This window comes from Poeciliopsis prolifica, unplaced genomic scaffold, assembly GCF_027474105.1.
Source record: "Poeciliopsis prolifica strain line A6 unplaced genomic scaffold, Auburn_PproV2 SCAFFOLD015, whole genome shotgun sequence".
Classification (NCBI taxonomy): Eukaryota; Metazoa; Chordata; class Actinopteri; order Cyprinodontiformes; family Poeciliidae; genus Poeciliopsis; species Poeciliopsis prolifica.
The window spans coordinates 5,260,224-5,404,402 of NW_026562390.1; the positions used below are offsets into that span (position 1 = coordinate 5,260,224).

The 144,179-nt window shown below is 36.5% G+C and overlaps 1 protein-coding gene across 1 annotated transcript; it reads right to left on the reverse strand.

The window, feature by feature from the left end:
• Positions 1-308: 308 nt before the first annotated feature.
• mmp17a (matrix metallopeptidase 17a) lies at positions 309-97,333 on the reverse strand. Its single transcript, XM_055040609.1, has 11 exons — positions 97,227-97,333; positions 96,765-97,002; positions 47,018-47,150; positions 45,083-45,218; positions 32,920-33,206; positions 25,268-25,444; positions 24,711-24,813; positions 19,236-19,318; positions 14,834-14,986; positions 14,455-14,712; positions 309-4,536 (listed from the first exon to the last, which is right to left on the reverse strand). The coding sequence occupies exons 2-11, from the start codon at positions 96,912-96,914 to the stop codon at positions 4,211-4,213; spliced, it is 1,806 nt and encodes a 601-aa protein (XP_054896584.1). The 5' UTR covers positions 96,915-97,002; positions 97,227-97,333; the 3' UTR covers positions 309-4,210.
• Between the last annotated feature and the right edge of the window lie 46,846 nt (positions 97,334-144,179).

Consider the following 144,179-nt stretch of genomic DNA (forward strand, 5'->3'; position numbering starts at 1 on the left):
TTACTGCAAAAGAGTAATTTTGTGGGGGGATTATCATAACACAATTTGCAATATTCACAAACACTCATAATTCATGAATATTATGAGTGTGTGGTCTTCTTAAGAAAAAACATTCTTAAGAAGACCAGAGATAGACATCCACTCCCAGTTGGTGTCTGCAATCTGCTCCGTTACCTTCATCTGTCATCAAGCATGGGTTGATTTTCAGTGGCACAAAATAATTACACACTCAGCCACAAGACAGAGTACTCAAAGTAATTTCTCTTACTGCACCCATGCAACCATGATTAGCCAGGAAAACCATTCAGAATCTTTATTTTGTTTTTTTTTCTACAAAAATATTTTACATTAGAAAACACACCTTGAAATATACACAGTCCACTTGGTTTGCAGGAACCATGGAACATTGTGACTCAAATATATCTGTCTGTATTTAAACTTGTAGGTAAATATATCAGCAACAATATCAAATCTGCTGCCTTTGTGAGGTCTACGTTAGATGTCATCAAACAGAACTTAAGCTTGTGTCTGAAATGCTCTTTGAACTGTTATCTATTAAAGCAATGGCTCACAATATATTCATACTTAATACAAAAAAATACAGCAAACCAATACTACCTCTGGTTATGGCAGGGAGTGCTTAAGGTGAGGAACCTGAACAGGGGAGGTACCACCTGTGTGATGGGGGAAACGGATAGAAAGCAAGGAAGACGTCAATAAGCAACAACAGGAATCTTGGTTTTGAATGTTCTGTCCGACATTCATTTGTCATCTTCCTCCCCACATCCCATGTTTCCTTGTCTTCCTCTTGACTGTGCGTGTACCTGTTGAAAACCAGCACGCCACTCATGTGTCTTCAACACGTCAAGCTCCCACAGAGCCATTGAGCTGTAAACCTAACCATCTATCTGCAATACATCCCAAGGTAGATTACACCTGCCTGCACAGACGGGCGCTGCAGTGTCAGTCACCTGTCGAATGATGACACCTCAGGATGTTGCTTTTCCCCCTGGTGGGAGTCTATATTCAGATTAATAGGGATCCTCTCTCTTCCTGTGGGATCAGCTGATCTGAATCTCAACCCGGCTTATTCAGTGTCTTAGAAAAATAGTCATACCCCTTGGACTTTTTTACGCTACCACAAAGTTTAAATGTATTTCATTGAGTTTTTATGTGATAGATCAACGTAAACTAGTGAAAAGCAGAGAATAGGAAGGAAAATGACCCATGGCTTCCAAAATTATTCTGCAAATACAAATCTGAAGAATGTGGAGTGCAATGAACGCGGTACCCTTTACTGTGATGCCCCGGAATAAAACTTATTTGCTTTCAGGAATCAGTACATTTGAGAATGCTGAACCTTGAGCATCTTAGCCCTGCTTAATTTTGATAATCGAAAATGGCATATTTTCAAACATATCTGACACGCAGGGCATGTAAAGGATGGGAAGAAACCTTGGCTTTTGACAAAAGGCGTGCACCCAACAAATCTAGCCCTTACAGAAGAGTGGCAAGAAGAAAGTCATGGTTGAAAGAAAGAAATAGGACATCCTGTTTGCAGGGGCCAACAAGCAATGAAGAAGACAAGGCGTGCAAGACCAAATTTAAGCTTTTAGGGCATCACTCAAAACTCGGTGTGGGGTGGAAAACAAACGCTGCACATCATTTGGAAAACACCATCCCCATTTTTGAAAAAGGTGGGTGGCATATCATGCTGTGGGACAGGGAAGCTGGTCTGAGGTGAAAAGAAGACATATTGAGCTATACAAAACCCAATTCTTAAAATAAAACTGTTAAGAGAATGAAAAATAGTTGGGTTTGCGGCAGAGCTTACCCATAAATCAGAAAAAAATATAAGTGTGCAGCTTTTGCTATGATAGATACTTTAGATCAAAGATTACTCCTATATTAAAAAAGACAAAAATGTGGCAATGAAAACTGGTGTTCACATTTCTTTTAGCAGAAAGAAAATTATTCTCCAATTATGCACTACTGGTGTTGGTCTGTCACAGAAAATCCCAATGAAAGTTATGAAACACTTTGTTAAATGAATACTTTTCCAAGATACTGTCCATGAAGCTTGGTATGACTGTACAGAACAAATCTAGCTTTCATCTGAGAGTATTCACTTTCAACTTGATCAAACATTTTAGAAATTACAGCTAAGGTAGATTTATTTGAAGCACAGAAGCTACAATCATTCCTGCTGCTGTCAAAATAATGGAACAAGTTTAGAATTACAAGTACGGTAACATTATCTATAGGATTTATTTATAGTCATTTTGATTTTGGATTCAAGATATTTGCACAGAATATTACAGCTTTTGTTGGCGTTTTGTTCATTTTTGTGTTGGTAATAAATTAGCTCAGATTTACAGTTGTTTAACAGATATGCTGGGTGGCGTTGACAACTTCAGCCTATAGAGGACATCTAGTGGGTAACACTCATGGTGTTTGCATGTGGAACAGCTGCATTCTGCTTCTTTAACATCTTATAAAACTTTAAAGTCATCAATATGGCATACACTGATCAAAACTTATCTAGTTCACACTTCAAAAGGCTTCAAAGAGAAATGATTTCATTAAAAAAGGCAACTCACCTCCTGGCATCACCCTCGATTCCAGGCTACAGCTAACCTCAGGGATAAGCCGACAGCTTCATTCGATCAAATGGAAAAAAAAAACTTTAATTTTAAGGCTTCATTTGGTAGATTGAGAGGTTGTGTGTCGTTATTGTCAACAAAAGCTCATTTTTATTTTAAAATAAGGAACTACATTCTCAGAGTGGTGGAATATGAGAACCAAAGAAGGCCTGCATTATTGTTTCTTTTACCACTTATAGAGTGATAAGATTATTGTTGTGGAAATCTGCATACATAACAGAATACAATTTTACGAAATACTTTTATGTTTAGTGCTGTTTTTTTAAATGGAACTGTACATATGCAGATTTTAGTTGGTTAATCCTGCTGGTAGTATCAAAACAACAAATACCTTGGGACATATCAGTCTGTTGTAGCTCCACCAACAATGGAGTGAATTTATAGATTTTGCACCTGTTGTGAAGCAGGATCAAAAATGTTTTTTTTAAGCGTGCTTCCTAGGTCTTGTAGTTGTTCGAAAATTATTCCAACAGTCTTAAAATTGGCTGGTGAAGCAAATTGATATGAAGAATCTCTTATTTCGGCTAAAAAAAATCAAACTCATATATTCCCACTGCAGATCAGGGAACATTTACTGACAACAACAATCTGTTTTTTTCTTCTTTTTTCTTTTTTAAACCAAAGGGAAAGTGTAGATGTTTTCATTTAGCCAGCTGACGAGAAGTGCAAACAACAAGTGGGGAAGGGCCAGCATTGCGTCATCCTATGCCTCGTATTGCTGCAAAAAACACATATGTAAAAAAAAAAAAGTCATAATGCAGCATTAGAAAGATAGATAATTGGTTTTGAACCCATAACTTTTTAAGCCCTCCATACCAGTAACTGACCAATGTGTAAAGACGATCTATGTGTCTTTGAACATTAATCAGCATTGTGAATGAGTGATATTTTCATATTTCTACATTTTTATAATTTGAGCTGCATTTTAACTAACTAAACAAATCACCAATAAGCAAAAATTTGTAGTATCAGAATTACAGCAATATGCTCTGATAAATAAAATTGCTTTAAATCCCATTTTATAAAAGATTCAACTTTTTTGTCAGTAAGAAGCTGTAATTTCCAAATCTCTGTCAGTGTTGATGTGAATGCTATCAAACTCCAGCAGGTTGAGCCACAACCACTTATTCATAAAACTGAATACCTCAAAGTAAGTCGCCATTAAATCTGTAATGATATAACCACTTATATCTGAACATTCCCCTCTTCTTAGCCCTCTCAGTATTAATGAGGCCATTTGGAAAGTGAAGTTAACTTGTATTTCTGTGCAACTCAGCTTACGAAACATCTAATACTGTCACTGTCGGAGGATATTAACTGATAATTGTTCATAGAACGGCTACTGCAAAGCTCTTTAAGTGACCATAAGATGGCATGTGAAATAAATAACTCCCAAAAAAAAAGAAATAAAGAGAACAAAACAAACAAAATAAACCGTATTTATATGATCAAATTCTTCCAGTTTTTTTTCCGTCCTTCTTGCAGAGCATCCGCTAATTAGTCTCTCCCTTGCAGTCAACACAAGCACTTAACCCCACGCTGCAGCATCATAGCAGTTCATTGCAGAAGGTTAGTAAGAGCGTCCAAAAAGGCAGCAGCAGCCAAACTGGAGATGGGGTTAAGTGGACGCCCAAAGGCGAGGCGGTGTCAGAGGTGCAGGAGCACACCTCGTAGCCATTCTCTGCATGGTCTGGGGGCCGGTGCACGTTGACCCTTGTCTCCGTGCTTTTGGCTTCTGTGTCCGGAGAGTCCGACTGCATCTCGGTGCAGAGCAGCCAGTCCTTCGCAATCAGACGGGGGTATCCTGCCTCTGCCTCCATGTCGCTGCCCGGCACTCGCCAGTACTCCTTTCCCTTGAAAAAATAGGATGATCCTTTAAGGTAGAGATTGAAAGAGAAAACATTGTTGGCAATTTGATCTATTAGGGTACAGTTTCTCAAAAGAATATAAAGCAGAAATCAAGAACTTGCAAAGGGACTTTTACATAATTTGCCACATTTGTAACCATAAACTCTTAGATTACAAATTAGGTTAACACCAAGTTAACCCAGAACCAATCCAGCCTTTATAGAAGAGAAGCAAAAAGAAAACAAAAATGTTGAAAGAAAATGACAAGAAAATATATAAATGAATAAAATAATTTGCTCATGTCAACAAAATAACATGTTTGGTGAAAGATTGATTCTATGAACCCTCAATCCCCACTGCGATACATGGTGGTGGCGCCATCATGCAGTGTGTTTTTTTTTTAAATTGTGTTTGTTTTTTGTATGAACAGGGAACTTATTTTTATTTTTTTCTGTGCACACATGTTTTTTTTCCAGTCTGACTTGGCTGGAACTACCTTGCAAAGAAGCAGGCCAAAAATGAGCAAACCTGACAGAAACATTCTCAAAAGGCCTACAGCTATAATTGTGACAAATTAGTACTAATTCACCACAGAATCAGAGGGGTTGAATAGAAGTTCACATTAAAAAAAAAGCAACAAAAAACATCAGATTTTTATTTGTGTGTCCATTTGCTTCCATTAATGCATTATTGCTTTCTTTTAGGCATCCCTTCCCTTGCCCTTAATGCAGAGATGGAGCACAGTGGCTGTTTCCACATTAAAACTTCAGCACACAGAGATGCATTAGCAGGAATTTCAGAGTGATGTCATTAGAGAGATTCTCAGAAAGGTGAGGGGAAGAAAATGACCCAAAATGAGAGTTTACAAGGGGACCAACGTAAAGAGCTGATTTTGTGCCTAGAACTAAAAAAAAAAAAAAAAAAAAAAAAAAAAAAAATCACAAAAGTAATGAGCGGAAAATGGTCATTATCCCAAGAAGGAAATGCGCTTGTTAGCTCAGTGTACATAATGAGCTATTAGCATGAGCAAGCTGGTCAGAGACCTGGGTTTATGAAGGCTGGGAGAGTTTGCACCAAATCTGCAGGAATAAATTCTCATCTTTCTTTAAGACAGCTTACAATGGTGCAATGTGTGTGGCTGTGTGTGCTTCGGGGAGGTCTAATGAATACTACAAATGAAGTCAGTCTCTGTGTAGCATGTGTTTAGAATTCCAGAGAAGGTGACAGCTGAAAGAGGTGCAGACTAATTGCTTTGAGCAGAAAATTTACACCTTTGTTATGCTTATAATTACCCAGCTATGCAGAGTTTCTCCTCTTGATAGCATACTGTTTATCAATAACTCCAATTTATTTTAATATTGATATGGCCTGTCAAGTGTGGGGCTCCGGATGGTAAGAGTTCCAGTCCTACGTTTTTTGTAAGATTTTGGTTTTACATTGTAAAATTTAGCTGGAGTGCAACTCATTGCAATACATTCAAGCTCATATCGATCACTGATCATAAATCTGCAAAGAGGAAATTTATGGTATATATCCTCTTTCTCTACCACATATTGTTCACACTTTATGTGAATGTATGGTAGTTCATATCAGAATGTGCATTTCTTCTGAACTTTTTGGTCCAACTTGACAAAGAAATGCATTCTAGCACAGCGGTTTGGGGCTAATAAATGTTCAATAAGCAATAATAAATTTGACAAATTGCCTCATTCATTTGAAGAAAGCACAATATTCGTAACATTCATCAAATACGGTGAAATGTAGCAGTTTCAGCAGCAGTTGTGTAAAATTGAATAAATTGTCTGATATCAGAGATATTTCCTCTTTCCTCGTTTGCATTTTGACAGACAGAGACTGTCAGTTGGTTTCTGCTTTCTCTACGCAGAAACCAAACAGCTCATAGATTTTCAATTAGGTATGATACATATTTCCCACATAAAAGCCTTGACACATTTCTCAGCCATATTTTGTAGATATTGGATAAGAAATAAGGAAGCTTTGTTCATTTTTGTGACAGATGCATGCTCATTCTTCATTGGAACAGCATGGTTTTGTCGATATGACTGAAAGCACAGTAATGGCACCTGCAGTTGCATATCATTAGCTATAGTTGCTAATAGGCGCTGCCCTATCTAGTGATTTATATAAATGGAACAGATGGCTTAATGGAGGGATCAAATTTTTTAGATAATAAAAATTCACTTTCGTTCTTTCTTCCATTACAATTCTTCACTTTCCAGCATGTTTGACAGAATAAAAACTGATGGTCAACTAAAACACTCCTGCTTGTGATGACACAGATTTGAAGGTAATCCAGTCTTTTGAAGCAGCTGGTTTGAAGCAAAGTAACATTTTAAACTTTTAGTAAAGTGGATGATGGTAGAAGACCACTGAACTCAGAATTGCTGCAGGAAACAAAAGGTGATGGTGACTTTGAAAAGTTTCCTGAGACCCTTTTGTTAAATACCTCATTTTGTAAAGTCTAATGATCTAAAAGAATAAAGAGCTCCCTTCAGAAAAACTGAAAGACTATGCAGCCAGCATTCAAACCTGGGTCCTCCCACATTGTGCAGTTCTCTTAGAAGAAGGGAGAGACTTCTGCTGGCTGCATATCAAACTACTAAATCAGACAAAATAAGTAATATAATAATGTTTCCAGCAGTTAAAGTTCCAAAGCAGACATCATTTTCCCCCAAAAAGCTTTATGTACACTATTATGAATCACACATTTTCTGAAAATAATGTCTCAAAAATACTTAGAGCGCAAGGTTTGTAACTGAAAAGCATCGCCAGTACTGATAGAAACAAGAGAAATACAGACAGGAGTGTCTCTAGGAGACATGCACCAGTCACACCTATTGTGGGTCACCTGGTTCTATATATTTACTTTGTATATATATATATAGTTGTAAATTACATATTCTGCTTGGTCTGCTTTGTTATGCAAGTGTTTCTGTAACAATGCAAGCGCTTGAAAATTTGACCTATCATAAATCCCTGGTAATAACATGTAACCTTTCTTCAGCATCTGAGGGACAAAGAAAATGTCACAACCAAGATGAAGTGACACTTTTAAAGAGACATTCTCTCTCACCAAATGATCACATGTAAATGATTAAATCAATAAATTTAAAATTGCACATCTATAAAGTTTGGACATATTCATATTTCATATCACAGCGCTCATCTTTACAACTCTTTCAGGCAAAGATCCCATTTCACTACCTGTTTATTAGATCCTTAAATTATTTTATTTGTTCTCTGTTGGCTGTTTTAGGTTGCACCAAGTTTGTTGTCTGCATACACCTCAGGGTGTCTTTCCTTGATGTGTGGTGGCATAAATTTAATGCAAGCTTTTTAAAGTTTCAATATGGTAATGCTTCAGAGAGGGGATGTTTTATGAAGAACTTTATTATCACAGCAGTTGATTCAAAGCTACATCTGAGGACTGTCACTTCCCAAAGTGATGCTGTTTTAAACCAAGAAATATTTTAACCATAAAATATGGCATTGTGAATCCTGAATCCACATGCCTCAGAGTTTCTAAATTTTAGATTAGCACAAGTAAAAGGATGTTTCTTCTATATCTCTTATATAAAAGCATAACTGCATCCTTCATCTGCCAGAGCTCTTCCCTGAGCTCTTGGCATTTCTCCACAGTTCCTTTTTTCTGCTGTTCCTATCATTCAGCATGGCCACATGCTGCTTATCAATAATCACAATGTCCAGACGTTTGGCCATTACCAATTTGTCCGTGCGTATTTGGAAATCACGCATGACCTAAGCTCAGTTATTTTCTGCTACCTATGTTTGACTGTCTATGAACTTTCAAAAGTGATCCGTGACTTTTTGTTTTTCTGGAGTCTAAATATAATGTAAGAATTATCTGGAGCAGACGTTGAGCAAAAGGTCGGCATAAGAGAAGTGTAAGACAGATATAAGCTTGAAAATCAAAAAGACAGGTTGAGGTACTCTTTGAACAATAAAATCAGATGGATCACATCTTTTGAGTCACATCCTTCTCCAGAAATTACTCAATCTCAAATCAATTCTATAAAACAAAAAAATGTTTTATAGAAATATCTTAAGACTAACTTGCTGGATCACTGGATCAGAAAGTTAGGATCAACTTGGGTCAAGAATTAGCAATGTTAGCATTTTGAAATCAAACTAAATAAATATAATAATAAAAGAATATTAATTCTGTCAACAATACAGCTGCTAAAAGTGCTACTTAAAAACAATAGATTTGTTATTAATATTTGCTTTTATGATATCTGTTTAAACGACTAGTAATGCATCAGATAGTTACGGTCACAAATCTTATCTACTATTACTATCAATTTTTATGATTTTATTAATAAGCCAATATCATACAAACAGGTCCCATTCTGAGTCCAATTTAACCCAAAATCAATTCAATTCATTTACATTTTTTTATTCATTCCAATGCTACCACATAGTCTAAGCATTTTCCTCTTTCTGAACTTTATTATATTATATCAGAGATTGATGAAGAAATACAGACATCTTGTAAACATTATGCCCTTGCCTTGCATAATGAGCTCCAGTAACACACACACCGCATTATGTGCTCCTTTAAAACCTGGTACTTGATGAGAAACAAAATGAGTATTAAGGGATGATGGGATGAAGGTTATAGGGAGGTGAAGGAGATATCATACCTGCCAACAGCTCACACAACACATATGCTCATTTGGTTGAAGTAAAGTATCCTGGAGGTGAATCAGCAGGGATGTCTGTAAATGTTTTGCCAATTTCAAATGCTAAAAAAAAGATACATGTTTTTGGGAGCTTTTGGAACCGTTGCAAAAACAGCAAATTTTTAAAAGCAGCAACACATCTAAAAGAAAACTAAGAGATGTGAGAGCTATTTTTGATTAATATTCTGTTTTTTGTGAAAATTACTTCAATAACTATCTTTATGCCTCACTTGACTTAGCATGTGCTGCTTTTTATTAAACGGAAAATGCAAATGCTACAGTCCCTGCAGAGAGCACTTGCTCAGAATAATCTGTGAACCATGTGTGCCTCGGCGAAGAAAAGATCACAAAAGGCTGAATTATGTTCGAAAGGGGCCATCAGTGATTGGTGATGACCTTTCTGAACAACTGTCAAGCACTTTGTCAGTAAACTATGAGGCAATTTATGGTATTTAGAAGTAAACAAAACGTCTGTCATCCATCTGGCTCCGAGACTCTCTCCACGATATGTTTTCGGAAAACGTCACAGAAAATAATCATTTTGAGGAAGGTGATTAATTGTACACAAACAGAAAGGGAGCACGTGTGATGCTGCAATGATTTTTTCCTTTTTTTAAAATTCTCAACAGCTTGGTGACAGCGTATAAATATTGAAAACAATGGAGTGTTGACTGTGACCAACTACAGGCTGTAAAAGTACAGGCTGCAGAGTGAGTGAGTATTCATACACCAAAAAATATTATGAAACCACACAGCCAGGAAGTTTGACAATACTAGAAAAGTAGTTGAAAAAATTTGGGGCAAAAAAAAAAAGTGGATTTTTGAAATAGTATCTTGTGCCTCTTTCAAACATTTAATAATTCAAAGATTTTCTTCACAAATTTGTAATTGCATCAGTTATAACATACTGAAAACTCACTCAGAAAGAAACTATCATTGACTTTGCATTCAACACCTTGTGTTCTGAAAATTGTAAATTAAATCCAGTGCAACCAGTTGCCTTCAGAAGTGACCTAGCTAGTAAATAGAGTCCATCTGTGTATAATTTAATCTTCTTCTATGAAGGCCTCCGAGGTGTAAAAGAGAACATAAGAGAACAAAGAGAAACAAGAACACCAAAGAGCACAGCAGAAAGCTCGGGGCTTTACGTCTGGGGAATGCTGAAGCAGGACTGACTTATAAAGAAACTGTTCATCATCCAAAAAGACAGCATGGCACAACACTAGACCTACCAAAACAAGCTGGTTGACCTTAACTGACAGGCTGGGCAAAGAGAAATTAATCAAAGCAGCAGCTGAGAGAACCATAGCAACTCTGTAGGAGCTGCTGAGTTCCTGAAGACAGGGGGGAGAATGTGTCAGCCTAATAGCGCAACAACAATTGCTGTAGAGTGGCAACATGCAGACCTGCTGATGTCTTTGATAATCAAAAACACAAAATAAAAATGGCCTGCAACTTTTCTTAATGTTTTTATAAATCGATGAATCTCTAGAGAAGTAACAGTACATGTGCTTGACATGAACCACGGAATCAGAACACAGTTGTACCCCATCCAACTGGATATTTACAGTTGGATGGGATACAATATACAGTATATAGCTGTATATTTTTACATTGTATATCAGTTATACAGTGTGAAAATAAATGATGTTTTTTTTTTTCTTTTTTTCAATCAATATAAGTTAGTCGTATGAATTGTAGATAGGTGCATTTTAATCAACAACACTCCTTAGGATCTAATTGCTCTATGCAATTAGATCAATCAGCCGGTGCAGCATTCTTAATCAATGTTGTGTGAAACCATAAATGTGTGGGTTGAAAATATATCAAAATACATCAACCAGCTAGGTGGAGAGAAACATTTGGAGGCTCAATCTTGGAGAAATAAATCCCTGTTTCAGAGAACCACTTATCATATAAGCCACAATCACTTTTACATTTCTTCAAAGATTACCTAAATTTCAGGTCTGATGAATTCACTGGCTTTTATACTGATTCAAACACAGTGAAAACTTTTCATCAGCATAATAACAATCGAGGTTTTGGATCGCCAAAGGATAATCAGATATTCTCAAATGGACCCACCACACAGTTTGAAGTTATTCTCAAATTCAATGTGTCAAATGAAGCACTTAGCTCCTTGTCAAAATAACGGGCAATGAAGTTAAGCAATTTGTGTGATGTGCTGATCTGACAGTGAATTAGTTTAAAATCAGTCAGTCTATTGTTAAAAATGCATTTTGACCTTGTCCAAAAGCCATATACAGTATCAACAAAGAAAGCTAAGATCACAGTGTTCAGTATACAGAATATATATGAAGGACATATGAGGAAGTAAGGGTAACATTTATATTAAGAGTATTAATTTAGTAGTATTACTAAATTATTAGTAATTAACTGCAAATGATCCATGCACCTTCTTCTCATTTGGACATATTGTATAGACATGGTGCTTTTTGATTTTCTCTCTGTCCTTATAATTTATGTTTGTAGTATTTGCTTTTATCGCTTGTTCTTCCAAAGTTGGGATTTTAAGAGAGAACCAGCATTCAATTGCCTCACCTTAGTAAATAAAGATGAAAAAAAAAATGATAATGTAGAAAAAAGTTATGTTTCATTATGCAAGTAGAAATTATTAACCTACAAACCTTAGCAGAATTAATATCATTTCCAGCCAGAATAAATGACACCGTGCATTCAATTGGACAAATGAGGGCTGAAATTAAAAGTATGAATTTTCATAGGAATGCTTCAAACACAATGTATAAAAGCTTGGACTTATATATATATATATATATATATATATATATATATATATATATATATATATAAAATCACAAAACCTCTAATTTTCATACCTAAGCTTAATCAGCACAATGTAGAAACAGGGTGTTTCGACTGATGTTTGCCTGTGTGGGTGGAAACTGTGATTGTGATGAAAGGGCTTAAGAGTTTGAAGACTGAACTGAAGTGAAACAAGTGGGCAGCCACCAAGTAAAATCAGCCGTTACTTTTATATCCTTTTGTCTTGCTTCGGTGGCATCCAAACACTCTGAAACAAGCCGTGTTGTTGCAGTAGAAGATAGATCAGGGGGAGTGGATCATGATGGAGTCAACAGTGTGCAGAGGTTAAAGCTGGAGAAATGTTCCCTGTCTCACCCCTTTGATTAGATTGGAGAACCTGTCACCCCATTTTAGATTTTTTTTTAAACTTCTGTGCTCCCTGTGGGACCACTGAGCTCACAGTGGCACCTAGTGGATTCATGACACCTGACAGAGATTTTTACTGTGTTCATGGTGGAAAGGCCAAAACTCTTGTGCTACATTGACCAAGTGTAATTGAAAAAAGTTTTCAGTCTTTAAATTTCAGCAGCTAGTTTCTAAAAGGTTTATAGTCCAGATATTTTATTTTCCAAGACCACTGCATGCTTTATAGCTTCTGTTGTGGAGCACTTGGCCACATCTTCTTTTCCAAGAGTTTGTACAATAACTGCTGTTTGTGCAAGAATGCGCTCATAAATAAAATACTACGGAACAATGCTGGGAATAGCAATGACCAGCTGGCTTTCAAAAAGTCAAAAATGTTAAGAAATCAGTGGGGCCTGGATGTATTATTAAAGAACTGACCTGCCAGCAACTGCAGCCAAAATCTCTACCACATTTAATACCCTGTTTTGTAATAAAATGTGTTGTTTCTGACTCCTCATTAAACTGCCTTTTATTTCATGCATAGTTTTTTACGGGGTCTTTGTGAGCCAAATTGAGCTATTTAAACAGAGTTCCGAATGGAAATTTGAATTTCAATTGGACTTCCTGCGAAGTTTTCCCAACTAAAGCGTGAGCAGGGTTTAAGATTTCTATCATGTTGGGAAGAAAGTTCAATGTCTCTTACTTACCAGGGCACAATATTTAAAATTCATTAGGTCCGCCTGTGCTTTGGAAAAGCATTTTTAGTATTTGCATTTACAGATCTTCTGTTTTTTATGAATTAAGTGTAATTACCCAATTTTTTTTCACAATATATATTCAGTTCTAATAACTGACAATCCTGTAAAACTAAGAAACAAAAAACCTTGGACCAGGTTTGTTCAAATATTTTATTTTCCTTAATAAAATCTGTATTTTGTATTTACTTAGGTTATCTTTGTCTAATATTAACAAGTGTTTAATGATCCAAAACCTCCAAATGTGAGGAAAACCTGAATAAACCTTTAAGTGGGCAAATTCTATATCATAGTATTGTATTGGGAAATGCCAATCTCAAGTAAAAAACAAATATTTAAACTGTACTATAACATGGTAAAACTTAAAAATACTCCTCTTATTATGGGAATAAAAACAATGTCAAAAAATATTAAGTTCAGTCATTTGAAACAGCAAATGAACCTTTTCCAACAAACCTTTCCCAAAAGTTAATTACAGCAGAAGACATTAGTCATAGGGTATTAAATAATTTTCAAACAACCTGTGCTCATAACTGGGGTGCTCAAACATCCCAGTTACCAACACTGCGTTGGTAAAATATGGGGAAAAAAAACGAAAACAAAAAAACATCCAATCAAAGCCTACATTGTTCCTGTGCTATCAAAAAGTTATACATATATGTCAAAATGGTTGGATTCCTGTTGAAATTAAAAAAAGACTGTCACATACACCAGCAGCTAAAATAACCTTTTCAGAAATGAAAGTTAAAAAAACACATCTTACAGTTTATAATAAAACATGGTAAAGTATCAGAAATGTTATTCAGTTTTTTTCTGCATGTTCATGTAAATCAGGCTCAAATTACAATTTAATTTAATTTCAATTGAAAAGATAGAGCACAGGTCACAAAATCTTGCAGGTTCTCATTGTTAAGTGATATGTCTTTCTAATTGTCAGTTTTGTAAATCATAATAGTGTTCAGATGAGGCTCGTTTGTCATATTTTTAAAATAACCTCAAGTATTAAACATACTTTTCATTAAACCCATAAATCAAAGATGGTCTTTGCATTCATTTGGTGTATTATTCTAACCTTCACTGCTTTTATCATTAGCTGTAAACAAAAAATCACTATGATTAACATAAAAGCTTGAAAACATCAGTTTGAAAATACTTTTCAATAATATTCTAATTCACTGAACAGGTTTGCATCACATGCAGAAAATGATAGGCTACCCTCTTTTAGCTAATATAAAAGTATCAAATAATGAAGTGTGAATGTTTGTGGCTTCTCACCGTCAGACCACCTCATGGCATCGTCCAGCTGGAGTGGCAGCCCCTTCCAAAGCGTGCTGTCTTTGGGGAAACCAAGGTCCATGTGTCGCAAGTGGTCGTCGTAACGCCAGTAGTAGTTATCTTTGAAGAAGTAGGTTTTGTCGTTGTGTAACCAAACAAACGCTGCATCCACTGCTTCCACAGGTAGGCCGAAGTCACTAATTGGACGTGGGTAACCCTCCTCAACATTATTGTCTTTGAATACCCAATACTTTTGACCTGAGGATTCAGGACAAACATTGCAATAAAAGAAATAATTCACAAAGCTATGCAAATGTTTTTCTTGTTCAGAAAGGCAAATCAAAATAAAAGCAACATTGAATCAGGAGTAAAAACTCACCTTTGAAAAATACTATTTTGTGGTCCCCTGGCCTCTCGTAAACAGCATCCACGCTATCCAAATTGGGAGGAAGCCCCCTCCAGAAGCGATGAATGTGAGCCGGACGGAGAGACACCAGGTGCTTTTCCCTTGTTAGCCTCCAAAAGTACTTCCCTATGAGAACCAGAAGAGACTACATAAGAGCTTCTCCAAAGAAGGTTGCTAAGAGAAACCCCAAATGGAAATGTTCCCAAATGGAGTGCTGGCTGTACTTTATTTCTTTCAGCTGATTTAATCAAAAAAGTAAAGTATTCTAACAAGAAATACAGTTTATAAAGGATAAAAACAACTTAAAGAACCTAACAATTATTTGGAAAGTTTACATTTATACTGTTAAATATAATAACCCCTTTTAGATGGCAGAAATTGTTCATAATGTGTTCAAGACTGATGAGGGTTGGAGTTTGATTGAAGCTGCTGTCTCACTGTTTATTTTACCACTTCTGTGTCTGAACAAGGAAATTTACTAGATTTAAATGTCAAGAAATGAAGGAGCAAAAGTCCTGTCGCTAATTTGTATTAAGTGTGACATCATTAAAATACATCCACTTTGTATACATCATGTGCATTTAGATACAATTCGTCTTCTGGTGTGTCATGGCAAGATGTATTGCTGCTGATATCATGTCACCGACTTATGATCTAACAAATGCATTTTGTGACTACAGCCAAGTGACAAAATAACTATTAGCTGAATTTATGAGGAAATGCATCAAATGGAGCGATTTTGATCATTCAGCAGCCCCCTCTGTGCTGTTAGCACACCTGCTGCTAATCCAAAAATCCTTTATTCAATCTATGTTTCTCCTGTTGTACAGCTTTTGTCATCCGGTATTCAATTGTTGTTATCTGGGCTTAGGGAGTTAAATCCCTTTTTGTGCAATTCTAACATTGTTCTTTCTAGTTTATCATGAAAGTATTTTACTTGACTCACAACTTGCTTCCGTTTTCCTTCCGATTCTTGGTTATTTCTATTTAGAACAGTGGTATACTAGCTAATCCCTGGGAATACCACCCATCAATCTGTCTGTTCATTCCATCATGTCAGCTCTCGTCTTCTTCTTTTCATCTTCTCCATGCTCTTTTTTACTCCTCCATTCTGCCACTATTTGTTTCCTTCTGGTACAATCCAACAAAAGCCCGAGAAGGTACACCTTTAACCTTTTCAAACATCTTCAAGACAAGCAGACAAGCACATATTTCTTTTTGAAATTGTGACACTGGACAGATCTCCCACAACAGATGGATGTTGCCTTCCTTCATCTTGATGGAAAATAGACCAATCACAACATCTGAGAGTGGTTTATAAGGAGCTGCAATTCAGAATACATTCTCCTGGCTCAGTTTGTGGTGCTATGTAATCAAGACAAATGGCTTAGCTAAAAACTAAGGATAGGAGGAAAGAAAGGGAATACAAATACAACCAGCCCCTTTAAATGTCCCCTTCTTTTATCCAACTAAACTTTATGCTAAATTAGAGTCAAGACCTCGACAGGGAAACAGTCTAAAAAAGAAAATAATTCAGTCAGCTTGACAAAACACATAACAAAATTTGCTATTTTTCAGTACTGAATAGTGACCGGACAGGACAGGCCATCGAATAAGTCAAATAAGTCAAATAAAGTACAGAATTAAAAATTTGTGGATTAAAGGGTCAAAGATTCAGATTAAGGCATTTTAGAACTGAAGCTTATTCAAGAGATATCAAACAACTGCATAAAACTGAAAGATGTACAAAGACCAGAGATTTATCAGATTGTGCATAAGTTGTTGTAATTATTGACCTTTTTGAACTGAGAGATAAGGTTTTAACATGCCATAAGATTGAATAAATATTCAATTGTACTTTGGCAAGTGTTATGCTTGTGATAAACAAATACAAATCTTTATACATGTCATCTTTTTCTTTCTTGATACCACACTGACAGGATGTAAATTGTGCAGTTCTGGGTATTATATTTTATGAGAAAGAAATATAATAATAATAAATAATAATAAAAAATAATAAAGAAACTTATGACCTCTTAGTAAAACAGCAGTTCCTGTCTAACATAGTCTCAGAGTATTTGGTATTTCTGTACCTCCTTATGGGTTTGTATGATCATATCCTCAGGCTAACAAAGTCAAACTAAAGAGGAGGACAAATCCTGCCCTGCAGGATGTTACAGAGTCATGTTGAAGGAGCTCTGTGCAGCACAAAATATCACCACAGTGCTCTGGACAAGAAAACCAACAAATCTCTATTCATATTGTTGTACTGAACTGGGATTTTTTTGTGACAGACCAACACAAATTTGTTGATAATTTATAGAAAAACATATGCTGCAAATAGAAAAAGCACTTTCTTCCCTCTGAGGATGACTTGTGGCAAAATGCAAATTCTTCTTATGACCTTCTTTGAACAGTGATTTCCTCATTGGCATTCTTCCACAAAGGTCAGATTTATGCAGTGTAAGACTAATAGTGGTCTTGTCAACAGATTCTCATGGCTGAACTGTGACTCTCTACAGCTCTTCAAGAGTTGCCCTCTTGAATATGCTATGTGAGAAGCTTGAAACATTGTTTTATAACCTAACCATACTTTTCCACAACTTGTATTGTACATTGAGAACATATTACATGGCATACTCACACTATATACCAATTAGGTGACTCTTCAAAAATGGTTTGTGCTGCATTTTATTTAGAGATGTCAGTGGAAAGAAAGGGGTGGAATGCAAAGATATGTCACACTTATACAATGTTTAGGAGTGAAAAATAATTTTATTTCAACGTTGGACAAATCTGTTGTGTGTTGGTCTATCACATAAAATCTTAAAATATATCCACGTTCATGGTGACACCACATAAATGTGGAAAAGTTCAATGGGGATGAACAGTTTTTTTTTTTGTACAAGAAACTTAATCAGTTTCCTATTAAAAGGCTGAGTAACATCAACATACTTGTTAAATACAAAAATTAGCACTTTCTACTTTTCCATTTCTCTTCTACTAATTAGAGATGAGCCTCCCGCCTTTAGTTGCCTTTTTTCTTTGCAATCATCACTCCTTTAATGAGTCTCAATTCAAATTGGTCTCTTTCAGTCTCCTGTGTGCCCATTCTCTCTCATCACCCAATGTCATAGGCAGACAGTGGAGCTTCTGAACACAGCCTTGAATTCTTGGTGAATTGGAAGCTTTATGGCCCAGAAGAGTGATGGCCTCATCCCAAAAGATCCCCCGACCCTCTTCTTAGTGATTTTTATTGCTGTAACCCCCATACTTTGTGCCAGAAGGCATTTGCTGCAAAGGGTCTACAGTCATGCCTGCCAGTTTCTTGCTCCCATGGCTGGGGAAATTGCTCTCCCTCTCTCTTTTCCCTCTTCTGCTTAATTTTCAGACACCATCCTGGTGTGTGAGTGATTGGTTTCACCTGCAAGTCCGATCCAATCAGCTGTGGTCTTGTGGGTCTCTTTCTACCACATTGTGCCAGTGCAGTGACTCAGCGTCTCCGTTAGTCTTGTTCCAGTCTTTATAAATAAATTCTTGTTTTTTACCCTTTCTCTTGTTGCCCCTCATATCCAGAAACTGCTGTCTGCATCAGTCTCTTGTTTGTGGATATTGTTCTAACTACCAGTGAGAATTGAAAGTTCATAACCTACACTTTGGAGGAAAAAAAATATTTATTGGAAGCAGGTTTGAGTTTCCTGTGTCTTGATTCTACCTTAAGTAAACAAAAACTTTCATTACACTCCCTGATAGGCCAATTGTATTATAATTAATCTCCCAGTGTCTTGCAAGATTTAGTCTTTGGACCTTTGTTATTCTGTTTTCTGTCTTGTCGTTATCTTAAGAATCTGAAGCAAACATGCACTTGTATGCATGCATCTTCCTTATTACACTGCAACAAAAAACATATTTAGCATAAAAAAAGCATTAAAAAATAAACCAATGGTTCACTGTGTTCCTGAGTTGTCATCCTTTTTTATCATTTTCCATTTCTTTTAAATTACATATATATTGCATGATTAATTCACTTTTCTTCCAGCTGAAATCCAAGCACCAACCTTTTCTGGATATTATATTTCAACATCTATTAAATACAGCACAGAGAAACTACATTATAAGGACAATACATAGATTGGTTGATCATCTTCACCAGATATTACTTACCACACTGAACCTATTCATCTGTAAATTAATTCATTTGATATCATTTTGCACCAAATAAACACTGTATGATCCATCTGCTGTATTTATATATATATATATATATATATATATATATATATATATATATATATATATATATATATATATATATATATATATATAAAGGTCATAATAATATTAAAGAAACACAACCTATCCCCATTTTGGTTACCTTTAAAGAAGAAAGCCTCTCCTCGTATTTGGGCTACAGCATCAAAGTGACTGGTGCACCTGTCTGGAGCATCTTGTGCCAGTCTGACAAAGACACAGCAATTTTAAACGTAAGAAGTTGAAAGAACAAATCAGTAACTGAAGAGCGCAAAGAAAGCAGGAATAATTCAGCATCAAAACACAGGTTTCTGCCATGCTGGCCACAGATACGTTGCACCCATCGGACAGTTCATACCCAGTTTGACAGGAGATGATTCAAAGTAATTTTCTTTAATCTACTTAAACCTTTTTTTTTTAAAAATATAAAATCTAGTTATGAAAATCTGATAAATACACATCAGGAGGGATCTCGGTGACTTTAGTTTAAAAAAGATGTCATAACCTGCCATATTTTCTCAAGTTGATCCAGTTCAAATAAGGATCAGAACGACAAGCAATGAAAATAAGATGAAATTGAAAACCTTCAACAACCTACAAATGTTTAAATCTTTTATTTGAAGATTTTATAATAATTTATTGTTATAATTCCTTAAAATATTTAACAAAAGAACCAAGCAGATATGTAAATGAACAAAGGTATGAAATGGAAGCAAGTTGGGATAAAATGGCAACGTGTTGGTATGAAATGGGGACACAAACTGGGAAAAGAGTGGGGCTGTAAACAATCACTTGACAGTAGCAATTACAGAACAGCAACAACAACACAAAACACACCATGAAAAAACACAAATGATCTTGTTAGGTGAAGAAAACGGTAGAGGATATTTGTTATTTCCACTACAATATCATTTTTATAAACCATTTTTAAATTTTATTTCATACATCATTATCTCATATCACTTTATATGCATTTTGTACGCATTATCTTATATAATTTTCTTATATCATTTTGTATCCATCAGCAACTATACATATCTACAGTAGCTTGATATAAAGTCATTATCACACTGTATCTATCTTGCAATGTATGTTGCACATAAAATGCCTTTTACATGAGTTCACACTTATGAATCTTGTGTATTTTCTCAATAATGATTAACATGACCAGAATTCTGTCATAAATGAGTGTTATTATGCCTCTGTTGCATATAGTCTGTGTGTGAAAGGCATAAAATACATAATGTTGGCATTCATTTTTGCAGAGGTGTAACCCTAATCATTTTTTTCTACTATACTTAATGATCATTTGATCATCTTGGGATCAAAATTTAACAGTCTCTTCAGACTGAGAAAGCTCCCTGATCTTTCTATATTAATTGTAGCTGGATTAATAACAAAATCACAGGACCTCCCCTGGTGGACCTGCCACTTCAAACGATGTCAACAGGGTGTGTGTTTGTATAATGCTGCACATTGTAATTATTAGGTATCTGCTGCAACACTGGTGTTGAACTTACATAAACTGTGGTGCATATTTATAGTATATATATTGTTCATGTTTGAGTTGAGATGCTCATCCCATATTGTTATTTTAAATCATGTCCAAATGAATCTGAGGTTGTGTGGCTTGACTGGAGGTTAAATGACATATTTTCAGTTTCACGAGAACAGAAATAGAACATTATCTTCTGAAGGTTGCGTATTTTCAAACAAAATAAAAACAGGTGTGCAACTGTGTGATAGGGCTTAAAAGACCTAAAGTTGTTTTATTAAATCAGTTAAAAGTCATTTGAATACATAGGCCAAAAAAAAGGTAAAACTGCACTGAATTTAGAAAACTGAATGCATTTCTTTCAGTTGAATGGGTTAAGCATTATGTAGTAGCTGCAACATGTTCTTCTATTAGTAAGTGATTCGGAGCACTGAGGCATCAGTCTGCTAATGATAAAGACATCAGTACCACAGCTGCTTCTCTGTGAGTCTGATGGTCTTTGTATTATCACCAGAATTTAATTTTTATATTTTTTTTTAGCATGAATGTATTAGATACTCTATCAGAGTGAATATTCTCCGAGGAACCAAGGCTGTATCTGCACTGCAAGCATGTTTAAGTACACATCTTAATAATACAAAATTATAATGAATCACAAAATGGCACATAATGACAAAGAACTTGCCCTCTGAAGGTTCATTAATTAACAAAAACTACAGTGATAGACCGAATGAATAATTAACTCTTGAGCTGGCTTATACAGAGGAGAGGAGACACTGATATTCTAGTTTTAAATTAGAACAACATGAAGGTAGCTTATGAAAAAAGAAAAGAGGAAGGAAACTTTGAACAGACAAGGTTGGGTTCAAAGATGTTTTAGATTTGTGTATATTTTTCCTTTAGCTTAAGGAGGTGAGGAAGGAAGGAAGCCAGGAAGGAAAGAAGGAAAAGAGGAAAGAATGAAGGATGAAAAAAAACCAAAGGAATGAAATAAAGCAGACAGAAAGGAGGAAAGGAATTAAAGAAAGTCAGAAATAATGGAGGAGTTGAGGGAAGAATAAAGGAAACAGTCAAGGAAGGTAAAAAGGAAAGAGAAAATCAAGAAAGAATACAAGGAAAGAAGAGCAGGAAAAGGAGAAGACAGGAGGAGGTAGGGAAAATAGGAAGAAAAGTTAGGCAACAAGATTAAAGAGAAGAATACAGATGTTGATGGAAAGAGAAAGGGAATGACTGTATGATGGAGAGGAAGAGATTATGACAGACAAAAGGAAGAAGGCAGAAAATGAAAAAGTTCAGGGAAGAGAGAGAGGGAGGATCTAAGATTGAAGAAAAAGGAAAATGGGTTAAAACAGAAAAACGAAAGAGAGAAATGAAGACAGAGTAAAGAAAAAAAAGAAAACGAATGAAGGCGAGTCAGAATGAACAAATAAAAGACAGACTATTGGAGCTCATCCAAAGCCATCATTTTGTTACACACATAAAGGCAGTCTCTGCTAATGTCTTTTAAACCCTTTATGAGATTTCTCAGTTCGTAGCTTTGACCGTCTCTTTGAACAAACTGCAGCAGCCATCTAAAATTTATTGGCTCCTATCTCACAGGTGTTGGTTTCAACTCTCCTCGCAGATGTTCAGCTGGATTTGAAGCAGGATTCAACAAATTTGGTTCTTTTATGGCTGTTTCAGCGTTTCAAACTAATTTAAGGTGTAAAAGTTATTGTTTGCTCTTACATGCAAACCCACCATGGTGTTTCTATTACCACATTTAATACTAATAATTATAATCCTACATCTATTACACTGACTTAGAACTATCTACCAAAACCAGCTTGTTTTGATAAACTTTGGGAATTACTTTCATCGTCCACTTTACACAATGATCTTAATTCTTGTACATACTGGTTGGTTTTCCTCCTCACATTTAATGATGCATAGTAAAAAAATATTTATATTCATAACCATTCCTGTTTTTAACGCTTCTTATTTCAACAGTAAACATTAGATATGCAGTTAAGAATTTTTAAGCATTGCTTTTTTTGTTCAGCAGTATGAAACATTGAAGGTTAATGTATTGTTTACTCAAATTATAAATGTGCTTCATGTCAACAACAATAAACAAGGTTACGTGAAGGAGGGCACTGCTAATATTCAGTGACAGGAATATAAACCATGTTAACCTGCATGCATTTAATAGTATTTGCATGAGAATTATTTCAGAAGGATTTTTTTCCCCGATCACGCACGTCTTTGTGAGCTTTCTGCTTCTAAAGGTGGTTAAGTATGCAGCTTAATTTATATGGTCAAACACTCTGCTACCAAATTGGAAGTCTGCATGCAGCATATAGTCGTCTTACGGTGATGCATAAACACAAGGCTTTGCATTATATTAGTATGGAAACGGCCTCCACCAAGATAAAACATGAGACACGTTCTGCTTTTTAAAACAGGCAACAGCTACAACCGAACGACAATGAATCTAGTGACAAATGTGCTGAGGTACTGTTCAGTGCCTCGCTAAAATAATCGCACACCTTTTGTCAGGTGACAGCCATATGCTTTGATGTCATCTCAATGTCTAAACCGTGAAAAGTTGTGATCCGGAAACTGACTCAAGAGAGTGAGAAAAAAAAAAAATCATTTAAAATGCCTACTGAAGGACTGAATAACAGTCTGAAGCATCTCTTTAAAGAAAAAATACACACTAAAATAACATTAAGGCAGAAGAAACACAATTCCAATTTCAAATTATTCACCCCATTAAACTTTTGAAGCCAGTGCTTACAGTAGCTGCAGTTGGCATATTCGACGCCAAGTGTACTTCAGCTGAGACTATATATTATTTCCTATATATTTAATTGACCTTCGAATGGTACAGCAGACAGATAGATTGAGATAATAAGTCTCACTCCTGCGTATCTATGTCTGGTGCTATACTAGAGAAGATAGCTAGAAATTGTGCTCAAGAAAGAGTGCCAATCCTTCACAGTAATATTACTCAAGTAATAAAAGTAAGAAGTATGGCGCAATAAAAAAATACTCTGAGTATTAAGTGTTAGACTTTTAAATGCTTCATATCCCTTCTGTCTACTGTCCTTCTGATCAGACAACACATCCAGTACCATGATGTATGATGAATGCTTATGACTCTAATGTGCCCCATTTTCAAGCTCAAATCAAATTTTCTAATAAACTACATTCAAAAAAGGACTGTAATGGAATCGGTCCTCTTCTTTTAATCTCCTTTAATACATATTCACCAATCATTTTATGCTTCATTGGCCATTTCTGAGCATTTTTACTCTTCTCAAGACTTAACTCATTATTTGGCCCAGAAGTTAAATGATGAGGAAATGCCCAAACGGTCACAAAATTTAAAAAGTGAAATTAGCAGTGATACTCCATGAACTGTATATGGAAGCACATTGCCTTGAGCATGCTAACCTTTCCTTTAGCTCAAGAGATGAATAATCTCTGAATCTGACAATTTAATGACATGATTCAGTCAATTTTTAAAGTCCTTGGATATCACTTAATTTGTCATTTAATACAGTGTCATACAATGCATTTTGCAATATCTTTTCACCTTTTTGATAACCAAAAACTTCAGTGTGTCTCATTGGAACTGTATGAGACACCAACACAAAGTAGTGGATATAGATGTTAATACGAAGGACTCGACTAATTTTACAAACAAAAATATATAAAAAATAAATACATATAATTTTTATTTGTTTCTCTCATACCCCAACAGAAGAGAGTAAAGAGAAAGTGAAAAGCTTCTAATTTCTATACCAACTGTGCCACCACGCTACCCACCACACTTTTCATTGTAATTTTGTTCTTTTCACAATCTTCTTTGCTGATGTTCATCACATGCAATCACAATAAAATAAATTTCAGTATGAGCATATATTTTAACTGGACTGTTTGGGTTTACATAATCATACTGTCTGCACCATTTATATTATTATCTAAACTGAACTGCTTGTAAAACGATCTCCATTACTGATTCATCAATTTGTTTGACTTGAGAATAATAGGAACATATGAAATCTGAAGACATTACCATAGATCATATAATGTTTCTTAGGTTTTTCTCTCACTTACAGAAGCGTGGATCTGTTTTCAGGAAGGTCGAGGAGGACGGGAGGCTCAGGGGTTTGAGACGGGCTGCCTGGCTGATTCGTGTGAGACACAGAGTCTCTGACACCTGCAGATTTCAGATGATTATTCCAGAGAGAGAGACAAGACAGCTGTTAAAACATAAAGAAATGTCTGGTCAATTCATTGCCTATACATAAAATTGCAACAATAGGACAGATGTCTTTTTTTTTTTTTTTATCTTTTGCAATCAATTTGACGCAACAATGTTTGTCATTCTTGTCTTTATGCTTGTGTTTATCTTTAATTTCCCTAATTTAAAAGAAATCATCCATTCTTACAGCCCTGTCCTTTAACAGGCTTTCCCACCTTTCATGCAGCCCTTCATGATCATTATTCTCTCTACTGCAGTCCTCCCCATAGCAGGAAATGGTATGATAAGGTCATATACCATAAAGAGTTTCAATTAACTCCATCCATGTTCTCATTAATCAATAACCTCACCCAGTGGAGTCAATAGTGTCCTTTCACACACACCCACACACAAGGAGGTGTCTTTTTACCATAGAGCTGCCAGACACGGACTTTATCCTCATAGGGTAGGTCGTATTTCAGCGGGTCTCCCACAGGACCCTGGTAGTATGGCCTCATGATGGATTCCATAGCTGAGGTATGGACCAGGCCAATGGCATGACCAAACTCATGAACTGCGACTGCAAACAGATCCATCCCATGGGAGTCTGAAAGAAACACATGGAGGCAATGAGAATTATTATTATCATTTGATAGATGTAGTGCCTTTTAAAAGTATTGGCACCCCTGGACAGATACATACAATTAACTACTTTCTGACTTGGAGAAGCATAATCTCACAGTAAGAAAACTAAATGAATTTAGTTAGACAAATTGTCACCACAATTTATATCGAAAATATCTGTTTATTTTTCATCATTCATGCAATAATTTCAAATTGAGCAGAATGTGACTCACCTTGTAATTTATAATCGATAAAATCTGATTTCTTATATAACAGGCACATTTGTCCAAACCCTTCTTAATATGGCAAATGTAAGAAAACATGTAGCTGTGGTTCGTATGGTAGATGTGTGTTGAGTTTATTTGTCCATTTTAAGTCATAGAGAAATTGACTAAAAATGACTTCTCTTAGGGTTACAAACCTGGAAACAGGCGTTAGCCTAGAAACATGTCAGATACTTCGAAATGAAGTTAGGATTTCTGAGGACTATTAGAATATCCCAGCCAGGTTAACTGCTTGCACTGAACAACACTCAAGTTTTCATCTGCTTGAATGAGTCTGGACTTCTTTTGGTTATCTCTTGATCAAAATGTAAAAAAGTTAGACTGAATGAAGTTGAAGTGAATAGTTTCACACTAAAAAGATCCTATAAAGCACAGATTTTTTTTAATCAAATTATTGAAATCATTTTGTTTGTGACACACACAGAGGATTTTCATTGCATTTGTAATAGTAGAATCCCCTTCAAATAAGGCAAGAATAAAATCCCAAACATCTCACTTTGTAGATTTTAAGAACCTTTCCCTGAGGAGCCAACTTTGACTTATCTCAGGTTCGATAAATATCACAATGTCTCTTAATATTTTCTTTAGTGGAAATGGTTCAGGGTAGGTTTGAATTTTTATCCCAGTGTTCAGATGTCTGTGGGTTGCAAACTAACCGACGTGACAGACAGCTCTGGTGGCTATGAGTGCTGTTTGGGATGTGCTGCAGTGAGATAACTGTGGTAATACTGCCTGAGCCCCTGGGCTGCCAATCAAAATCTATGTGTGGAAAGATACCCAAAGAGGCTGCAGGCCATTAGAGCACATTTCCATGGATGTTAGGCCAAAAAAATGAAAAGCTTCCAAAAACTGTTTGTCTGCTTCTGCAAAGCAAGACAAAACCGCGGATGGTGGGATAAAAATTTGCAAACATGTGATCGCATGTGTGTCAAGGCAAGCTAGCTTAGAGCTCCTTGGTGGTTATGAACAAATCTACATTCTGTTAAACTCTCTTTGGCTTTACTTTAGGAGCATTTTAGAGCCATGCTCCGTTGAAAGCAAAAGGCAAGAAAAGAGGAGTTACTGAGAAGAAAATATGTCATTTTAATTGTAGAGGATGAACAAGACTTAAGCAGACTGAACAGCAGCACTGAATATTACCACAGTTCTTAGCACTGTTGCATCATAGAAAAGAGGTCCATTTCAAAAACATGAACATCCATTTTTTATATGCATTGGCTTGGTGATGAACCAATAACTGCTTCATTCATTGCCTGCTGGCCCCCCAAGACACTGAGCAGGAAAGAGTTGCTAAAGGAGATGACTGGAGTTGATATGAAACTAAGAGGAGGAAAAAAGATATCAAAACAACTTTGCTGACAAAAAACCTATATAAAAAATGTAAATTATAGATTCCATAGTTTAATTTTGACATAAAGTAAGCATACAAGCAAAACAGCATCATGTTTTATCATTAGTAACAAAATGAATGAAAAGAAACATAATTTTTTCCAGTGTGCTGTCGGTAAAAAATACATTTCACTTCATATAAACATGAACATCTGAAAAAAATCAATAGTTGGTCCTGAGAAAGCTGAAATTGAAAAAAACAATGATATATTCTGATAATCAATCATTAATAATTAATGATTGATTAAACAATTTTGAATTAATCAATCACTAGATATGATTGAACAATCTCCAGTGATTATATATCACTAGAGATATACAATGCAGTGGCTCTGCTACAGATTATATAGTAAGGTTTAAGTTTTTTTTCTATTCATTATTAAGAAGTACATAAATAATTTTCAGTCATTTTAAAAGCACTGTTTTAACTCAAAAGGGATTCATTTCGAAGGAAAACTGTTTTGTTTATTGCTGCAAATTCAATCTATAAAGTAAACATGGCACAACTCATATGTGCTACATTGTCTTCCCATCTTCAGTCAAACTCAAATTCCAATATTGACATTTCTTTGCTGAAAGAGACTTGAATCATTCAAACTTAAAAAAAAAAAAAGTGTCTAGAGAAATGAACAGTTTGAAATATTAATCAAAGTTTGATGAACTCCGGCAGACTTCTGAAATGTGAAGCCAAACTAGAAGTCAGACTCTGAAATTCTCACTTGTAAATTATGGCGCACCTTAAAAATTGCACAACTGTCATCAAGCTGTGGACTGAGTGGAATATGTAGTTGACAAATATATGCATGAGAGTTGTTCAAAATTGCATCAATTACATTTTGGGAAACCGTTTTGCAATTTCCTGATACATATTTGCAGAAATCAGCCAATAACACATTGTACCCCATTGCACCGAGTCAGGCATTGCCACTAAGCATAAATGCCAATTTGAAGCTACTAAATTTGCATTCTTGGATAACTTCTCTCTGAGATTTGGCTGTAGGTTAAAAGCAGCTATCGTTTCCATGATTACCAGGAGAAATGGCTGGTACATAGAAGAAATACAGTCTCATCTTAGTAATAAAGCCTTACCTTGTAGCAATTAATAACTAAAATATCTCAGTTTCTCTCATAAGCATTCCATGCCGGTTACTTTCCTCTTGCATTAAGGAAGGTCAAAACTGATGCACCTTTATGCTTGCCTGACTATCTAGTTTTCCATTTTGCTCCAAGTTTTTGTATGTAAAGTGTGGAATATCCATTACTTTTGTCTCCATCTTCTTCTCATTATTTCAATCAACTCTGACAATAGTTACTACTAAAGTTGATTGCTTAAAATATGCTAAACAGACAAATGGCTTTACTGGAATGCCATGGATGCTCAGGGCCTCCTGAGAGTGTGAAATGAGTACACATTTATCCCTCTATCACATTTACACTTAATGCTACCCAAAACAAATACAAAAATGTTATAAACCTGTTATTTACGACATAAACAGTTTTGACTCATTTGGTTGGGATTTGGTGTAAAAGTTGCAACATAAACTAATGGTGGGGAAACATAGTTTTTAATGTTTTTCAATAAAGCAGCACACATTTATGCACCCTTTATCTGAAACCGCAAAATAAAATAAAGATCAACCCACTGCCTGTTAGAGTCGCCAGATTGGTAAATAAATTGATTAATTGTATCGTACTGAACTCTATGACAGAGGAAAACAGGATTTGCAGGTTGCAATCTGAATTAATTTTGGAGTACAGGGACATATTTCATTCATCCATATCTTATACAGCATCTGAATGAAAATTTCATATATGCTTTAACAAAGCAATGTTCCACCTTCTGTCACAGCGTGGAAAGTTGCCTTGAAAATCAAACAAGGCCAAATGACATGTTTTATTCTCTTGGACAGCACAGCATGCTCTCTTGTCACTGCTGGTGAGAAATTTCAGATCAGAGGCAGAAAATATTTTCTCTGTCCCAGTTTTCTATACGGCTCGAGATAATTGTACGATTCAGAAAGATGAACAGACAGAGGTCAAAAATACACATGTGATTCCCTCTCCTCTTTTCTGTTCACGGTCATAAAACCCTGTAAGTACAAATGCTTCTTTCAAACTGCAGGCAAGTACTAATGTGCAAGTAAAACATGCTCAATAGCACTCAAGTGAATCACTAGCATATTTACTTTCGCTCTGGATTTTAGATCTGACTTTTAAGAGAACAAAAAATGTGTGAGGTTGGAGGTTATACATGCACCAGACTGTGGTAGAAATGCTGAGAACAACTTTTAGATTTTAATCTAAGTCAACAAATGCTTAAACATAGATAATATAAAAAAATGAAGAAACATCTTATATTATGGTAAACAAATGATGAGCTAATGAGTCACCTAGGCTGTCTGCCTGTATTTTGAACACATTTTTACTAAGCCAGAGCAGTGAAGCGCTGTGAAGGCCTCTTGTAATCAGGGGATTTTTAAAAATTTTTTTATTGTTATAATTTTTCTGGCAAAGTATAAAGCTTTTTGGAGGCCTTATTATGTCCAAGCACACACCAAATTTCACCCACAAGGTGGAATAACTTTCACTTATAATTATAATTGACCTTTAATGCTATTGGGCTCCACTACACTCCACTGCACCCCCCAGATTCTTCCAAGAGGCGACACATCAACCGATCTGCACTGGATTTTTTGTGCATCATCAGTGCTCAACACATTGGTGTGCATTGTTTATCTAACTACGTGAGATAGTTGACAATGGCAAATGGGTGATGTTTCTGGAGCTCCGGCAGTCGCCATGAGGCCGGAGCGGCACTGAGCTGCAAGGGCCTCCAATGCTGCTTGTTGCTCTGATTATTTATTTCTTGTTTGTTTGATTGATTCTCCAGTATTTAGTCATTTAACAACCACGGTATTTGATATTTATTCCTGTTCAATGCTACCAACGAAAGACTGCTGGTAACCCTTCCTGCGAAAATAAATAAACAAAACAAATCTTACAAATAGACCCAGGCACATTTCTGTGTCTACAGATGGAAAACTTGTGGAACCATAACCCCACACAGCGCTACAGTTTAAGTGAAAAAAAACAACCCTTTGTCAGAATTACACACTACTTTGTAGATCTCTTAACTATTTATATGACTTCCTACACTGGATTTTACATGCGCCGTTGGTCAATAAACTAAATGTGTAACGGATGCAATGATAGTTTGTTATTGCGGCTAAGGTCACGGACACAGGAACTTAATGATCTAAACCTGACTTGTGTGGTTCAATTTCAAGAGAGATGTGTGGCTGAAAACCAACACTATTTATTGCAGAGACACGTGGGACGACATGCAGCGACTTTCGTCCATAGCACACAGTAGTTATTGCTTGTCTGGATGTTAGTATGCTTTCACGCTTGTAATGGGAATGCAAGCATCAGAGTGAGACCATGGCCTGATGGAAGAGGGTGGCTTGGACTGATGAATCATGTAGATAAACCAGTGCATCCGTGGCACTTATCTGAGGGGGAGATGGAAGAATTATGCACTGGAGGTAAACAAGAGAGAAACTCTGCAGAGGTTATCCGATAGTCTTGCCAATGCTCTGCCAAGAACCACAAACCATGTAAGGATGTAATTCATGAATATGTGGCTGAATATGCAAATCTTTGGTGAAACTTTGCAATTTTTTTTTAGTTAGAATAATAATTTTTGCATAAAGTACTAAAATTTGTTACATAAATTTAAAACCCATGGATAAGAGTGAAAACGTAAATATTAAATTAAGTTTTATTGTTAGATAAACATACTTCAATGCTTCAATGTAAGAACTGGGTCGATTTCATCATAGTATCATAGTATTTACACAATTCTCATAATTTGTTTCATGTTCCTCCTATTATTTTCTAAGAAATTTAGTAATGAATTGAAATTATAACAAGTTTTACTGTATTTATTTAAAAAAAAAAAATCAAAAATGCTACTTTGCCAAAGAATGGAGTTCAGTGCAGTTATTTAGCAGATATATCCAGTTCCTTCACTGAAGTTGTTTTTTGGTCAGCAGCCCTTTGCTAAACAGTGTGGCTTGCATGATGTGTAATGTTTCAAAGGATCTTATTAAATGTATTTTTAGCCTGACACTTTGAGCTGTCAGACACAACAAGCATGTCTCCCTTTATTACTAAACATTCACTTCAAAAGCAAGGCATCCACTTTCATGCCTTTGTGTTTCTTTTAGGTTTATATCTTTTTTTCCTTTAATGGGTTCACAGGAACTATAGAAACACGTAGAGGGTCACCCTGAGTGGTGATGCATATGCCATTATTATACAGAAAAACCTTATGTTTACCATACAGCACCATTGTAAATGTGTTGGTCTTATATTCAGTTTATTAACAAAATTAATCAGCAGGTGCTGTTTCAGTAGTAGTAGTAGTAGTAGTAGTTTCAGCTCTCTTGTAATTTGCTTCTCCACCAGATTTTCAAATATGTAAGTTGAATGACTACAGGCATCATGCACTGACTTTAGATCAAATGCACGGACTTGGAGAGCTCCAAGCTGAGGAAATCTATCCATGCCGTCGTCAAAATCTCTCAGTGATCAGTTGTCGGGTGCAGAAGGAAGTTTTCAGGTTAGTTTCCTCATTGAAATGATGATATAAACTTAAATCAATGAGCAGCGTTTGTCGAGAAAATGTTAGTACAATGTGGCTCTAAAATAAGTACAAGAATTACTTTACATTTCAAGATAAGCCTTTCAAAGCACTTAACCACTTTGGAGGCCCATTTTCTGAAGGAGGATGAAGAATTACTTCTTTGTCGCAGGTATGGTAATGATTATTTAGAAAGTGCCGTCTTGCAGTTTACTTGAGTATTTGCCTTGATGCAGGCTGAGGACAAAAATTGGATATGAACTGAGACAGCAGATAATGGAATACTAAGTTCAAATATGAGTGCCACAGAATTGTGTGAACTACTTATCTTCACTTAAACGACAAAATTAAAGGATTGAGAACGAAAAAGCATGAAAATGTGAGGGAAACCTTCTCTGTTATATTGTGTCCTTCTTTTGAAGACCACACAATGGCAAAGTTGTTAGATGACCTTACTGTTCACCATGCTTCTTTAAATTCTAGCACACATAAATTGCACCTGACATAATACAAGAAAAAATATCACCCATGTAAAATGTACAATTCCATCAAAGTTGCATTCTGTCTTCCACACAACTTTAGGGTAAAAGACCAAAATGTAACAGAACCCCATGGCAAAACAAATTGGAATCGATGAAAGCTGACAGTGAAATTCAATTACTTATGCTGATTGCTAAAAACAGATTTAATGGCTAGCAGCGGGCGCGTACGTGTGAGTTGTTTGTTCCTGGCAGCTGTGGAAAATAAAAGGATACCTTTTATGTCTCCTAATAAGCTTGTGATAACAATCAGCGCCGCTTTAGTTGCCACACACAGGCCATCGAATGTTTTACTGTTTCTTCGAACAAATGAAATGCTAATTATAAAATCTGGATCATGACCAGACAAGACAAAAGCACAGCTTGCCTTGCAGGTGCAGTCAGAGTTTTGATTTCAAACATAAAAGCTGCACTTTTCTTTAGTACTTTCTGGACACTGAATGTTTTTATGGTTTTTGTTTTATAGACTCATGCAAATATCAACCAGATTTCCACTGTATGTCCTTTTTTTCTAGACTCACATTTTTCCCTCAGCATATAACCTAACACATTTATGTCCAACACATGTGCTTAAAACTGACACAGAGTATTTATTCCTCACCTGGTGATCTAAAGGTCCAGGCCTCGTCGTCATCAAAGTGTGTATCACCCGCTGTGAACCTCTCCCCAGGAAAGAAAGCGTGTGCCACTGTTCCCCCAGGCCCATCGAAGGGGTATCCATCATTGTGGTCTGCTTTAGTGAAGTCGATCTGAATGTCTGCGTCGCTGCCGGCCACCTCATGGAAGTTCAGAGGTGCGATATCACTCCAGACCTTCAGGGCATAATACATGAGGGCTCGGACAGTGTCCCTGCCCAACAAGGCTGAGTCCTTGGGGAAGGTTCTCACTCTAAGAAAGCACATAAGAGATTGCATGATGAATAACAAATGAGATGGCATTATTATTCAGCGTTTGAAGAACACACAGAACGACTTTGTGGTTTGTCTTTGGTGTGGGGGTTAAGAAATGAAGAATTTTGCTTTTTATTCATATATTTATCAACAAATAGCATAGATTAATAATATTTAAAGAAGTATGTAATGTTTGTGCTGCAGTTGTTCTCCAGTTTTTGTCTAAAAAAGGTAGTTATTTTTGCTCTTCTTTACATATCCAGTTTTTGCCATGTTAAAAAAAACAAAAACTACCAGCATATATGTTTTTCAAAATTGGGATAAGGATATTTTAACAACCCAGTGAAATTCAAGTATATTCAGTAACTAACAAGAATGGAAGATGGAAGAAATAAAAAATGCCATTTCTGGTGAGAAATATATTATAGAACCTTAACATGGATTTCCTTTTAAATGGGAAATAGATAATAACAGTCAGATGGACTGAGACTTTGCACATTTCAAACTGTAATGAAGTTTGAAATGTAATAAACTGAAATGTCCAAGTCTTAACATCCTTTAGCCCTGTCATATAGTGGGAGTAACACCCGGTCTGAATAAATCAATGTGGAAAGCTGAGCCATTCATTGCCAAACCTCACATCAAAGAGGGTCTTACGGCCTGGTGTTGAGGCTCACATTTGTAGTCCAGGTGTTTTTTTTTTTACTTCATCCCCATGAAAGTATGAAACTTCTCAATACGATTTGACCACTGCATACATTTATTTAAACCACCATGAGTAGAATCAGTAGTAGCTTGTTATTGTGTTTACACCTAAAGGGACTCATATCTGCAATTTATCTCTTTACACATTTAAATCTCTACTTTTATGTACTGAATACAAGCTTATCCCAAAAGGAAAATAAGAAAACTGCACTACAGTAGTTTATTTTGACCAATGTTTTAAAAGCATTATTGCATTTTATCATTTTACTCTGTTGTGGAAGGTAATCAATAACATAGTAGAGAAAGTTGCAGTGCTTTCCAAAATGAAAGTGTACATGCAGATCTTTTTTTTTTAATGGAGAAATTCAAATATAATCTTGATGCAGAATCCATCAGTTGAAGCTACTTTAATTACTTTGATTATTAGCTACATAATACACTTTATGATTATAAACACTGCATGTGCGTTTATATTTTCTTGGTTCAGATCTCATTAGTTCTCAATGTGGACATCAGGAAGAAACCATGTTCAGCTAAAGAATTAATAAACTCATAAAATACAAATTCTGAAAATTTACCCCATGTGGCAAAAAATCTGTTAAGTTTAAAAGAAAAAGTGTGTCTCAAATTTAGCTCATTTTAATGTAGATCCTTATTTTCTTTTTTTATTTGCGAAAAGGAAAATAACTTGAGAGGTCTGACTGCACTGATGATTCTAAATCTACAGCCAGAGTTACAGTGGAATGGCTTGGACTAAACAATATTGATGTGTTAGAATGGTCCAGTCAAAGTTCAAACTTAAATTCAACTAAGGGTCAAAAGGATATCTGACCTTTGCAGGTAATGGACGTCTGATTTGATTGAGCTTGAGCTACTTTGACAGGAAAATCAGCAAAAATATTAGTTTCTACTTGTGAAAAGCATGTGGACATCCAACAATACTAGCAGTTTTGATTGTTCTACAAAGTTTTATCTCAGAGAGGATGAAAACACCTGCCTGACACTCCTCAGGAAAGTGCTGAAAAAGTTCAACTGGAAATTTCATGGAGCAATTTTGTGGTGTCCTGCAGAAGATTGGAAAAATAATATGAGTGTGTTTACATATCTGGTGTGAAAAGAGAACCATTTCATACCAGATTGTTCCATTTAAACCCTTCAGAGGTTTTCAGGAATTCTTGCCAATATCCATAGCTTCACTTCACACTTGCCTGCTGTCTGTTGTTCTCCTGCTACCAGGATGTCTTTAATCCATTTAGTGATGCAAATGAGTTCATTATTGCAGCTAATTAATGCAATAATTAGCAAACATGTCTGTATCAACATGTTGTCACAAAACAGATGGACGCTGGTAGGTTGGATGCAATGTTAGCTCAAAGCAATAACGAACTGGAGGCTTGAAAATTGGGCTTTCTCCATTAATATGCAAATGCAGTCAGCGAGTTGCTGCTAAGTGTAATCGGATCATTTATTTGGAGGGAAACTTGTAGCGTACAGTGAGACAAAACTTTTGTCTTTATTTGTTTACCTAAATGGGACTGCACAGTCGATTTATTCATACAGTACAACATAAGTGTGTGACCATCGCTGCTAACCACAGTTAGACAAGGTCACTGCAAACGGATCAGCGCTTCCACAGACAATTCACCTGCTGATTAGTCCTAATTCAGACTGACGAGGGAGGGTGATTGTGTATGCCTGTGTGTTTTCGAGAGAGAGCGTATTCGGGAGAGAAAGATGGAGAGGCAGAGTGCATAGTTTTGTCAGATGCAAGCATGTATGTGCATCTAAATGTTGTGTGTATAGGTGTGTGCAACTGCGTGTGTGTGTGTGTGAATGCAATTACAGGTAAGACTGCCAAGGTCAGAGCACTCTTGCGCTGCATCTCAGATGAACTAAGGAGTCTCAAAGAATTGCCTCTGCCCACATGCAGAGACATCACTCGCATGAAAATTAAAGCAAGTGTCATTTCCCCATGGTGCCTCCTTTAAATTTGATTATCTTTACAGAGTGTGAACTTGCCAGTGTGTCAAACACCTTGATTCTAACTGCCTTATTGATTACATTTAATCAAGAAACCAATTGCAGTCAAATCTGATGTTTATTAAACAGCTTGTTCTAATTACGCCCACAACAATATGCATTTATGTTCTGGTTGTTTCCACTGAGATTTACTGACAATATCAAAAACCATATTATATCAGTGCAATGACAAATATTTTTTACACAGTGTAATTCAACTCTGAATCAAAACATCTGTTTTTATTAAGCAAGGCAAATGTGTTTCCAACTTCAGAATGCATAAAAGTCAAAATATGCTGCTGTAGAGAAACAAATCACTCTGTACAACATATACCTTGGAATATCCTTTCAGCTGATTTATCAGATTTAAAGGATCTTTTGAAAATTACTTTCAATCAGGAATTAAACTTGTTTTTCACTAAACCCACATTTCTGTACTGTTTTATTCTCATATGCTAAGACATTAAGTGGCAATTTTATTAGCTTTAAGAAGAAAATTAACATAGTTCACAAAAATAAAGGCTTTAAGACCTCAGCCTGTGTGTAATTAATTAATATAATCCTTCACCTATAGAACTCCATCCATTTATCCATTTTCTATACTCACTTATCCTTGCAGGGTTGTGAGAAAGCTGATCACTGATACCCAAAGATTATTTAACAAGACCGGTTTACCCAAGTTATGTTTTATGACAGATAGGATAGCAAGAGTTCAATACGTGCAAACTCCATTCTAAAAGATCTTCTCGCCACAAGGTAGCAGTCCCCCAAATGAATTGAGTTACTCAAAAATGCTAGTTTTCAATAGTAGTCTAATTTACTGAGATACATCTGTTTGCCCTGCTGTGCAAACTTTAGGTCATAGCTTCTTCAATGAAATGTTTGACATATGATCCCACTTCACTTTACAATATTTTTCAAACCAGGGAGAGCATTTTGGGGTAAATTTAGAAACTCTTATTCGACTAAAATACCTTTTATTTGCAAAACTAGACTCAAATCTTGTATCAGTTGTCATTTCTTTCTTTTCCCCCAGATATATTATTGTAGAGAAACAAATCGTTTCGTACACACAAACAATGACCTCGGATTATTTTGGTTTATTAAGACATCTCTTATCTTTTCTGTCAAGAAAACACATTGTGATATCAGTTGTGACATCTATAAATAAAAGAAAGTTAAGCCAGCGTACACTTTACAAATATAAAAGAGTGATATCAAATGAAAGGAGTTACAGTGAACCAAACTGCCTAGATTTGACAAATCTCTGTGAACTAGAGTTTTGGCATCCTCCTTATTGTCAGACTGCTCTGCTATTAAAATATGACTAAAGGCAATAAGAGCCTCTCTGTTGCTCTTGTAGTTTTGACCACACCTTTGTGATGTGTTATGCAAAAACGGGGAAAGAAGAAGAAAGTCTGCCCATGTTTTTGTTCAGCATCGCCAAAGAATTTATCAAGATTATGAAGGAACAAAGCCTTTTGTATTGTGCAAAATGACCAAAAAATGACTTGTTGTGTTTTGACTTTATAAAAATCAGGAAAAAGATATTGCCTAAGGCAAAATTTATTCTTCCTCGAGGTAATGTTTTTGTAAACAGTCACTTGATACAAATTAATTCTCTAACCTGCATGTACAACTTTGTTGATAAGGTTAATAAACCTTATCATACAACATTTCAATGTTTTGGGTTTTTAAAACAAAATATCATCCCATGACAGAAACTAAAAACCTTCTTTAATATTTATGAAATGGAGAAAGTGTGCATCAAAGGTCAATAAACTTTCCGTCTTTATTATTTTGAGCAAAAAATAAATAAATAAACAAATTAGTGCTAAACATATTCAGATAGACTGCAGAGTGTAATAATTTTACAATTAAATGTATTTTAATATCAGACGATGCTTGTTTATCTTAGAATGAACCTGTTAAAGGGATGAATCATTTCATTGCATTTTAAATCAACTATGACTCATCTAAAACATCCTCATCATTTATTTAGCCAGCAATGGGATTTGGAACGTGGTCCCTGTTGCTCTGCTCTGTTAAAGAGAAGACAAATGCAACTTGGAGAACTGCTGCAAATTCCTCACATGTTCTGGAATGTGTCTTGAAATAAAGCAATCAGAATTAGTAAAAACTGTTTAAAGAGGGTGGATGTTGTACTGATTTGTACATTTTTAGTTACATAATCAGAAAAACAAATCCTGCATGTGGATTTTTCTCTTTTACTGATTACTAATAATTAAGAAAATACACCGTTTAGAGGAATTCTCAGTTTCCTCAGAGCCAGTGTTGCTCCTTTCCTCCAAATATGTGCATGCTGCAAATTAACTTTGGCCTTAGTGTGCAGATCCCACAAATGAAATGCTGTTCTCACAACGAGAACCATAATTCAGACATTAAGCAGTCTGCTAACTTTTTTGTTGCATCCCTGGTGTTACATGGCTGCAAGGATGGCCCTCAGATCCACACCGACACTTACCAAAACTGCTGTCGCTGCTGTTGCTAATTAAACCCTGCTTTAATTCTCACATCCATCTGCAAAGAATCCGCTTTCCCTAAGGAGGAGTTATTATCATCACTGGCCACTGCTCCAGTTTACCACAAGAGGAGAGACAAGGTCACAGTCAGACATTTGAACACAGAATCCCATTTAACAGTCCTTTCCTAGAGAGCTGATTGAAAAATGTTTATTAAATAATTAAGAGATACATTTTTACAGAAGTACTTGTCAGCACAGTGTGAAATCAATGACTAAATAGCTTTAAATTCTAGTCAAGGCAGCAGCACAAGTGCATTGCACTGACAGCTGCTATTCAGCTCTAAAGAATAAGTCTGTGGATTAGGCTGATCGCTTTCCAATTGCAGCATTAAAGTCTGTTTTCTTGATATTATTCTAGCCATGACTTAGGCAAACTTATATGGCGATAAAGGTATTAGCAAGCACGGTTTAGTCAAAAATGCAGACGCTGGAGATTTTGGCTTCAGTACAAAGCAGGAGTCATCAGCTGCTCCGTGGCTGGAGGGCTGTTTAGAAGCAAAAGAGCTTCAGAGTGTGCATCATTGACTTCCAAATAAATATCTGAGAACAGAGTGTGCTGTCAGACGCTTCCACATCAATCAAATTTAATACCTACATAAAGAAGTGCTTACATCAAAGAACACCCTGACACTTGCGAGCAGGCAGTCCGGGACGGACTCGGGATCATTTGCTATGGAGCTTAACAGGCAAACAGAGGGAAGAAGAGGAGCAAGATGAAGAAGGCCGAGAGGAGAGAAGGCAGTATTGTTAAAGCCTGCGGGGGATGCTGAAGGTAAGAGCAAGAAAAGAGATGAAATATGCAAGCAAGAGTTTCCAGTTATCAGAATGAGTCTACAGTTGTTTATAACTTTTTGAAAAAAGCCAAAAGAGAACTTGATAGCAATAATTTTTTTAGTGTAGATCTTCATGTCTACTGATTTTAACATAGACAGATATTGTGGTAAGGGTTTTCTTTTTTTTTTGCAGTTTTTGTCTTTTTTTACTTAAATTTCAGGAGTCAGAAGTCATAAAGGCTTACCTCCTGCTTTGTGATACATGTTAAGCGTAATCGCCTGTCCTCTGTCTCAGCCATTTAGCTGTCCTACCTTTTGGAGGAACATTTTGTCCACCTTTTACAACCTAATCTGGTCTGGTTCAGAGGGCTACAGGTTAGCCTTACTGACATCCTGTATTGCTGAGTTGAAACCACATAAAATTTCTGTTGTTAAGTTGCAATTTCTGGAAGGACTAAATAACTATTACAATCTAAACATTCTGTACAGAAGGCCTTACTTGTAATTGGTAAATCAATCAAACAAACAGCTACCAATTAAATGGACATGTTCTTCAAAGAGATAGCAACAAATTTTGAGTTGAAGTTTCTCGATTGATCGTACCTTATCTGGAAGTGTTATGGTAAAGGAAAAAAAAAAAACAAAAAAAACAATTCAGTAAATGTTTGATCACATCTAATATTTGACTGTAACAGTTTTTGTCGCTCAAGGAATTGCAAAAAAGAGAATGCAACCATTCTGGTGTAAAAAAAATTTGGACGCTAAGATTAATTATTAGGTTGAATCAAATGGTCTCAAATCGCATTTTAAATGTTTTATGAAGAACACAATGGTACAAGAAAATTAGGGGGAATAAACTACCAGAAAGCTTTTTTTATAGTTTTAGCTTTTACACCTTTTGGATCATAACTGTGACTGGATGAGCTTGTATTTTTCAGAAGCAGCTTTCTAAGGTCTGCCAAAACATTTCCTTCACACAAGACAAAACCCCACCAAGCTCTTAAATATCCTCCAGAGATTGCATAGACTGTTTCAGGTCGTATAGAGAAAAGTGGGCTTCATTACACATGACAGGATAGTTCCCCCACTTCTTTGACACATGTATAAAACTTCAGTCATGAGATTGAGATGGTTTAGTTTTGTGTTGGGAGCATGTTGAGGGGCCATACTGCCTGGTCATCAGAGAATCTGAAGCTGGATTAGACAAGCTGGTCTCATGCTAAAGCTACAGCTTTATCATGCTCAGCAGCTGGCATTGCCTCAAAACAGTTACTGCCACGCACTTAGCACCTCAGCTGCTCTTACATCCAGCTGCTGATTTGGATGCAATCAAATTAATCTAAGCATGCAACTCCAACAAATAATCCACTTTTTTTACGAAAAAGTACGATGCCATGATAAGTCACCTTGAAGCAAAGATGTTGATGTACACTGTGTTCTTGTGTTGTAAGTTTCCCAGTTGTAGAAAAGCACACATGCTTCCTTGTTGCATCTGTGCTTGCCATCGCACCAAAAGGTTTGTGTTTTTAAAAAATACACCTGTCAGAATGTCAAAGAATGGCTCTGGTAGTACATGTAGAATGAGAGTAATTAGGAGTAGAAGCTCAAGAAGTAGATGGTGTGAAATAAGCTGGATGGTGGATGCTGCAAGTATCCTAAAAACACACTAAAAAAGTACAGAGGTGGCTTTCACTGTGCTAAAAAGAAAGGCATTTTTAAAGAGCCAAACTGTGGGGGTCAGGTCAGGAAACTGGCAGTAGTTGGCTGGCAGTTGTAAGATGGAGAGAAGCAGGGTGTGGGCTATTAAAAAAGGCTAAATGCTGCAGTTACTTAACAGCAAAACTTCACTGCGGTCTGCATGCCAGTCACCTCTAGCGGATGCGGACTTCAGAGATCCAGTACGGCAAGCAGCAGCGGATGGTTGCCACCTCTTTTTCCAGGTCAGCTGAGGCACTCGCATGCTCCCATCATGATGCCCTCAAAATCTGTTTGAACCTCTGACTGAGAGCCTTCAGAAATGTGGTGGGATTATTTCAACAAGGCCTTGCCTGCAGGGACAGAGTCTCCAGGTAATTTGTTTTCAATAAGCCATGACTATCCTGGCCCCTGGTGACAGGTGATTCATCCCTCTGAACTCATCACTCTCACAGCCTGAGCAGCTGCAGAAAACGCTTGCACGGCTCCACAGATTCCAGCTGGATGAGCCAGACGAGTATCCCTGGGAATCAGTAGTGGGTGATTTTCCTCAATTTATGTCCACTGCAGCTACAGGGGGGTGGTCTATCAAACACATCAGCTATTGAGCTATTTCATACTGGTTTAGAGCATTCTTTGATTCTTATCAGAGTCATTGCTGCATATCCAATAATGAAGTCAGGCTGAAGTCAGAACATGGATCTGGGCAAAACCAATTCATCCATGTTCTGAAAGCCACAGGGATATTCTAATGTCTGCGTATAATACTAGCATGATAAGCTAATAATGTTGAAGTCTGTTTTCTTTGCAATATTGATCTATCAATGTAATATCTCATTTAAATTTATTTTTTCATATTTTACCAATTTGATCATAGCTAGTTTTGTCAATACGTTCTGTCACAACCGGGCATTTGAGGACTTTCAGAAACTTGATATAAAAATGAGTTTGACATGCCTGTTCTAAGTGAAACCAGAGTTTCACTTAGTTTTGTCCAGTCAACATGTGCATTCATCTGCACATGTTGACTGGACAAAACAGCTTTTCACTCTTATTATAAAAAAAAACTTCAGGGTTTTTCAATGTTTTCAAAGTTGTGTCGAGATGGCAGTACTTGAAAACCTTAGTATTTACAGATATGGTATTTTACAGGCATACTGTGCCAGCACAGACAAGTAACTGTCATCTTCAATTGAATGCTGTAAATATCAAGCATGACTAAAAATTAATTTAACCTCACAATTTAACTCCTTGAAATTGAGTCTCTGTCTCTTTAAGAAGTTCCAGCTCTTTATGAAACTATGAAACATTATTTCTTCAATAACCCTGATTTAAAATTAAACAAGTTCCTCAAACATGCATAAAAGAATCAAAGCAACAGTCCAGGAAAGTTTTTGATGAGGGAATAAGATCATAATATGATCAGAAAACTCGACTTTACATAATCCCTCTCCTTCAAAAAGTCTGAGAATCACTGCTCTAATGTGATTAAACAAAAGTACAATGACGGTCTCATTTTTTCTTGTAACAGATTTATATGTGCCCAGAACATGGCTTTCATCCTACAGGTTTGTGATCTCCACTATTACTCTAATTTCATTTTTTGTTCTGCTTTAACCAGGACAGCCTCCACACTCTGCCAGCTTTGCTCCAACAGCCTCCCCTACAGCTGAAGGTTCCAGCTCATCGACCTGTTTCTTCAATCCTCCAGCGCCCTGATGTCCTGCTTTCTTGCCTCATCTCCCTTGACTTTGCTTTCCTTCTGTCCTATCTTACATCTATTAAGCCTCCTCATTTCATCATTTATTGGCTTGTTGCATAGGCCTTTACATCTTTATGTCTCACTAAAAGTAACTTCAGGCGTATCTGGCTAGAATAAAACTAATGATGGTAGATTATTACATACAATATTTAACAAATATTTTAATGCTGGAGCACATTTTTCTGCTGCACTTGATCTGCTGTAGTTGTGTTATATTGTATAACTAAAATAAGGCTTTAATTTTCTTTGCTTTCCTTTCCGTTTCAGGAAATGTGAAAATATTTTATTTTAAAGCAAATAGCAACATGTGGACATACAAGCACTTCACAACCAACTCGACTGACAAAAAGACAAGGACAAATTAGTTTCTGATCAGAGGTGAATATGGTAGATGGAAACCATCCAAACGCTCCTGTGAAGTCATTCATTGTTTCCAAATCTGTCATATTTTTAACACATTTTTCACAATGACGGTGACCTCTAACTCATATTTATTAAAGTGGTCTTGCCAGAATATTTCCATCAGTCAGGTCCAAGATGATGTCATCCAAAATAGTAGGTTTCATCAATCTAATGTCCTTTAACATGAGTTTCTGTTCTGTGATTTCTCCTCAAAAGTGTCAGGGGTGCAACCTTCACCTGTTCATGGCATCACAAATAATTTCATTTGACGACTCAGCCACCGTGATTGCTCCCCCACCACCATGAGGATCTAGACAAGAGGTTCTTTTCCAAATTCATTTAATGTTCGTCTCAAGTTAAATGTTTTGCCAGGAAGTTCAGAGTAGACACAAAAAGATAAGTGAACTGTTGAGCTTTTTATTCTTTTTGTTAATGAACTTCTGCCTATTGAACATTATCAATTATCTGGGCAAAGAGAATAAAACACTGTAAGCAAGCTTGTTATATTCCCTAATCTAGCACTTATGCTGTTAATCATATAGAAAATTTAACTCTATGTAAATAACACCCTAGAAATAAAAAAATAAATAAAAAAATGATGACGGTGGTAAGATTTTTCTCAGCTATGCAACAATAATGAGACTTAATGAAAATGTTTGCATCCTAGAGAATCTGTCCTTTCTACAATGGTTCTTTCTGAGTGTGTAGGTGTGTAGGCGTGTGTGTGCTTGTGTCCTACACAACTTGTTTTTCTCAGATGGTTGATTGCGCTGAGCACATGTGTATTTCTATATACTGCACTGATTTTGGCAGCCCAGGTGGACACACAACCCACAAGCTGGAAGACGCATGAGCTTCCCGCAACCCGTCTCCCGGCGTATTCACCCCTGACAGAGAGCATGTTCATCAGCCAATCTGTTAAACTACAAATTTACATAAGCATTCAAGTTGAACATCGATGGCGACGTATTTACAGATATTAATACCAACTGAACGGTTTTGCACTTTGTCATAATATAACCACATTTGCTGGTATTTTATGTGATAGATCAACACAAAGCATAAATGTGAAGTGAAGGGAAAGTGACATATGGTTTTTAAAATGCATTAGGTATAGAAATCGTTAAAGGTGAAAAGGAGGTTATGAGAAAAATCAATACTTTTCAGAATCCCCCTTCACTGCTACTACAGCTGCACTGATATATTTGCCCATTCTTCTTTGCCGAATAGCTCAACCGCAGTCATATTAGTCACTTTTGGCACGATATATCAGATTTTGCTCTGAACTTGGCCATTTTAAAACATATCCTGTGATTTAAACCATTCTAGTTGTGTTTTTTGGGTTTTTATTCATGTGAAGGTGAACTTCTGTCTCAAGATCTTTGCAGCCTAAAACCTTTCTTTCAGGGTTGACCTGTATTTAGCTCCATCTTTCCTTCCATCACCTCTTACCAGAGCTCCTGATGAAAAAAGAAGTCTGTACAGCATAATGCTACTGCCGTCATGTCATGGTGGAGCTAGTGTGATCAGTGCAGTGTACAGTTTTAGTTATTATTTTATTTTGATTTCTCATCAGATCACGTCTCCTTTGATATGCAACAGTTTGAGATGAATTATACAAAATATAATTCACATTATGTCAATACTATTGGAATGGCCCCTGTGCACAATTGATACTGCTTTACAACAGATGGTAATAAACACAGAAAACCAAAACTGAAACAAACAATTGAATGATAAACTGTAGATCAAAGAAAAAGAACAAAAAAAAAAAAGAAAAGAAAAAATTAAGTTGCTGAGCTGCAACATGGTAGTTGGTCCAAACACACATCATAGAGAGTCCACAAGGAAGAAATAATATGATGCTCCATTTTGAATTCTTTGTAACCTTTGGTTATTATCGAAGGATTATTTAACTGAAATGTTTGGGTGAGCTAATGGTTTCATGTCGGCTGATCAAAAAATGTTCCTACCTCCAAGACAGGTGCCTCTTATTCCATTTGTTCTGTGTATTCAAGCTTCGTTTCCTGCGCCCCGCCGTCACGTTGGGATCAGAGACATCTGGCAGAGAGCATCTGGGTGTTTTCATTAGACCCAGTGTGGCTTGGTCTGAAGGACAGTGAAGGTGAGAGAAAGTCATTAAAAACTAAAATGACATTCCCATAATAAATAAAGAAAAACAATAACTTTATAATCTCCACTTATCGTGCCTTTAAAAAGTGTCCATAGCTCTAAAGTCTTAATCACATTTTGTCATTTTACAAGCAACAACCTGAATGTAGTTTTTTGGGATTTTATGTGCTAAAAGTAGAAGGTAAATAAGGTACATAGTTTTCATTTTATTTTCAAATTAAAACTGGAAATGTTAGGAATACACTTTTATTTTTTATCTCTGATAATGTAGGTGATGCAGAGATCTACAGCTAAGGTGGAAGACAGCTATGAGTCATGCACTCCACAGATCTAGCCTTTATAAGAGGGAAGCAAGAAAGCCACTGTTGGGGAAAATAAATTGTTTTCAGTTTGCCACAAGCCACATAGGAGACACAGCAAGCATTTTAAAGAAGGTGGTGTGGTTGGATGAGACCAAATTTGAACTCATCAGCATGAAAACAACAATGTGACAAGGAAACACGGTGGTGGCTCCATCATGCTGCAGGGAATATTTTCTTTAACAGGGAAGTATGTCTGAGTTGATGGATCGATGGGTGGAGCTAAGGAAAGGGAAATGCTAGGAGCAAAGTTGCTTGATTACAAAAGACTTGAGAGTAACAAAAATACTTAGAAAAATGGAGAACAGTTGTAATCATATTCATCTGTAGAATGGTCCAGTTAAAGTTCAAACTTAAATCTTAATATACATCTGTAGCCAGATTGATAAAAGTGATGTCCAAAGATGTCCCCCATTCAGTCAGACCGATCATAAACTTGCATCTGTAATAGAAGCAAAGGACGGCTGAAGACGGCAAGTTTTTCATATTTTTATTTGTAAAACATTTTGAGAACCAAGTATCATTTTTCTCCCACTTCCACGTCATCTATTAAATAAAATTCCAGTAAAATACAAGCATATACATATTCAACAGATATAAATACTTTTATGAAGGCACTGAAAGAGATTCAATGCTTTTAGTGTCTTTGGAGATAAATGCATCCGATCTGCAATCACAGGTGAACATTTTCCTTATTTAGAATTGGCTGCACCAGTAACCCTGGCAATTCAGGTGTTCCTATGCAAACGTATGTACATCAACACAATGTATTTTACACCCATTTAAGTGATAAACACATAAGCTCTTGAAGATATCTGCTTACATGTGCAACAAAACTCTTTAGGGTGTCTGCCATTTAGAACATTATTTTTTCCCCAAACCTCTGCAACTCAAAATTACTCACATCTACTCTCCATTACTGTATATGTGGGAGATAAATAATGGCACTGTTTGCAGAGGAGGGTTGTGGTGCCTATGAGTGAGTAAGACTGCCAATGCGAAGTGCAGGAAATTATGAGAAGAATGCATGGAGAGAATTGGAGAATGCATGCTAATCAATATACTGTTCTGTTTCCCACGTATAAGCATCATTAATCACATACAGTACGCACATGGAGGTATTGCCATTCTTCTCTCCCCCTCTCTCTGTGACAGCAAGTGTGATTCATGTTTACAAGCTCTCCTGTGGTGGGTAGACAGCTGTGCAATGCAATACTACCCAGTAAATAGAACCCAAATAAATATTACCTTTCAGTGTTTTGTCTAAGATATATTGATTCAGTTCCTTGTGAAGCTACTCTCTGTGTTTTTGTTGTTATATTTGTACTTCATTTTACTGTTACTTAGCTTGACAGCCTCTGCAGTCTCATATTAAAACAGATTGTGCATGATATATCCGAACGCCCACAAATGTACCTAATACTCCAGTTTCCTTCAGTCCTCCAAACTTCTGCATGGCTTTGATGGCCTTGGTCAACGCCTCTTTGGTCTGCAGCTGGCCGGTTACCGGGTCGGGGGGTGGGAGATAGCCAAACCTACTCAGCCAGTCCTGGAAGAGAAATAGCAGCAGACACACTTGATCACATAAATAGCTTTTTAAGTTCACAGTGTGCAGATACTATCATTATGGATGATTTTGTGTCTGAATACAGTCGCAAATGCATTTTTTTTAACCTTAATATTATGATGGCCCAATAGAAAAGCGCGATAAGATTCTATCTCCCATTAGAAGAAAACCAAGAGGTCTCAATGTGCTGACTCCAGCCTCAGCTGACTCCTTGTAAAGCTCTTCCAAATTCTTCAATGAATTTAGCTTGACAATCCTCTCACAACCACACCACAGTAATACATTCATTTAAGCAAAAGAAGGCACAACCAAGTATTAAATACATATAGCAAATAAACCTGATTTTACGTGATATTTTAGATTTTTATGATCTGTAAACCATAATGATAAACATTTCAGGATATAACAGTTTAAAATAGCTCACTCTATGTCTGACAAATCTATGTAAAATGACTATTTTTGTAAACTTTTCCACAAAATTCAAATTTTTGGAGCTGTACATGTAGAACAGGATAAAGGCAGCTCTTAAATTTAAAATCTTTACTGTAGTTTGTTTATGACTTTTTTAGTGTGTTTTTTTAACACTTAATGTTAACCAAACATTTAATGTTTTCTTAATTTATTGTGAATTAAGGAAAATTCACAATAAATTCAAACTTGCGCAGTTCTATTGTTCAAATAAACCATGTTTACACATGCACACACGCTCAAACTAAACTGACTGACCCTGTGCAAAATAATTTGGATTCAGCTTTTCTAACAAAACTCCTTGTGTCAGGCAACACTGAATACAATTTCCAGTAGCTGAAATTTTAAATGTTTGGTTTTATTGTCAAATCTACAAATTCTCTCAGTCTGTCTTTTTTTTTCAAATCTCTCAGATTTGCCCATGAATTGTTAAATGTGCAGCATGACAAACATGATTTTACTCTTCAGTTACAAAACTCTGAGTTACAAATGTTTTCACCTGAAATCACAAAAATTACAATGAACAGAAGGAAGAACAAGATATTCTGCATTCTGCTCTTCAGAGACAGAAAATATTCACCGATAGAAGACAAAGGCAAATGCTGCTGTCCACAATGAGCAGAAAAATAAATGAATTGATATTTTTGTTTCTGCATCAGTAAATATGGTGAAACTATACTTTAAAATAATTTAAAACGAGTTTTTACGAGATACGTAGAAATCAAACAATGTCTTTGTGTAATGTGTGTGTCCAGACCGTAACTTTCTGCTTGATGTCTTGAGACACAGTCATAGCATTTCTAGCCTTTAACAGCCCTGGGACCTAACCAGGATGTTTACAGTTCTTTTTTCATCCTCTGGAAACAATATTACATCTTTTACTACCTAGGTAAATACAACAGAGCTACTCTGGCCAGTAAAACTAAAGCAAAAGTCAATATAAGCACAGTGCTCTTAAAATCTGTGTTTATGCTAGGCGATTACAATATTTATATGAAGGCTGGAAACATGAATGAAGATAACTACAGAGTTTAATACACACAAATAATTTAATTTCCGGTTAAGCTATGGACACAAATTTCTTTAACATTGAAAAGTGATCCTTCTTTCAGAAAGTAAATGATAAGTCAGCAAAAAAAACAAAACAAACATACAAAAAAAACACCTCGGCCATACATAAAACATATATATATATATATATATATATATATATATATATATATATATATATATATATATATATGTAGCTTTCATATTGCAAATGTTCTAATACCAGTAGAGAATCTAGAGTCTATTGTGCATTATGCCACATTGCAGCAGTTGGCCAAATGCATTAATGTCTAAATTTTAAGATCAATGGGGACTGTGAAATAGCACTGATACTAATGATGCCAAAAAACCAATGAATTCTGGGAAATTAAATAACACTACAGGCCATGTTTGATTAGCATCCCTAAGTAAAAAAAAAAAAGAAGAGGAGGAGGGAAAGTGCATTATAATTTTGATTATGTAAAACACTCTTATTGACATTTTATGTATTTTTAATCTGGCACAGACACAAGGAACAGAGCAATTTCGACATGACACAATCTTAATAATTTTGTCTCTTGTTTTTTTCACATTTTTCTGCAGGTGTGGAAGCAGATTTCTATAGTGTTGACTGGTATTATTGCTTAAATGTCTCTAAATATTTTACTCCTTTCTTCTTGCCTTCGATTTGTCTCTATTGCATTTGAAATAAACACAAAGCAATTTCTAATAATGTTGAACACATATATGCATATCTTCATATCTTATTTTGTCAAATTTTGCATCACTTATTCAGAGAATGTGAGAAACTGAGGGCATGTGTATGGATCACTTTGGCCTTCTGAACCAGGAGCTCGTTTTCAATATAAGTGTGAGCTCTCATGCAATGCATTTCCTTCTACTCACATTGTAATAATCATTTTCAGAAAGTAATGAGTGTAATTTGTGCCCTAGTTCCCGTTCGCAATGCAGCACAAAGCCATGCTAATAATATCAAAAGAGGCATATCAAAAGAAGAGTAGGTGTGATTGGAGTGGCTCACTCTGCCACCTGAAACAACTAGAGTTGCATGACCTCCTGGAACTGTGTCAAAAAAGGACACGTCCTTTAAGAAACATAGACGCAAACAACTATTCAAAGCAATGCTTAAAATACAACATTCTTGCCTCTCAGTCTCAAAAGAGGGAGAAACATTTACAACCAACTTCCAAGCTTGCTGTCTCTGTAAGAACAGTCGCTTTCATAAAATCTTTCAGAAACTCTGCTCAGTTTGGCAAAGAAGTATGGATGTTTTTGTTTTGTTTTATATTATTATTTCTTGTCAGGGTTACAGAGGAAAGCAAAAGAACATGAGTTACTGTGAAGATGACTTTCAAGGTTCTTATTTTGCATTTATTCAGAAGGATGTTCAAGGAACAAATAGTAAGAAAAAAATTCTGCTTAGAACATGAGAATGATAAGATTTCCTGTGCATCAACAGTGCCCTATAAAAGTATTCATAACCCTACAAATTTACTTTGGATTTTAAGACAGATTAGGAATCCATAACACATATTTCAGAAATTTAGGGAAACAAATATATGGTTTTTAAATTTTTCACTAATGAAATTCAGAAAAAATTATGTGCTGTATTTGTATTCAGTCACTCTATGTCAATATTTGGTGAAGCACATTTCACTTCAATTAAAGCTGCAAGTTTTTTGGCATTGTCAGCACTAACTTTCCACACTTTTTTCCCCAATTATTCTTCTCAAACTAGTAAGCTAGTTTGAGATCCATCCACTCTTAGAATAGAGAGCTGTTACATTCTTAATTGAATTTAGAACTGGAATTTGACTATGGCATTGTATTACATCAATATACTGGTCTTAAAACAATCAATTGCAGTCCAGGCAACATATATATTTCTTTTGAGATGATGCACAGGTTTAACATATTGCCTTGCACAACATATTGCATGTTGGGCAAAATGTTTAGTTTTTGGGGTGGTATAACTCGAGCATCTTCTTCAAAAAATGTCCTCTGTTACTTAAATAGCTTCTGGATTCAAGCTTGACTTTTTTCCAACATTGGTTTTCTTCTTGTCATTCTTTGTGGAGTGCAAGACTAGTGGTTTTATAACATTTTTGTTTCTGTGTTTTTTTAAATGGCTGTGAATTCAAGTTGCTTATCCTTCTTGTGTATAATTTTGTGGCACGTGTGTTCTATTAAATTTTTAAGGCCTTCTACCACACCTGCAGATATTTATAAACTGGCACACATCTGAAGCCAGTAAAATACTTTATTCATTGGCATACTTCTCACTTTTTTTTTTTTTTTTTTTTTTTTTTTGCGTGGTCTGTAGGATCAAACCCAAATCAGATTTGTCATATTGCATATTGTCACAAAGACGTGAAACGGTTCAAGAGTTCTGAAAGCGTCTACAAGGCCCGATCATTGTAGGCTCTCATGTCTTGATCAATACAATGGATGTGGTTACACTTCACTGCTGGAAGCAAAACCCATTTTATACAGTAACTGCTCTACAATATCACTAATAAGCCCTCCTCATTGTGCTTAACTTTGCACTCCAATTTTTTTCTGAATTCACATAGAAACCAATAGTAGGAGATGTGTCTGTGTCCCAATGTGTGCTTCAAGGAAGGCCTGATTTTTGGGATCAGATGCAGCACTAAAGTATCCAGGGTGATGAGCACTGCCATGCTTGCTCTCAGATTCATGCAGATGTGGAACTTGCTTTCCACACTATTGGCTTTAAAATGCAAGAACAATCGCCTTCCATCCTGCGCTTCAGGATGTCCACAGAGATGAATACAAAGTCCCAAACAGCCAAACTGAAACAGAAATGCACATAAACAAGTCTGTCATATGTTTATTTCTTTTTTAGGGTTTGCGAATAGAAATTTCCCCCCAATAATAAAGCATAATAAAAAAACATTAACAACAATGCAAGTACCCGCTTAGGTACACTCAATCCACTTTCTAATGCCTTCAGAAATGCTAATTATTTTCAAAATTTTTGCATGAATCTCCAATCTGAGACTAATCCAGGACTCAGTTTGGCCTTTCCTTCACAATGCAGAAAAGTGAGAGTTTGAGAGCAAACAACATGGAAACTGTAAAGCTGAAAAAAAAATACTGAAAACTTTCAGTTCAGATCTGACCAATATGTGTTTGGCCTTCATGGTGTTTATTGGAAAGCGGTGCTCCACTGTGCTGTGCTTGAGTATTGAGAGCAAGGTCGTTGTTCTACACCAAGAAAACCCCCAAGTTACCATCATTAATCTTACTGTCAAAAGTTTACTTCCGAAAATCCGTCCCATGGAACAGAGACACAGTAACAAAAACGGCAGTAAAAGCAGATGAGTGAGACAGATGCAAAAGGGAGGATAGAGAAGAAAGACACTGAGTGAAACAAAAGGAGATCTCTTGAGTCTTAACATCAGCGTATGCTCAAGGGAGCGTTCTGTTGTACGGCCTTGTAAACATCAAACAGAGACCACTGACTATGATTTCACACACCACAAGAGAGAGCGGGCGTGTGTAAATGCAAGTCATGCAGGAGGAACATCAATAATGCGGGCCAACAAGAAAGCAGACAAAACACACAGAGATGCTCTTATCACATACACACACCAATGCAGGCTATTATGCTTTCTATTGATCTGGCTCTATATGAACTACCTAAAACACGTGGTGTTTCAATGAAAGGAAGAACAGCAGGTCAGAGATCAGCTGGTAGCTGCACCACCCAGGTTGTGTTACAATGCCAGCTATGAGGAAGTACCCAACAACTTCTACTATGCGGCAGCTAAAAGAAGTTCCACTGGCTGTTTTTATTACTTTTTCCATCATTAAAACCTGTTTCCAATTCAGCAAACTCTTCCAAAAAAACTCAATGCAAAGTCTTGTTCCAGTACAATGTCTTTACCAGCCATGTTTTTAACCAACAAATGCAGGAGGTTGGCTGTGAAGCATGAACTTTAGTTTTATTTGCAGTTTATTTAGTAGTCAGCTTGACTTTTATTAAATCTACAAAAAATGAAAATAAATTTAAAAAAATGTGCCAGGGGAAATGTTTGTTTACGCTGGAATTTGATAGAGAGATAAATAAGTTTATCTCTATAGAAATCCAGACATAGTAAATAGTACAGAACAAGTTTTGTCCAGGTAGGAAAATTGCCTGCATTTTCTTCAAAAGACCTGATCTATACTTTACACTGACTCAGATTTTCCAAATAATTCCATGAGAATATAAAATTTACAGGAATCTGCTAACAATGCAACCATTTAGAATTCAGAGCAGTTGATGCAAAAATAGAAGTGAAAAACATTTTTATCCCTAATTTTATGATTAAGTCCATAAATAAAAATAAATCAATACATCTGCCATCAGAACATAAAAGGTTTATTGAATGATTGTTTAACTTTAAATGCCAAAACATTAAAATGGAGATTCTGCTATTGTAGTTTGCTCATCATATTTAGATCATTTCTTTATCTAGCTCTACCTAAGCCTTATCAATAAACTTTATGAGGTTCTGATCTAATTAATCCTAGCCCACTTTGCTCCCGGTATGTATGGATTTCTTGAAAATAAAAAAAATGGAGTCGGTATCAAAGTACTAATCTGAGGTTCACCATTGTTTCTTATTGAAAAAAAAGCAGAAACCCCAAAGATGCTGAAACATCTATGCTAGGGACATCAAAATACTAATACAAATTTTGAGGATAGCTTGTGAATTTTCAGCAACAGATATGAAACTTTTCTTCATGCAGTCAAAATTTTAAATTCAGATAACATTTACAACTGATTTATTGCTGCTTTTGTCTCATGCATGTTCTAGCACTTTATTTTTTTTTCTTATATCGCCACTTTTGTTTATCCTATTGCATCCTTGATCATCTGGAGACCCATTTCCAATGCTCCCAAGTGGTCAAATAACTACTGCCAGAAAATAGGCCGGTCTTCCCTGCTGTTGGAGCCACTTCTAATGTTTGTCAACCCATTGTGAGTATATCTTCATCTATAAAACACAGCATCTGGATAGTGTCTCATGAGACTAAGTAATGGTATTGTTTGATGGTCGTTCCTTGGAGTTTTTTGATTTGTTCAAAACTCCACCCTGTCTGGTTTAGTTGGAGACTAAACTGGATGTGCTACAGCACCAGATGTATAAGAATATGATGGAGTGTTATTTATTCAAAGCTGTGAACCTTTGTGAACCACTGAAACACAAGACTTTGGCGGGTGTTTTTTGTGATATCGTTCTCTCGAAATGTGTGCTTTTATGTGGATGAGAGGTACAAACCCAAAATGAATATGCATAGTTTTCCAATATATATTACACAATCAGATTAAGTGCTGGATTTTTCATAAAATTTTAATACAATGTGGATGGACATGTTGTTCTTTCTACAGGGCAAAAAAGAAACACAGCTGGTGCAACCAAAGCAGTTAGAAGACGCGCACATTCTGTTAGTGCATCTTTCTCTCTGCTTTAAACATATTTTACACTGAATAAACAAGCACGACTTCAATTTCTTTGCCTCAAGAAACATATTCATGCAAAATATCAATGCGCTCTGTTCCTCGACCATACAGACATTTTCCTCCTCGTTTTTTTCACCTCACCCCCCCTTGCACTGACTCAGCCTTGCTCCTGCACATCTTGACATGAGGTCAGTCAGTACAGGCCTGATTTGAATCAGTTTCCTATTAAACAGAGGCACAGGGGGAAAGAAAATAAACAGAGTGGAAAGAGGGCTGGACTGATGAGAACACAACAATGAGCAACTGAGAGACAGCTGGACCTTCTTGCCACCCCCAGGTCAATGTAGAGAAAAGAAACAGAAGATCTCTTACAAAAGCAGTGCCGAAATTTTAGAGTGAGATGGATGTGATGTGGAATGATGCAAAACAACAACACAGGAAGCAAATATGTTATTCTGAACTGAAAAATACAAAAATACCAGAATTTAGTTAAGAATAACAGTCAGAATAGTCAGTGTGTGATAATAATAAAAGAGAAAACTTCAGAGTCCCTCAGCATTTGTTGTGCGGTGGGTTTTAAACATGTGATTTAATTGGACTGCTAATGAGACAGTTTGATTCAGGAAAGCTGTTTGAATTTAGAAAATCATCAACACAAGATAACGGAATGAATGTGAAACTGCACACAAGCTCACAAGCCTGTGATTGGCAAAAAGATATTTATGTTCACTTTTATCGTAAATAAACCCTTTACCTCATATGATCTCCACATTTGCCAAAACCATCTATACAATATTCTAATTTTCTTGAAGTATAAAGAACCTGCCTTAGAGCATTTATATGCCAGATCGAGAAGATAGTGTTTGAAATGGATTACAGAAAGCATGAGAGTGAAACTGAACCAACACAGAGCTGATTTCCCAGCGTAACGGTGCTCACTGCCCGACTAATGCAAGACATTTACTGCTTCTTATAAGTTAGCTGCAAAAGCATTGCTTCAATATTGTCGGGTGAATGACTGTATATTTTCAAATGTTATGCATCAGAGAACTAAACTGTATGTATAAAGCTGCAAAATTGCTCTCTATGAGCTATAGCTCCATACAATGCAATACCAAACTCCAAGCAGGTATACGTTATGGCCATTCAGGATAAAATTTCTCATTTATCACACTGAAGAGAAGTGGGTTCAGACAATGGTTCAATTTTTTGGGCATTATTGCTATTTCAATCCAATGTTCTAGATAGGTGTTACATATCTGCCAGACTGTTTTTTCCCCTTCTTTTTGTTTCATGTCTCTCCACGGGTTCAGAGTGAAAACTGGTGCCAATTTGCCCTGATTGGCTCATGGATTTGAGAAGAACCAATCAGGACCCAAGCAGGTCTCTTGTAGGTTTGTGGACTGGGTAAGTCTGTGGTATCCTGCACATTCCTATCACATCAGTTTCTTTCTGTTAAACACAGTAGAAAAGTAGGTTGGTGCCACCCATGTGCTGTTTTGGAGAGCCTTTTTGTTAGATCAGATTAGCAGGGTTTTCTTTTCTTTTAGTTTTCACTTAATGTAGATTATAGATAGGTCCTGTTCATTTTTTTTTTTTTTTTTTTTTGATTTTGCACAAGCTATCTGTCCCTTTTCCCCTGTAGTTTGTGCAACCTTTTGGGATTTTTACAAAGAAAAATAAATCCTAGTTTTATACATCTACATTATTTGCAGGTTTGACCAGAAACAACAAAAAGTTTGGGTTATTTTGAGTTCGTGTCTTGAAAACAAAACTTATATTTCAGAATTACACAGCTTAAAATGTTGGCAAAACACTGGATATGAAAACACAGTCAGTGTTTCTGAATGGATGCATTACATTATTAACTTGTCCATTTTTGACATGTCAGTCAAGTTGAAGATGTCAATTTTGGAGGAGATTGCTACGTCTTGTCCAGAAGCCTCTCATTTCATGATGTTAATAATGTTCTACTAGCTTGCATGGCAGAGTTGACCCCTGGCGGTTCCTAGGGTGATGCAAAATTGCAGGCCGTTTTCTGTTAGCAGTTTAAAAGAGTCATTTCGACAGAGAAAATTCCAAGAGTTGTGAAAAAACATCCAGCCAGAATAATGCTGGTGGACAGTAAATGGCCTGTACTTCTATAGCACTTTATCCAGTCCAGAAGACCCCAAAGCACTTCACACTACATTCAGTCATTCACACACACATTCACACGCTCATGGTGGCAAGCTACTGGATTGTAGCAACAGCTACCCTGGGGCAGGCTGACAGAGGAGAGGCTGCCATGCACCAGCGCCAGCAGGCCCTCTGACCAGCAGGCAGGTTAAGGGTCTTGCCCAAGGACACAACGACTGAGCCTGATGAAGCAGGAATTCAAACCCCACTGATTAGTTCAAATAAGTAATTTCAAAACTAAAATGGCATTCCTGACTGGAACTAAATAATTGTAGGTTTTTCTTATATACATGTATTTGTTTCACACTTTTTTTCTCAGTTATGCCACAGATTGCGACAAATAATGAGTCATGTCCATAATCTTTGAAAAGGGAAACATTTTTTATTTTATTTTTAGTGTTAGAAATTTGTTTAAATTAGCAATTTGATCAAGTTGCTAAAATGTGAAGTTGTAAACCATTAAAGATGAAAAAAAAAATGTTTTCATTAGATGAGGGACTTAGAATGCCTGGATTTTTTGTTGTTGTTTTGTTTTATGATACAATGGAGAGATTGCAAATCGATAAAGACACTTTGGAAAATAAGCAGAATTAAAGTATATTGCAGAGGTCTCGACTGTTTGACCTTTTCTGGAGCCGAAACTACGCTTATCGAGCTTTTTTCAAATAGATACCAAACATTGTGTACCATTGACAAATTACTGTGAATAGACCTCATTTGATTTCATAAAGATAAGCCAAAAAGGTGAATAACAGTTGTATTTTATTAAACAGCTTACTGCTTCTTCCAGGAAAGTGTAAAATAATCTTCAAAAAGGATCTATTATTCAAAATTTACTTTTGTATATTTTTACACTTCCATTTTGGTCTCAATTGCTTCTAAAATCAGTATAAATCCTTAAAAATATCTTATTGTTTTATGGCAATGAGAATGTTTTTTGGTGCCTAAAAAACAAGGCATTTCAAAAACGTTATGATGACTAAGTCTCAAACCTAACCTGCAGGGGGGGAATTATAATAAATCACCTTTCAAAAAAACCCGAGCTCTTTCGTTCTTCATCATGACGGTATTGAAAAACTCTCAAATGCAGCTCTGAAAAGAGTCAAACTCTTGTCCAATTTTCCAGAGATACCCAGAGGCACATTTTACAGCTTTTCTCCACAACATGCAATGGTAGATATGATCTTCAACAAGTTCAGGTCAGGACAAAGCAGAAGTTCATCTGCTCAGTTTTCAGAAAAAAACAGTACATTAAACCAGCAAATACTGTCCTATTAATTCAATTAGAATGCATTTTGATAAGGCTTGGTTATTAGATTAAAATGATTATTTTAGATAATAATAATGAAAAAACACGTTAGGCTGGTGTTAAACATTCTTTTCATCAAGCCAACATTTCTATAATAATTTGGTTTTTAATGAGTTCTAATGTAATACTCTGATCTTAAATATGGTTTTGGGGTCTTATCTTTGCAAAATAATTTACTAAGCAATAACATATTCTGAAAACTGTATGATGAAAGTTAAATAGAGTAGGATGAAGCATAGATTATGATCCTTCATCTTCTATTTCCTTCAAATAAAACATATCCTATAAACTACATTCTGACAGACCAAGGGTTACAATACTGCTGTCAGTTTATAATTTGCTAATTCATCATAACACAAAAAATATCAAATAGTGAAATAAGCAGCATCTCATCCATCTTCCTCCTTCTGGCCTGGTCTATTAAGATTTTCTAGGGTTACAAATGAAATATCAGTGTATCTATGCATTTGAACTAGCAGGTGTGATTTTGGGTCTGTAAGGACTACATAAATTTATGAATCCATTTCTAGCTCATAAAAAAAACATAGTTTTCTTTATTTAAGGTCTTTGTTGTACAAATATTTTACCCTAGAAAATTTCATATAGAATTCATATTGAAATCTACCTGAACTTCTATCCAGAATTGAATATGGTGAATTATTAAACCACAAAATATGCATCACTTTAGTTTGCATTCCCCATTATAATTGATACCTTACTTTCAGAATAGAGTAAAAGGGAGGTGTAAACACAGAACCTGGTTAAAAAAACCTCCCAATTTTTCAGCTAATAGAAAACACTGTAGCAGAAGATGCAACCTCTGGATGTTATTGCTGTGTTGAATATCAAACAGAAATTATTGCACTCCAAGATTTGATGTAGGATGATGTGTTTATTATCTGTAGAAGTGAAGCTTCGGTTAGATTTCCTCAGTAAATGTAGTGTGTAATAATGAAGAACAGCACACAAAATACTCTGAATCTACCCATAAAGCAACAGCTTTCAGCAAAGAAGATTCCCATTACACCCAGGGAGAGTATGCAAAAGCAGTAGTGACACTATGATTCCCTAATCAGTTGAAGCAGCTTTCCATTTTATTTCACCAGCTTATTTTGCAAAATCGTTTACTTAAAGCATTACAGTGGGATGATATAACAGCCAGATGATGACAGCTTGTGTGCTTGACTAAAGGCCTCATAAAAATGAAAGTCACAGGCAGACCCTTAAAGTAAATGCAGTTTCCTGCAGAAATGAAGGATTCCGTCTCACCTGTGCAAACAGAGCTGCTGACAGAAACAGAATATAAGAAAACTGGAGAGCGGTGTTGCAGCTGACATACAAGGATGATTGCACATCCTTTTGAACCATGCTTGAAAGGCTTTAATTGCAGGAGAAGTCAGAAAAAAAAATTAAGCTGAGTCACATTATCTGTTTTTGTAATGAATGTTTCCCAAATGTCGTCTGAGGTCTCCCCATCAAACAGGACTGACTTTTGTGAGAGCTGGGCTCAGATAAAAATGAACAAGAGTCTGACTTCCTCACTCTAACTTTATCATTACCTGCAAATTGAAAGTCACTTAAAATCCCATAAATCATGCAGTGCTGTGAAAATTACCACTCCAAATTCACTGTGTTCTGTCTGGCTATGCCAACTGAGAATACTTTGGAGAACATGTTCAATATACAATTGGTTTCCTAAGAGAACTTGATTTGTTTGCAATAGTGCAGTATTGATTTAATAACTGTTGTCTGATTAGGGTATTTAGTGTGGGTTGTCAACCAACAGTGAGGGGGGAAGGGAAGTAGGAGATTTTAAGCTTGGCATGTCGTACAGAGACTACCAAAAAGGATTCAAAAGACTTTTCCACCATTCTGCCGCTGTGCATCAGATAGTGGTAGAATAGAAGACTTTTGTCCAACCAACACCTCTTAGGTCAGTATGCATGTAAAATGGCATAATTGAGCACAATTTTCTTGCACAGAAGAGACATTTGGATAGAAATAAATGTATCAAAAAACTAATTTATAAAGACCTTGTCTAGCCAAAGAATACAAATGATGTCATTTAATAAGCCCTTTTACTTCCTTTGTGTGTTATTTTCACCTTGAATGAGTTGCTTTCATACTTATTACATTAAACATGATTTTAAGCTAACATGGAAAAAACTTGTTGATATCTGCTTGAGAAAAAGGAAAATATATTGTATAATTTCATTGCCAAAGTGTATTTGTAAAAACAGTACTGTTAGATTGTTTTTTTATACCAAAACATATTCTAATGAGCACAAACAAAAAAGTGTGACATAGCACTCAAACATATTAATTTCATGTGCAGTAGGTTTTTAAATGTAAAAAACATAAACTTGAACACAAATCCTCAGAAAACTAGCTGTATGCAGAGACCATGTCTCTGCATACTGCGGAGACATGGTGTGGGATATAAGAGCATTGAGAGGGGAACTGAGACACTGACGCCACAAGAGCACAACACCAACAGCATATGTTGATCCCTGGGTCATTTTTAATCTGAGATGTTCCAGCCATATGTGCCTCTAAGTGTGTCACTATGTGTGGGTAGTCCGATGTTCACTCTTGCAAACTTGATGCCTGATGAGAAATGAAGGGACTGCATGAAATGGGTATCACTTAGCAGTTTTTTGTTTAGTGAAAGGTTTGTGTGTAAGAACTGTCTGTCATCTTCTAACTGAATTTTTCTATTTTATTCTTTGTCTTTCCCAAAAAAAATCTGTATGACAAAATATTACTTCAAAAAATGTTACTTGAAAATATTCCTAAATGTCATAATACGTAGCTGCATGAACTTACTTGTATAGTTGTTTTTTTAATCAATTCTTCTCATGAAGCAGTTTCTCATTTCAAGGTGTAGTACATTTCTCAATTATTTTTAGCAGATGTGCTGTTCAAATTATGATCAATGACATTGGACTGTGTCGAACCAAGATTAGTTGAATCTGGTTTTATGCCTAGCATGTAGAATAAGATCCCCACTCTACTGCACCATGTGTTTTGACTTGTGAGTCAGCAGATGCAGTTCTCCTGTACACAACTTGTACAATTTGCTACTAGAAACATTTACCGGCAGCCATTTCTTCGCCACCAAAGAAGACCAGGCATCTTATATTAAGATAATGTTTGGAAATGAAACAAGCAAAGAGAATAAGTGTAACTGTCGTGAAATAAACAGGCTGCTTACTGTAATTAGCAATGAGAAGAATGGGAATAATTTACGACATTCCCCATATTAAGTAATATCAGTTTAACACTGTTAAGGATTTAAACAGATATTTATGTAAGTGTCCATTTATCTTCAGTAATCTGTTTTAAAAAAGTATATCAACACACTTGGCATCACCATTTGACCCTTAAGATTTTTGCTCCATCAAAATTCAATGAAAAATGTAATAATCAAATGGATATTGATAATAAAACTTAAATATTAAACAAATATGTCATATTGTTCTAACTACATTGAATATGGCAAGTATTGTTTGAAATGTATAAATCAAAGATAGAGCTTGTCATTTGTGTTTATGTTGTCTTAGACTAGCAAGCTTTTTTTTTTTAAGTTTAATTGATTTCTTTTGCTCAAGGTTATTTTACCATGAGAATTATTTTATCTGCTGAAAACTTTAAACTACTTTGTGTATTTATTGCTGAATTTGTGCAAAATGTTTATTCATGCTTGTTGTTGGGGTTTCTAGTTGATATTCTGACAGTATACAAGTAAGTTGCCTGACCTACATCTTAGCGTCACAATTAACAAAATAGTCTTGTAAGTAAATAAGTGATGGGTTGATCTTTTTTTAATCAAATTTGAGAGTTCCTCACTCTGCTGCCAGGCAAATATACTGATTACTGCAACCATTCATGTTTATTTAAGTTGACTAAGTATTTTTAGTTCTCTCAAAGTTTAGTTGCCTCATTTGTGTGCTGAAAACTGTGCCTCTGGGGATGTCAACAAGACAAAGACAAAGGCCAAAATGGAAGGGAGAATCTGTGAGGGTAAACAATACCAACAGAAGATTTAAGTCCATTTGCTGTATTTTGTCTTAAGAAAAAAAGATAAACTTAAGAATTGTGGCAAGTAAGACAAAGTAGCTGTCTTCAAGACACAATGGGTATATTGACAAGACAACTTTCACCAATGGAAAAAGAACCCCCAGAGGATTCAACATACAGCAACTGAAATAATTTATTAACAAGTGTGAAAAGACATGATAATAATAAATCGTGTTGTATTTCTCTTCAACAAACAAACTACTGCAAAATATTGGACACAGATGTTTCTCTAACTGTTAATCTCCTGTACTGAAGGAAGCACAAAGCATTTTTTTAAAATACCTTTCAAAGACATTCTACAAAAACAACAATTAATAAGGATGATTTCCACTAACCTGTGGGAATAAAGCAGGATCAGTAAAATTTAAAGGTAGTGGTCGTTTGTGCACCAAAACCTAAATACAGGCACTCTTGATCCTTTGTTATTTGTATTTCTGTTCTTGTCTACAGGGCCACAAAGAGGAGGAAAAAAGAGATCATGTGTCTGAAATTATACTAATAAGACATCATAACAGTTTTAGAAAACATGTGGAAAACATCTTTTTATAAAAATTCACAAACCTACTGCAGCTTTAAGCTCAAACAGGTAGGGAATGTTGACTCCTAAAACTCAAAGTATAAAAAAGTTGTTTCCGGGATAAAATATGTTAGAGAAAGTTGGTTTCGCCAAAATTCTGTAGAGCAGACAAAATCAAACAGGAATCCATTAGATATAAAACAAAGAAGAAATGGGACACAAATGGGTGACTGCCTGTGGGCCACAAATTGAGGGCAAAGCACTTCTAGCCCTAAAAAATGAGACAATGGAGAAATGATGGGAAATGGGTTGTAATGTCAAAATATTTTAGAAAAAGACTTCAAATCTTTTTTCTGCTTTAGGCATTCTCAATGTGACACATGTAATCTATTCACACTGCAGAAGATAAAAAAGCACTTACAGAGCATAACTTTTCATACACCTCTAACTTCACATGCTGCAATTTTCATCTAATGACAGTAGATTTCAGATCTTTAAAAAGTTAACCAGAATGGTGATAATACATTTAGCTTATTTGCAACTCCTCGTGAATTAAAACCAAACTTTTGCTTTTGGGTGGTTTTGTACCTCAGTTGTTCATGTCTTACATAAAGCAAAGACAGGTCTGACTGTGTTGGTAACTTCAATGTTCCAAATCCAATTTTGTGTATAAGTTTCTTCTTTTAAAAGCTTCTTTTATTTACGTTCAGACTCAAACTGTGAATGACACATCACATCTCACCCATCTTTCTCTTCTAAACAATATGTCAAATTGTACCGTCGTCTGCAGGGAGCTGAAATGTGTTGATGTTGGGTGGTGTTACTAAGTGTTTGGCTCTTTGAGTCCATTGTGTTTCAGTGTTTTATCACTAAACATTCTACCGACAGCACCTTGTTTAAATGCACCATTTCCACAAACACAGGAGCATACACATATATATGTCAGACATATCGCTGGATAGAAATAGGTAGGCTTGGAATATATTTCCTACTAAGCATGATTGTTCAGATAGACTCTTGGGAGAACCTGAAGAGAAACCTGATTGTAAGCAGTGCACTGGTGATAGTGCTCTCTCTGTCCTATTTTGATATATTGCAGTCATTATCGCATAAAAAAGTTGGCACCAGGGATGGTACATATGAGTTCCTGTGTGCTTATAAAAGTGGTCTCCAGAGAACAAATAATCACAGCATCTGCACTTCCACTTTATCTCAGCTTTTCAGTAAGTTAAACAGAAAACAGTGGTGGAAAGCAATTATCTGTGTGTGGGACAAGCCATGTAATATTGACCAGCTGCTACCTTGCAGCAAAGTCCTTATCCAACCTGGTCGATAAATGGCGTTAACTGTTCAAACAGAAGTATGGGAATATATATCAGCAGTGTCATTTGTACCCTGTTTTTGCTTTTGCAAAATTGAAATTCATCTAAAGCATTTATGCCTTGTTTGTTCCGATGCAACAAAAATAAATGAACAGAAGAATGGCGAATCTCGTCGGAGTATATGTACAATTTAGTTAGTAGTTCTAATGATCTGTGCAGAAGATGTATAAGTTCTACCTTACAAATTAAATAATGCCAGTAATTTAAAATGACCCCTTAATTTATATAATTACAATTGAGATGTTTTGCCAATCTAAATGGGACGTTTTTGAAATTCCTGCCCCTTGAACTTTTTTCTCTTTTATCAAATTGCAACCCCAAACATCAATGTATTTTCAACAAACAAATAATTTTGGAGGGAAAATATCTCATTATTTATTTGTAAATGCATATGTGTCGCACTTTGTAGGGAACTTCATAAATGTTTGAAGAATATTGCTTATATTTTTGCACACGCCTCTTCGGTATTGTTACAGATACACATAACTACTCACACTTCTGACAGGTTTGGAGTGACCATCTTAGTATGCATGTTTTTGAGGAAGAATGTTTTGGGATGAAACCCAAGCAATGTTGCCAAATTGGGCAACTGCCTCTTTTGAACACACCAGGCTACACAAAAACAGCTTTGGGCAGGTTATTAGAATTTTGGCTGCTTTTCTTTTCACAGCATTTGGTGGGTTTTTAGAAAATATTCATAGAAAAAGTCTATGAAAATAGTTATTTTTTTCATAGTTTTAATAACTCTTATAAGTTTTTTTTAAGGTTTGGCCTGGAAACTGCAACATGCTAATTCCAAGCAGAAAGGCTATGAACAGCCATCAAAGCAAGGGCCTTCTTGCTGTAAGGTAGCAGTGCTGAGGCAAAAAGCTTTTATCTAAACCATTCTAATAAATCTTGTGAGATATGTTGAAATCTTTTTGCCTATTCTGCGGTGAATCTCCCCTCTTGTCTCATGACTTTTGTAAAGACTGAAAGATTTCTTTTAGGTTTGTCCTTTATCTTCTTTTGGTGAAATAAAATAGTCTTTAAATCCTGCCTTTGTGGATGAGTGGCAAACTGCATAATTCATAGCAGTGAGCAGGTAATAATGGCAGCTCCTCCAGAGTAACCATGGCACATTAGGATGCTCTGAATGTTCTCCTTTCCTGAGCTGTCAGTTTAATGGTTTTGTCTTGGCTGGTTTGTAGTTACATAATACCATTTCCATTCATCTTTTTGATGATGGATGGAACAGTGTTCAGTATTCAGTGTGAGATATTATTTTATCACCTAACCCTGCTTCAAACCTCTCTAAAGCCTTTACTCTAACCTGTCTGCTGTGTTTCTTGGTCTTCATGATGCAGTTTGCTCCATAAAGGAATTTCCAAGGGTTTCACAGAATAGCTACAATTAAACAACGATTAAGTCACTCACAAGTGAACACTTTTTAAAAAATGAACAAACCTCTGTGGCAAATTAGTTTTACGAGACATAAAGGTAGGCAGGCTTGGAATACATTTCCTAAGACTAGTACTCAAGCTCTCCTGTCCTGCAGAACAAATTTTGACGCACCTGAATCAAAGGATTATTTTTTACAAAGGCCTGGTGACAAGTCATTCATTTGAATCAGGTGTGTTGGAGCACAGGGAAGTTGAGCTTGAGGACTGGGATTGGAGAATTGTGATTTAGAGGTATCAGACAAAAGATGGTAGATAAATGCATGTAATTTTTTTAAAAATTATTTTACAATATTTATAAACAATTTGTTCCAACAAAGGCATGTTGACCCAAATGAACAAGTGGAAAAAGGCAAGAAATGTTTATGTGTAAGAAATAAAGAGCAACAGCAACATTCAGTGCTCTTGCTGAAAGCAAAAATGTTTTAAGTGTTTTGTACTTTAAGTTTTATCAAACCACAGCATTTCTAAGATGGGTTCACGTCTGTGATGCTGGCAGGAGTCTGTCATCACCTAATGCTGCTGAAGTACAGGAAGAAGCAAGAGTAAACAACTCCCCTGATGCAGCAGAGCCCACTGTAGCATCTGTGCACAGATACACACAAAAAAACATGTGTTTTTTGCAGAAACTAGTGTTCAGAGTCTATTTTGTGTTTGTATTGGTTTTCATTATCACCAAATGCTGACTTTATTGATACAATATCCTTGGGACATCATAGAAAACAGAAGCAGTGCAGGCTGGCACATTAAAAAGCTCATGTTGAAGCAGTAAAAACAAACAATGACTGAGCATGTGTACTAAATACAATATGGTTTAAACAGAAAAAAGTTAAAGAAGTTAACAATTCAGAATATGCTGTTATTTTATAGTTCGATATTCCATCACAGTGGATTAAAATATAACAGTTAGTATTATCCATCAAGGTCATTCAAAGTTCATGGATAATTTTAACACAGTAATAGACAACATGACATATCTGGATTTTAGTTGCTGCACAAATAAACCAATCGTATTTTGGGGTTCATCTGACCAGCCAAATAATCACTGATATATTAATACAGAATTTCAAATAAGTTTCTTAAATTCAATAAAATTCAGAATTAATAATTTCCACACTGAATTATTTAATAGTATTTTATAAGCTATTGACATATTTAATAATTAGTTACAGGTTTAACTAACAAGACTTTATAATAGTTACCATTGTTTCTTTGCAGCAAGAAGGTTCTGGGTTTGAATCCTAGTCCAGTTTCTTTCTGCATGGAGCTTGCATGTTCTTCTCCAAGTACTCCAGCTTCCTCCCACAACCAATAAACATGACCATAACAATATTTGGTCTTTCTAAATTGATCTCATGAGAAGGTATGCATGCATGGTATTATTTTCTGTGTCTTTTTAAGATACTACTCTGTCCAGAGTACACCCTTACACACCTTATGCCAAAGACCACAAGAGATCAGCATAAGACAATGGATGGATTTTATTAGAGGTAACAGAGTAATGGGGGTTGAATATAAATGCAAACCAGGGAGATAATATCACCCAAGTGTTTAACCAGGGAGAGTTAAAACATGAATGTAACATGACAAAACGTGAAACACGTGAAGCAGTGTGCCTGCTTTTCCCAGACATTGCATTCAAGAATGTTCTTTTCCTCTAACAATTAATCCAAATGAAGCATTATGAAATCAATTTGGAAACTACACTCCGACATCTAGAGAAGTAAAACTGCAAAGAGAGCCAAGAAGTGACAAGCACTAATATTCATCTGTTGGATTCAAAGCCACTTTGTTGCAAGCAGATGGCAGTGAGCTGAGGCACTCAATCACCTCATTAGACAAGTACCTCCATCTAATGTGCTCGCACTGAAACACATGGCTAAATTTTTTTAAAGTATTCTGCCAGCTTTCTCGCCGTAGTTCCCTTCAACAGCTTAAACCTTGAGGCTTCACTTTATATATGTATTGGTCTTGAATATTATTCAGATATAATTCAATTTCCTTCACCCATGTGAGGCAGCAAAATGTGTCTGAGAGTTAGTGTGACATCAAGGATTAACATGCGGCCGGTAAGTGAATCATTTAATCCGAGGCTTAATGACAGCTGCTTCTGCAGAGGGTGCTGAGACACAACGGCAGTCTGCAGGGTGAAGCAGTGGAGTAGAAGGGTAAAAAAAAAAAAAGAAAAAGAGGATGACTGACAGTGAGGGAGACAGAGAGGAGGATTTTAAAAAGGCACCCGCTTTCTTCTAGATTTCCAAGACTAAATGACCTGGACATGTCTGCTAAATGGAGCTTGCCATTCGGTCAATCCTGTTAAATATGGAGCAAAGAGAGACGAAAGACTGGAAGGATTGAGAGGGAGCTGGTAATAGAAGGAATTGATCTGAGAGGCTGCTATGCTGGAAGTAACTGACAGAAACCAATATAATGTAATTCATTTAATGGGTCTCAGGTTGTGTGCAAAGGGCAAAGTTAGCTAATGATTACGGAGGCCACAATGCGAATAAAATCTCTAATGTTACTCATGGAAGAATCTTTTCAAAAAGTAATGCAGTAAGTTCTTTACATATTTTCCAAGGCTGTGCAAGACATGATATTTTCACCAGAATTTAAAGTAAGAAATTAAAGTGTGGTAATTACTGTCTATTATTATGATGCACATCGACGTTGCGAGCAACACTTAATGTTTCCCAATCACATATGTTTCAAGTGAACTTGAAAGGACAATTAAATGCAACATGCGTAATGTGTTGCATTCTGCCAGATAACACTAAAGAAGCTGCGGTTCTCACTAATGGTTACTTTTATGACTCTTGTATATAAAATATGTTTCTGTCTGCATGCTCATAGGAGCATGTCCACTTCTTATCTTGGCATCGGCCACAGCTCTTTCTCTTTCAGTATAATTAGGCCTTGAAAAGCCAAGACAAAATATAGCTCAACCACACCGAACGTTATTACCAACTAAATTTCCTGCAGAATAATTTCTGTGAGATAAACTATCTCACAATGTTAAAGCTTGAGTTGTCCCCCACTTTATATCATTGGTTTACTATATCTTGCATATCAGCAACATCACTCAAGATTGTAGCACCTAACCCACAGTTTTTAGGTGACATATCAAAGAGTCTGCACCCAAGTTTGAACAAGGGTAAATAAGAAATGTATCTAATGTAGCAATCAGTGTTTTGGTTCTACATTGTATTATCTCTGCTTTATTTCACTCAGTAACGACCGATGGCTTCCTGGCTTGATGCCATTTCTTCTTATGAGGTCCAGCACCCTGGATGCCTGTCCAATATTAAGGCAGACTTTCATATAGATATTGTGGTGCAGAGAAAAAACAGCACCCTTCTGTTTATCTTCCTCGTCTTTTCCATATATTGCAGTCCATGCAATGCATGGAGACGCACAGAAACAAAGGAACAGTTGTAGTTACAGCTGAAAATAACCCGACCAGTGCACTTCAAGTTTGATTACACCGTGTTCCAAATTATTATGCAAGTGATATTTTCTCAGATTTTCTCTAAATGGTCAATGCAAATGACGGTCAGTATAGTTTTCAAGTCATAAACAATTACAGTATAAATTAGATTTTACTGAACAAAGCTCCCCATGAGAACAGTATCTTTTTCAAAAATAAAAAACTCAAAATGCACTGTCCCAAATTATCATGCTCAGCAGATTTTTTTTTAACATTAATGGATAAAAAGAATTGCAAAAGGTCATTCTTTCAATGTGCAGCATTAAGTGGTCACATGTACTAAAATTAAAAGCTATGTCAATCAAAAACATCTTAACAGACTGAGTTACATGTTAACACAGGACTCCTGCTTTGATATCACCTGCATAAAACTTGCATCCATTGCATTTGTGAGTTTGTGGAAAGTTTCTGCTTGAATTTGTTTGCAGGATGTCAGAATACCTTCCCAGAGCTGCTGTTTTGATATAAACTGCATTCCACCCTCATATCTTCTGCTTGAGGAAACTCCAAAGGTTCTCAAAAGGGTTGAGGTCAGAGGAGGAAGGTGACCTCACCATGAGTTTCTCCCCTTTTATGCCCATAGCAGCCAATGACACAGTGGTATTTGTTGCAGCATGAAGATGCATGAAGATGATTTTGCTACTGAAGGTATGGCTCTTTTTTTTTAACCATGGAAGAAAGTGATCAGTCAGAAATCCATCTACTTTGCTGAGGTCATTTTCACACCTTCGGGGACTCTGAAAGGACCGATCAGCTCTCTCTCTCTCTCCCCACGACTCCACCACCTCCCTGCTGACATCACAGCTGTGTTGGGATGTGGTGGCCATCCACAACCAATCCACTACTGCATCCGTCTGGACCATCCAGGGTTGCACAGCAGTTGTCAGTGAACAAGTTTATTTGAAAATTAATCTTCATGTATGGCTGGGCCCACTGTGACTGTTTCTGATTGTGAGCTCGGGTTAGGGGTGGCTGAATAGTAGGTTCATGCACCATAAGCCACTGGAGGATCCTCCACCTTTAGATTCCAGGGACACCAGCAGCTTCAAATCAGTTTGCTGCTTTGTAAAGGCATTTTAACAGCTGCTCTCTTAATCCGATGAATTAGTCTAATTATTATGCCTTAATCTGTACAAACCCATCTTTATTCTGAATCAGCCACAAATCTCTTCACAGTACCATAACGCTTCAGTTTTCATTCAAATATCTGATGTTTTCATACCTTCTCATCCAGCATTACACTATCCGATTTTTGTTAGCAGAGAGATCCTTTCTCTTTCCCATATTACTTGAAACCTGTGGCCTGCTTAATAATGTGGAACATCCTTCTTAAATAGATTTTCTTTAATTGAGCTCTCTGAAAATAATTATAGTGATTCAAAGAGCCCTGACACAAAACACCATCTAAAAATTTAATAGCATGACAAAAAATGTAATCTTTATGACACTTAAATCCAATTTCCATAATAATTTGGAAGACGGCCAGAGGAACCATAATATCAGTCTCAGAATTTTTAACATGTTATTTAAGGAATCTAATGTGATATTTAATCAGTTTGATGAAACCACAGCACACATGGTATAAGTATGTACTATTATCTGTACAATTCATCTCAAGGGAGAAGATGCACCACTTTACATCTGCTGAATACCAGTGTAGTATTTCTTTCAGCTTTATGTCTAAATAAGTTTGACCTCAACTGGAGTTGGATAAAATTAAAACAAATTGCCAATGAAGGGAATTAATAAACTGGTCAGCACCCTCTATTTACAAATTAGTACTTCATACATTGTTGTTTAGTTCCTGTGAAGACAGCAAATGAAAAAATATTGTGATTGCAATGTTATTGTTGAATATCACCTGACTTCATATTTATTTTAAAAAGGACAATGTGCAACTTTTTTTTTAATCTAAAAAGACATCAGGCCACAACCTCATGTATATTTTCAGTTAAATTAAAGTCACCTAGCAGTGACTGAGATGGGCTTTAATGCATCAATTGAAATAATTGCACCATCAAAGCTACAACCTCTATTGGAGAGATTAAAGCAAATTTGCTCTTTTATGGGTTATAGATAAAATACAGGTATATTTGAATTGGTAAAATCCGACTTGGCAGGTGATATCTTAAAGTAAACTGAGAATCAGTTTCAGCCAGAAATATATTGACTTGTCCGTCTTTAGTTTTAAGTCACTCTTACCTGAGAAGAAAGGGTAATGCTCCTTTAGTTTTGTTTTACCCAAAAAGGTTTTCCCTAACAGAAACATATGGGGCAGAAACAGTGCTCCCTTAAGGCCTATATAGATGAACTATTGACTTTTAAGCAGTAAATCTGCCTAAGCACAATAAGTGGTAGCAGAAGAACAAGAATCTTAGATCAGATTTTAATCTAAGCCACATGTACCCAAAGAAACCCTCTATTTTTTTGGAATCCGATTAAATTAACTTTAAATAATAGAAATGCTCTCAGGGAATGTATAGGTAGTTTAGAAACCATTGCCTTATATTCATAAATTGTCCAAGTCTATTTCTAGTCTGCAAAAACTAACATTTGTAACATAAAAGCCCATAAAATGTCACCATCCAGGAGTACTTTGCAATAGCAAGTTTGCATACAATGATAATACAATAATAAAAGCAATTTGATATAGTGTAAAGTTGTACATCCTACGTTAGCACAGAGAACTAAGTCCTGTGGACTTATGATGAACATTAGACACATTTATCCAGTGAATGGCATATTTTAAATGAACTCCAGAGTGGATTCCTGTTGTGTGCTTACATTGAAAATAATCACTCTCGGTTTTAAGATAAACAAACTGATATTTTTAGGAGTCAAAGCGGATGTGTGCTTTAACTGAAGTTTTATTTTAACAGGCTGAAGATTCAGTGGCTTCACTTGGGGAAAAAAAAGCAAAAAAAAGCCCCCAAACCCACTTTGAAGTTCCGCTTTCCGTGGGTGGTAATGTGGCATGGCATCCAGCCAAAGCCCACAAACATAAGGATTAAATAACGCCTGCCCAGTGTCCCTGCTGAGGCATTCATTCTATATGCTAGAATAAGAACGAAATATGCAAAACTCACAAATGGATGTGCATATAAGTACACACACACTTGACTTCTTGACAGATCTGCTCAACTGTCAACATATGAGCTCCCTGCCTGGAGAGATGACTTTTAAGTCTGGGCCTGAGAGGGTGAAATTGTGAGGGAATTTCTGCACTAAGTGTATGAAAGTCAGTGTCAGATGTGGTTCTTTGCTCTGTAGCTCTATGTGTAGGTTTATTGGCTCATAAAACATTCATATGAATGAAAAATTGCATCTCTGTCAACTTTAAGTTCAAATAAACTGCAGGAATAAGCGCGAGTGTATTTATGGAGCTTGTATGTCATTTATAGGCCTGAGGGTTTCGGTATGAAGCCAGAACATGACAACATGCAATGAGGGTTAGTAGAAAAGGGACATAGAAATACAGACACAGAAACAGATCTTTTTTTTTTTTCCCATGTTGGAGTTTCCAGCTCTGTAAAACCCACAAACATCCCAGAGCAAAAATGTCGTGTGCCAAATAACCAAAGAGTACCATTGCATTAAATGCCAAGACGAAGCTATTTTCCTCCAAGTTGTAAAATGTAACTGCATATGGAAGTCATTATGCTGGTGAAAGTTGAGAGAGATCAAATGTGGACAATAATTTTTCTTTTTTGTTGTAATATATAAGGCTGCAATAATGTTTTGGAATTAACTAAATTTTGTAACATTCTCATGTATTATGAGAATAATAGATTTTTTAGCACTTATCAGCCTCTCCATATTCCGAGAACACACTTAACTACAACAAAACAACTCATGTTCAGTGGTTTTTTAAAATTATTACAAAAATGGTTTGTCTATCAGTATGGAATAACCGAATGGATGAAATGTCAGTATCTGGGTACTAAATGAAAGTATGCATTTATTAAGAGGCACTTTGACCCAGAGCTGGGTTCAAACAAATACAAATCATTATGGAGGCATCTCCGCAACTTTCTGCTTCAACGATAAGGCAGGATGGAAAGAAAGAACATTTATTTTGCCGTGACTCTGGAAAACCCTTGAGAAGGTGAAGTGATGGTAATAGTCTTCCACAATCTGTCAGAGGCAGTTAAACTTTGGGAACAAAGCTCAGTTGAGTACTGAAGCTGAGCCTCATGATGCAGAAATACTCTTCTGCATTGGTACAGAGTGAATAGCTGTATAAGCAATGCTTAATTGTGAGAACTTTTACACAGAGTTCATCATCCAGTGAGCTAAAATTCTCCACTCGGGAGATCCCGTCACTATGTGAGAACAACAATGTATTTGCCTGTGTGTGGGCTTTCTCAGTGATTTGACAAAAAGAGCAGGATATCTCCTGATGTGTCAAATAAATCTCTCACCAACACATGCACAAACCTTTTTCCTGTTACATTACATTAACAAAAAAAATCATCAGACACACCATAAAGTTAGTATTTTATTTACAACCTTCCACTCGCTCTGTGCCCAGCAGCAAAAAAAAAAAAAAAGAGGAAATCTATTGTGATGAGTAGTTATTGTGACTGCTCTGAAAGGTTTTCAGAGAAAAGAGGAGCAGTACCAGAGGGGAGGAAGAAATGCGATGATCTCGAGCGTGCGAATCTGTACTGCACCTTGCAAAAAAAAAGAAAAAAAAAGCCATGAAGTGTTTGGATATGTGCTGTATGTGCTGTTTCATTAGGGAACCTAGGCTGAGAGGAGCTGTACTGTACCTACAGCAATAACAACCCAGCAACGAAATGACAGCCTGGCTGGGAATCATGCACACCCTCCATGGCCCAGACACTGAAACTAAAAGCAGCGAGTCTGTACGGCAAGAGGTCACAAAACTTCAAACTTGAAGAATGGAAAGATCAATTGGAGAAAATAAGGAGCAGAGGGAACTTTCTTGCTTTGCAACTCGACATAGCTGTAGCCTGGAAAATGGGGTCCAAGTTCAAACTCTAGTATTACATCCAGCCTGAAAAAACAGAGTAGGGTCATGTAATAAATCCACGCTGGGCTAACAGTTTTTCCACACAGACTACATACACAATTATGGGGCCTTGCAAAAGTCTTTATTTCCTTGATTTATTTATTTATTTATTTTACAGTTCCTATGTTACATCCATAAAGTTTGCTTTATTTTTGTGGATTTATATAAATATAAATTATTACATAGCTGTAAATTAGAAGGAATATAATACATAGTCAGACAATCATTTCAAGAATTATGTACTTTGATAACCCTAAAAAAACAAACAAAAAAGAAACTGGTGTGGATAATTGCATTCACAAGTCCTCAAACTATAAATTTGGATAGACTTCTGTGTAATTGAATGTCAGTATAAATGCAGCTGTTTTGCAAAGTTCTCAGAGGTTTCTTAGAAAACATTAGTGAAGCAACAGCATCATTAAGATCAAGCTCAAACCTATCAAAATGCAGCCATCTACCTAAAGCTTAGAGGCCTGTGGTAACTCTGGGGGAGCTGCAGAGATGCACAACTCAATGGGGAAATGTACCGGCAGGATAACTTATACATTAAACAAACTTGACCTTTAAGGAAAGGAGTTGGATGCAAAAACAAAACAGTTTTTACCGGCTGCCCTAGGGTGTGTCCAGTCAAAGTCCAGAGATTGAGAGTTGCCATTCACAGACATTTCCCATGCAGTCTAATAATTTGAGGTATTTTGCAAAAAAATAGAAAAAGGGTAAAAATGTCGGTCTATAGAAGTGTAAATCTATGCCCAAAAGACTCATAGCAGTCATTGCAACAAAAGGTGATTCTACAAAGCGTTCGCTCGCAGGGAATTAATACAAATGAATGTTGACTTTTGAAAGTTTTATTGGTAAAAAACTTCATTGTATAATTTTCCTTCCATTTCAAAACTATGCTCTACTTTTCCTGTCTGTCAAATAAAATGAAAATAACCATAATACAATAAAAGTACTCTTCTGTACTTTTAATGTAACAATATATGGAAAAGTTTAAGGGGCAGGAAAACATTTGCACAACTTCATTTTATCTGTTATTCACTTTATTTCAAATTTTTATCAATCTTTCGCCATGCTGCATGTCTGCGTGGCTCTGTGTGTGTTTTCAACACAGCTCCAAGTAACACTGTGATGTAGTCAGGTAATAAGAAGTTGTCTGTCAGACCACAATCCAGCTGCCTAGCAATAAAACTGTGTAGGCGACAAATCCAAGTGGAGCTTGTGTTATACTCATGACAGACTGGTAGTCAAAGAATAACTACTCTGTTCAATTCATGGACTTTAATAGTTTCCAGATTTTACTGCCATTGTTTTTAAGTGGCACATGTATGCTTTTTTTTATGGCCACAAATATAAAAATAATCCAAACATGGCTATTTTGAGCATTCTTTTTTTGCACAGTATTTTAAAATTAAGATTGTCACTTTTGTGCTATTTTATGGCACAAAAGCAGCACTTCAAACAACATAGAAGCTTTATGCACATAATTATAAATAAATCTCAGTAGATTCTGCGATTAGATAAAGCTACACCATCATTTATGATACAATACATGAGAAATACATTAAAAACTTCAAATATCGCATAGCATGTCTTTATAATAATAGAAAACACATCGTTTGAACCATTTGGACAACTTAGCTCTAACTGACAACAAAGACAATAACTATATTCATATTCCGAAGAGAAATAAGTTAATTTTATATTTATGTTGCTTCTTCTCTTTTAACAGTGAAATAATAGAATGAAATTTATTCTGCAACAAACAGCATCCGGCTGCTAATATTCTATGCAAGCAGTGAGGTTGTACTTTTGCTGTTTTGCAGTTTTTCCTATTGCTGCATCTACAGTCATGCAAATATTTATTTTCTATGACTAATTTCAATATCCTATGAATTTCTATTTATTCATTAAACAAAATTGTTTTGCGTACCTCTTATGATTTCAAACCAAATGAACATAAGCAGTTTTCGCACATATATTAAAAGACATCCACAAAATCCTCTTTAGATGTTCTTTAATTAAAGACATGGCACAAGCTTACATCTGTACTATTTGCATTTCTGTCGTCTTCTACAGTTCATTGGCTCCACAGGATGCTGAGTACTCCTGCAGTGACTGTCAGTGTCTAAACTAAAATCAATCAACAGTCATAGCTTGTGTAGCATGACAGGGTTTGCATTCCTGGCCAACGTGAACATGCAGCTTATTTGCACAATCCAGGCATGATTACCACGGTTCTTTAAAGTTTACATGTATAGATCAATTTTCAAATTTTGCTGTTTATCACAGAGCTATTGACAAAAGGCCACCTCAGTATTCTTGCAACATCAATTGAAAGTGCAGCAAAATTGAGCTTGCAGTTTGTTTTTAGGACTGTCAGTAGGAAAGAATCAGAATGCTCTCCCGTGGTGAGAATATTCAACAAGACAGGGAGCGTATGATGCTTTGACACAGACTAGAGGCTTCATAGTTCTGCTACCTGGTGAAAATGCGCCGTGTTGTGACGAGAATACAACAAGGTTTGCAGAGGTACTTGATAGTTTCATGATGCAGTTCTTCACAATCTGTTTTTAGCTAGCTTTGTTTTATCATTTATTGTACAATCTAACATGCATGCATTTCTAATCCCGATGTGAAAATACACAACTATAACTATCTGTATATTCAATAAGGCACAAGCCTATTCAGTTGTAGTGGACTAATGCTGCATAAAGAGCTATTCAAGGATCCTCAGTGAATTGATCAAGGGCAGCATATTTATTTATCTAATTTTGGTTAAGCTTGGCAAGATCAAGAAGCTATGTAAGTATCAGATTAATCTCACTGTCAACTAATTACATCTAATTCAGTTAATACATTTGTTAGTCTCCCTCTGCAATAGCATGATTTCATCTCAATGTAAAAACAACCACACAGACTGAGGCATACAGCAGGTATGGTGTGCAGCTGCTGCTCAGGGAATCATTTTAGTTCAGTCTGTAGGGTTTTCTCACATCTGATCGACCGGGATGAGATCGTAACCAAAACTCTAGGGCTTCCTCCACTCCTAAAAGAGACAATGGAGAATTTACAGCCAAAATTCAGTGCTATTGTTAACACTGTTAAAATCTATATGCATCTGTCAATTCAGACTGGTTATCGCATTTCTCAATTTCCATTTGAGAGCATGAAATGCTCTCAGATCACATTTGCGCTCGATGCACATCAAAGAGGGATCAGTTTTACTTGTGTATATATTAGCTGCTTAGCAATTCTGTCTCTTAGTCATGAACTTTCATGAGTATAGTGCTTTAAAAAAAACTGATATTCAAATTACTTGTTCTTTTGTGGAGGATATCTAATTAGTTTCAATTGTTACTTGGGGAGAGACATCCTGCGAAATAACTCTTTTTGTTTCTTTCCCATGGGCTGAGGAGAGAAAAAGACATAGCAAACATCTAATTAGCCGTTGAAAAATTGCTGAGCTAATACGCATCTCAAGATACAATCTGGAAAGTAGTCACTCTCCAAATTAATGTTGCTGTGTTCCGTGCCATGGGACAAAGAGAGTCGACTCTCTGTGGCAAGGACACATTTTTACGCCTTAATGCTTATTGTATCCGAGCCTTTATAGCAATTCTAATAAACACATTACTCATAGATGTTGGCCAAACTCTGAATGTCTTCCACTTGTGCAAATTGCTTCTGTGTCTCACTGTCTTCCTTTTTTAATTTTACTGAGACTTTAAGATAAATTCCAGCCACGTTTTGAAAGCAAAAGGCACGGAGGGTTAATTATATAGCACCCTAAAACTTAAAATAAAGCAAATTCAGATAATTGTGCTAAGACGTGATAAGTGTGCTAAGCAATAGCTGCTAGAGCAGAGAAAGAGACGAGTCTGAATGTTTTTAGGACTTTTTCAGAAGATCTAAAATCAGAGATGGATGATGGGAATTTTTTAGGCTGAAATGCAACAGTATCAGTCCTGCAGAGTATCTGACAACAAATAAACATTTTCACAGAGGACCCAATTTCAACAGAAACTGTTTTAGTGATTTTTCTATAGCTTTGATATATTGATCATAGCCAATTCCAATTTTGCTAAAAATTAGAGATGCACATAAAACCAGCAATAACATCAGCATCAGCTGATGTTAGCTTTTGGTTGTTGTTTTTTTTTTGTTTGTTTGTTTTTCTTTAATTGGTCCTCTAAGCACTTTCAGGTGCTTTGTGTAGTGCAAAAATTAACAATTTGAGCATAGGAAGGTAGTAACAACATCAATACCAATACATTTGCGATTTTTAATGAGTAATTTTAAGTGACCTAGAACAAGTTTAGTCTGTTTTAACTTCAGCAAGTGAGAGGAAAATATGGATCAGTATTTTTATTCAGTGTACGCAAGCTTCTGGTTTCAACTCCATTAAGGTGAATATCACTCAGGCAGATTTATTAATAACAGGTGGATGTTATGAGAGCTCACAAAATCAGACACTCATGAACAGGTCAGAGTGAAAGCTCTGTCAGACACAGTCTGTCAGAACACATAATTTTTATACCAAGGACAAATGATCATAATCACTAGAGACAGTCTGGCTCACTTACAGCTGAAGAAAGCAACACCTGACATTGGGGGTGTAGCTAAGGCAGGTTCATGAGGTGAAAGTTCATAAGCTTCAAATAAAAACTTAAGATTAAATTATAACTAGATTAAGTCATAAGAATAATGTATAATTTAACACAATTTTCCACCAAAGCAGCAAGGAATTGTTTAATACTAATACTACTCAATAAGTTGATGCTAATTCATTTTGTCCTGAAAAACTCTAGTATGCAATGGTGCACTCCTGAAAGGAGAGCAATACATTTGAAACTAGTAGAATGTGTTTGTGTTCTTGTATCTGTATAGTCTCATTAAGGCAAAATATGTTAAATGTGAGATAATGCAAGTAGCAATTATACAATTTGTCTTTTCTGTGAGGTGACAAGCTTGGAACCCATATTTAAAATGTTTACTTTTAAATGTCCTATGTTTTTTTTTTTTTTTTTTGATTGCTAATTCACAGCCAAAGCCCAATCGTGCCCATCACTTCTGAGGAAAAATAAGTGATATAAAAAGCATTATGCATTGCACTGCAGAGAAGAAACTGATTTTTTTATATCCCCCATGTACAAAAACTTTTTTCCCCAATGCAGCCATTTTCATACTGTGAAGTAAAGCAGAGTTCTGCCTTTGCTTTGGGTCGACTGGGCCAGAGCACTGTAATACCTTTCTCTTCTTTCATTGAAAGGAAGGGATAAACAAACAACAAAGCAGCACAATTTTCAATTCAGAGAATATATACTTGGAGCATACACTTGTGTCTTTTTCCCTCTCACAAACTAATCATATGCCAACATAAGAGGTTACTGCTGTCATTAACTGGGTTTTCCTTCTTCTTTTTGTTCCCTTTCTCATAGCAGAGAACTGTTTCACACAGCGGGATTCAGACATCCAGGGAGAAAGCAAGGGTTGACATAATGTGATCAGTTCATCCTGACAAACTGGGCTCAGGAGGTGTGACTATGTCAATCCAGGCTTAAATTATTCAGGTAAATGTGCGTCCACAGATTTCTTCAACAGACCCTGAGGTCTGTTGTATGCACTATACTTCCCACAAAGCAGGCACCATCTGACAGAGAATTATGATGAATTGAAGCACATCATACTAAAGAAAACACTGCAGCTATAATAGCAAGAAATAGCAGAACAACTGAATACAAATATACAATTTCTAAGTGTTACTTTTAACTGAAAAGCATAATACCGATACAATTCAATTCATTTTGGCATTTGCTAAAATGAACAAATTTAAACAATAATAAATTGCATAAGTCTATAATGTAACATGTGAATCGGACCAAAGATAATATATTTGACCAATTATCGTTGGTCAAACATAATTAGACCAGAGGATCTGGAAACAAGTCAAAATTAGATATATGAAAATGTTCCAGTATCTAGGAAATATGTGCATAAAATTGTTGATTACAATGTACAAACAACATGTACTAATTACTTAGCAGGTGCCTGCTCATGAATTAAATTCTTGTCTTATTTAAGCCATTAAATGAGGCAAGTTACCTGAGCTTATCTCTAATCATCATCTCTCCTTTTTAAAAGAAAGTTGTTTCTTCCTTTTTATTGCCTTTCACTGATCAGTATTAAGAAGAAAATTAAGAATAGATGAGATGCAATCTACTGGTTCTCTCAGCAAGACAGTTTAAAACTAGAATATATATGGAAATATATCCTAGTTAAGATGACAGTGTGAATATATATATGAACAGAGAAATAATGTTTTCTAAAATATTTTTGTAAATATCTGTAATTAATACATATGACCTATGAACTTAAGTCAAGAAAAGAAGAAGGGTGAGGTGAAAGTAGACAAACGGGATCTGTCTTAAAGTTGTTTGGCTCAGTTCTACCTGAGCCGCCTGAAGGCATAAGAAAACCAAAGGTGCCGCTAAGGAACCCCAATCCAGCAGGGGGCCATTAAAATCCCTTGAATTTTCACGCTGCATAAATCTCAGAACTTGTTTTGGTGTTGCTTGTTTGTAGTGAGATTTAACTAGATATATAACATCTGACAAGTGTAGTATGTGTAAAACTATAAATATGCAGCGAGTTCCTATCCGGATGTCTGTGACCATCCCAAATGAGCTGGCCAATGAGGAATATGCAGGGATAAAACTCTCAATCAACAAATGCCAAACACACAGCAGACCATGAAGAAAGTGAATAAAACTAAGATTGAAGGAAGAAAAACAAGACAACTTGGTTTGAAAAACACTGTGACGAGACTGCTGTGGTATGCCAGAGACAAAAATAGTGTGAATGTAAACAGTGTATGTCAGCAAGGTCCCAACAGCTTGCCCACTTGAAAAGTCATGTTGAAGTAAGCACAAATACAGCAGATGCTATATTTATGTTAGACTGTCACTACTCTAATAATTTTGTTATCACTGCTGTTTGGAAAAGATTTTATTTTTGGTATAAATCTAATTCCAGGAAGGGTGAAATTGGTCAAGTTCCTAGATGAGACATTTGAACATCATAGAATCTAGCAAAAGAATCAAATCAATCATGTATAAGATGTTTGGTAGTTTTTGTATGATTATTTTAACTTCAACTGAGTAAATCCCCAGAAGCAACCATGATTACATGGGCATTTTTGGCACAAACAACTTTTATGTGGTGTATAACAAGAGGAGGGCGGTTCACCTCATCGAAAATAGAAAGGCCAGATGGAGCTCACTTGGGTTTTTCCTAAAATAAACCAGTTACAGTAAGCATTTGAAAAAACGCAGAGAAGAAGCGGACAATGTTCATCCAAACAGTTTACATGGATCTCTCACCTTTGCCAAAACCAATCAATCCCTAAAGTGCTTGCAGCAGTCAGAAAGAAAAGACAGAATGAGGCTCAAAGTGCAGATTAACCATTTTAATTAAAGCGTTTTCACCATTTAAATCAAAATCACATTGTTTATTGTGGTTAAGGCAGTAATGATGGCTAATCAGTCTGCATCTGCCTATAATTACCTTGCTGTTACTTTATCCAGTGTCTGCCTCTGCTTCATACATTCTCGTTACAAAACCTGTTCATTCAGACCCCTACAGCCATCTAAACACAAGCAAGATAGAAATTTCAGTAAATCTTCAGCCTCCAACTTGAGAAAGGCTGCAACTGAGCTCCGTGTCATCATGAACAACAATTTACTTTGACTAATTCACAAGAAAACAACAGCCGGCTGCTGCAGCAAAAAAGGCAACTGTTCTCACAATTTTGTCTTCAATTCTGACACAGAAAACACTGGAAAAATGGGATTCATCATTTATGAGCTTCTCTGTGCATTTTCCTCAAAAATTGAACTTTTTGAAAAATCTATGGAGACCAAGTGCAATATAGACACGAGACATCATGAATCACAATGACAATGTTGTGCTGTAGAAGTCCGGTGGTCGAAACATCAACAATGTCAATCATGTATAACATGTTTATGCAATTTCTTTGATGCTCCCTGTCATAAAATATTTATGTTTGAAAAGACCAATAGTTCTAAATGCAAAACACTAAAACAAAAGGCGCAAAAAATGAGCACACTGCAGGTTCCTCGTCAGAGGTAGTGTTTTTGTATCAAAATATTAGAGTAATATTTACGCATTATGTTATATCTATCTCTGTACCTATTTTTTTCTAAATAGACAACAAAAAGTGAATCTAAGAAGGTGCTGTTTGTTGACACATTCAAAGACATGTTTTAGTTTTGAACTATTTAATGAACTGGATTGATTGTCAGGATTGTTTACAGGGAAATTAGCTGATTTTACTCACTGACCAAGTCCTTTTTGTTCTCTCTACCCCTCAGGCAATTGCAGCTAATAAGGAGACATAAAGAGCATGGAAATCTATTAGACGTTCATTCCAGCTAAAAGGAAGAGTGGTAGTTTTTTTTCTCACAGTGTCAAAGCAGTAGGGAAATTTACATCATAATATAAATTATTCTGCATAACAGCAATATTAATATCAGATAAAAGGCCTATGTAACCCTTTCCAAACTGACAGATGTAAAGGACTCTACTTCTTATCTGTTCTTCATTTAGACAAGATGATGTGGTGTTCAATATATATATATATATATATATATATATATATATATATAAATATATATATATATATATATAAGAACCACCGGTGGGTGAGAAGGGTTTTTTTATTTTTTAAATTCCCTTCTCACCCACCGCGGGTGGTTCTTATCCTCTGAGCTCGGGTCCTCTACCAGAGGCCTGGGAGCTTGAGGGTTCTGCGCAGTATCTTGGCTGTGCCAAGGACTGCACATTTCTGGACTGAGATGTCTGATGTTGTTCCTGGGATCTGTTGTAGCCACTGCTCCAGTTTGGGGGTTACTGCCCCGAGGGCCCCGATGACCACAGGCACCACTGTGGTCTTCACCTTCCAGGCCTTCTCCAGTTCTTCCCTGAGGCCCTGGTATTTCTCTAGTTTCTCGTGCTCCTTTTTCCTGATGTTGCAATCACTTGGTATTGCTACATCTACCACAACGGCTTTCCTCTGATGTTTATCCACTACGACAATGTCTGGTTGGTTCGCCATTACCATTTTGTCTGTCTGGATCTGGAAGTCCCACAGGATCTTAGCTCTGGTGTTCTCTACCACCTTTGGGGTGTTTCCCACTTTGATCTTGGGGTTTCCAGTCCATATTCTGCACAGATGTTTCTGTACACTATGCCTGCCACTTGGTTATGTCGCTCCATGTACGCTTTCCCTGCCAGTATCTTGCACCCTGCTGTGATGTGCTGGACTGTCTCAGGGCCTCCTTGCACAACCTACACCTTGGGTCTTGTCTGGTGTGGTAGATCTGGGCCTCTATTGCTCTGGTGTTTAGGGCCTGTTCCTGGGCGGCCAGGATGAGGGCCTCTGTGCTGTCCTTGAGTCCAGCTTTTTCCAGCCATTGGTAGGATTTACTGATATCAGCCACTTGGGTTATTTGCTGGTGGTACATCCCATGTAGGGGTTTGTCCTCCCATGATGGTATCTCTGGCACCTCAACCTCCGTTCCCTGTTGTCTGAGACATTCACTGAGCACATTGTCTGTTGAGGCTTTGTCCCTGATGTATTTATGGATCTTAGTTGTTTCGTCCTGGACAGTGGTTCTCACACTCACTAGTCCTCTGCCTCCTTCCTTGCGGCTCGTGTACAGTCTCAAGGTGCTGGATTTGGGATGGAACCCTCCATGCATTGTTAGTAGCTTTCTAGTCTTAATATCTGTGGCCCATGACCCGAATGACAACCAGGCCTCCCCGGCGCCAATTACAACGCTGAGTGAAGTACCATCTGAAAGTCTCATTGAGAAATTAAAAAATATTTTAAATGTGCAGAAAAGGGGATAAAATGTGAAATCAGAGGATATTTAGTTAAATTTGAAAGTCTCATTGAGAATGTGAATGCAGCATTGAGAACGATCCCTACCAACATATATTAATATATATATATATATATATATATATATATATATAATATATATATATATATATATATATATATATATATATATATATATTTTAACCTCAGGGTCAGATGGGTTTGGATAGCTTTTTCGCTACTATTCAACAAAATCAGCATTTGACAACTTCTGCATTTACTCGGGATCGTATGTGACATTGTGGTGTGGCAAAAAAGCAAAAACTGTAGAAATTTGTATCTGGATAAATATTTTTTCATGGCTCTGTATGTTTGTGGTGCTTTAAAGTGTATGCAGTAACAGATTTACAACTGTGGAGGCTGTACTGAAGAGTAAACTTATGCATAGCCACTAGGGTTGGATGATGCATTGCATTGGGATCACAAGAACGAGACACTTCTTCCTAATCCACAGAAGGTTCTTCATTTCTCTTGTGTCTCCAGGCTATTATGATAAGAGCTGAGTGTTTGAAAGAAAGCTTTCTTCATAGACTCTGTACTTGAAATGACAGAAAAAGAACAGTAATAAGCTATAGCATACTGAAAGGGTGTTTTCTTTATGCTACAAAGGCTGAAAGAAGAGCATACAGCATCTCCACAGATGAAGCAGCCATTTAAGTAGCTTTGTTTTGAGTGAATGGCAGGAGTAATTAAGAGGAGGTATGGATCTAATCAGTTCTCCATCAATACATCTACATTACTGTATTTAAATGGAAACATATGTGACTGTTGCCCAAATATTATAGTATGTCTGTCATCTACATCATCATGTGAAGTTCCCAAGTCACTTTTAGTAAATTGGACCATTTACTTTGATTATTATGAACAGTCTTAAATTGTGTTGTTTAATTTTTCACCCATTTTTGTTTAAAACTCGTTACATTTCATTCAAAGCTGTCCTGGTAAAGCTGTTATTTTCAGATGGATTATATTTCTAAATTTGGCAAGTGAAGTGCCTAAATAAAACACAATTAGTAATCTAAGACTGATTTTCAGCACTCTTCTTCATGTCCTGCACTACCTGCTTTTTCATCTAATAGGCATGTTTTAAAGCATTAACATAGATGTAACCTTTGTAGCATTTGGGTATGCAATTGTAAAGAGCCTGTGATTCCCCCCCAAAGTTTCCAACATCTTAGGCTAGGGTTAAGGTTCACATTTTAATGAGACAGCAACCAGAAACACATGAAGAAGAAAACACCAAAGGGGCTAAATAAAACTCTGAGAAAGTCCTGGAGTGACCCAGTTAGAGTTCAACCTGAACTCTGAAGAGTATCTCTGAAATGATCCGAAAAAGGCTATGCACTGATGCTCCCCATCCAATCTGGTAAAAGATGAATGTTTCTGTCAAAAGGATGAGAGAAACTTTCAGGAGAAAGATGTGCTGAGTTTATGGGATCCTTCCTAAGGTCTGGAAACAACTATTGCTGTAAAAGGTGTTTCAACAAGGCACTGAAAGAAATGTTGAAATACTAACTAAAATGCATATTTTGCAAGAAAACATTTTCAATTCATAACTTTGTTTTTATAACTAAGAATAAGTATCTGTATTACAGAAAATAATTACGTTATTTAAATTAGACCAAAATGTGATTACTTCCTTGAGTATGAAAAATCAATACATGTTTCCAATTATACAGAGGCATGAAGAGATCACAAAGAATCATATTCACACCAACAATTTATGAAGCTTTAACCATCAACATGGGGTTTTTACTACTGGCCTGTGATTACGGTCACTTTGCTCCTTACTTGCAATAAATACATATTTTTGAAATTTACTGTAAGCTATTTCCCTCAGAATACGCAAAATGTTCACCTTGCAACTCGACATAGGAAATTTGTAAATGATATGTGGTTTTTGTACAAGCTGGTGAAACCAATTTAAACAAATTCAGATTACTCTTTTAAAGCTATAATTAAACACAATCATTGTTTATTTCCACTGTCCCTGCAAACACTTATTAGTAATTGTTCATTCAGAGAAGAGCTAGTAGGTAAACTAGGATTTCACTCATAAAATAGCATACTTCTTTAGCATCTTCCATATATCAGCTTCTATTTGTATTTCCATGTGATTGCACAAAAAGAAGATAAAATTGACCAAAGTAATTCATCTAACTCTACCTCCTAATATTCAAATTTTACTGGAAATATTTAGGGGCATAAAGCTTAAAAGTCACTCTGTGTTCTACTGCACAAAAGATATCTCAGTTGTATGAATGACCTATACAATGCGCAAACTATGATACAAAATCTTCTCATAACATGCAGCCTTTGAAAAAGCAGATCTAAGTGATTCATGTGTCTATTTATTTAGTAAACATATCCATCTGTTGTTTACAACTACACCCCCCAAAACACATCCTGTTCTCAATGACAGCAAACAGCTTCTCATATCTCAAACTGCCAAAACCCATATACAGTCATTTGTGGATACATTTGTGAAATCCAGATGACTCGTTTAAGAAAATTATTCTATTGTTTCTCCAAGTCAGCATGAGAACAGCTGACGGTTAATTCAGGATGCAGGGACATGCTGCTGTATTTTAGCTGCGTTTTGATGCAATCATTGGCTGAAAGAAAATCACACCAATTGCAAAGGTCTTGCAGTGCCACATATAAATAAAACATCACCATGCAACAGAGTGGCAACCATGTGCTTTTGGAGCCCTTGAAATCCATTTTGAGTTGATTTCTGGGGATATCATGAACTCCTCAATAACGCTGACAGTCTTCTCAGGAACCTGCATGTCCTTTCGGAAACTTCACTGCTCAACACAGCCTACTGTATAGATGACAGATTAGATGTGCGCTGATTGAAGTAGTCTGCTCTCACTTCCAGCAAAGCTGAGAATGTCTTCTGTGTGTAACATGCTGAACAATTGCTCCCTGTCAATCTTTATGGAGAAATATTGTGTCCTCAAGATTTAAATCATATCCCACGTGACTGTTCCTGAAATAATCTCCTTGTCCTGAATATGAGTCCCACGATACATTTCTACAGGTCAAACTGGTTGATGGAAATGGAACAGCTCAAAGTATCAAAAGGATCCAAGCTTTGGATGAGGATAAGAATAATGCCTTTTCTTCTTTTTTATCCATCGTTAAATATATCTGCATGCACCTTGATGTTTCAAACTATGCCAATAGGACCTGTGAGCTGTGTGTAAATGCTTCTGTTCTAGAAGCACCAAGGCCTTCATCACAACATCAAGTATTTAAAAAGGATTAAAAATGGCATACTTTTTCCTTCTTGTAATCAGCAAAATAATCCGGATGAGTTGGTGAAATTTAAAAACAATTACATTATTTGTGTTGATCCAGTAGGTGGTGACAATCTCTACAATTAATCAGATGATAAAATGCATAATCTACTTATTACTCAAATGTGAATGTTCCAGTGAGCTGAGATTGTGATTGGCTCTAGCTGGTAAATAAATAAAATATAAAACCTAATGGGTTTGTGTTTTTCTACTTCTTTACTGCATCATAAATGTGTCAGTCAGCAACAGGTACTTTGATGAAGATCAGATAAAGGTTGGGACATGTGCATCGATGCCTTTATTTGCTGTTGGATTCAAAAGACAGGATCCGCAGAAAAGTTTTTCTCTTTTATGTTACAGTCATTTGGAAAAAAATCAGAGTCAAATTTGGTTCTGGTAAGTTAGATATCAAAAGTTCAGTCTTGACCAGGAAAACCTCTAATGGTGCACATACCCAACCTAACAGGAAAATTTTATTGTGATATTGTATAGGTGAATCTTGTCAGATGTTGGAAAAAAATGATAAAAAATAAATAAATGAATAAATGTTTTCATTGTTGTGCTGGTTTGAAGCACATGCTCAATACAAAAAAAACAGTGTGAGCAGGAACGGCATAGGATGTAACATTACTAATTTTCCAAAGTGCCAGTTTGTCAGGTGCATAGAGATGCCGATCTTTAGACTATTTGCATGAAAAAAAAACACAAAAGGGCTCCATGAAGAAACAAGCACTCACTTAAAGGATTCCTATGAATAACAATGTTCAGCCTTCTTTTTTTCTATACTGACAAAATTGTTGAACTTGATATAAATACATTTAAATACAGATCAACTATTTGCTCTACAGTTTTGTTTTGTTTTTTTTTTGCCATTTCTATAAAGTATAGCAGCCTTCTTTCTCTTAAGATTATTTTAATTGTTGAGTTAAATCAAGGTTTATAGCTGACATATTAAAGAAGACAGTTCATTTAAGAATGGACCAAGTCACAAAATTACATTTCATGAGAAGTAATGAACCAGAAAAAGAAATGCAGCCAATGACCATTTGATGTATTACTGGATGGTTTTTATTCATTTTTAAATTATTGTAAGTAATAAAACTGTCCTCAGGGAATCTTAGTAGTGTCCAAACCCAGACCTCAAGGGCCGGGAATCTGCATGTTACCATTCTTCCTTTGATTCAACACACCTGAATAAAATGATGTTTGACTAGCAGGCCTCTGCAGGACTTTATGACATACCATTTAAATCAGCTGTGTTGGAGCAGAGACACACTACAAACTTGGAGGACTTTTGGCCCTGAAGATCACAGCCAGGCACTTGCTATTGAGATAATGCCTTCTTTCCTTGACTAGTTATTCCAGAGCACAAATCGGTGTCTCGTCTTTGCTTTCAGCTTTTTCTATGCCTGAGCTCCTGGGTGCTATCAGGGGAATCATAATTTGACAGTAAGCAGCATGGTGGAAAGTGTGCAACGTGCAAGTGCAAGAGCAAGATAAAAGAATGGAAACACAGAATGAATCAGAAAACTTAAAACCTGTAGAAATATGAGATGCTGATGAAAGTGGAAGATCTATTGGTTGCCAGCTCAAACGTTCAGATTTTTACTGTTCTGAATGAAAATAATATTAATAATAAAAAATATTAGCATCTGCTTCTCCCCTTAGCTAAAACCTCATGGGTTTCTGCTTGTTGAATATTTATGCATGAAGGAAATAAATTTGGTCTACTTGAAACTACAACTTTATTTTCAGAGAAAAAGACAACAAAAATATCAATGAAGTGATCCAAGAAGCTCCTCTGTTCTACTAATAATTAAACTAATTTACAAAGAGAATTACGGGTTTTCATTGACCCTGATGTTTGCTTTAAAAATCATTGAAACACTCAAAACAAAAACCAAAAAATAGTAGGTGAGATGGGGAGGGGGGAGTGGAAGCCAATGCAAAATAATTAATTGATTTTAATTATTTAAAGCTCCTTTGGTCTTTTTTTTTTTTTTGCATAGTAATGTTCAATGGGATATCAAATATCAGGACATGATGAGATATCAAGCAGGGCAGAAGGAAAATCCTGTGGCTACAGATTCTTGACGTTAATCGTTTTATGAATTAATACAATTTATCAGCAGAACAAAAGTGGGAAATGGATTTAGCAAGACCTGGTGGTGCTCAATGACAAGGACTTTTCACTGTTCACAAGGCTGACTTCTTATATTTCCTTCTCTTTTTTTCCTTCATGCATCAAATAATCAGCACTAGACAAGGTGGAAAATAGGCCTTCTTTTGGTATTCATTGGTGAGGTTATTAACATTCCCCGAGACCCATGAAGGCAAGTAGAAGCATACTGTCAACAGAAAGTTAAATTATTCCCGTGTGGGAGAGATGGCTGAGGGTAAGTACACCACCATGTTCTAGAAAAGCACAGGCTTTTTAAAAATGGCATTAATGTGGTTAAATGGAAAATTATGCAGTTTGGAAATCTGGACTTTACTTGTCCAGGAAAAATAATTTGAAACACAGAAAAAGTGGTTGCAAACCACAGCAATGTTAGAAAAAAAGTACCTTTTTAATAGGATTTTGTGTCCTTTAGGACATACACAGATTTTCAAAATCTTTAACAGTCTTCTAAATTGCAGGGGGGAGTCAATGGTGTCAATTCAAAACAGTGAATATTTATGGACATCTTTTTACAGCATTGAAAAAATATGTATTTGAGATGCAGCTAAAAATCTCTAAACTCCCCTTAGTCTTCTTGTATTCAACCTACATGCACAATTGGGAGTTATGTGTGTTTCTCAACGTGCGACCTGAGCATGGCTTGTATTTTTAATTGTAACTGCTTGGTGAGATCTACTTGGAATCCTCTTTGCTTGGAGCAAAGAGTGCAATAAATTTCCTGGAGGACTGCCAGCTTATTGTGGACGTGATTAAATTGTAGTGTTGGGATAAAGCCAGCATCAACAGTAATATTTTAAATTGTCTGATCGCCAAGGCATGCAGGTGCATTAGGTCCAAAGGTTATATTTAAACTGTCACTGCGACTTTCCATGTGGCAGCCAGGACTAATGAAACCAACACAGTTTCACCTCTTAAGTTTTTTGCTTGAACAATCTGGAAGGCTAGTCTCACGTTCCCTTGTACATGAATGGGGAGTGCAAAGTATTGACCAAGACTTTACAAAGACCTCATGGTGTAGTCTTGGATAAGATTGAAGGAGTCCTTAGAATTATTCAAATAGTTTTTGCATAAACCATTTTTTTTTTCACCAAGACATTTACTCAGATAATGTTGCTTGGTATTTCAAGTTACTGCCATTATAAATTTCCATGAACCCTTATGTAGCAATAAGGTAGCAATGAGTGTTACTGCCCAGGGATGCCTGAGGAAATTAATCCTGCTCTATCTAGCTCCACTGAGTTCACTACCACCCAGTTGCTCATTCTTAAGCACACAGACTGAACCAAACCTCAACACGATGGGAAACTGACACAGGAAGTACTTATCAGTTTCTTCAATGGAGCCCTAGAGGCAATTCCAAGTATGCTGACAGAATTTAAGGTCACCCTACCCTTCAGAGCTTGCAAAGTGTTTTGCTAAAATTAATTTATTACCTAAAAATAGTGTACAGGGAGCACTGAAGAAGCATCAGAATCTACCAGGTCTCCAATGATACCATCTTAAATGCCCCTTTTAGGAAGCAAAGCAATTCACAACCATCAGTTAATGAATTTTATTTTTTATAGATATTGTGTTAATTGCATGTATGTAGTGTTATCATTAAATCCTTAAAAAAAAAATACTTCTCAGCCAAATAAACTGGCAAACACCCACCAACAACAATCACACCGTCAAATCTTTAGATTTTCATACTGTCTCAGCTGTTCCTAATCATTACTCAGATGTAATTCTATCAATTTGACTCTCCATGCATCTGAAAATGCAGTGATTAAGGAAACTTATCAGCTGTTAATCTGGTCAGCTCATGCTCTCTTCTTGGAGGCAAAGCTCTTTGTGGTGAGCGAATAGTTCCACTGAGATTTCTCTACATTTCAGTGGAGAAAATATTCCTCCAGAGAAACATAATATGATGACACAGCGCACATTCAATTTTAGCTGAAGTAATTCCCTTAAGCACTTAAATCGCAAATGACCAGTAGATAAACCTAGATTGTTGCACGGCTGTAAAATGAACACTCCTGAGATGTCCTCAAGTAAGAGTGTGAGCTCCAAAAAACTTAATGCATGGTTGCAAAATAGAGAAAAACATTATATTCTAAACCGACATATGAACAGAATGCAGAGCTTAATGGGACTGGATGTTGCAATGATAGCCATCACGTAAATTATATGCAGTTTAGTGGTTGTTCCCACATTCAGAGTGGCCACCCCTCACTCAGACATGCATGCACACATCCACGCAAACATGTATTCACTGTAAATGATAAAAATGGTGTGTTCGATCTGAAAATCTCTGCACTTTAAAGACCTTTCAGTGAAGAGGATTCAAGTCTGACACCACAGTGATGGCAATTCTCACTGGTCAACAAATACTAAAGTAAGCTATATTCCCATTTCCTTCCTGTCTTTCACAGGGAACAAAAAATTGTAATTAGATGACATATTGTAAATTGTCTGTGCTTGTATAGCACTTTATCTAGTCCAAAAGACACAAAAGTACTTTATTCTACATTCAGCCATTCACCTATTCAAATCTTTACTTTTACATACCACCTCACCTTCTAATTGCTCTGGAGTAATCCATCAGTTACAGGATGAACTCCTATCTCCTGAGCCAAAATCGTCTAGGTATCGAATCCCTTCAATAAATGTGATGTATAGCTGTAATGACCAGTCAATGTAATCAATATTATCAAGTACCAAGAAAAAATATTCTACTGTTGAAAAACTGCAGAAATGTTGTTTTATAACTGAAATGTGCTATAGCCTTGCATTTTTTCCCCATAGATAGTTTCTTTAGATGTTGAAATGCTTGAAAATAGAACAAAGCTTAAAAGGGTCTCAGATGTCATGCTGTGGAGAGGTGATTTTTTTTCCAATGTGTTTGACACCATTGGAAAGATTAGAATCCATGCTTTCAGGATCTGAAAATATCTCAAAATGCCCCCAGGGAGATTTGTTCCTGGTTTTGTTGTGGCCATTCATATTTTGAATCTTAAGAAATTTGACTTATCTTTGCTCAGCTTAACTCAAATTTTTAAATATTGGTCAAACCTGAACTCCGTTTTTCTACACAAATTAGTCTAAAAGTATCAATTTATCACTTTGTGATTGGAATCTGTCATTTCTTTCCTGAATTGGAATTATTTAGCAGATCATATACTGAAAATATCAACATTTCTTCCAATTTTATTAGATGCATCACAACAAAGATTTTTCAGTCTATGAATAATTTAACTCACAGCATGCATTTGATGTACTTTTTGAAATGAATAAAATTCATATCAAGTTTGACTCATCGCTTTTCCTCAAAGATGGATCAAAGTCTTCAATTCCTTCATTTTCAGTCAGATTCAAATCAAATCAAGAATACACTTTCATGTTGTATAGCACTTAAAATCAAATAACTTCTGAAACCTTTCATTCTATGCGAGATAACATAAAGGGCTTGTTTAGTAATCTATTTTAGCAGGCTTCTTGCAGCTGCAGGGCTAAAGCTGATCCAAGGTGGTGTGCAAGCCAACTAAATTAATTCCTTTACAAATAAAATAAAGGATTCACTAATCACACTCTGGGATTAAACAAATCTATATTTAGTGAAGAATAAACCTGTTCAGATTGATTTTAGTTTGCATTTCACATTCTGGCTGATTAAAGAAAGGGAAAACGTATTTGTATAAATTTTCTTATAAATTCTGTTAGAATTGATTTGAAGCATATGGGCTTCAAGGTGAAATCAAAACAGTCATTGTCATACCAAATAACTGGAAAAGTATTGACAAATTAGTAGGCAATCAAAATAATCACTATTTGAAACCTAAAAACAAACAGGTATGTAGTTTTTCCAAGTGTCCAAAAACAGTCAAAATGACATATTGTTACTTCATTTCATTTGTTTTATTTGCTGAAGGAGACTATTTTACAATAAATCTTTAAAACAACCTGTACAATTAAGAAAACAAGAATAAAGTTTGTGCCATCAGCATCTATTTGCACTTGTCAGCCATAGTAATGCACACGAACATAAAATCATTTATCACGGTGAAATAGGTCACAGCAGTAAAGTTTCCTTTGCAGCCTGCTGACCTCTGCAGTGAAAGATTAACCCTAAAAAACCAGCACATTTTACATCTACAAAGGAACTCCATTTTGTGGCATCTATTATCAGAAGATACTGAATCCCAAATATTTTCTAGCACCCAAAGGATAGAAATATGAGATGTCTTCTGGACTTGCCAGCAAGAATCGTTCCACATGGCTAGATGTAAGAAATGGCCAAGCTTGGTTCAAAACAACAAACCTGAAAGCCACTTTCATGTCTTTGTTGTTTCTGGGCTCCAGAGTTTCCTGCATTTTGCTTTCTCAAGTGAACCACAGAAGAACACAGATATTTTTTAAGTTACTTCCATTTATTTATTTATTTTTTCTCAAATGTATGGCACAGTGAAAAATCCAGCCTGGCTGTGTTTCATGGGAATACATGTTTTCTACCAGCAAGACAATCTCTATCTCAACAGAACCAGCAGTCCAAGCAGCACCCTCACCAATTCATTCAATCAGAGATGGGTGTGTTGCATTTAGCCAGCAAAGTGGTTGACTCCATCTACTCAAAACAAACAGTTTCAAAAGCTGGTCTTTGTTTGCACATAAAGTGTACCTGATCTACTGTTTTCATCAGAAGCCACCTCAAGCTGTCCAAAGCAGATAAGCCGACATCAAGTTATCATAGATGTGGTATAAAAAAAACAAAAAAAACATTTGGTCTCTGATGAGCTTGGAACGAATAAAGTAACCATTTACATTTCTTTATGCATTACAAAAATAAACAAATTTTACACAACATTTTTAATACTGCTTGTTTATGCTACCACAATAAATTATATTTTCATTCAAACCACTTATTTGCTAATAAAAGTGCTGTAAACAACAATATGCCAATGCAAACTAAGTTGAAACAATTTTGCAGCACATTTCTCTTTTTATTTTAGTAAGATGGTGACATCAATTGTGATGCAACGCACCTCAAGTCACAATGTTACAATCATTTTATAAAAATAGGTAAACAATAAAAAGAACATATTTGGTGAAAAGAGCATATACATGGCCGACAGTTGAAAATGGGAAAAAATATTTAATTATTTAACTGCAAGAAATTATCAAAGTGTGAAACTTTTTAAAATGGCACACACAAGACTGCTGGTCGATGCAAACCTTATGAAAATATCAAATGTTTCACATTATGCGACAGAAAGCAATAAAAATATGTTTTTGCTTTTTGTTTCTCGGGAGGAAAATTCAAGAAAGGTGTCATTTCTGTTCCATAAAAAGCTTACCTGAAGCTGATATTCAGAACAAATACGAACATAACAACTGCCTTATGTTTTTTTTTTTGCATTTGTAGGGGAATAACTTTGAGGAAAGCACAGACTCTATGTCAAGACTGAAGTATTTCAGACATAAAGCTGCACTGAAGTTGAGTGTTTTGCACAGTTTGGTCAACAAATGCATACAGAGCTTCTACTTTCTCTGCTATTGTAACAGCTTTTTATCTACATCCACCGCTGTGTGTTTCTATCATTGTTTATCCAACTCTCAAAAGAACTTTGTCCAAGACTTAAACTGCTCCTACTTGATGCTCTTAAGTCAACAGCAATTAAAGAACAAAGACGGCTGTGTCAAGTATTATTCTTTGGCTGTTTTTTATGCAGGCTGGGTAGAAATGACATTTCCAAGATGTTTTTCAGAGGAGCTGTGCGAGAGAGTGCAGACATTTGCATCAGATGGATCAGACTTTGAAGTTTCTCGATAGCTCTCAAGTCCAAAGCCTGAAAATTGTCCGAATGTGTTGATATAACAGATAATTGTCAAGAGCATTCACACAGGCAAGTATGTGTATTTGTGTGCTCACAATTTGTTCTTGGAGTTTCTCTCATCCTCTTGTTTTTATCCAGCATACATAGAAACACTGAAACTGCTAATTTTACTACAAAAACATGAATATACTGTATATTTTAAGGCATTGGTATGTACATATTCATTTATTTTTTTGTTTTGTTTTGTGTCTTTTCTACGTTTTTATCATGAGGTACTTTGAACCGCCTTCGGAAATGTGTTACACAAATAAACTCAACTTAACATTCTCTACCACACTTACAAAACCTTCACAAAAAACAGATGTATTTGCAAAATAAAAGTAAAGTAAGTGGGAACACCAGAGTTTATTTGGGGGTATTAGATCAAAGGGGGCACTTTTTATTTGCTTGAAAGAAATGCTAAAATCCTTTGATGGTCACATGGTAGGATGTAATAAAATCCCCTTACACTACACAAAAGTATGTGGCTCTGACTTGAAAGTTGTTTTTGAAAAGTTCCGATGAATATTTGTTTTTCAGTAGCTGTGAGACTCAAAGTTCAGATGCAGAACCATAAAGTCATTTTGGGGCCAGAGAGTAAAACAAAGAATAGAGGTAAAAGTGAAACGGAGGGAAAAGTGTTCAGTTTATGCATCACCTTGAATCAAGGTGCAACTTGCACTTGGTGAAAACATTATCAGATGTGACCAGACTAACCTTTGCGAAAGGCAGAAAACAATTTGTTTGGAGGGAAAGTCCATCAGATAATGTCTCAATGTCTGCTTTATCCTCATCAGGAACAGCAGAGCCTTCATAATGTGCTGGTAATAGGCTGGCTGGATATACAGTTTGTGTTCATTACTAGTATTGCTATTACATAACTTCCTCACATGTACTTCTAAGTAGTTGGCTTCAAATCATTGAAGTGATGACTTGGAAAAAGATATAATATATAGGATGCGTAGGATCAGACAGCGTAAACTTGAAGGAAATATCAAGTAAAGATGTCTTCATAGAAATAAGCATAGTTGAGAGAGGGGAAACTTTAAGTCAGACATTAATGTGCTCAGACATTAAAGTGGAGAAAACTGACTCATTTTCAAAGAAGTTCTTGCACACTCAGATTCATTTCAGATCTGATGCATTTTCCATCAAATCCTTACATAGGAAAGATAACGCACACATATGAGCCTACTTCTACATTGTATACCATACATGTTGTGATAAATTTTGTTAGAGTGGTCCAATGCTGATTTTATAGATTAGAACCTTTAAAATCAATAAAGAGCTCTGGTGCAATCTATATTTAACAGAAAAACAGACACACTTTAAAGATGAAGTCACAACTCAACCAGCTGCCTGTTTCTCTAATCAATAGTGCTCTCTTTATTTATGTGAATTTTCAGTTCTCTCACAGACTGCTGTACAGCCCACTGGACCATTTTAATTATATTTTTTCTATCTGTAGAAGGAAAGGAAACGTGGAAGTGGGGTCCCTGAGGCAAATACATGCATTTATCAAAGACAACTTGATGCCTATTTTCACGACTTGATTCTTCTGTGGAGTATAAGGGTCTTATTTTTTAATCATGCAGTCTGCATGCTCCATCGTCTCTCTGCGTTGTGAATTGGACTGCAGAGCGCTGTTAAAATTCAGAGCAAGTATTTGGAGAAGACGGCACTTGCTTCTAGTGGACGTTCAAGAGGACCCTCCCCCTCCTCCTCATCCCCCCCCCCCAAATATAAGACAGAGGATCAAACCAGCCGAGTTCACGTGAGAATGATTGATGTAAAAACTGTGAACGAGAGGAAACTTCCAAGTCCGCCGTCTTCCAATTAGCGAGCAGGGGAGAAATGAATAAGACAGAAACTTACCACCCCCATGTCCAGCTGCTCGGTCGTCAGCGAAGGAGCCGCTCCGGTCAGAGGCAGAAAACACCAAACCGGCACCAGCGGCAGCAGGAGCAGCGGCAGCATCTCATGGGAGATATTCCTCATCCACTTGCGGAGAACCAGAGAATTCATGATGCCCTAAGACAGGTTGATCCTGCTGGGCTCAAATGTCCGCCCCGACGGCTGCATCCATCCGCGGGATGAATCACAAGCAAAGACACTGTAAAAAAATAAAAAAATAAATAAAAATAAACAAAAAAAAAAAAAATCCAAGAAAAAAAGAAAAAAAACTACGGGAGTATAAGTCTACCTCACTGTTAAGCGCAAACACATAAAACACATGAAACACGCTGCCAGTAAAACAGTTTAGGGAGACAGAACACTTTGTTACCCGAAAATAAAACAACAACAGAAATAAGAAACAAACAAACTTGCAATTAACACCTAAATATTGTCTGTGAGAGACAAAATAACTGTCTCGTGCCAGGTCCGTCAGAGCTGAGATCCCTGTGGCAACACGCGCGAGCTCTGAGCTCCGTTGTAGAGTCTCGAGCACAAAGTGAGAAAAAAATGTAAGCAGCCACCGCCAGCTGCGCGAGGTTATGTCGCGCGTGAGTAGGACCCCCAAGCCACGCGCAGTTACCCAATCAAATTCCGGAAGAAAATCCCAAAGTAAAAAATATTGATGGAAGAAAAACTTATTACAATTATGCATTGTGGAAATGTCACAGACAAAGTAAAAATTATTTACTGTCGATTATATTCATCAATAAATAATTGTACAATATAGGTGCATTGTGAGGAGCATTTCATTATGCAATGTTTTAAACTTGATGATGATAGAAAAAGATGTATAGTGGAAGGATCCGGTCTACTTTTCAGAAATGATAAGAACTAAAACTACAGATCACAGTTGATCCAGATAGATAGACAGACAGAGGCGTCTTTTAATAATTTAAATTATTGAATGGCGATAATAATTAAAAATGCTTGAAGTATTAGTCACAGAAAACCTGTGTGATAGGTTGAACATTTAGTCCTGATTTTATTTATTGATTTTTTTTTTTGCTCCATGGTGGAATAAACCAGTTCTAAGAACTTCATCCTGAACCCTAAAAACATGGTCCAAAGTTTGACAGAGGAACTCTAGTATACAAAAAAAAAAAAAAAAAAAAAAAAAAAAAAAAAAAAAACACACACACACACTTAAACTTGTATTTATTTATTTTCACTATTTGGGAAATTGAAACTACTACTTTAAAGTATTCTGTTAATACTCTTCTGTTAACTACTATTAACAGAGTTACTCTGTTAATAGTATTTTTTGCTACTATTAACAGAGTAGCAAGAACAAACTGTTGATAAATTTGATATTAACACATTTGATTGGTTTGGTATTTATTCCCTCGAGTTATTATGCCCTTAAGATTTTCTGCTCCAGTGAAAAATTACTCAATTAATCAACACCATTCTCCAAAATTACTGGATTTCTGTGTGCTTTTATTTTGAAGTTTAAATCTCTCCTCAAGCATCCTTTGACTTACCATTGACTTTGCCATGAGTCGATTTCAACAGCTGTTGGAGAATTTAAATTCAGCTGGAAGGGTCCATTATTTAATGTCTTTTGACTTTGATCATGATTCATCTGAGATTAAAAAAAGATAGTGTCCCAAAGGCTAATTAAGAAATGGCTTCATTGTTAGAGTAGCCTACTAATGTGATCTGAGGTAGTGCCAGAAATTATACTGCTGATTGATCGCAGGTGCTGCTGCTGTTAGTTTTTTGCTTTTGTTTTTTTTTTTTGTTTGTTTGTTTTTTTGGGGGTTTTTTTCATATAGGATATAATATATACGTCTGGGCAAGTCTAATGGCATAGTGGCATAATTACATTAGGAAAACATTTGGTCTTAGAGGCCAACATTTTAGGATGCCATGAAATGCATTATGTCTCTTTTAATGGTCTAAAAAGCACATTTTAATCATAGTATATGCTCAGGCTTGCACCTCTCGTCCCTCATGCCAAAACAAAATTGGTGTATTGCTCAGTCTCCTCAAAGGTCTTACAATAAAGCTTTATCTGATCTGATTTGGCTAAAATCTGCAGAGCATGTGGCACGTAGTGTATTTTATTATTTTTGCTCAAGCACTTATGATTTAAAGAAATGCTTGTTTCAAGGCTGTTCACAATCAGTCTTATGCAAACAAGAATTATTCTGCATGTCATGGATCTTGGGCTTTGTAAGAGTTTTATTCACACAAAGCTTTTTCCCACATCTAAAACATACCTGGAGTCTTGCTTTGCTTCTTTCGTGCATGTTTAAGTAATCTTTGAATCTTCCATCCATTGAGGGGTACCTAAATGCTTTCTCTTTCAAAGTTTTATGCAATTACTCAAAGCTCCTCCTTAGAGCTGTAGTCTCAAGCAGAGGGTCCAGTTCACATTCAGCTCCAACAGACTAGCAGCAGCATCAATTAGCAAACACCTGGAGGAACTGTGTGTCTGAGAGCTTATGAAACAAATTACTTCTCAGTCCAGCACTTATAAAAATTCAGCTTCTGATAACGAGCTGAAGGCAGAGTTTTGGAAAGAGCCGGAGCTTCTTAAAGAGACACAGCAAAATGTTAAAGTGTCAGTTGTTTGATGTGTGTTGCATTTTTATAACAATTGAAGGTAACATAGTTACTTGATTGTACTAAAAAAAAAAAAAGAAAGAAAAACAGGCTGTAAAATACATAACACGGCATCTTTTTTTCTTTTTTTTCCTCCAAGGAGTTTTGTTGGCTTTTGAGGCCAGTATTTTTTTTATATAATACTGCATCGTTAAGAAGAAACCAAAAGTGTACAATTTAATCTCTTCACAGTGACAGTGGAAAATGTAGTATTCATAGCAAGATGTTTTGTCTCAGTGATGTAGACAATAATAGTTGTTTCTTTTTGCGACCTTTATTTAACAACATATTTCTCGTTGAGATTGTAAATCTCTTTTTTCCACTCACATAAAACCTTCTAACGTCAACAACTTTTTTGTTTCAACTTTTTAGGTTTTCTTCAGGGACTTGAAGAAAGTCTTAAAAATAACACATTACCTGCACACAAAAATTGATTCACTGCAAGTTAAACAAACAAACAAAAAAAGATTTATTTTTAACCTCTTTTCCTTAAAAAAAAGATTTAAAAAATTATGCTTTGCAGCTAACAATGACTTCCCAAAATCAGATAGAGGGATCTGTTTTTGGAAGTCATTGTTAGCTGCTGTGTGAAGGTGACTTATCTGCTTTAGGCCTGAATAACAATATAGCTGCATACACACACCTCTGTAAAAAGTCCACAGATTGGCAGCCCATGCCAGCATCCTAACCATTTCGTATCTACTTTGATCGACAGTATCAATAACCTAACCGCACTGTCACTAATGATTTACTGCTCTTCTTCTGTGCATCACAGCCACAGCCTGGACTGTAAAAGAAGTTGCATAACAAGTGCCTGGGCTCTCGCGTCTACATAAAAAAAATAAATAATCCTTTTTACACAGTTTATCTTTATTTAAAGCTTCTTTCTATTTATTAAATACATCAATCATTTTTTTTTTTTTTAACCGTGAGCCCAGATAGCTGCTGCCATTAAGGTTCTGGTGAATATTATAGGAATGAGCTGAGGCCCAAACCTGCAAGATAAAGAAAAGCGAAAGCAATAGATGCAAAAAATGTAGAACTTTCCATTTCTTATTTTAACAGATCAAACTCTTTTAATGATACAAAATGTTGACAACTCTGTTCCACTAAAATATTATGAGTTTAATTTACTGTCGAACAGGCAGATATATAATATAACAATGAAACTTTTTTGTGTCTTTGATAGTTAAAAAAAATTGTAAAATTGGGGTCCATGAGAACATTCACTTGGTAACGTTGGTTTAACAAACAAAAAGTCCAGACACTACTGGTTTCAACTAAACCTGTGTTAGAATGCCTTAGTCAAAGTCAGGACCTACGCACCATTGCAGATGATCCATGCAACTTTAAGTTTTATCTTAAATTTATTAGAAATGGTCTGAATGCCAATCTGCCAAAATTGGTTCCCATTGTTGCAGTTGCATGACGAAAACTGCTAAATTGTGTTCTCTCCTTCTTTACAACTCATCTAGCTAATGTGTTGCTCCCTTCAAAACCATTGGTCAAACTGATAGTTTTATCAGAACTGTTTTCCGTAGCAAAAAACTTTGATGATCAAAATTTATTGACTACCATTGTTGTGTTCAGCCCCAAAGAAAAATAAGTATACATCTTTGAGATTCATCAATCATTGTCAGTTTCCACTTCAGAGTGATGAACCACTTTATATAAAATCTAATAAGATGATATAATATTTTGGAGACATTATCAAATGAAATATTAATAAATAAATTCAAACCACACACATTTTATATTAAGTAGTCACACTTTATTTAATTGGCTGTTCCATCAGTAATGCCAACGTGGTTAAAAGATAATGCAAGCATACTTACTCTCTGTCTTCCATGAAAAACTACGAATACCCCTTTAACATCCTTATGCCTTGTCTTGTTAAAACTATGAACTCCAATGTGATAAATCAACACAAAGCAGCACACATCTCTGAAGTGGAAGGAAAACTATTTATGGTTTTCAACATTTTGTTTTAATCTAGCAATTGACATCAGAATTCCTCTAATTTCTACACAGGATAGAATTGTATATAATTCAAAACATGTATAAATATGCATATGAATATAGCTGTTCTGTGAAGGATGTATGAACATAGCACAACTGCAAGCATACAGAGACATGGACGACCACACAGAACTGAAAGACAAGGAGAAAATTGATCAGAGATGCAGTGTAACAACTGTAACTGTACAGCTTAGGTGGGGGAATCTGTGGTCAATCTTTGTGCACATCACAAATCTGATCATAATACATGATAAATTAGGATTATACTGCGGTGATGATGTACCACTAATCTGGAACAAACGTCCAGAAAATTTTGAAGTGACTTTAAATCACAGCTAAAAACTTATTTGCTTAGAGCTAAATTTGATTAATAATTGGAACATTTATTAATTCTCGTGTGGATTAAATTTGTTATTGTTTCTCTCTGTTTTACCACAACAACATAACATTTTCTTTGTTCATTGTCTTATGTTTTTAACATGTGAACTACCTTACTGCTGAAATGTGCCACGCAAATAAATTTGATGCAACAGTGAAGAAATAGCAAAAACATCACATTTACATTTTTTTGTATAAAAAGACAATAGAGCCATTTTTGTGCTAACATGCATGAGAGAAACCTTTAGAAAACATCACAGAGGTTGAGAGTATTGTTGATTTGGGGAGAAACTGAGTTGTAACAAATGCAAATCTGTCACCTCAGGGGGAGTTTGAATTTGGAAAATGATGTTTAAGTCCTCCATTTTTCAAATATAAATCTGGTCTAAATGCTTTGAGATAAGCAACACATTTGTTTGACTCTAGCTTTAAATTAAAGTAAGGGAATTGTTCAACATTTAGACACATTATTTTATACTTTGGTACTGAGAGTAAAGTGACAAAATAAATCTCAAATGTTTTCGAGTTGCATGTTGTGTCTCAGACACAGAGCTTTGCTTTGAATAAACAATAGAAAATGGAAATAGATTGGCCCTGTGCAGAGGTATCATAGTACAAACTATAACAATCATCAAATTTGATGTCAGTTCACACTTTAAAGGGCTTGGATGAAGATGCTTCAATGTTTTCCATTTTGTAAGGTAGTGCATAGTTGTGCCTGTATTGGGAGAAAAATAGTTTCCTTAGTTTACACCAATCAAAATTTACCTCATAGGATATATTTGTTTACAGCCTACTTTTCCCTTAAATAAAATGCTGTCCAATAAAATGCCTTCAGAACAAGCTTTTTCATGAGGACCAAGAGGCACTGTACCAGTCTAAGAAAATGTGGATGAGTTTAAAGTGGCGATAGATTATAAAGTATTATTCCAAACTTTGAACATCTCACAGCATAGTGGTTAATATACATTTGGAAAGTACATTAGCCAAGCACATGCCAAGCACAGGATTAGGCTTTAAATGGGTCTTGCAACCATTAAGCATAGAGCCAAAGTGGACATATTTGTGGGAAAAGGGGTGTTAGAGCTGGGTAGCCTATGAACCTGAAGCAGTCACACTGGTTATGTCAGAAAAAAAGTAAACTATTGCAATTATCTTCTGTGAAGAAAAAAAAATGTCCCAAGATATATAGTGCAAAAGACAATTAGAACTGATACTGAGCAATTGAATGTAAGTCTTTGAATTTGCAGAAATCTTCTTGCCAAGTTTTCTGAAATTTAGTGTAATATAAATAATTTTGGCAATTCTAACTGACCTAAGACAAGATAAACTGGGTCTGACTAAAATTCTGTCGGTGAGAAAGTGGGTATGCATTTTTTTATTCTGATTATTTAAACTTTTGGTTTCAACTGTATTATCTACAAATCCACAAACATAGCTTTTATGGAGAAGTGTAAAGAAGAACGCTATTTGATAAAATAAATTTCTATTTGCTGCTTGTTGGAAGCCATGTGGGGGCACAGCAAATATATGGATGAACATGTTCTTGTCAGATAAGACAAAAATGTAAAATTTTCTTTGATATGAAGAAAGCTATGTGTGGTGGTGGGGGAGGAGGGACCCTTTACATACCAAGCACACGACAAAACAAAGGAAAAACAAAAGGTTGTTCTAGTAAGCGGTAATCCAGATGGGAAGAATCTAAACGTATAAAACACTAAAGGTAGAAAAGAATGTATCACTTTCTTCTCTTATCATAGTTATGCAACCATTTTATTATTTTATCTCATGATATACCAATAAATTACATTGGAGATTGCAATGTGACAAATGTGGAGCAGTTAAAGGGGTATGAATACATTTTAAAAATGGAATTGAATGCCTTGATAAGATGCACAATTTTAGACAGATCATGTAAGGTCTACCGATGAAACATCTGGCGTAGGGTTATTATTTTCCATATAGATAGGAAATAATGTCATTACACAAGAAAGATCAAGATGCTTATTTCTTCATCCATTTCTTTCAAATCCTTTTAGATCAACATATAGGAATAATCAGTTGTGTAAGTATGTGGTGTGTAGGTGTGCTTGGTAAATCTGTTGTTGTACCTCTAGGATCCCTCCTGCCTTACATGCTTTAACAGGATATCTGTTACTGTCAGTCCTACAGCAATGGGTAGCTGCAAAAAGAGACCCCCGCATGCTCCCGTCTTGTTACAGGGACTGCTCTAATAGAAAACGTGCTCTGTGTTAGGAACCTGCTCGCCTCATTGGTAGGATCTCAGCATGAGCCATCACTGAAAGCCATCAATGATTTAGATCAACAGCCCTCTCCTCACTCCTTAGCACAATCTGCAGGTGTGCCGGCATCATCATTCATCACGAGAATATTATGAATTCCCCTCCAGATTCCGAAGGCGGCACCTCAAGCAGCGGGCCCTCGGTTTTAATTTGCTTCTTTAACAATGCATAACATCTGTTTTATCAATCATCTTCGCTGTCTGACAAACATTATTGTTAATAGAAGTGTGATTAATGAGCACTAATTAAAAGAAGTCTTTCCACCTTATGATAATAAACCATTTAGTTTGTTTGTTGTCAGACTCAGACAAAAGCTGGGGACATACGGTAGCCACAACATTATTTATAAGCCTGACAGAATGACATTTAAAGACATAGTCACTGAACCAAGCAGTTGTTTTGTGACTGAAAATAAAAAGTGTATCTCCAAAGATAATAATACAATTTATGAAGGATATTAAAAAAAGAAGAAAAAAAGAAAAAACGAAACCGACTCCTTGCAATGCACTTATAACACACGCTCTTGGAGCTTTTCCACCTTTGTCAGTTTGCTGCAACCCAAAACTTTAATGTGTTGTTGGTGGCTTTCATGGTACGTTTATTAAATTTGCATTAGCCTATCCTTGGATTGCCCAAAAAAACTCATTTAAACTCCAGTGTAGATCTTAAATGCATACTGTTGTGTACATAAAAACATGGGTCTCTGGTTTCTTGGAAGTTCTTCTACAGAGGGGAAGCAAACCGACTGACAAATACAAGAAAAAAAACATGCCAAAGGAAGGAAGTGACATATGATTGACCATGGATAAATGTGATCTGAAACGTCAAAATTATTTCAGTGCCTTGCTTGGGGCTGTGTGACGACATCAGCATTCATATTCTCTCTGACTTTGTCCTTTTCTGAAACACTGAATTTTGTCACATAAATGGGCTATGTTCTCAACCATTACATTACGGACTTTTATGGCACTGTTTTTATGGCTTTTGTCCTGTTGGAAGGTGAACTACAACCCCATTTTCTAGGCTGTTACAGTTTCTCTCCACTGCCTGGAGCACTGGCTGTCTGTGTGCCACATGTGGAATTTTGTTTACAGGATAAAAAAGTTTTGTTCTCCTCTTATTTAACCAGAGGGTCCCATCATGACTTGTGGCAACCAAGCTTATGTCTGTCTTTCAACAAAAGCTAGATTTATGAGTGCACAAATATTGTCTGACCTGTCACCAGACTGACCCACCTGAGCGCTGACTGTCTACTGCGGATGTCTGGAAATTGGCTTATTTGCTGTTTTAGGAGGATGGTCTTGTCTAACTAGGGTTTCAGTTGAGTCATGCTTTTGGTTTTTATTTTTAGATGATTGATAGAACAGTTCTCTTTGAGATATTTAATGCATCTGCAATAAACTAACCCTGCTTTAACAGTTTCCACAGCCTTATTTCTGCCCGGTCTGCTTTGCTCATTGCTCTTTACGAGGCTGTTTGTTCACTGATATGTTAACAAACCACTAAGGTATTCACAGAGCAGCAGAGTTTATCCTGAGATTAAATTTCCCACAGGTGGGCGCTCTTTGTTAATGGGGTAACTTCTACAGCCAAATAAATGTGCTGGATTTTATTTAGGGGTATCACTACAAATGAAAATGAAATCATGTTTCTTCCTTTCCTCAATTAGGTACTATTGCATGTTTTCCTATCACATAAAATTCCAATAAAATGCATTTAACGTTTGTGCTTGTTAGATAAAAAATGTGGACAGTCAGTTAAATCTTAATGACATCACCATAAGCCTCTGGCTCAATGGGAAAAGTACTAGTTGCCTTGTAATGGGGAAGTTCCTCTCACATGTTTAATTTCAAGGCATCTAGGGCCAAGTTGCCTATTGGTCTGTTCACTTATGAAGGAGAGGGGCAGGGTTAATGTGGTTCTGGGGTAAAACATGAGACAAACAACTAAGTTCAGTCCATTCAGTACTCCAATACTCCCTTATTGTTTTAGAATTTTAGGTTTGCCTCACAAAACTTAAAGAGGACTACTTTCATTGGGATTTATTCAGAGGCGTTATACTGTAACATCAGATTAAATATGTGTCTGTTGTCTTCAATAGCAGTTGGAGACATGAACCTGATGGAGCCTTAGGCCTTTTGGTGCCATGCACTGCAAACCTGCTCCTTGTGCAATAGCACTCCCAGAGTGCTCCAGGCAGGTAATTAAGATGGAAAACTAAATATCTATTAACCTCATTGTTTTTACAGTTACTTGCTAATATTAGAGTGTTTAATTAGACTTCCCGGGGCATTTTCTTGGCCTAATTATGTCTGTTCCACAGAAAGTGATACAGCACTTTTTGCAGAGACTCATGCATACGCAAGTTTTTAGGACACCATGTAATGTGTTCGTGGCTAAAAGTAAAAACAGGAAATGGCATTTTCTTTCTTTTCAATTTTAATTGTTGCTCTTGCACAAGCATTACCTGTGGAAATGCCACTGCATTCTTCTTCATCCAGATAATTGGACAGCAGCGCTCCTTCAGTTGTGGAATGGCACATAACCTTGTGGCACTCACAAACTGCCTAGCAAATGAGGTAGAACTGATGTTTTCTTTGATCCTGTCTGGTTGCTTAACACTGGTTGCCAACACTTTTTATTGTTTTGCAGTCGAGACACATCAGGGCCTTCAAAGGCATTCCGCAAACACAAACAAATATAAATTGTGAGAAATGCAAAAACGATGGAGAAGCAAGGTGTCTGAAGAGTGGATGAAAGCAGAATATAGAGAAGCAGAAAGAGTGAGGAGTATTGCTCCCATGATGTATTGGTTTGCCGCATCCCCCATGGTGCAGCTGTTTGTTATGTGTCAGAATCCCAGCACTGAGGAAGTGAGGAGGAGCGAGCAATGCTAACTAGTCTTTGCAGTGTTGACATTTATTAGCACAGAATAAATGGTGCTTAATAGATCACCCAAGATCTAAACATATACACAAACAGGCGAGCGGCAATGCAAGATAAGATTTAAAAAAAAAAAAAGGTGGGTAAAGGGGTCTGCAGGTGGCTGCCATGGATACAATCCCTGTCAGCAGCTAGTCATCAGCATGAATGTCGTTAGCATTTGTGGCTTTCAGTCATGGAGTTGAAACAATGAATTAAAAAAAAAAAAAAAAAAAAAAAAAAAGAAATTGATGCATAGCTTTGATGCAAACCACACACTTTTGTTGCTGTCAAAAAAGTTTTGTGATAATTTTGACTGGATATTTGATGTCTCGGCCTATTAAAATGCATAGAATTTTTTAAAAATCTGTCACAGATTTTAAAAAGAAAGCTTGAGGGGTTGCAGTCAGAATCATTACAAGTGTGTGTCAACCTCCTTTATCCAAATGTTTACAGCCCTGATATTTTGGGGTAAACCTAAAGAATTTGGAGACAATCCTCATTTAATATTCAACTTACTTCGGGCAGAGCACCAATGTAAATAAAACGGACTCTTACTATAATTCTGCCATCACCATATGTGCAACATAATAATCTGTAGTTAGGTCTGAAAGCTCTACCATGAATGCTCAAAGCATTATTTTGGTTACTATGATCAAAAGGCTCAGTCCTTGTCTACTCTGGCATAAAAAAAGTGATCCTATGTAGGCGGACATCCCTTTGACTTAACTATGCTACATTTTAACTGCACACTATTTTATGTCACAGTCTTATCCTTATTGTACAATAGTCATTGTTTCTTAATGTTATTTTTTATGCATTTTTAACACTTCCTAGTGTTATAAAAGATAGTACAAATAACGGTGTTTTTTTTGTCATGGGGCTACACTTTTAAATATTAACATAAATATAAATAAATGTAATTGAAAATATAGCATAACTTTGTAACCCAATACACTTGACAAGCTCAGGAAAAACTTTAAAACAAACAAGTTAATTTGAAGGCAATTTTGTATCATGTTTTTTTTTTTTTTTTATATCTGCCAGGCAAACCTTTCCATGAATAAATCACTATAAATTAATTTTCTTATTTCACACTTTCTTTCATACATAATGCATTTAATGATACTCTTGTAATGAAACAAAATAAGTTTTGACTTCTTTTGACTAACCGGTTTACACTGGAGAAGAACCTTAATTAAGACAACACTTGTCTTTCTTTTCTCCAACTGAGTGCCTATTATAGTCATTCTCTATAATAGAATGACTATACTTAGGTATAATAATGTCAAATGAACAAGACTCCTAATCTTTGGCTCTTCTAAATGTTGTTCTAAAACTCCCAGCCTTAATGACAGAGTACATCGGTGTACAATCATGTAGAAAAAAATAAATAATAATAATAAAAAAAAAACATTAGTAGGTAATTCCTTTACTCCTCTGTGTCAGCGGGGTTGTACGCACTTTATGGGCAATCACCTGTGAGTTCACTTTGATGAGCTGGAGAGAAATCCACCAACCCGGCGAACATGTGTTTAGGTGGTGTGTTTATTAGAGAACATTCTGAGTGAATCCTTACTCATTCATGATTCTGCACTGTGTGCTTTTTCTGAAGCCTTTTTCTTTTAACAGTAACCCCTCTTATAAGCCTGGACGAGAAGCTTGGCTTTCTGTCTGTTTGGCAGGATGGCGTTCAGACTCTTCATGAGCACTGGGGCGACAGTGTTTTGGGATGTGTTCTGGGTGTTAATGACCTTAAAAAAAGAGAGGGAGAGCTCTCAGTGGGTGCACTTGTGAATGTACTACAGCATAAGCACCAGTTGACGGCAGACGAAAATGTCAGTCGTCTCATCAGTTTGAATGGCAACTAAATTGGTGCTCTAGCAATCCAACATGTAATCTAACAGCTTACTTAGTACTTGTGTTGATATGCTGTCATAAATGGTTCCTATCCTCAGGTCTTTGAGCACATTATGAAAGAAGGCAAAACAACCTTTCAGTGCTTCATGGCTGTTGCATCAGGCCCAAATAACACGCAAAATTAACAAAACAACTTTAACCAAACAGTTATCTTAGAGTATACATGTTTGTTTTTATCCATCTAGTTTTTTTGGACATCTACCTCCAACTCAAAGCTGTCATTTAGCTGAAAATTGATATTCTGTTGACTTAATGTGACAGGTCAACTGTGGGTGTTATTGCCTTTTTCAGTGCTTCATTACCATCACTAGTAACTAAACAAGTTAAATCCATTATGGTTTTGAAAACATATCAAAACCTACACACACTACTTGCTCTTCACAAAAATGTAGGGACATTTGACTTTTGGATTCAAATTGTGGAAAATGTAAAAAGGTTCATACTACAGTGATATATCATGAAAGCATATCATGTATTAAATCAAAAGCCAACAACACTACATCACAACAAAAAAACATATTAAGGTCTCCACAAGTGATGACTCTCTAAGATCAGTGGCCACTTAGAGACGGATGTGTTTGAGTTTTTGAGTGTTCGAAGCCTTGCAAAGGCAAGGCTCTTATGGTCAGTTGTCAAGTTTCGATTTAAATTTATGATGCCAAAATGTGAAAAGGATGAGTTCTGACTGAACGAGGAAGTGCATTGATTGATTCATGGATCTAACACCAACTGTGAATTTTGCTGTTGCTGAGCTTCTTGTTGGAGAACAATACCTTGTGCTAAAAGTAATGAAAACAAGAAAAGGTGGACCAGTGCATTCAAAAGTTTAGAGAATATCACATTAATGTTACCTATAGAGGTTATAGTGCATTGTAATTTCGTAACTTTTTGTGAAGAGTATATGCTTGGAAAAAAGTAAAACAAATAAATAAATTCTGCGTTGTGGGGGTTTTCTGGTATTGCTTGGAATAAACCTGCTCACTTGTGTTGTGCTGTGTAAGCAATAATACAATGTATAGCTGAAAACTCTGCTTTGAGTCTAAAACTCCTTGCAGGTCAGGCACTGTATTCAACTTTGAAAAAAAAACCTGTTCAAGAGCTCTTCTGAATCATGACTGCATAGAATAAGACAAATAAATAATTTAACAATCTATCTTGTCCAGTTTGCCTTTAGAAAAAGCCTCAGGTTTGAAGTTAAGAATTAAGTTTAGGTTTTAAAGTTATGAATGTTGGAGTTAACATGTAGGATGAAATTATAATTTGAAAAGTGCAGGTCCTATTTTATCTGGTTATTTCTGTCACGTGTGTGTCTGATGATCTGAAACGTCTCTGTGCGACAGAAAGAAATCTTTAGGATGTTAATGTATTTTCTCAGCACTGTATGTATAAGTCTTATCCTATAAGTCCCTTCTGTTTCACTGCACAGTTGGTGAAGGTAAAACTGACACATCTGCCTAACCAGTGGAGCAGCGGTGGGGGTTAGAAAGGTCCTCTCATTTTCGGAGAGCTAAAGATTCTTTACATAATTAATGATCCATTTCAAAAAGCGAAGACCTCTAAAGGGGCCCTTTAAGGTTGAAGAATAAATCTGATAACGGTACTATCTACTGCAACTGAGCCAAATTTCAATATTTAAATGGTCGCTATGAACCTCAGTGGCTTTTTCTGCAAAGGATGAAAGGCAGCTATCCTAATTCCAGATACAAAATAACTGTCACTGAAGAGGAAGTCAAGCAGAACCTCTGCTCCTCGCTTATTCCTCCTGCCTGCAAAGACACTGCACTGGGGTGCCTTACAGTTTAAGTGCCTTGGGTTTGGTTTTCATCCCATTCTTAATCAATATGTGCAACCAGAATTTAGCACTTTACAAATGCCTATGTCCATGAAAAAACAAATGTATTCTTTACATATTTACTAAAATATTACAAACATGCTGATATTAAAGCAAACTTGTCATCTTAATTCTTTTAGTTTACTTGCAGCAACTTTTAGACACAATTTAGAATCATCTCGCAACTGTAGCAAGTTTTTGGTTGCATCTAACATAATAATGGCTTATCAATTAATTAACCGTTTAGCATTTAGTCAGAGCGTCTTTGTCAGCATTTATCCAATGTCATTACCCACTTCAAGATATATTTTGTTAAAAAGGTAAAATTAATATTTATTGTTGCTAAAAAAAAAAAAAACTTCCTAAATACAAACAAAAGACAGGGACAACTGTTGCAGCTGTAGTGTCAGTAAAGCTTTTCAATTGATTTCAAATGCAACTTTAGTGAAGTCTGTGCCAGCTTCTTTCTCTTGGCGTTCTCTCTCCTGTTCCAAATGATGAATTCTGGATGACCCCAGTGCCTCGGTGAGACTAGTAGGCAGAACCATGTTTGAGGAAGCGAATGGATCTTTAGGGCCGACTTAAGATCGGAAGGGGGGCAAGTTGGGAGGTAAAGTGGATATGAAATAAAAATATAGTAGCACGAGGCTTACATCAGGCTGATGGACAGATAGTGAGGCTCTTTCTTAGGAATAGCAATGAGGACTGTGGCCTCCATTTTTAATGGATACCTGAAATGAAATTTTGTTGGAGCTGCTAGATTCAATTGAACGTTGCAATGCTGGGGTGGATCACAAAGCCACTTTGGGAGGCTGGGAGCCCGCCAAAGAACAGCTCATACACAGAGAAACAAAAGTCAGAAAAATAGGATTTTTATGTGATAGTTCAGCAAAATGCAGAGCATGATTATTTAGGGAACAGACAATCACTCAGTTTAACAATATATGTCAGACAAATAAATAAAAATATGGAGGATGTTGTGAATATTTTCTCAGACTAGCATGTGAGTCCACTTGTTACTTTCCTTGAAATATTTTCCTTAATCAGATTCCCCCACATAAGCTGTGGAACTTTTTAGCTTATGAAGAATAACTTTCAGCTTCTTTGGCTGTTTTGATTGTTATTTTATTTATGCCTAGACCCTCACTGAAGGCCATCTTGGTAGGTTTACTGCTGTGCCCTTCTTTGCCCACTGCTTTTCTTGTTTAAATGATGGATTAAACTGTCCTCAATAAGATGATTAAATCTTGTTTTCAACAAAATTCTGTTTGAAAGTTTTCCAGTCATTTTATCACTGACCTATTTGCTGTGTTCTTTGGTCTTGATGGTGCTGTTTGTTCACAATTTTTTTCAGATAAATCTCCTTGATTTTCAGTGAGCAGCTGTCTCCTAATTAGGTGACTTATGATCGCTATTGGCTGCTATTGGGTTTTACCTGAAGTGATAGGGGGAAGTGGACAGAACATCCCAGATTTTCATTTACTGTCACCAAAATCTGACAATTTTGATAATGGTTAGGTGAATTTTGAAAGCTTTCGAAAAAAACCGAAAGCTTTTCTGCATGTTTCCTAAATTCTTCTAGCATACTAGATAAATAAATTTTAGAAATTGTAGATCTAGATTTTTTTTGTATAAGTGTTGTTTTCCCAGTTGCATCAGGAGAGATTAAGGTCTTTTCAGAAATGATCCAATATGTTTTCTAATCTTTTCTGCAAGATGTTTCTTTTATTGTTCACAGGTAAACCATAAAATTCCACACGTTATAAGAAGAGGATCGGTTCAGGTTTCAATAAATTATCCTGGAGCCACTTCTGTGATTTCTTGCCAGCTTGCTTGAGGCTTCTTTCCTAGCACCCTCTAACATGCTGGGTGCTGCGCACAATATATTCAGCTGAAATCGTTCTAAAGATTTCTTCATCCATATTTCAGAGTTTAGATCCTTGTCACAGAGGACTCTCCCACTGAAGACCTGCTGATGCCAACATGTTTGTTTGTTGGATTTTTTTTACCCTTTGGGCAGTAGTAATAAGGTGGTTCGCAGGTTTGATATTTTTTCTCAAAACACCTTGTTGAATTTTGTTGGGAAAGGCAAATGAATGTGTTCCATTTAATCAGAAGATTTTGCTTTCATCAAAGTCTTCTGGTCTAACAACACCTAATGGCAACGTCCCAGAAGGGCAAGATGCCATACATTTGAAGAATCTTCATAGTCATTTTTTAACAAGAAAAAAGTTAAGCAGCTCTCTGCAGGATTCGTTAAAAATATACACAATATGCACAACTGCATTTACCACAAAGTAATTGAGTTTCTTTTAAGAGGAATTCACAAAAAATACACAGCGAATGTGAGCAGAGTACGGTCAGCCTAAATTATATGCAAAAGATGTTTGCATTTAATGTTTTGCTAAATCAATTTAAGACAAAAATAAAAAGAATGACATTGTTTGGCCATAGTGGTGTAGTCTTCAGTTGCGCAATAAAAAGAGAGAATGATTCAACGTCAAGAACACAATCTCCACAGTCAAACGTGGCGATAAAGATAAAATTCTTTGGGGGAGTTTCTCAGCCAGTATGACCAGTTGGTCAAAGAAAACATCAACATGAGAAGACAACATTAATGCATCAATCAGAGTCCTGATTTGGATCGTACAGAGAATCAGCAGAGGAAGTTAAAGATGAGATTGATGGCAAAGAACCCTTGCAAAGTAATTACAAAAAGAGGGCTAAAGGTAAAATTAAAATAGCAATTAAACAATTGTGTTTGGTCACTGCAGATTTTTCATTGGTTATTGAAAAAGATATGAGGTCTTTTGTAAATACATTTGTTTTTTCATTTAAGTATTAAAAAAGCATAGGTTTTTTCACACTTAATACAATGACTTATAAGGTTGAAATTTAGAGTTCATCAAATGTTCAAGCAGGAGAAGGATTTGAATGAACTCAATCACTTGCTGCTTCATGTGAGTTGGATATGAGGGTCCTTGAGAAACAAAGGTTCTGTTATTTATTGTTCTGAAATCGTAAAAATATTCACTCTATCTCAGTCTCTTTTTTGTGAGCATTAGTAGCATCTTGTTTCTGAGAAATAAAATCTCATTTTACCAACCATAAGGACATCCAATGAAAATACACATTCTTTTTATGTTATATAATTATTTAGAAATATTTTCCAAAATATGGGATAGTTGTGTTTGAAGATCTTTATAATATTTATGACTATAAAATGTGAACTTAAAGGGAGTAAAGCTTTTTCTTAATAAAGATAAAAACAGCAGGTAAACCCATTTAATCTCATTACTTGTGTACAGTAAGTCAAACATAAATACATTAAAATCTGATGTGGTTATGCAAGACAAAGGTGAAAAGCTGCCCCATCCTGCCAATGTTCTATTCAGCTTTACTAAAACAATCCTTCAGAGTATAACCTGAGCAATGTTCTGCTGCATCTTCAAGTGCAACTTTATCTGATAGAAAAAGCCTCCAGATTCACCATGAATGATTAAAGCCCCTCATAGGTGCCCATACAATAAAGAAGCTGTTTTGGCTTGCACTGATGGTGTTAGTTAGGGGCAAATAAGGATGCCATTCCCTTAAGACTTCCTGGATATTTGACCATCTGTAGTGAACGACCCAGATGGGTGTCCTTTTCTTGGAGGAAAATGTAATAGTGCTTGTAAATTACCACCACAAGTGAGTAAACAACAAGTGGAAATAGCTTTCAATGAAGGACTTCATTGCCATATGCTCAGCTGTTCAAATGAGTGAAGCAGAAAAAAATAAAAATAAATACAACACGCAAATGCAAAGATGAGGATCCTCTATGCAGCTTCTGCATGAGAACAAAGGAGATCCCATATTGATTGGCCTATAAGTTGACAAAAACATGATTGATGCTGCCATGCATGCAAGAAGAAAACTTGGAGTGGGTTCTACTGATCTTAGTGGCACATAAAGTATTTTTTTCAGTGCCATTATGGCTGAAATTAATGTCTCCTTTCTGTTGGCTGTACATCCAAAACCTGAAAACCTTCAAATTAACACTCCTCCACATGGCTGTCAATTCCAACTCATATAAATTAACCACAAATTTCCACTGATTTAACACTATTCTAAATCAAGTGGTAGTATTTTAAAAAGCTGCATCTTGAGAAACAAAATGCTAGACTTGTCTTGAACCTCACCTCTGTAAAATACAATGGAAAAATGACACAGGCATTCTGCTGCATGTTAAGGGGTTAAAACCCTTTTAACTTTAGAAATGGAGATTCGACTGAGACTAACCTGTGATTAAAGAGATTCAAAAAGGGAATCTGGAGAAGTATAGCTACAAGCTGGACTCTTTCTGTAAGATTGTTTAACTACAGCTTCTTTGTTTCTATTATTCATCAGCAATTACAGCCACCAAAATTTAAAACTGGCTCTGGGCAGATAGAATGGCAGAGAGAAAAATTACCCTACATTAAGCTTTTAAATGCAAATGTGCTGTCTTTCTTAGAGCACTTTGTAGAAGTATCCACACTCATTGAACATTCCCACGATTTTTTGCCCTGTTATAATCACAAACTAAACTCTATTCTGGCAGCATCATTCTGTGGGAGTATTAGGCTGTAGCAGGGTCAGGCAAGCTGGTCAGAGTTGATGGTTAAGATTCAAAACACTTTACACTGAGGCAAAGGTCTCCTTTCTAGCAGATCTACAACAATTTACCAAGAGCTACAGTCAAAAATTTTGACCGAAGAATGGCCTAGTCAAAGTTCAGACCTAATGTACATTGAGAATGTGCAACACAAAAGTGCTGCTGACAGACTTCTATGCATCCAGTTGCAGTGAGATTGAGGTATTTTGTAAAACAAAAGGAGTTCTACAGAGCTCTCCAGGAAGATGACTACAATGAAGGCCATGTCTTTTCAGTTTTTATGTTTTAAAGCAAAAAGAAAAGCTAAATCATCATCCCGTCACTCCAGAATTTTGCTTCATTATTTGGTCTAAAATGTCAAAAAACTACTTTGAGGCTTGCCATTAAGATGGGACAAACTGTGAAACAAGTTTAAGGGACATTATTTTATTTGCAGTTCACTACATTGTGACTGAAAGCATGTCATTTTTTTTAAACCAGGAATAATTTCTTGTTCTCCACCAGCTTGACAGACACATAGGATTTCAGGTGACTTTTGAATGTACATATTGCTCTTTCATAATGCAGCTCAAGTGAACCATTCACAAAACTCATCCATGTGGAGTTTTATGCAACATTTAAGGAGTCCCAAGGCCAAATGAAACCTTGTTTTTCATCATTACTCTGAACAATTAAAACAGAAAATGTTCTGATAAGTTTACAAAAGCTTATCTGTTGGAGTGGGCTTCCTACATCACCCCGGAGTTGCTCACTCAGGAAGGCAGCAAACACTATTTCACACCACTGTATGGAACATACATTCCAAACAGTTGTGTTCATTTAATCAAATTGGTTAAAAAGATTTCTGTCGAACAAAATCAAGTGTATTGCATCGAGTCACTGATATACTGATGACAGAAGGTTGCTTGCAATGTGCTGTTGACTTTGCAGCAGTTCTTCATTCTGAGCATGCATGTAGCAACAGCGGAAAGGGAAACTGTTAACGAGAAGAAAGCAACATAACCCGGCTCGGCACGAGTGACCATTTGGCATAGCTGAATAGACAGTCGAGAAGACATGTTGAAGAAGAATAACATATCAATAGCAGTTTTAGCCCTTTTAATAGGTGCATCTAGGAGAGAAACACACCTAAGAAGACAAAAGGTTAGCTAGTCTTTACTTCTGTAAGATGAAAGAAAGCACATACATTTAGTAAGAGCTCAGCCAGTGGTTATGTCTAGGAGAGACAAAGCTAAGCACTTGGCATCAGTGCCAGGAGTGTCATCCATAGGAGGAGAATATTAAAACTGTTGGCAACAGTAGCTCAGCCAAAGCACCTTTCCAGGGAGGTGTTTTTGTAGCAATAAATTGGCCTGAGATTAATTGATAAATCTGACTTGAAGATGGTTGCTACTTCTCTTCCACCACTCAGTATTTTGAGGAATGTGAAAATGTAAATAATTAGGAGCTGACTTATTTGCACAAACAAAATCCCCTCACTGCAGCCAGGTTTCTGTGAAAATAAATCACACTGTTGGTTAATGGCTTGATTTGTAATAATCAAAGTCTTTGAAGAGATGGATGGTATTTTCAATAAACCACGTTTTAATTGCATTATTTTTTTTTTCTGCACAGTCATATTTATCTTAATGAGGGTTGCATGATTTGCTCCATTGAGAGTCATTTGTTTTTGTGTTTTGACTTTGGCCGTGGGCAAAACACTGTGTCTATGGGGAAACGATGCAGAGTGGTGTGCTAAACTATGACTCTGCTGTCTGTTGTGGATCCTGGTGCTTTGTTAGTTGGACTGAACTAAGCTCATTTGTATGAAATGGACAACCCGTAATTGTGAGTAAATAATATTAAATGATAAAACTTAGCGTACATCGAATCAGCTTTTTGCTGTCAGTTGGACAGAAGAAAAATAAAATTCTACCTGACGGTAATTTCTAACAACTTTGCCCTGTTTGGTTCCGTGCTTTCAGAAATATTCCACTTCCCATTTTTGATTTACAGCTGTGATATAACATGAATGGAACGATCAGACTGCAAGTAAAGAGAGAGAAACAACATTTCTATGCTGTTAGCGAGGCTGCAGCTCTGTGCCTTTTTTTGTCCTTTAATCTGTCATCTTAGTGTCCCTGAAGTGTTTCTGATTTAAAAAAAAATAAAAAATCCAACTTTGTTTTCCTTTTAAACAACTGTTGAGTCTCAAGGTCCCGAAAGAGAAAATGAGAAAAAAGAAAAATTCTGGCCTTTTCTGTCATTTGTGATAAGTGATCCTGAAGCCAAGAGAGACTTATTTTATGGAAATGCAATTATGCAGAGTTCAGATCGTTTGGCTTTTTCTAAGTGCTTGTATAGTGGCTTTTTTGACTGCTGTTTTATATGATGCATTAATCTTCTCATTGAAGGACAATTAGAGAGCTCTGCCATTCAATATCATTGGTGATCCACTCTTTTCCATGTATTTTTCATACTTCTATCTACTGTTTGTAGGTTGTGCAGATCCTTGATAGACAATCCTACATTTTTCCCAGGTGTGGAACTTGGCACTCCAGACAGTTCCCTTTATGTTCAACATTCCTAAAGTGCCCGACAAATCTCAGCTGTACTGTCATACGCCATTAGGTGTTCAAAATATCGCCAGTCTTCAACAATTTCTCTTTTGATATGCTGCTTCAAAGGACCCTGGTGATCCGCTTTGAGTGGTCACTGGGGTCTCAGTCTGCTTTCTTATAAAAAGTGTTGTCAGACCCAGACAGGCGGCAAGAGTTTGTGGCTGCTACGCAAGGTAAACACAAATGATTGTCTCCATTTGAAAGGCTTAGGTGGATCTATTGTCATCTATTCACATACTTCTTTGCCCCTGAAGCTGACTAATTTTTGAACATTACGTTTTCTGATCTAAATTTTCTACATTTGGCATTTTAAAGTCATATAATCATGCAAAGACTCAAAAAAGGAAGAACATAAGAGAAAGCTCTGGGGGTCTTCCTGCAGTAAAGGTTCAAATTTGTCATTATTGTCATGTGACACATGAATATAAATTCTTTAAATATATAATAACTAATGTGGTTGATATTTATTTATGTTAGGCATAAAACTCTGAGCATAAATATGGTCTCTTTTATTGTTTGAACAAAGCTTTTAGCTCGTTTTTCAGAACAACAAACTGGCTGCAACACCTTTCTCGATTCGTCACGGCCTCACTGAAAAATATGGGAGGGGTTCTAGATTTTTGTCTCCGTTCTGGTAAACAGATCATCACAGATGGCAAAGCTAACAATCAGCTCAGAATCATTGCCAAACCTAAATGATTTTTAATGTCTAGATATGAACAGTTATTGCCTTCATTAATTTATGACACTGGAATGGGTCATACCCAGAAATGTCTCAGGCTCAATTACAGGGGCTGCTCCTGGTCCAAAATGCTGATACAGGCCTGTTGAGTGCCACCCTAAACATGAGCACACCACGATAGTAACAGCCTCATTGTGCTGACCACACATTTAATTCAGAATTCAATTAAAGATTTTGTATGTTGTGTTTACACCCTAAATGGGTTGGCCATTTTACATATTACTTGCCTTAAGGGTACAGAAAACATGGAAAAAAAAAAGATAAAAAAATTCTGAAATTATGTTTTTTTATGTACCAAAAGCATTTTAGCAAACATAAACTTTTTATGTCCACTTTATAGTGTTTACTTCGTCTCACACCCTGGTTTAATTTCTTTCTGCGGTGAGCCAAGCAACTCTTATAAAATCTGAGACTATAACAATCTCTGATCAAACCCAACCAACTCAAAATGTTCTGCTTGTGTGCTGGGTATTAGTTATAGAGGGCACCAAACCATATTTTGCTACTGTTGACACTGAGGAAGGTAAAAGAAATTACTTATAGATGGCGGTTGTCAAAGTGAGTATGAAAAGTCTCCCAGGCAGATTCAAATTGATGGAAGACTGTCAGGTATATCACTACAAAGGTATAAAATGACAAAGGATCTAACCCTACGTCAAGATGCAAATATAAAGGAGACAGCTCTGCGGTTGCCCTTCTCACACCATGGGATCAGCTGCTTCTTGATATCAAATATACTGCTTCCTTTGTAAATTTCAGTAAGCATCAGTAAGTTTTAGTTTATATCTGTTCATTCTATTTGTTACTTATTGGAATAAGTTTTAGAAGGTTATATTGTCAGCTTTAAGCTACATCCTAATTACTTCCGTGACCCTTTAACAAAGCTTTCGAACACTTATTTCTCAGTGCGTACAGACGGTGAGTTTCTTAAACAATCTCGAAGAGACAATTATTTTAAGGAAATTAAGTGCATAAGTATGGTGATACAAGTACTTTACTTCAAATCCATACTCTATTCCGATGGTAGCGAATAAATGTGTATAACAAGAAGAGTGTCTGAAATTGAAACCACACCAATCACCAATTCTGTGCAGAAATCCTCTTTATTTTTTTAAAGCTGTGTTCTCCTGAGGCTCCTTTTATTACCTTTTCTGAAATGGAGAGCATGGTGGCCCCAGACTGGCATGTGATGCTCCTGAAAAGATAAATGTGCCCTTTAGAAGGGTCAGAACTTCAAAATGTCATTTCTTAGATTTACTGAGGCGTAGCCCACCAGCAGTCTTTAAGCATCCTCTATGAGGCGTTGTCCCTCGTAAATCTTGGGGAGAATGTCCTCTGTTCTTTCCGTGACACACAAATGAGGAGGAAGAGTGTGATTGCTGTATTTTAAAACACTTGCTCCTTTCTCCCTTTCCTTTAAGGTCAAAAGAATCAATATTGACAAAAGTGCTACAATACACATAGAACCATAAAAAGGTTAGTATATCGTAAAGCTGAATATCTCTGCAACTCCGGACAAGTGGATGTCAGCTTTCTAAACTCCATGCATCTTCTTGAAATTTCTTTAGTACTGAATTTTTCAGCTCCAGTTAGATCACTAGTAGTATTGACCTGAAGACGGTGACAGGAAGGATAACAAGTGTCAGTTGTAAAGTTTAGATTTTTCAAGTTCTGTTTTATACTATGAAACTGTTCTTGACTGCAGCATCTTAATTGCTTTGAATGATTATAACCTTTCCAAGCGACAACAAAGATAAAACATACAAGAGTTCAGCAAGAGGTGAATAATTGGAGTGAACTGAACATTGATACCATTTACATGTTATAATTAATAGTTTTTGTTTGCTTTGTCAAATCAAAAAGGGGACAACCACGGTTGCTACAATTCTGGATGACCCCCCAAATATTCAAGTTCATAAATTTAAAATCCCTCAGATGACACATGAGGATTATAAAATGTATGTTTTCTTCTGGAAAAGTTGCTTCAGTAAAGTACATTTTTTCTTCTCCTAATATACTTTCTGTACTCAACCATTACGGTTTCTTGTTGTCATGTAAGTGAGCAGAAATTAAGGTTATTAATACATTATTCTTTTTTTAAAACTATGAAAATGGCTGTCTTGAATACAGCATTCGTGATAGCTTCAAATTGGATCGAATACCAAATAGTGTAATAAGTCCCATATTTAATAGCAAAATGTGCATCACCATTCAGGAAAAGATTAGTAAATAACAAGAGACGTACTGCAAGGCACCCTGTTAAATCTTGTCTTATCAGAATGATTCAGTCAATTTTAGTATTGCACAGCTTGTAAAAGCACCAGCCGGGCTTCCTTCCCTGTTGTTTAAAAGACAGTTAGCTTGATTACTCCCTTGTCTTTGGTAGTAGAAGACCAGAAGGATTGGGAGGAGAGGTGATGCCTTAACTGGGAAGATTTGTAATTTTGTGAATGAAGAAATGAATGTTGAGTTCAGGTGGTTGTACTCCCTAGATGGGGTAGATAATCTTTGAATAGAGGGAGCTACATTACCTGGTCAAGGCTGAGGTTAGCTAGCTGATTGATGCAAAGCGGTGTGGTATATTAGTCATGTTTTTCCATCTTTGCTGCATAGATGGAAAAACATGACTGCAGGAAGAATGAGGGTGGACTGGCAGACTTGTGGGTTTCAGAATGATTAAGATTAATAGCACTCAACATGGTTGAGGAGGAAGTCTGAGTGACAAAGGTATCGGTGGATATTCTGTGAGCAAAGAAGAGGTAGATTCTAGGAGCAAAAACCTTCTGGAACAACAAAGGAAGCAGCAGAAAACCTTCAGTGTGAGCACTCGGGACCACAGGATCTAAGACACGGAGAAAGCAAGAGGTAAGTAACTCGTAGTAGGAAAATGACTTCCAGGAGGAAAGAGCTGATTGCCACCATTTTGGAGAACAATCTGCCGATCTTCTCTTTGCTCTGGCAAAGAGCAAGAGATTCCATTTATACTCCCAGCCACACCCTGCTGCAGAAAAACCCATGACAGGAGCACATTTACATAAAACCTGCACACAACCCAGCAGACGTGACACTTTAATCCTACGAAACCCTCATTTTGCAAAATGGAACTGCTATCGAGTTCATCTAAATTAATGAGTGATAATACGAAGATCAGATGAGGTGACAAGTTAATTTCATAAACACTTAAAATTGTACGAAACAAAAACAAAAAACAAAATGATGTTGGATGATTAAAAAATAAACAATAAGACACTGACTCAGACCAAACGAAAAGCTAACCTCAAAACAAAGTAAAAAAAAAAAAAAAAAAAAACACTCCTGGAGGCTCCCAAGTGAAATAATTAAAAAAGGAGAGAAAAGATGAGTTCAGCAGGGCATGTGGCTGGCTGATGGTTATCATAGGGAGAAGCTGCCTCAGGCTGTCTCACCTGGTCTTAAATTCCCTGCTCATCCAATCAGCTCTAGAAGAACAGCTGATGAACACAACTCATTGGTACAAATGATGACATGTAGGAATGATAAAACAATAACGATTGTATAAAAATATATACAGAACTGGATAACTATCAATTTAGCTCATCATTAGCAGAATAGTCAGGAAACTGATTTTTCTGAAATAATATAAATATTTTCCTTTTTTTTTTACCCTGCCCTCCCAGTTTTTTTTTCTCTTATCATGTACTTATTAGAGAAGAAGCACAAATTTTCTTTTAAAATATCCTGATGCCCTTCATCCAATTTATATTTGCATTTTTTTTTCTTAATTGTACATGCTACTGAGCCAATTTCAAATTTTGTAAAAAATGATGAAGTTTAGAAGTATTTTTATCAGATGATTAATTTGCACAGTGAAATCACTTAAATATTAAAACAAAAGAAAAACAAATTATAAACTATGTATGAAGTAACTGGAAACCTTCAGTGCTTACAAAACATATTTTAGCAACTGTGTACATGTGCAATTTCAAACTGTAATCAAGTATTTTTTTTTTTTAAATCTTACTTTTGGACAGGTTGTTTCAGCACCAATTTCTTCCTCAGCACTATGCTAATTGAAAAATCCCCATAGTGTTTATTTGTCCATGTCTGGGCTTTCCCAAATTAATTAAGGGTGTCATAAACTTACTACATGTAAACTTATTTCAATAAAGCAGACAATTAAAATCAATCAGAACTAATGATGCATGATGTAGATAATGAATACACAAACCTAAAATAAATAATTTGTTCCCTATGATCCCTTGAACTTGCCATGTTACTGTAGCTCCCTCTTTATTGCTGTGGTTGCACAGGAAGTCTGAAACAGTTCATCACACTGGTAATTAAAAACAACAGATATGTCTTAAACACCCAGCATGTCACCAATACCTGTCTGGCATTGGCAGAGCATGGACTGATTTTAGTTGCAGCTAAACCTACACATGTTGTGGCACTTATAACAACCACTAAAACACAAGATCGTTAACCACACTAAACCATAAAAGCTATCCGGTTTAAACAAGGCAAAAGGTAGTTCAGATCTAAATTCACAACTGCAATAAAAAACAAAATTGGGCTCACTGACTTCACCTCCAATTACAGATTCTCTAATCAGCTGGTTTGTTGGAAAACAAAATCATAAGCACGTCCTACCTAATGTGTAGTAAAACCTATTGTGTTTACTAAGTGTTCCATTAAACATTAGACAGGCTCCAAAATGTGGGAATTTATTTATTTTGAAGCCTCAGTGAAGCACACTTAAAACCTGCAAACCTATTCAAAAGAATGTATTTATGACTCACAGCTAGCAACCCGTGCTTCAAGGGGTTAACAATGTGGCAAACCTTGTCCTCATCCAGTCCTAATTCTAAAAAAAATAGGATTCATTAAAAATTGGAAAAGCATCCATTGTATTTTTCTGTTTTTCTGTTGAGCTAGATCAGCAGCTGGATTAGCACCTGGATCCCATAGCTCTAAAAGTGTCTACAATATCAAGGAGTTAATTCACAATGTTTGGGTACAAATACTCATGACCTTGAGGGTACAGAAGAGGAGAGAGAAGAGTGAAACCATTATCCACAGGAAGACCTTCTATCCCCTGCCTTTCTGGTGTCTCACTTAGTAATGTTCCACCATCTCTTGCCTGTTTTCAATCCCTTTTTGTTTTTTTATTCCGATGATCTTGACCTTCTATCCTACTTTTTTTCTTGATCATTCTTCATTTCTCTCCCTGTGTGCATGTGTGTGTGTTTGTGATTCAGGTTCCTTTACTACCTCGCACCACTGCCTGTCATTCCATCTCATTTGCCCTCCTTTGGCATGATGGTTTCTGTCCACTCTCCCTTCATCTGTCCTTTCACATACAGTCAATCTCATAAATTAATCCGGTTAATGGCCCCAGTCTTTGTGCAGCTGAGCAGTATAATCTCATTCTCAAAATGTCTTATAACCCAGTCTAGAAAATATTTCTTTTTCCCATCACACTTATGCGTGAGCAAACAAAACAAAACTGTAGCATTGCAACTCTCTGCTCTGCACAAACGCTCCAGAGAAAACGCAAACACTTAGAAAAACACCCAATTTGCCATTTTAAAGACCTACTGCTTCTTTTTATGAGCAGTTTCTTTGATTACACAACAAGCATCCCAGGGGAATGGAAATCTGATTTATTCAGACAGTGATTTGATTGGCTGACCCTTCCATGGCACTTCATTAATTAGCAGCTGGATATGAGTAAATGGCAGGGTGGGCCATTCCAGAAAGGACTTGTAGGGGATTCTGGCTTTTTCCTTAATTACCCCAGCAATCTGAACATCTGAGAAGACACAAGGGGGATCAAAGAGCATCTCTAATAAAGTCCAGAGCTGGTACAACCCTTCACTTGTCTTTTTTTTAGTTTTTTCAAATTTGACATTAAGGCTTCTTCAGTTTGCAAGAGTATCGTTGCTTCTATGTAGTGCAGTGCTTTTTGATCAAAAGTTGGATTTTATTGTGTTTACCAATGGTAAAACGTTATCTCTTAATACTTGTGACTCACCAAATAAAGAAAAACTATAGAAAATGTTTGGGTTCTACTCTATAAGGTATAGGTTTTCCTCCTGAATTCCCTGACTCCAGAATATCACAGTGAACATAAACACTGTAGTTCACTCCTCCTCAGGTGGGGCAACAGTGGCCGTTTTCTTGCTGCCTCATGCCATTAAAAGGCTAAAGCAGTCTCTGTGCTTTGGCACTGAAGCTCCCATGTGAAAAGAAGAAAAAAAAACATTTATGAAAATAATTACAATGCTGCAATCAGGAGATCAGTTTGTTCTGGGCTCTCCCTATACTGAGGGTAGTCTCACATTTTTAAATAACCAACCCACGTGAAGTGTCCAGTTCTTTCAGTTCCCACAAGTTTATAGATTTCACAAAAGAGAAGATCGTAAACTTAAATCAATTGAATCCAAGTTACAACGAAGTTAATGACAAAGCTTGGCAAAATGTCACCATGTAAGAGAGAGAACAATCTCAATAATGCTCAGTCTGTTTCTTGAATTGGTTTATTCCTACTTTTTATACACTTTGTGGCTTGCCACGCATATAATCTAAGTACATGTGTTTTTATTATTATTTATTGTAGAGTTGGCTCATATTAGCGAGATCAATCGAAACAGTATCAATTATACAAAAAGACATCAGAAAAGCTTGAGCTTTCTTTGCCACAGGCTTCAATATCTATAAATGTTCTGTTCTTTTCTTCATTTTTATTTGGGTCATTAACAGAAACTCTTTCACCTTAGTGGGACAAGCACCCTCAGAAAACTCGTCCAAAGAAAAGAATAATAAAAATAAAAATAATAAAAAAAATAAATAAAAAAAACATAAAAGACTTTAACGCCATGTAATGCAATCAGGTTAATACTATCTGACAGAGCTTTTGCAGTAGCCTGCCTAGAGTAGTAAAACTTCAGACATTGGTCTACCTTTGAGAAAAAAAAAAATTAAGTGAATTTCCACTAGTGCCAGAGATCAGACAATCATAACCAACAAATTGAATATTTTCCAAGAAATTGCTGAATTACATTCATTGTGTGAATTGACTTTTTATTAAACAGCATAGACAAGAAAAGCTATCTGGGATATGACCACAGCATCGGGGATATGACAAACTGTCCCAGTAAATGACATGCTTTCATTCGTCTTATTTTAGTTGTGGCTTTGCCCATAATCTCTGTGGCATCAGTACTGCAGCATTCAAGGAACTAGTCAGATCACAGCTAAACATGCACCGCAGTACCGCTATGATCTTGGTCTAATGAGGCAGGGAACAGCTGCTAACACATGGGTTTCTTAATAATAGATGCAATAGGCCAACCACTCTACCAGTATCCTGACATGACTGGTCATGGCTGGAATGATGCTGAGGTGCAACAGCAGCTACGAAGTACATCTGCTGAGAGCATCAAGCAAATGGATGTTCAGTCTGATGTGTAAAATGCTGCCATCAACATATGCCTTAACAGCACCTCGAGAGCAGACCAGCTTGTTTTTACACATAATGTTTGATCCTTTAAAGCTTTAATCCCCCGATGAGTGGTAGCTTGATCACTGGAAAATAAGTAAGCTAATGATTGCATCTGTGCATAAAACTCTGAGGAATTTCTCCTTTATCCAATTCCCTGGTGACGGCTGTGCATGCATGTGCATGTTTTCAATACATTCCACTGATCTAGTCCCTGTGATTAAGTCTGAGCACTAAGTACTGAGGTTTTATGAGATGAGTGTTCAAAGAAAACACCTGACTGTGAGAAGATCCTAAAGGAGGTTGTGCCAGTTATTAACCCACACAGTAAAAAAAAAAAAAAAAATGGTGTAATTAACTTGTTTTTGGTCTGTGTTACAGATATTTCTGTTAAGAAAAAAAAAAAAAGAACAAAGACGTTAGAAGTTTAGCCTAAATGTGTTATTTCTTTCTATCTCTCTGGGGAAGAGCTGTCAAAATGTTGCCAAGCGGAACAATATCAAACCGACTGTGCTTTTCAAATTCTCATTTTAAGCACTAATTAATCTACACGTTTTCCAGGCAAATACGGTCATTAGCAGAAACAAGATTAAACAGCATTACTGTACATCTGAAGGAGAAAATCACATATGTGAAATTCTTAACCCACGTACTCACATCTATTCAGGAGTATTTTTTTTAATTAAATAGTCCTGCAATTTGCATCTGTTAAGAGAAGCAAATGGACAATTTCATAAGGTTCTGTGGAGGTGCTAAATCTGTGCAAACTTGCTTAAGTAGTTTATTTCCTTTCTGAAATTAAGGAGAAAGCCAGATCTGCTGCTAAGCAAATATCCTGTCTCTGCTTTAACAGTTTGTGCACTTTTGTGAAGGCATGTATTAATGATAGGCATGTAAAATATAGCTAGAGAACATACTTTTGCATTCTGAAAGACAAAAATTTAAATAAAACCAAAACAAAAGCTATACAAATCTGAAAAAAAAACTCCTTTGACATAATTTGTATTTACAGTTTTTATTGTATGTCAGACCTGCAGTGTTTAACCTTTGACGGAGTTTTAATTTAGTCTCATATTCAAAATATTTAAAGGTAATATTTCTTGGCTATTAATATATAAATGAAATGCCTCCTAATACTGCTGAACAGGGGTGTATCCAGGAAGTTTCTAAATACTGCTAAATGGGAACCAGTGATGATCTGGGGGTGTCAGACCAAAATGAAAACCCAGGGAGGAAGCAGAGCTGGAATACAAAGTAGGTGGCTCATTTGCGCAACAACATAACATATTTATTTAGCTCATTGTACAAGGGACCTTAAGGTGTGCTTCAAATTTCACCTCTGAATAACACCACAACTCTTGATTCCACAAGACATGGTTATGTCACGCCTCAGCTCCCTAATGGTTGCTGCAGTTAATCACATCAACAACAAACAGATTTGGGATTGAGCATGAGCATACTCCAGTCTCTATCTAGTAGTCAACTCTTAGATTGTTTGCTACTTATGACCCAGTGGCAGCTGGTGAAAAATTGAAAAAAATGTTGGTGGGGTTTATGTGCCTAAAGATTTTCCTTACTATTGAATTTGATACAGAGACCACAGTTCTCCCCTTAGATTTGTCTGCGTCTCTTACTGATTACTTAATAAGGTACGTTTACGCAAAAAGACATACCAGGACAAGTTGTTTCAGTGTAAGAATCCAAAAGAACAGTAAAAATAAGACTACTCTTCCAAAATAATAGAACATGCTTCATACAGCAAAAGAGCATAAAGGGCTGCATTTGTTCAAAGTAAAAAAGTACGTTCAGAAACTCACAAATTATGAAGAGTTTCATTATTAAATTAGTGTCAACAATTGTGAAAAACACCAACTGCCTGCAAGTAAGTCTAATCAAAGAAGAAAATCAACTAATGACAACATACATCAGAGACCCTTACAACCAAGAAAAAATAAATAAATAAATAATAACTGGTATAAAATGAAATAAATGCTGCTAACATAAAATTGACCCCGAAATCATGACTTAACCATGTTCTGCTAGCCGTCACTATGGCCACTGAAACCCATCTTGAGCATGCTCAGACCGGCGAGAAAAGCTCCCATTGTGTAAGGCTACTTTTCTTAACAATATGTTTCTTTGTCCAAGAAAAAGCAAAGGCAGGTTGCTTGAGTATTTTGTTAAAGTGTGCTTTGAGTTATCACATAGTTTTACTGTGATCTTCAACTGAGTTTTTAACAATGATACAGAGCAAAAACAATGCGCATTCTTTCACATTTATTTCATGTCTTTTATTTTCTGTCTTCACTGTGTTAAGTATTCTCATGTACAGAAAGTCTATTTTGTAAAACAAAAAAAAAAAACTTTTGGTGCGTTTCAAAAGCAGGGCAAAGAGAACTGTTGCTTCTTTTCAGCAAGGTATCAATCAACAATACCCCAAACGTCAATAAATCCAACGTAACAAAGAAACCATTTAAAACGGGAAACAGAGCTCCATCAATATGTACAACTTTACAACAATTTGTTGAGAATGTTATGTGGAAGAGTATCACTTAAAAGTGCATATTTCTGGACAGAAAGAAAAAAATATAAACAGTATCAGTCATTTCTTTGAAAACAAAAATGGTTGCAATGTTTTCACCCGTCTTAGTCAATACTTTGCCACCTGTTGCTGCAATTCCATTCCACCATTTTGCTGTGTGACTTTACGAACTTTGCACGTCTACAGGCTAGAATTTCAACCGAGTATACTTCTTTGAAAAAAAGTTGATGCTTCGATCAATTCCAGTGTAGCTCTCGGTGTACATTTAGCGATTCTTTTCCTGGAAGGTGAATCTCTTTACCAATGTCAGGTGTGCAGCCATTTTCTTTATTTTAGCCCTGCCTGTTTTTCTAGCAACTCTGAGCAGCTTTCCAATCTTTACAGAAGAAACAGCATCCCCACTGTACCGTCCCACCACCATTGAGAGGGTATGTCTCGTGTCATAATATCATTAAAGAATTAATATCCTGCTGCTTAGCATCTCTTTTATTATCCCACGGTGTTTTGCTACTGTAAATTGTGCTTCATTTTTCCAGTCAGTCACAAATTCACATACATGAAATGCTTTATAAAAAGAAGACTGAAAATCCAGTCAGAAAGCATCCATTTAAACTAAATTTGTAACTGCAGTCTCTTTTTACTGTTTCATTACCATTTGGGACATTAAGGATTTGGAAATATTTTTTCCACTAGCCACTTAAAGAGTCATTGCACAACTAAAAACAACAGTAATGTTGATAGTTGAAGTTGTCTTAGAAAAAACACACTCATTTCACTTTTTCAAACCATGTAACCACAGAATCTAAATTACCTCTGGTTGCCCAAATAGCTGATAAAATCTTAAAAAACTTCACTTACCACCAGGATGGTTAGAGATAAGAGTTGAAATCTACAGTTTCATTGTTTGATCGCTTGGTCATGTCACTCAACAAACATTCCTGCATTATATTGTAATCTAATGGTTTTAGTGAATGTCCTTACATATGTAGCAATATTGAATACTGCATAATCAAGTTCAAACTAAAGAAGAATAATAGCTAGGTCTAAATCACTAACACAGGTCCTCTGAAAGTTGAACAGCATGGCTACTGGCTACACACACACACACACACACACACACACACCCCCCCACACACACACACACACACACACACACACACACACACACACACGCACACACACACCCTCCCCCCACACACACACACATTCTGCAGAGACTGAGCATGTGGCTTGAGAGGAGATATTACCAGCTTTTCTCTATGAAATATTCAAGTTTAACTGGTAAAACCAGTCAAAATGAGATGCTTTATCTTCATTCCAATTCCAATTCAAAAATACTGTATTGATTCCAAATGGAAATTAAATTGTGCTCTACTTATAAGCAGCATTGTCTAGTTCAAAGTTCTTAAAAAATATGTGCTGGATGGACTGATTCACATGGTTGGTTTTCTGTTTTTCCTAACTTTAGCAAAAAATAATTTATTATTTGTGTTGGTCTGATATATAATCAAATGTGGCTTGACAAAATATTAAATAATTGAAGGGGTTTGAGTACTTAAAAAGGGAACTAAAATAGAAGTTTTATGTTGATTGGAGGAAGAAAGACTATATTTTTTAAAATCATATCAGTCCTTTCATTCCTGTGAGCGTGTGTAAGCAGCCCATCAGCCATCAATAAGGTTATTGAGCTCAAATTACAATTGATCCTCTCAAAAATGACTGCAGGACACCTGGGAGAGTAAGGACATTTTATTTTTCCAGCTCAAGGAGAGCTGCTCTAATGTGGTATAATAAAGGAGGACTCATGCTCTGTCAAGTGAGCCCCTCCTCAATTAAAATTAAGCTTAAACATCAATAGATTGAGAGGAAAAGGATTAAGGGTTAAAAAAAAAAAAGACCTGACTGCTAATTTTCTTTTCCTCAGCTTGTATAGGTCGAGCTGGTTGCAGGTGTCTGCATGAATCTGTGTTTTTCTGACCAGATAATAGCCTCTATAAAAATACCAATTCACTGTTTGTATGCATCTGCAAGGACATTCCAAGGTCTAGCTTTATGAAAAAGTATTTATCTATTTGTTTTGAAACCAAGGAAATTATCCCTGCCATGACCATTGCCCTTGCTATACAGACAAAAAAAATAAAAAATGCTTCAGCAGTTTAACATAATTAAAATAAGTTGTAATTCATGGTACAGGTCATATTGTCTTTGAAATTAAAATTTCAAATCTTTTATTATTTATTTTTTCTTTATCTTATCTCATCCAGTTTCTCAGGAGATTTAATTGATAAACACTGAAAGATGTCTATCTATAGAAAGAGAACATTAACGCTGGAGGGGAATGAAAAGAAATCTGTGAAAGTGACTTTAATCCAAAGTGATTCAGTCTGCAAGCCACACTGATGACATCAATAATTCAGTTCCATTTGGGAATAAAAAGTATTTTTTTCAACAAAACATACACCTGGTAGTGTTATCTTCAACTGATTGTTTGGGAATAAGGTTGGTGAATTGTCTCGGTAAATCCGAATAAGACATTTCAGTGAACCTGTTCAAAAAAGTGAAATGTACAAATGACTATATGTTACCTAGGTTTATTAGGTAACATATATACCTAATAATATATATATATATATATATATATATATATATATATATATATATATATATATATATATATATATATTATATATATATATATATATATATATATATATATATACTTCGACATCCCCAGTCAACACTAAGCGCTAAAACAACTAGTAGCTCAGTGTTCCAACATCCGCAAACGGCAACTGCTATCACAACTTGAGATTGACGAGATACAACACAAATGCTACGGCAAAAGGGAGGAACCCGGATGTCAGGACTGTGGGGACTTAACTACAAGTCCCCACCCAGTGAGGGGATACACGGCCCCAATGAGCGAAACAGAGCTGAACGAGACAGCTGCTGACCTGAGAGAGAGAATCATGACCCGAATGACAACCAGGCCTCCCCGGCGCCAATTACAACGGCTGAGTGAAGTACCATCTGAAAGTCTCATTGAGAATGTGAATGCAGCATTGAGAACGATCCCTACCAACACCATAACAGAAACCAATGAGCTGATCTACAACTCAGCATCAGTGATCCTTGAGATACTTGGCTATAAGAGCAACCATGAGACCCAATACCCACCATGGAAAAGACGGTTAGAGGCTAAAATCAAGGTAACAAGGAGGGAAGTGAGCCAACTGTCAGAGCTCCACAAGGGTGCAATGAAAAGACCAGTACCCAGAAAGTACAGGCAGATGCCCATACCTGAAGCACTCGAGACTGCCAAACAGAGGCTCCAAGCCTTGGCCAGCCGCCTAAAGAGATACACAAGGGAGAATGAATCCAGAAGGATTAACCGGCTCTTCTCCACTCAACCAGCTAAGGTGTACTCTCAATGGCAGGGTAACAATAACAACAGAGCAGACCCACCAAGGCTGGAGACGGAACAATACTGGAAAGGCATATGGGAAAGGGAGGCGTCCCACAACAGCAATGCACAGTGGCTGATCTCTCTACGAGAGGACCACAGCAACCTCCCTGAGCAAGCCCCGGTAACCATCACTGTGACAGATGTCCAAGAAAGAGTCTCAGGTATGAAAAACTGGACAGCACCAGGGCCTGACATGATCCATGCCTACTGGCTAAAGAAACTCACTGCTCTCCATGAGCGAATGGCAGCCCAAATGAACCAGCTGCTACAAAGTGGGACTCACCCTGAATGGTTAACTGAAGGGCGGACAATCCTAATCCAGAAGGATCCATCAAAGGGTCCAGTCCCACCCAACTACCGACCAATAACCTGCCTCTCCACAACCTGGAAGCTCATGTCAGGCATCATAGCGGCCAAGATAAGCAAACACATGGATAAACACATGAGCACGGCACAGAAGGGTATCGGTGTAAATACCAGAGGAGCCAAACACCAACTCCTCGTAGACCGCACAGTTGCCCGAGACTGCAAAACCCGACACACCAACCTGTGCATGGCTTGGATTGATTACAAGAAAGCCTATGACTCAATGCCGCATACTTGGATCATTGAATGCTTAGAGATGTATAACATCAACAGGACTCTGAGAGCCTTCATTGCAAACTCGATGAGGCTGTGGAAAACCACCCTTGAAGCCAACTGCAAACCACTTGCACAAGTGTCCATCAAATGTGGCATATACCAAGGAGATGCTCTGTCCCCGCTACTGTTCTGCATAGGCCTGAACCCCCTCAGCCAAGTTATCAACAAGACTGGCTACAGATACAGACTCAAAAATGGGGCCAATATCAGTCACCTACTCTACATGGATGACATCAAGCTGTACGCCAAGTGTGAGCGAGACATCGACTCACTGATCCACACCACCAGGATCTACAGCACTGACATTGGGATGTCATTCGGACTAGAGAAGTGTGGTCGGCTGGTCACAAAGAGGGGGAAGGTCATCCACACAGAAGGGGTCTCACTCCCAGAAGGAACAATAGCAGACATAGAGGACAGTTACAAGTACCTAGGTATACCACAAGCAAATGGCAACCTCGATGAGGCCACAAGGAAAGGAGCCACAGCTAAATACCTCCAACGAATAAGGCAAGTCCTGAGAAGCCAGCTCAATGGCAAGAACAAAATCCGTGCGATAAACAGCTATGCCTTGCCAGTAATCAGATACCCTGCTGGAATAATTAGCTGGCCAAAGGAGGAGATAAAAACCACAGATATTAAGACCAGAAAGCTACTAACAATGCATGGAGGGTTCCATCCCAAATCCAGCACCCTGAGACTGTACACGAGCCGCAAGGAAGGAGGCAGAGGACTAGTGAGTGTGAGAACCACTGTCCAGGACGAAACAACTAAGATCCATAAATACATCAGGGACAAAGCCTCAACAGACAATGTGCTCAGTGAATGTCTCAGACAACAGGGAACGGAGGTTGAGGTGCCAGAGATACCATCATGGGAGGACAAACCCCTACATGGGATGTACCACCAGCAAATAACCCAAGTGGCTGATATCAGTAAATCCTACCAATGGCTGGAAAAGCTGGACTCAAGGACAGCACAGAGGCCCTCATCCTGGCAGCCCAGGAACAGGCCCTAAACACCAGAGCAATAGAGGCCCAGATCTACCACACCAGACAAGACCCAAGGTGTAGGTTGTGCAAGGAGGCCCCTGAGACAGTCCAGCACATCACAGCAGGGTGCAAGATACTGGCAGGGAAAGCGTACATGGAGCGACATAACCAAGTGGCAGGCATAGTGTACAGAAACATCTGTGCAGAATATGGACTGGAAACCCCAAGATCAAAGTGGGAAACACCCCCAAAGGTGGTGGAGAATGCCAGAGCTAAGATCCTGTGGGACTTCCAGATCCAGACAGACAAAATGGTAATGGCGAACCAACCAGACATTGTCGTAGTGGATAAACATCAGAGGAAAGCCGTTGTGGTAGATGTAGCAATACCAAGTGATTGCAACATCAGGAAAAAGGAGCACGAGAAACTAGAGAAATACCAGGGCCTCAGGGAAGAACTGGAGAGGGCCTGGAAGGTGAAGACCACAGTGGTACCTGTGGTCATCGGGGCCCTCGGGGCAGTAACCCCCAAACTGGAGCAGTGGCTACAACAGATCCCAGGAACAACATCAGACATCTCAGTCCAGAAATGTGCAGTCCTTGGCACAGCCAAGATACTGCGCAGAACCCTCAAGCTCCCAGGCCTCTGGTAGAGGACCCGAGCTCAGAGGATAAGAACCACCCGCGGTGGGTGAGAAGGGAATTTTTTTATATATATATATATATATATATATATATATATATATATATATATATATATATGGGCTATATTATATATATATGAAAATATTTTTTCTGTTATTTTTATGCTTACAGCATGAAAGCAATGAATCCTGAAATTAAGTTTCTTTGAAAATTAGAATGACACACAAGGCCATTAAGAAAACAGAGAAATGTCAAATTGCTGTATGTACATCTACTGTATGGTATATGCACTCAACACCAGGCTGGGGCTCTTTTCACATGAATTACCGCATCAGCCTGTGGCACTGAGGAGGAGTTATGGTATGAAAGGTTCCTTCAATCATGGCCCTCAGCCCATCTGTATTTTTGTGCATGGTATTTCTCATCTTCTTGACAATACCTCAGATTTTTTATGGGGTATAGGCAAGGAAAGATTTCTGGCCAATCATGCTCGGAACCAAGGTCATTATTGATACTTTTGCTAGTGTGGTCAAATGGTCCGTCATTCAGGAAAATACACCCTAACTTCATTAAACTTGTTACCAGAGGGAAACATGAAGTACTTCAGACTTTCGTGGGAGACGACTACACTGACTTTGAAGAGCAGTGGACCAACACCAGCAGATGACATGGTACACCACATAATCTCTGACTTAGGAAAATTCCCACTAATTAGTTTAAAAAAGTATTCATGAATTCACATTGATCTCAAAGATGGACTTCAACCTACTGAGCAACAGTCTAATTTGTTTTCTCCCATATTAAACACTTTTGACTTTGGTCATCCTTCGGGAAAGGCTTAATTCCAACCAATTGCATTTTGTCAAATAAGTTAGTAAAAAAAAAAAGATTTTAAAATTGTTTTCAACAACATAGGGTGTCAAAATAGGGACAAGAAAATCAGTGCATTAAGCAACAGTTACTTTCAAGAGCGTAGTACTCATTTATTCAAATTAGAGCATTTAAAGTGCAAATATAAGATATGCAAGATGAAATTTGGATTATTGTATTTTTTTCCACAGCCAAAACAGTTTTACAGTCTGGCTTCTCTAAGAAGGAAAACTATAATCTGCGGTTCTCATTGATGAGCTTTTCTTTATCCTTCTTCATGTTCAGAGTTGTGTAACATGATAGAAACTCAGTCTCAGGGATGTGCATTTATGAATCAGGTATTGTATGAATGAATAATGGATTATATTTTAAGACCAGCTATGTCCCATTTTCAAAGTGCTAAATCTTGTTTTTTTCTGAAATTTCACATGCTTGAGATAGATTATAGTTTCTGTTCTAGTGACGCAGTATCCACGGGAACAACTGATGGGATAAATTTATGGTTCGACAAAGCAAAAAAAAAAAAAAAAAAAAAAAACAATCACATGAGGAAGAAGAATGTACTGACCACAGTTTTATGGCAAATTTCCAATATCTGATTTAGGTCTCAATTTTAGAAACTACAATCAATAATTTGAGAATTTTGTTTTTCCTGGAAGAATATAATTTTTATTTGGCTTCATATTTAACTGTTTATGTTAAAATAAAATCATATTTCCTAAAACCAATAACAACGCAGTCTATTAGATGTCTCTCTGAAACCTATAAATAATATCCTCCAGGATCTTGTTTCTTCTTTTGAATTTTTATTCACCTATAACCTGATTAAGCGCCATCAACACAAAATACAGATAATTCTAATCTAGTCAGTGTTAGGATTTCGATCTGGAATGTCGGGATTAGAAAGAAACCATTTCATGGACAACCCATCATGAATTACAATATAGACTAAGCAACAAGCAATTAAAAGTCCTTTACATCTCAAATGTCAGGATCAAAATAATCCATAATTATTGCCACAAGATACTGGAATAACGATGAGAATTAATCTAACAAATGAGCTTTTTAATCTTGATTTATAGGAACTCGGCTAACTTCTGAACTGAAACAGTATGCTCAAGCTCTTTATGACAGAAACTAAACTTCTTCCTTCTGTCATCATATGAGTCCAGTAGCTCCCATTGGATTTGATACCTTACTCTGAGCTGACCTCCTGAACTCCATTCATTTCCTTACATTCTTCAAGCGCTCTGGACTCTGTCAAGGTTCATAGGAACTTCTACTTTTTTATGCTTTGTCTAAGATGCTTGTATGAAGGTCAGACTTTTGATTCTGGCATGTTTTCCTAAACCTCGGGCATAAGGTTAGGTTTCCAACTCAAGTGTTCTTCAGCCTCTTCTGTAGCAATCTGCTTTCTCCAATCAGTCATCTCTGGCTGTGACTTTTGGGAACATGGGCTTATGAGGAGAGGAGTGACCTGTTCACTCCTTATCAAAGCTTTCTTTCCCTCTTTCTAAAACTTATCTTTCCCTTTGAAAACTTTCTGTTAAAAAGGGAGAAGAAATTACATTACATTACAATTATCTCATTCTTTATGCATATCTTTGCTCCTTCTCCCAAAGGAAAATAGATACACGTATTGTTCATAAAGAATGCATAAAGTTTGGGGGCAGTGAACGCAAAATGTATGAAGAATACATGAAGTTTGGGGAATGTCAAGGAAACTCATGCAAATACGCCACAATGTGGCATTTTTGCTCCTGACTGACTCTCGCTACACTGTCACTTATTTACATGACCGACTGCGCGTCCTCGATGCAGCTCCGCCACAAACTAGACAGTTGTATTGTTCAATGACCTGCTGTCCCGTTACTCTTGGCTGATCCCTCCCTGCCGTCCCTCAGGGTGATTCAGTTTGCCAGCCTGATCGAGCCTGTGCAGTCATTCGGATCCAGCGGAAGCACCCAAACAAAGAAATATAAAACTTTAATCTGGAGTGAATCGTAAACTTGATACGAGTTTAGTTTAACAAACATAATCTGTCACAGAAAAGGGCACAAATACCAGCCATTTATCAAAGTCTTACTTTGGTGAATCTGGAACTTTTTATGTTATGTCTCAGGTATTAGAATGGTTTGTTTATGTCAGAGGCAAAAATGCTCTGTCCTCCATTTGGTGGCTCAGAGTTTCTCTTACTCTCCTACTTGAATGATTTATCTAATTTAATTGTCCACAATAACCTTAATGTACTTTGCATTCAGATAAGTACATTGAATCTTCTTTGACGTCAATTTGAATATGTCATTTAATTTAATATGCACTAGTGTCGGTATTAGATCACGTGAAGCATTGCAGATCTGAGTTTTCCAGAATTATTTATACACTGGGAAGCCTTAGAGCTCAAAGACATTACTTGTCATTAGCACCTTTCAAGAGCCACGTGCAAATCTGTTTCATGATGGATAAAAGAGTCCAAATTATGGCTCAGCAATGAAAACTAAAAATCATTACCACATACATTTTATTCTGTTAAAAAGTAGGCTAAAAAGTTGAGTTAATAGTCAGCTTTGCCTTGTGATGAACTGGTAAAGCATACACAGCCCTAAAAACTGCTGATGAGTCAGTGGGTGTAAAAGTGTTTAAGAAAAGAAGCCAAGCTTCTGCACAAAACTGGCATACTACTGACAGTATGAGAGATTTATCTATTTCAGACCTTTTCATTGCCATCGACTTTTAAACTACATATATATATATATATATATATATATATATATATATATATATATATATATATATATATATATATGTATATATATGTAGTTTAGATTTATTTCTTTATCGTTTACTTTATTTCATCAAAGTGTCCAATAATTTTCAATTAATAACTCACAACTTATTGTGCTGTCGGATCTGAATATTATGTGGCACATATCAACATTTCTCTGTTGAAAAAAAAAAAAACACCAATTAAGTTAATGCAAATGTTTGTTAATGATCAGAAATGTGGAATTGACTACAAAAAAAAAAAAAAAAAACTTCTAAACAGCCAGTCAGAGCAACTACAATTGAAAATTAATCATTTCAAAACAAATGGAAACATGAAATATACATTAAAAAATGAACCGGGTTTATTTTGACATCCTTCATAAGAAGCAGCTCTCTGTGCGAAAACTGCACCAAGGTTTCCATAACAACTGTTAAATGCTATATACATGCCAATTGTTTATTTTAGAGACACACCAGAAAAAGTTACTTAAAGCTACACGAACTTTGAAATTTTGTGTTTTGATCAAATGATATCAAGATTTAGCTTATCTGCAACACACACTCCAATTAGGTTTGGCATAAATATGTAGAAATGCAACTCATGCCTAGGACTAATTATGATGGAGGATCTATTATGCTGCAGGCCTGTATGTCTTCCCAAAGCCATGGTAACCTTGTTAAGAGTCCATCACATCACAGACTCTTTGAAATAGCATATATTTCAAATTAAAATGTGATGGTCTTTCCCAGAAAACAGGATAACAATCCAAAACATATGGCCAAATCAACACAAGAAGGGTCCAGCAGACACAAAATCAATCTTCTTCCATGACCATCACAGACTTAAATAGTAGAAAGAACCAGTGAGCTGTGGAGAAGAGAGCAAAGGAACAGACAAAGGACAAGAGGATTGATGGGAAAAAAAAAATGTTTTCTGTGTTGTCAAGGCTTGCAAAATGTTGAAGACCAAGATCTATTTTTTTAAATATGTGTGTAGGAAGAGCTACTAGGGCAGCAATATTTAGATTATATATTACCTGTGCATTGTAACACTTAGGGGCTAGGCAGGTAAAAGCTGCTACAAAAGCAGCATCAGAAAAAAACAGGAGACAGTGCTTTTAGTTTATATATATATATATATATATATATATATATATATATATATATATATATATATATATATATATATATATATATATATAATATATATATATATATATAATATATATATATATATATAAAAATTCCCTTCTCACCCACCGCGGGTGGTTCTTATCCTCTGAGCTCGGGTCCTCTACCAGAGGCCTGGGAGCTTGAGGGTCCTGCAGTATCTTGGCTGTGCCAAGGACTGCACATTTCTGGACTGAGATGTCTGATGTTGTTCCTGGGATCTGTTGTAGCCACTGCTCCAGTTTGGGGTTACTGCCCCGAGGGCCCCGATGACCACAGGCACCACTGTGGTCTTCACCTTCCAGGCCCTCTCCAGTTCTTCCCTGAGGCCCTGGTATTTCTCCAGTTTCTCGTGCTCCTTTTTCCTGATGTTGCAATCACTTGGTATTGCTACATCTACCACAACGGCTTTCCTCTGATGTATATATATATATATATATATATATATATATATATATATATATATATTATATATATATATATATATATATATATATATATATATAAAGAGCTTGGCATAAAAACATGAGGCAATTACAGCAGCACAATGAGAGACACAAGATCATTGACTCAGACTAAATTCATTCCAAAAATGAAAAGCTTTTTCTAGCTCGCCATCTTCATATCCAGATGAGGATTCTAAATAAGTTAGCAGAGTTTGGGGTAACACAGGACGTGTGATTAATTAAGTCCCTGTTTGGGCTTTTTCCTCCTCTGAATAAATTGACTCAAATAAAAACTGGCAATTTTCACATTTTTTTCTAATGCAACGGTATGATGCTGATGATTCCTTTTACAGATCTTTACCAAGGCTGCTAATGTAGAATGTGATTCATTCAAAACAAAGTTAGATTATTTTAAAGCATAAAGAGAACATTTAAAAGGTTTAAATCAACAGCAGATGAGTGAGTTTTAGATTTCAAGTGTTTGTAAAATTTCAAATTACAGATCCATTCAATGAACTAGAACGTTATTGAAAGGTTTTTGTATTTTTCAATAGCTCATTTCACAAAATGAAAGATTAATTACATTAATTACAGATTAATTATTTCTGTTTAATTATGGTATTCCATTAACAAGTAAATAAAACCCAACACTTAAGATTAGAAAATAATAGAATAGAATAGAATAGAATAGAATAGCATTTATTGTCATTGAACAGGATTCAACGAAATTTCTATTGCAACTCCCGTGCAAAAAGTCAAAAAATACAATATTAAATAAACAAATACACAATAATAATAATATATACAACTAAAATTAACTAAAGGCACTCAACCACACCAAAGAAGAAGCAGCAGGTCCAATTATGGTAAAGTGCAGATGATGTGACAGTGCAAGTGCAGATCAATATGGCTGTGTGGGGGTTGGGGTGTGGGGGGGGGTGTATGTGAGGTTATGATATGTGTGGGAGGGGGCGGCAGGGAGTAATGGCTCTGACGGCTGTGGGGAAGAAACTGTTTCTCAGTCTGTTTGTTGTAGTCCGTATATTCCTGTACCGCTTGCCTGATGGCAGCGGCACAAACAGTCTGTGGCCCGGGTGGCTTGAATCCATGGCTATGGATCCAGCTCTCTTCTTGACCCGGCCTATGTAAATAGAGTCCAGGTCCGGGAGGGGGCATCCCACAATGCCTTGTGCTGTTCTCACCACCCGTGTCAGTTGTTTCCTCTCCAGTGCTGTGCAGCTACCATACCACACAGTCACGTTGAGGCAGAGGACGCTCTCGATCGTCGCCCTGTAAAAGTTCACGAGCAGCCGTGAGGAAAGTCCAGCCCGTCTCAGTTTCCTGAGGAAGAAGAGCCTTTGTTGTGCTTTCTTCACCAGGTGGGAGGTGTTGGTATTCCAGGAGAGGTCAGACGTGATGTGGAGGCCCAGGAACTTGATGTTGTCCACACGCTCCACCTCTTCTCCATCTATGAGAAGGGGAGTGTGACCCGTCCTCCTGGACCTTCTGTAGTCCACAATGACCTCCTTGGTCTTCCCTGTGTTCAGCACCAAGTTATTGGCTGAACACCACTGAGTGAGCTGCTGAATCTCCTCTCTGTAGTGGGTCTCGTTGTTGTCTGAAATGAGACCCACTACTGTTGTGTCGTCCGCGAACTTGACGACTGTGTTGGTGGGGTGGATGGCAACGCAGTCGTGTGTAAACAGGGTGAAGAGAGCTGGGCTGAGAACTCAGCCCTGCGGTGTGCCTGTGTTGAGGACCAGTGGGGACGATGTTGAGCCACCTATTCTCACCACCTGAGGCCTGTTGGTGAGGAAGTCTCTGATCCAGTGGCACAGTGAAGCAGGCAGCCCCACCTTGAGTAGCTTCAGCACCAGCTTGTCTGGGATGACGGTGTTAAATGCTGAGCTGAAGTCTACAAATAGCATCCTGACGTAGGTGTTGGGATGCTGCAGATGGGACAGGGCTGTGTGCAGAGTGATGGAGACAGCATCCTCTGTTGACCGGTTCGCTCTGTAGGCGAACTGAAGGCTGTCCAGGTCTGCAGGGATGAAGTGTCTGATGTACCTCAGAAGAATCCTCTCAAAGCACTTCATGATCACCGGGGTCAGAGCGACGGGCCGGTAATCGTTCAGGCTGGTGATGGTCGTCTTCTTCGGTACAGGGATGATGGTGGAAGACTTGAGACACTCAGGAACCATGGTGAACTGCAGGGACAGATTGAAAATGTCCAGAAACACTCCTGCCAGCTGTTTTACTCCTGTAAAACAATAACAATAATAACATTTCTAGTACAGACATACAATAAAAAGTATTTTCAAGGCAAGAAGTTACCCTCAATGGAACATATATACTAATTCATTGAACCTGTCTGTATGTGAAGAATTTGACAGAGGTGGTCAGAAAATTATTTATGTCACATTAATTAGTCACTATTAATCTGAAAAAAAAAAAAAAACATGATCTAAGTAATCATTAGATAACACGGGCATCTAAAAGACATCTCATTCTGACTCGGGAAACATGAACAAGGCACTTTATCATCTCAGTCTGACCTGCTGACCCCCAGACAGGCTGCACAGTGAGCTGATGACCACAGGGATGTTTAACAAGAATTATGAGCAGTTCCCTTTGGTCTGGCTCTCTAATTAGTCTTTTTCATGTCCATCAACTTCTCTGTGGCCTAACCAGTGATGTATGTAGAAATAAAATACATCTATAGCTCTGATATTTGCACTTTTCTACAAAGACATTTTATCAGAATGGTCAATTAAAACCATGATTTATAAATGTTAGATCAAAGAGTGTTTTAAGGGCTGTAACAATATACTGGAAGGGCAACAACCTGCTGACATCAGATTAGGGTTCCTATTAGGAAATCATTAAAAATAACTGAATAATTCTTTGCTCTTCCATGTTTTTGGTTAGCATAGAGAACATTTAGAAAAAGATTTGTACTTTCTATGTCTAAAATTAAAATGCTACAGCAAAAGCTAGAATGATCATATTCCCAACATCCTCATTTCAAAATCGTGTGTTTTACAAACATGATCTTTTTTAAAAGAGTAATATAACGGTTTATATTTATATTATTTGTAGAGATAAAAGATCTTAAAAATGCCTACATGTTGAGCATAATTCTGTTTAATGTAGCCTATATTGCATTTTTTGAATGACAAGTGCTGATCTTTAAATGTCAGGACTTTCAAAAGTACAATTCTGAAACTATGTTTTTTGTTAAAGCCCAGTATTATAGACATTTTATACAGCTAGTTTCATTTAGTTTGACTTTAATTTATTGATTTTATTTAAACCATGACAAAAGTTGGACCAATTGACCAATGAATCTGTCTGCCAGGGTTATGGTCAGTTTATTATTTTTTTAGTTCAATTAAATGAATACAGTTTCATCAACAAAAAATAAATTAAACAAAACAAATGCATGGATACATTCTTAGAATCTCAGTGTGGAAATTTGTGCAAGTTTACAAATAAAAACATGTAAGAGAGTTGTCAAATCAGAAAGGACATAAAGCAGAAAATATATAGTGTCTCAGAGTCTCAGGCATGTTATTGCTTCCCTGTGTTGGTGGAAGAGGTTGCGCAGTTCTGGACAGACAGTCATATGGTCAAAAAGACAGATCAAATGTATGCTACACCAATTAAAGAGGAAATCCACTGTGGCTGTCAGTCAGAGTGCAGCACAAACAAGCAGAGACCGCGGTGTGTAATATCTGTGAGCTCTCAACCACTGCTGCTCTGCTGTAAATCAGGAGCTTTGAACAAAGATGGGTTGATAAATCTCTTGATAATATGACAAGGAGACAAAAGATTTGGAATCTTTATTTATTTATATGGCAGCTGAATTGACATGAATATCAATGCCTTTTGCAGTTTCTGAGCTTCAATGTTGCCTTCAATTTTGATTATTCCTTAACCACTACAAAGATTTGGGCCAAACAGCCATCCTAGAAGAAGAAAGTTAGCTCTTGTCTTTTATCGGGACATATGAGCGCCAACCTGGAACCTCGTATCTAAGAATGGAAGCTCATTCTCAAGGGAAAACAGCAAGCTGACCTGAAACTCACCCATCCATTGACAGTGCATTTAATTGTCAAGGGAATATAAAAGTCTTTGATATGATTTAAAGGCAAACTGATTTGCAGAAACAATCCAGGTAGTTATGATGCACAGCAAGACAACGAAGTGGATCACTGACTAGAAGCATAAGCCTTTTGAGTGAATGCAAATCAGGCAGGTGGGAGTGGGGACAACTCACACACTCACACACACAATGTCAAAGTGCTTACACTCAAAGCATTCACAGGAGAAAGACAATGCTAACTCCCAGGCACTGG

Excerpts from the sequence above, each read along its gene's own strand:
- mmp17a (XM_055040609.1), bottom strand. The coding sequence starts at position 96,914 with ATGAATTCTCTGGTTCTCCGCAAGTGGATGAGGAATATCTCCCATGAG. Across the intron at positions 45,219-47,017 it reads GAAGGAAACTGGAGTATTAG|ACCAAGCCACACTGGGTCTA; the intron begins GTACATTTGTGG and ends ACTGTCCTTCAG. Across the intron at positions 19,319-24,710 it reads GAAAACAGATCCACGCTTCT|ACTGGCACAAGATGCTCCAG; the intron begins GTAAGTGAGAGA and ends TGTCTTTGTCAG.